This window comes from Nelumbo lutea, chromosome 4 (assembly GCF_056320005.1).
Source record: "Nelumbo lutea isolate HS-2025 chromosome 4, American lotus-T2T, whole genome shotgun sequence".
Classification (NCBI taxonomy): Eukaryota; Viridiplantae; Streptophyta; class Magnoliopsida; order Proteales; family Nelumbonaceae; genus Nelumbo; species Nelumbo lutea.
The window spans coordinates 9,879,023-10,000,000 of NC_142687.1; the positions used below are offsets into that span (position 1 = coordinate 9,879,023).

The 120,978-nt window shown below is 38.5% G+C and overlaps 6 protein-coding genes and 1 long non-coding RNA gene across 10 annotated transcripts in view; 6 read left to right on the plus strand and 1 right to left on the minus strand.

Annotated features, from left to right (window-relative positions):
- Window positions 1–9,157: 9,157 nt before the first annotated feature.
- Window positions 9,158–13,246, plus strand: LOC148853823 (uncharacterized). The gene is made up of 3 exons (XM_088985562.1): window positions 9,158–9,515; window positions 9,785–9,968; window positions 12,749–13,246. Exons 1-3 carry the CDS (start codon window positions 9,374–9,376, stop codon window positions 12,969–12,971), a joined length of 549 nt encoding a protein of 182 aa, XP_088841688.1. The 5' UTR covers window positions 9,158–9,373; the 3' UTR covers window positions 12,972–13,246.
- Window positions 13,247–14,594: 1,348 nt separating this feature from the next.
- LOC148853824 (uncharacterized) lies at window positions 14,595–19,764 on the plus strand. The gene is made up of 2 exons (XM_088985563.1): window positions 14,595–15,038; window positions 19,167–19,764. The coding sequence occupies exons 1-2, from the start codon at window positions 14,815–14,817 to the stop codon at window positions 19,618–19,620; spliced, it is 678 nt and encodes a 225-aa protein (XP_088841689.1). The 5' UTR covers window positions 14,595–14,814; the 3' UTR covers window positions 19,621–19,764.
- A 1,628-nt stretch (window positions 19,765–21,392) lies between these two features.
- On the plus strand, window positions 21,393–30,080 carry LOC148853825 (uncharacterized). Its single transcript, XM_088985567.1, has 7 exons — window positions 21,393–22,096; window positions 23,389–24,387; window positions 24,492–25,185; window positions 28,809–28,909; window positions 28,987–29,076; window positions 29,165–29,289; window positions 29,787–30,080. Exons 2-7 carry the CDS (start codon window positions 23,404–23,406, stop codon window positions 29,929–29,931), a joined length of 2,139 nt encoding a protein of 712 aa, XP_088841693.1. The 5' UTR covers window positions 21,393–22,096; window positions 23,389–23,403; the 3' UTR covers window positions 29,932–30,080.
- A 1,849-nt stretch (window positions 30,081–31,929) lies between these two features.
- Window positions 31,930–62,304, minus strand: SEX1 (Pyruvate phosphate dikinase, PEP/pyruvate binding domain-containing protein). 2 transcript variants are annotated; one of them, XM_088985564.1, is made up of 34 exons: window positions 62,123–62,304; window positions 61,462–61,754; window positions 59,130–59,174; window positions 58,932–59,041; window positions 58,755–58,833; window positions 58,303–58,394; window positions 58,061–58,214; window positions 46,099–46,320; window positions 45,603–45,938; window positions 45,399–45,506; window positions 45,153–45,255; window positions 44,882–45,015; window positions 44,682–44,770; window positions 43,781–43,915; window positions 43,448–43,610; window positions 43,245–43,334; window positions 42,980–43,165; window positions 42,490–42,552; window positions 42,330–42,392; window positions 42,168–42,227; window positions 41,924–42,076; window positions 41,652–41,735; window positions 40,662–40,838; window positions 40,461–40,567; window positions 40,017–40,230; window positions 39,791–39,894; window positions 39,471–39,606; window positions 37,631–37,756; window positions 36,851–36,958; window positions 36,012–36,110; window positions 34,878–35,051; window positions 34,678–34,770; window positions 34,462–34,577; window positions 31,930–32,401 (listed from the first exon to the last, which is right to left on the minus strand). In XM_088985564.1, exons 2-34 carry the CDS (start codon window positions 61,726–61,728, stop codon window positions 32,197–32,199), a joined length of 4,395 nt encoding a protein of 1,464 aa, XP_088841690.1. In that variant the 5' UTR covers window positions 61,729–61,754; window positions 62,123–62,304; the 3' UTR covers window positions 31,930–32,196. The 2 variants fall into 2 exon arrangements, with proteins under 2 accessions (XP_088841690.1, XP_088841691.1); XM_088985565.1 differs by having other exon boundaries at window positions 59,130–59,171; window positions 62,123–62,300.
- LOC148853827 (uncharacterized) lies at window positions 35,525–36,468 on the plus strand. Its single transcript, XR_016113141.1, has 2 exons — window positions 35,525–35,820; window positions 35,956–36,468. It is a non-coding gene; the product is annotated as an uncharacterized LOC148853827 (long non-coding RNA).
- Window positions 62,305–103,294: 40,990 nt separating the features above from the next.
- Window positions 103,295–107,111, plus strand: NRT2.5 (nitrate transporter2.5). Its single transcript, XM_088982752.1, has 2 exons — window positions 103,295–105,312; window positions 106,351–107,111. Exons 1-2 carry the CDS (start codon window positions 104,168–104,170, stop codon window positions 106,724–106,726), a joined length of 1,521 nt encoding a protein of 506 aa, XP_088838878.1. The 5' UTR covers window positions 103,295–104,167; the 3' UTR covers window positions 106,727–107,111.
- A 9,168-nt stretch (window positions 107,112–116,279) lies between these two features.
- LOC148853829 (G patch domain protein) overlaps window positions 116,280–120,978 on the plus strand; it is a 14,833-nt gene continuing 10,134 nt past the window's right edge. The window contains exons 1-2 of one of the 3 annotated variants that reach the window (XM_088984737.1): window positions 116,280–116,715; window positions 117,030–117,096. The gene's annotated coding sequence lies outside the window, so the exon portion shown is untranslated. The remainder of the gene's footprint in view (window positions 116,716–117,029; window positions 117,097–120,978) is intronic. The other 2 variants (XM_088984739.1, XM_088984738.1) reach the window with 2 other exon arrangements.

Consider the following 120,978-nt stretch of genomic DNA (forward strand, 5'->3'; position numbering starts at 1 on the left):
TAACATTCCGAAGTAATAATTATAATTGCTATAATTAAGGAATTAATTATCAGTAAGTAATTATAATCAGTAATTATTTTTTATCAGGAATCATTATTATTAGCAATAATTCATTATAATTATTGATGATAATAATAATATAATTATATTAATTAATTATAATTATTGATAATAATAATAATAATGTAATTAATTATTTCAAATAAATGTATGAATTATAATTGCTGATAATAATTTTAATATAGATAATTAACATTAAATTTTTATTTTCAAAATAATTAATATGAGTTAATATAATATAAAATAATTATTTCTGAATTATTAATTACCATTATGAAAATCATTATTAATTATCATTCCGAATTATTAATGAGAAAATTATCAGTAATTATGTATTAGCAGTAATTACTATAAGAAATTATTATTAGTGAGTTATTATTAGTAGTAATTAATAGCTGAAATTAATTAATTAGAAGTCATTAATTATTATTAGTAACCCTCTCTTTCAAAAAGTTGAATCACCATCATCGTCATCACTAATGACAACAACTTGATAAATACATAATTTGATAAAAATAGGTAAATATCATTAATTTATTTTTTTATCTTTTGGAAAACTGAATAAGAGAAAAATAAAATGGTTAGCATTGCAAATGAAAATTTATTTGGATTTTTGCAAAAAAAAATATTGAACATAAAAAACCAATTATTCAAAAATAAGGTTGTTATATCAAAGAGTAATTAAAATTATTCAATAAATAATAATTTTAAGAAATTAATAATTAATAATTAATTATCTATCTGAATTAAAATGGTCAATTTCAGAAAATAATTTTAAGTAATTAAATTTTGCTATTAACATTTTTAATAATAATCAGTATTATTAATAGATTAATAATAAGTATATTATTATTATTATTAACTAATAATATATTCTTATTATGTGTGTGTTGGTTTTGAAATTAATAATATTAAAGTTTTATTATTATTGTTACTACTACTATTATTATTTTATTTTATTTTTATTAAGTAATTAATTTGTTATAACTATGATTTTTAGATAATTCATAAAATAATATTTACTTTTATAATTCTTTAAGTTTAACAATATTGAATAATTGAAAGTTTTATAATTTAACTTTCACTAAATGAAGTATTTATTGGATAATCCCCTCTCATTAACTATTGTAGTTGAGGTATTAACTCCCACTCTCTCTTATTAAATCTCATATTTAAGTTAATTTTTTACTAACAAATGTTACTAATTAGATGTATGTCCAATACTTTTATAACCCATATATTTTAAAACTTAATCAAAACAAAATCATTCTTTATCCAAGTGATAATTAAGCAATTCAACTATCCAAATCAAATAGGCCAACCCATGAAGCCATAGCTAGATAATACAATTTTTTAATTAGAAATTAATATAGAAAATTATAAAAAATGTAGAAAAATAGACACACTTATGACTTTTTATTAATCAAATTAAAAAATTAAGTGTAAAAAACAATAATTCTTTTTATTGGTGATAACAATGAAATATATAATCTAAAACTAACAAAAAATAAAATTATTTTCCTATTTGGCAGAGATCAATAGTTCAACTTTTGGGTCAAATATGTCAACCTTGAATGTCATAATTAAATAATAAATATTAATAAAATATAAACATACATAAACTTTACAAAAAAACATTTGGGCACATGTATAATATCATATATTAAACATATTAAACAAAAAATAAGTGTAAATAATAGTATTATTTTTACACAAATAGAAATAAAAAAATAGAAAATTTTGAACACGTCTATAACTCCATATTTACACTATTATTAAAAATATTAATAAAACTATAGAACTTTCTTTTGACTAAAATACCCATTTTTTGGATTTAATCCCTATTTAACTGTTAGGTTTAAAATGTAGTTTGAACTATAATTTTCACCTCATTCAATTCTCCCTCTTTAAATCTTATGTTTTGTTTGATAAATAAACAAAAAGTATACACTAAGAAAATAAATGATTACAAAAAGAAGAGTCTTGCCAAACAAGTAGGCCTACCAATGATACCCAAAACTTTGTAGCCCAATATGAGGTGCTTATGTAATAAGATCCAAATTTTGCAGTATGCATCCGATTAATAGTAAAAAACAAAAAAAAATGAATTTTATAGACAATATTGGATGCATTATTTCTATCATTATCATTATATAGAATTGCCACATACAAAGCACGTGCATGCTTACTAGTTATATAAAATTATAAAGATATATAATTTTACATTTTATACTTTGTATACTTGTATGTATATGCATATAATAAATTCAAATTTCATCTTTATATTAATTTATTATATATAAGTTAACAAGCAATTTTTTTAATTTATTTCTTCATGTTAAAAACATGAATGAGAATTTAACATGAGATTCCTAAACTCGTTTGGATTTTTTGTTGAAATAAAGTCTAAGATTGACCAGTCAATTCAAATTTGAATGCAATTGGGTCCAATACCATCTACCCTCTAATTACAACCCTAATTAAAGGGTGGAGGTAGGATAGGAACTAGGCTTGTCAATGATACCTAAAATTCCATGGCAAGATTCAACACTTGATCCGATTATCCTATATTTGGATGATGTGTTTATGCAATTGAATCATATTCAAATTTGACTTAATTCGATCCAATTACAATACAAATCCAGTTATAATATTATTGGTTTTAATATATAAGTTTTATATAATTGTAGTTAAAATTATAAAAATATATTTTTGTACATTATATTATATATGAATAAATAATATCTATCTATCTCTCTCTATATATACGTAGTTTAGATTGCTTCAACAATAGATTTCATTTCATGTTATTAACTTTAAGAAATTTAATTTACCATATTCAGTTATTTGTTTATTTGATGCTTATGCAGGGATGGAGCCAAGGGGACCTAGGGGAGCCATGGCCCCCGGTCTAGAAATCCCCCATCTATCTATCTATCTATCTGTCTATCTATATAAATATATATATATATATATAGAGATATAGATATATATTAAAATTGGTGTGTCCATGTCAGCATGTCTCTCCTTTGAGAGGAGCTATTTATTTATTTTTCATTTTTTTTGAAATTTTCATTTTTTAAATCCATGTCATTATTGAAACAACCAATGAAATTCACTTTCCCAATAAGCTAAATAATCTCTTCTCCTACAATTTCTCATAAACTACTTTCCCCACTATCTCACTTTCTCCAAAACTATCTCTAATTCCTATTTATCTTCAAAATTATCTCTAATTCCTATTTATCTCCAAAATTATCTCTAATTTAGTAGGAAATTTATCTCATAAATTATCTCTAATTCCTATTTATCATCTCCCCTACTTTTTATCTATATCTATCTAAAGAAAGTTTGGATTAAGAAAATAATAATTATTTAAAAATATTTACTAAAAACACCAAAAATTTATATTTTTACAAAACATATCACGAAATTATGTACTAACAATTTAAATTATATTTTTTTACTGGTTATCAATTTAAATGTTTTTCAAATATTTAATAATATGTATTATCTTTAAATAAATAAAATTTAAATTATGTAAATATTTTATAGATTATTTAAATATTTAAATAACTAAATATTTATTATAATTATATTTTAAATTGTTAAAATAATGAAATTATGTAATAAATTTAAAAAAATTCAAAGTAGAAAAATAATTATAAAATAATATTTAAATTAATAATAATTTAATGTATTGCAAAATTAATAATGAAATTATGTAATAAAAGTATAAATTATGATTTTATGGATAATTAAATTCAATAAATAATTAATATTTTAAAATTAAATATTTTTAAGTATTTAATTAACTAAATGTTTTAAATAACAAAATATTTAACATAACTAGATTTTAAATAGTTAAAATAAATAAATTATGCAATAAATTTAAAAAAAATCTAAAATATAGAAAAATAATTATAACATAATATTGAAATTAATAATAATTTAATATTTTCACATAATATCATAAATAATTAAATTCACTTATATCAAGTAATAATTCGAGAAAATAACTTTCAAAAAATAATATTTATTAATAATAATTTTAAACTCTTAATTTGTATTTATTATATAATTATATATACTAAAATTAATATTTATTGTCTTTTGTGATAAATGTATTTTCAAAGATTATGTTTAAATTTATTTTGTTTTGTTATTTAATAGAAAACTTTCAGTAATTATTGGAGATTAAATTACTATTATTAAAATTTTTAAATTTAATTTATTGTACTTATTGTATTTTTGTTATAAGTTATTGATTAATATTAAATAGAGATTAAACTATTATTTGAGATTATACTATTTATTGACTAAGTTAATATATTTTTAGTACTTTGTACTTTGTAATTTCTATAATTATTGTATATTTCACTATCAATATATTTTCAATAATTGTGTTTTTTTGCTAGAAATTTTCAATAATTATTGGAGATTAAACTATTGCTATTTATCGGAGATAAGACTATTAATTTAGCTGAAATTATGAATGTTCATGAGTTGGTTCAGTTTGGTCGTTGGCTATTTGGCCAACCAAATTGACCTGGTTAGGTTAGGAGTTGGTCAACCGAAACCGACTAACTTTTTGTGAAAATCGACCCACTCAAGTTGTATCGATTTGGGTCGATTTTTTGGTTTGGTTAGTCTATTCAAAAGATTTAAACTTAAAAATTTAATTTAATTTTAAAAATTATAGTGAAATTATTAAATAATAAATTTAAAAATTAGATTTACGATATGAAACATTGTAGACTAAGAAATATGGGAAATTTTCCACTGTTCTATATTAAAAATTATATTTAAAATATAAAATATTAATATATATCCATGGTTAGGTTGTTCGATTTTGGTCAGTTTACAAATGGCCAAAGTGAAACTAATCCAACTTGGTCAAATTGGGAAATTTTTTAACCAAAGCCAACCTAAAATACTAGAAAACCAACCAACTCGGGTCGAATTGATCGGGTTGGTCGGTTTCATCAATTTGAAAAATAAACCTAATTAAAATTAATTATTGTTATTTTTGTGTTATAAAACTTTTATTAAAAGTAGTATATAAAATATGAATAATTATTAATTATTTAAAAAGTTGAAAATATAAAACAAATGATACTCTTATGTGTTTTTATTAGGGTCATTTATTAGAACAAACTTTTAGGGATGGAAATTTTCCCCATCCCCGACGGGGACACTACTTCCCCGTTAGCAGGGCAGAGGCAGGGATGGGGATTAATAGGAATCCCCTGTTAAGGTCAGGATCGGGGTCGGGGATGGGGATTGAGGTCCCCGCCCCACCCCGACCTTGACCCCGATCATATATATATTAAATGTTATTTTATATTAAATATACTATTATATTATTTATATTATATATATCAAAACATATTTAAAATAATATTTATAATTTAAAATTTTTATTTCTTTTAAAAAAATACTATTATCTAAAATTGATGAGGGTGGATTTTGCCCTCCAATGACATTATGACACATGGCACCACATAACAACTAGGTAACACCCAAAACCACTCAGGCAACAACTTGCCAAGTTGATGGTGTCCAACCTGGCGGCTTGGCCTAGGTGCGGCCTGGCCCAGGCACCGACCTAGCGACCTGTGAGACGTGCTCGTCGACAAATTCGGCATGCATACCCCACGATCCTAGGAGGTTGGCCCTCGTTCCGGAAGATGGTCAACGTGCATGGCAGTTACCTCCAAGGATCTCGGACCAGTTAGACACGACCTCCCGGAGATCTCGGGGGCAGTACGTGAGCAAGGCCTATATAAAGACACCAACCCCAAGCAAGCAAGTTCTAGCTCTTAGACTTTGTGATTTTTAGCTCATAATCTACTATGAGAGTACTGACTTAAGCATCAGAGCGACCTCACCGGGTTAGCCACCCCGGGTCCTCTGACATTTGGTTCCTTGTAGGTCTCTAAAGAGTAATGAAGCTCATCAATTTAGCTCAGCACCTGGTCAGCTCGGCACCTAGTCAGACCGGCACCACACAGGCAGCTCGGCACCTGGTCAACCCATCACCTCACAGGTAGCTCGACACATGGTCAACCCGTTACCTCATAGGCAGCTCGACACTATAGTCAGCTCGCCACCTAGCCTGCCTAGCTCAACTCAACTCGGCAGCCAAAGTTCACTTCGGCCTGAGTCATCGACCACTTGGAAGTAGACCAAATGATGAGGTACTTAGCCCAAAAAATTGGCCATCAACCAAAAATCAATTCATCAATTGGCACCGTTTGTGGGAAACACTACAAAAAGCTAAGTTCTCATCCTCCGAAAGGCTAAGTCCTCTTCTTCCAGAAAGCTAAATTCTACTAAAAGCTCTCACTTTCTAGTTTCCATTTTTTATGAACTCAGAGACTATGCAGGAAGTTGATGGCCAACAGACTAAGCAGCTCTACCAACTTTATTTCAACTCGGATAAAAGCCTCATCAGTTCTCTTCGCAAGGTACCCTCTACAAAGATGAGCTCTTCGTGGCTTCCGCGGGAGTAGACGGCCAATAAACTGCATGGACGCCCCTGCCGGTCGAACCTTCCAAGGCTCCCGTGCGAGCTAGTGACCTACAGTCAGTAGTGCTGCCCCCCATAGGTCGAGTTCCTAGTAGCTTCTTGTAGGAGTGGGTAACCGATGTCACTAACGAGGCTGATGCAGCGCAGCCGTGGCCCAGGCGTGACCTGGCGGCCTGGCCCTGACCCTGATGCGACTTGGCCCTTGGCACAGGCACGTCCTGGCGGCCTGGCACGGGCGTCGACCTGGCGGCCTGGCACGAGCGTCGACCTGGCGGCCTGGCACGAGCGTCGACCTGGCGGTCTGGCACGAGCGTCGACCTGGTGGCCTGGCCTAGGCGCAAACTGACGATTTAATAAAAGACCTTGGCACTATAATAAGTCCAGTCGCCTCCTCGGCATGGGCATACAAGTCTCAATCGCCTCCTCGGCATGGGCAAACAAGTCCCAGTCGCCTCTTCGTCATGGGCAAAATCAAAGATCAAAGAGAGTGGACTACGAGTCACTCCTAGAGCCTAAGGGCTAAAATACCACATAAGACCCGATCACCTCTTCGGCATTGGCAAAATCAAAGATCAAGGAGAGTGGACTACGAGTCGCTCCCAAAGCCTAAGGGCTAAAATACCACATAAGACCCAATCGCCTCTTTGGCATGGGCAAGATCAAGGAGAGTGGACTACGAGTCGCTCCTAGAGCCTAAGGGCCAAAATACCGAACTAGCGAAGACCTCCTCACCATATAATACCTAGTCGCCTCTTCAGCATGGGAAAAATCAAGGAGCGAACTGCGAGTCGCTCCCAAAGCCTAAGGAATTGAATCGACGCTTACGAGCTCATCGAATTATTCATTCTGGGCCAAAAGGAGAAATCTACTCACTTCACCGAATTACTTTCAGCTCGGGAGTGGGGGGCAAATGATGAGGGCGGATTTGGCCCTCCAATGACATTGTGACACATGGCACCACAGAACAACTAGGTGACACCCGGAACCACTCGGGCAACAACTTGCCAAGTTGATGGTGTCCAACCTGGCGGCCTGGCCTAGGCGCCGACTTGGCGACCTACGAGACGTGCTCGCCGATAAATTCGGCATGCATACTCCACGATCCTGGGAGGTTGGCCCTCGTTCCAGAAGACGGTCAACGTGCACGGCAGTTACCTCCGAGGATCTCAGACCAGTTAAACACGACCTCTCGGAGATCTTGGGGGCGGTACGTGAGCAAGGCCTATATAAAGGCACCAACCCCAAGCAAAAAAGTAAGCAAGTTCTAGCTCTCAGACTTTGTGATTTTTAGCTCGCAGTCTACTATGAGAATACTAACTTAAGCATCGGAGCAACCTCACCGGGTTAGCCACCCCGGGTCCTCTGACATTTGGTTCCTTGCAGGTCTCTAAAGAGAAATGAAGCTCATCAATTCAGCTTGGCACCTCACAGGCACCTCGACACCTGGTCAGCTTGGCACCTCACAGGCAACTCGACACCTGGTTAGCTTGGCACCTCACAAGCAGCTCGACACCTGGTCAACCTAGCACCTCACAGGCAGCTCGACACCTAGTCAGCCCAACACCTCATAGGCAGCTTGACACCTGGTCAGCCTAACACCTCACAGGCAGCTCGGCACCTCACAGGCAACTCAGCACCTCATAGGCAGTTCGACACTATAGTCAGCTCGCCACCTAGCCTGCCCAGTTCGACTCAGCTCGACAGCCAAAGTTCACTTCGTCCTGAGTAATCAACCACTTGGAAACAGACCAAATGACGAGTTACTTAGCCCAAAAAATTGGCCATCAACCAAAAATCTATTCATATTTAAAACATTATTTTATAATTTAAAATTTTTATTTCTTTTAAATAAATTTATTTTAAAAAATACTATTATCTAAAATCATTTTGAGGTTTTGGGTACCTATGGGGAACCCATCCCCGTTGGGGATCAGGGATGGGGGTTATTTCAAAATCGGGGTCGGAGACAAGGAATATGATCCCCGCCCTGTTGCCATTCCTGCACACCTTATAGTTTTACATATTTACTTAAACCTACCTTATAGTTTTCATTTTACTAAAGCATCCCATATATTTTACAACTTATTTACTTAATCAACATTTCATTAAGGAGTGTTTGTTTTGCCATTAGGCTCATATTTTTTATTCCGAAAATACCCCTAGCACTTTTTTTGTATAAAAAACAAATTTGACCAAATATAGCCAATAGAGTGGTTGCCCATGTCTTATTAAGGGAAAATGATATTTTTATTTTCTTTTGATTAAATTTATTAAAATGAACATTAGGATAAACACTCATTTTCCACTATCATTTAATGGAAGAATAATTAAATCCATTGTAAATTATAAATTAGCGTTTTAGTAAAATATTAATTATATGGTAGATTTTAGTAAATTCATAAAATTATAAGTTATATTATTTAACTTTCTTTTAATAAATCCTGGCACCCATCCCCCGCTAGTTAATAATATAAATTTTCATGTAAATTTCTCCCTCCCTACTTTCCAATCCAATGGTTGCATTCACGTGGGCCCATTTATATTTATTCCCCGCCCTCCCTAATCAGTTTTAATAAACGCTCCTGCAGTTACGCGGGCTTGATCCCGCGCCTGAATAGTAGGAGGAACGGCGACTCGGCGTGTTACTATCTCGAACCGCTCGTAAGTCGTATCGTGGCGCCGATACGTCTCCAAAGAAGAGGAACACTTGAGGATCGGAGAACATTTTCAGCCAGGACGACTGGACGAGACGACCGAGAAGCAAAGAACGAGAAGTAGAATATGCAATCCATTCGCAGATTTCACGCAGTGGGGCATCTAAGCCCTAACGTTTGGATTGGTATTAGAAACTTGTCAACTGCCAATTCTGCTTCTTTGAAGAAGACAGTCGATTCTCTCCTCGATTCGCTTTCCCTTACACCTGGTATTACCAATTCTCACCTTAGTTCAAATTGTTTTATATCTTTTGTTGATCTCCTTCCAAAATTCTGTAATCTTGCATCCAGTTCAGTGGCCCTTCTGTTCGACTTCATGAATGTCTACATTCCATAAGAATGTGAAGGCTCTCTCGATCTCTTCACATTGACTCCAAAGCAAATATATGCAGGTTTTGGAGTTATTGATCAACTTCAGGTTCATTCTAATGATTACTTGCTTATCTGAATTTGGATGGCGGAAATGTCAACTGTGTAGGCGGGACACTGATACAGAACTGTGGGGATAGTGAAGTTGGGAGAATCGTGATTCAACTGGCAAAGGAGCGTAAACTTCAGACTGTAAGCATAATAGAGGACAAGCCTGAAAATTCCCAAACCATTGGAGAGCTTAAGGCCCTTGGTGGGGATATAATTGTACCAGAAAGCTACACCAAGACCTGGTACTATTTTCACTCATATATCTCCTCCACCCAATGGAAATTTTCTGTTACTGTTTTAGGTATATTGTTTATTATTCTTATAAAAGAATATGCTATCTGGACCTTCGCATTGATGGGCCTACCTTGTATATACATAGATGAAATATTGACATGGTTAAATGATTTTAGGCATCTTATACGTGGATTTTTATTGCTTTCGAAACAAAACAGAAACTAGGAGTATTGAATTGGATTGGTTCTTTCGGACGGGAGTTAATTTTTTTTTTTTTTTAATTCTTGGCACATAGAGTTGTAGATTTGCTTAGAAAAATTGCATAGGTAGATATAGTCTCCTGATTAATAGTGGTGAGTTATAAAATTAGTATATTGTCATCCTCCTTAATTTGCATGTTCCTGTCACCTTTTTTTTTTTCCCGAGAAAAGGTAACGATTATATTCCAAAAAAAAGAGGAGAGAAATACAAGAAAAGAGGGCCTTGACACAAAAAAGGACAAAATCCCAGTCAAGATATATTTAAGCTATTTGCACCATGCAAAAAGTTTCTCTCCAGAAGGGCTCATACTTTAAAATGAAAGCAGTAGAGGGTCTTGGGTCTAAAGAGGAAGTGGGATGAAGAGCCAAAGGGGAGGAATTTAGGATTTCAGTAACATTTCTATCAAGATCACCGTAGCTGATTCCAGAGAAGCAAGCTCTTATCAGTCAGCATCCATGAATTCACCATAGTTCTTGAAGTTCTCCTTCATGTGTTTTGAAAAAAAAAGTTTAAATTAGACTTCGTAGTAGAACAGAGATTTTCTAACATACTGAGAAGGCAAAGACAACCAAAGTCCATCACTTATCTCATTACAATAGAAACCCATACTGGTCACCTATCTATTGCTCCCTAATAACTGAACTCATAGTCTACCACTTTAAAATGGGGAGAAGAAAAAGGACAAACAAGAAATGCGAAATGCTGCTAAGTTGCTTGTAGGAGGAAAAAAGAGTTGATAGCCTACTACTTTGCAGGTTGATCTTTTGAAAAATGAAGTATAAACATAAGGAGGAAAACATATATTAACAATTAACAATCATAATCAACACTGCCATGGCTGTTATCTTTCAGTTTGTAACCTAAAAGGTGATGGCCTATGCCATTGAGAAATAGCATTGTCAAACTCTAAGAACTCAACTATGTGTTGCAATAAGGGACTGTGAAAATATACTCTCATGAGTCATGTCAAGATAATTGACAATGGCAGTCAAGATGGATGGCAGGCGGGAATCGGGGTTTGCTCCTCACAGCACATCCCACTGAATAACAGCATACAAATACAGAAAATGTTCCTGATGTACGGCTGGAATGTGCTGTGAGGAGTGCTCTATGAGGAGCAGATCCGGACTCAACAGGTGCAGGATTGATGTCAGAAAGCAACCATTATATGATTGTTGGCATATTATACTTAAAACTAAAGTCCATAAAATCTTATTTTGCTTAACTAAAGACATGCATTTCAAAGGTGTTATGTCTGCTCAAAATTGGGGAATCTGCAGGTTATTTTTCTTTTTAAGATAATCCCCTTTTCCAAATTAGCCTTTCACACCAGTTAATTGATGTGGAAGCTAACCAACTACATAAGCTACTTCTTCATTATTGAATGGGAAGTGTATTGGCCTAGTTGCTGTTACTGTTCTTGCATTTGATGGAAAAGTTGCCATGAATTTCTAAACGATTGTGAGGTTGAGCCATGGCTCTTAAAGTTATTCCCGCATGATTTTGGGATTATGGTTGTTGATCTCTTAATCAGTTAATCTCATGCACTCCTGCATACTCCACATGCTCCTGAGCAATGCAATAATCTAACTAAATTTTCAACAGATGGTTTTATTTCCCCTAAAGTGTTAACACATTGAAGTCTTTTGGAATTTTCATAAAAGCTGAAGGTTTTTGTTTCTTTTTCATGTCTTTGCTAGTTGTGAGATACCCTTAATCACTGTATTTGGTTATGAAGGAGGGAAACCCACTTTCTAGTCTATTGTGTTGACCACACAGCTTTGCTAAATGAGTCTTCATTCTCATGCATTGACAACTTTTGGCTTTAGTATTATTGTTTCTCATACAGTTATGGATTTGGTCCTTGTTAATACATGTTAGGGCTACTATTGAAAAGTCCGTTATTGCTTCCATTCTCCATGAATTGTTTTCAAACTCAGACTCTTGGATACTTAATTGTTGCATGTGGAATCTTCCCATGCAATACGGCATCTTCTTGAATTTGTGATCCCAGACCTGGGTTCAAATTCCATCCTCAGGATTGCAAGTGGTGACTGTTGAGTGTTAAGTACTAATTCTTACCAGTCTAAGAGAGAGAAAAATCTTCTCAAGTTTGATCACAATGGGATTTTTAACTTCTAAGCAATTTTTAAGCTTTAGGTGGCTGTGGTCGATCAATCTTGGGTGTTGGGTTACAAATTTTCCAAGCTACATTGGCGACTTCACCGGGGCCATTGTTTAGTGAGATGGTAATTCTTAAGCTGACAAGCCTGAGAAGTAGGTTCCGAGCTTCTCGCATGAGGGTAGTCTACTTCTGAAAAAATGCCAGTTAGGATCTAATCCAGTCCACCCTCCCAAAACTGTGTGCAAAAGTCAATGAAAGAATTGCACAAGTTCTGTTCATTAGCCCCCTCCCCCCCCCCCAAAAAAAAAAAAAAAAAAAAAGAAAGTAAAATAAAATAAAATAAATAAAGAACCCAAAAAAGGACAAAGTGTTCTTTCTCAGACATTTTGGCTTCTGCTACAGGTACATGAAACGCTTGGCACATGAGCTAAGTCCAGCTGCAGGTTTAAATTTCAGTGACGGGCACCAAGCAACTGCAGTGTGTAAGGCAGTGACTAAGGGGGGGACATTTGTAACTTATGGGAAGAAGTTACCCAAGTACGTTCAATATGATGGAGCCGCTCGTAAACCAGTTGAGTGGAGTGCATTCCTCAAGGAAAAGAAGCTAAAGGTATTGAACCTGTAGGATATAGACAAGTTTGGATCTTTTGTAATTCCTAATTCATCATGGGTTTGCCCGCATGACAATTGTCCCTTTTCCCCCATTTTTAGTTTTTTTTTTTTTCTTTACTTTTATTCCTGTTGTTACTATTGCTCTTGTATGGAGTTCATAAAAGATGCGGGCACTTGCTAATTGTTGAATTCAGTTCAGTGCTTTCTACCTGAAAAAAAGTTCATTGCTTGTGTGCGTCACTTTGATTACCATGAGAAGCTATATCCTTACTGTCATCTAATTAAGTTATGTTTGGTTTGTTCTTTACCTTTTCCTTCAAACCAAACACAAGTGTTGCTATGACATCCTTTCTTATGCAACTACAGGTAAAAGAATCGTTCACGATAGGCTGGGTTCCGTTTGTAGGATTATTTTGTCAATCCGGCCCGATTCTTTTCCTCCCAAGCTCCTTTCCATCCGCTGCCCCCCCACTGAAACGTTCTTGTAACCATCATAATGTACAGAAAATACTACCCACCGAGTTACGTTCACGGTTTTATTCTTTTGGGCTGAACGAGTTATGGTTACTAGAGGGAAGGGAAGGGAAAGCCAGGGAAACCTTAACAAATCTTGTACATGTTTCCCTACTTTTTCCTTTAAACTAAACACAGGTGCAAATTATTAATGATCTATTGAATGGTTACAGCTCTGTTTCACATCGACACCCCACTGGCGTGCCCTGCAGCATATCCCAACTGTATTTTGTCAATATCTCACAATAACAAATATGGGAGATGTTCCCCATACACGCTAAGATGTGCACGTGAGACGCCTGTGGGGAGCTGATGTGATCTCTGATCTCGTAGTTCAATACCCACCTCTTGCATATCACAGTGGTCAGTGGGCTGTTTGTTCGACGTGTGAAAGCCCATTAGTCCATGCATATAGATGTGGACCATGTGGTGTAGCCCCTTAAGGGAAAGGGGATGGGCTACCCCTGTTGTGTAGCCCCATGACCATCCATCCATTTAATAAGACTGATGTTGGCGACAAATAAGCCTGACCGATTAGGTGCCGTAGGCTATTTTCGTACATCATTCATCCTCTTTGAATCACCAAAGCACCACACTAGTGCGGGAGGAAAGTGGGAATAAAATCTCGAGTGAAGTTTGTTCGGGAAGGAGTGATATGTGGACCTGGACTGATAGCCCAGGGTTAATATTACCAAGTTAAACCAATGGTTGCATCCAAGTATCCAACCCAAGCCAAAAAAAATCTCAGCTCAAGCCCAATACATTACGAGAATCACATTCACCACAGGTGTTTAATTGGAAGAAAGTTAGACACAACAATAGAAAAATCATAGAATTTATAAATTAATTTTCCAAATATATTTATCCCCACCCTCCTTATAAACAATATTTCCTCCGCGAATAAAGAATCTTTTTCCCTTACACTGACCTTAACCGTACGATCCCATTATGAATTCTGAGGTGGACTGGATTCAAATTACCCCTAAAACCATTTATCAGATTCAATGGGTGGAATCACAAATGAACCAAATTCTCTTTCAAATTCCCCCTTCCTACTTCATCCAACCGAAATGGTTTTGTATGGATCCCCTCCTTGCCCTTGGTTGTCGTTTGATGCATTATCAATGATGCAACAATAATTTCCAGGAAATTTCTCTCCAACCCTTAATGGGCTTTCATGGGCCCATTTGTTTTGGTCTTTAGATCGCCTAATCAATCATTAGCTTTGCAGCTGCACTGCTCCAGCAGCGTTATTATAACACCATTGTTGTAATAATAGCACATCAGGATGGAGAAAGCTGTAATTTGACTCACTCCGAAAAGTCTATTTAAACAAGACGACTATGGGGCCTTTCGTGGCATGGAAGATGGAGAAGATTTCCCTGACACTCTTCTTTGCTAGTTTCTTGCGTTTTCTCGTTTTCTGTAATGGAATTGAATCACCCCAATTTACAGCTGTTCATTCTGAATCCGATTTTGAGATAAGATTGTACAGGGAGTCTTCGTGGATTTCAGCTCCTGTTCGAGGAATTTCTTTCGAGAAGGCGACCAGAGAAGGCTTTCACAGGTTATTCTGAGTGCTATTTGAGTAATTTCGCTATTTTGTTTAGATAAAAGTCATTGTTGTTTCCTCAAATTGGTTTACTGTTATGTGATAATCGCAGCTGTGTCTATTCTGTTGGAAAATTCATGGTTATTATTCTTATTTTTAAATTTATTATGTCGTGTTCACTAAATTCAAGTTAAAATTGATCATTATTACTGGATTGAGTAGGTTATGTGGGGGCTCAGTTACTAATTTTATGCAATTTTCCTTACTGAGATAGTACGGGATCATTTCCACGTTCTTGAGGTGCTCCCTTGAAAAATATCTTTTCTTTTATTCAGTTTTGCACGATTAATCTCTTATCTGAAAATTGGTGGATAGGCTTTCTGGATCACTTTGTGCTCCAATATAGGCGCCTTTCCTTTTAGTTATGGCTTTCAAGTTTTTAATTCTTGCTTCTTTATTTTAATAAAAGGTTTCAACTGGTTAGCAATAAAAATGAGAAAGGTTTCTTCAAAACTTGAAATCAGATTGTGAAGGTGGATATTCTTGATGTGGATACAGAGGCACAAGAAGATTTAAAATTAGATTCTGTTACAATTAATTTTGGTTTTAGGAAGGCATGTAATGGGTTGAGTATAAGGGCCATTGCTTGGTGTAACAGTAAAATCTCAAGTTGGCAAGTGAGAGAACAGAGGTTCGACTCCGAGAGCAACCACTTTTTTGCATTAAAAGAAAGCCAATTGTTAGGTGCATATCCAGTCCACCCTCCCAAGACCTTAGATAGATGGAACCAACATTTAGTAATGTCTTTTTTTTTTTTTTTAAACAATGGGTTTGCCTTTTTGTTACTAATGCAATACCTTACTTTCTCTAAAAAAAAAAGAAAAAAGCTATTAGATGGAATTTTTTTTTTCCTTTAAAAACCAATCTGTTCAAGCAACTTTGGGAATTGTTCATTATCAATAAAATGTAGATAGTCATCCATCATCAACAAAAACAAAAAAAGAGAGAGTTGGGTTCAAGGATCTCTTTCTAGATTTCCAGTGATGATTTCTCTAAAGCTTATATGCTTCATATTTTAGGGGCCATATCATGATATAATGGTGATCTCTTGGTCTGGCAAGCATGAGAATGAGGTTTGAGTCTAAGAGTGGCCATTTTTTTTGTGGGAAAAATTCCAAATGTTAGTTCCTATCAAGTCCACCCTCCCAAGACCCTAGATAAATGGGACCAACATTAGGTAATGGCCCTTTTTCAATGCTTTATGTTTTAGGATTCATGCGCTGGAGATTAAGTTGTCTTTCTGCAATGCATGTGGAGGATTGAATTCTATCACTTGTCAAATGTTGAAAGAAATGGATTATCCAATGTTGTGGAGATGAATGGGACTCCCTCTGCCTTTTGGTTCACATTTTCGAAGGTGGCCGTTCAGTAGCCATGATTTTCTTACTTCAACTTTTGTTTATTCTAGTAAAGGTGATGTTTTATATGATTATAGATGAGTATCTTTTGTAGGGGAGCATTTGGGAATTATCTGGTCAAACAAGAGGTGTTCTTTGAACTTGGATAGACCAAACTTAAATTTCTAACAACTAATTTTCATGGGACGATGATGTAAGTTGAAAATAATATATTGAATTGAATCTGAATGCTGAGGCCAATATTGTGGTATGAGGAAAACATAATGGAGACGAAAAAATGTAAACTACAAACCGAAAGAGAATGGGTGCTGAATTTTGAACTGACAGTGTATGGCTTTTGTTGAGATCCTGTATGGTGTCTGCTGGTGAATATATTGCTGCATAGGCTTAAACATCAGATATGCTGTTGATGTGAAATAGGGTATCCATATAGTTTTGAGAGTTGAATTACTTATTTCTTGAGGGAGATTATCTTGGTACAATTAATTTTGGTTATGGATTTAGTGGTCATAGTGGCTCTTGCTCAATCTGGTCTTTTGTGGAGGGCCCTTGGTGATCATTAGAAAGATTATGAAATTGAGCATAGTTTAGTGGTTTTTTGAGCTGAGATCCCAAACCTCAATATGCTAGTATACATAGTTAGCCAATGTGCACAAGCTTGAGGAGTTTTTTGTACTACTATGTGTAAAGTACACCACCAAGTTTCATAATAATAATTACAGTTAGGTTGTATTTGTCATGCTTTTGGAGGGTTAATCTATGGTTTCCCTTTCCTTGCAACTCCATTTATAATATCATCTGTGCTGTGCATGTTTGGTAAATACTTTATTAAATTTGTTTGTTCTTTCTGATTTTCTTCTAAATTACTAGTTCTTGCAATTGTCATTATATTGTTATTCTCACCTCATCATTGGTTGTGCTCATGCATTGTTTTATTCAGGCCATGGTGCTAACTTTAATTCTTCTCAACTTATCTCAACAAGCATCAAACAAGAGCCAAATGGGTCTCAGTATTTTGTGAGGCTCTATGTGTCTGCGAGATATCAGGGGGTGCCTCCACTACCCCGCCCAGAGCTGAATTTACAGCTTGGAAAATGGGAATTTCATTGTGTAGCAGTTAGGTATTTTTCAAGGTTTGCTAGGGACAATTCTATTATTGCAGAAGTAGAAGCTCTTGCCACCAGCTTAGGTAGATCCCTCACAGGGAGAGTTTTAGGAGATAAGCATGCATTCACAATTGCCCAGTACAGTGCTTCCTTTCATGTTGCTGGGCGCTTAAATGAAGTATGGATGGACCTTTCACCATTTGCAACAAAGGGATGCCCCTCCCCTCAGGGAATGTATTGATATGGTTGTTGAGTAGTGCGAGTTGATTTCTAGCAACAAGTTGGACGTTCTGGGTGGGAATGAACCAGATAATATGCCTTCTATGTAGATATGTCCCTTGTAAATTTAAAACGTTCCAAATGATGGAGAACATCTTGGTGCTCTGATATCAACTATGGAATATTGTCATGCATCAATAAACAGTTGTCTTCTGGTTCTGTTTTACCGGTTTGGATCTCAACATGCAAAGTGAATACCAGGGAATAGATGAATGCTCTCTCATATAATGCCAGTCAATTCCCACTATAGAAATGCTTTTTTGAAGGTGAGTTAATTGTGTTGTGGAAGACTGGGAATGCTATGCATTGAACACTTGTATATTTGATGGTTACGATCAAGAAAGAGCTGCAGCCCTGGTTATTGTCCTTACTAGGAAGTGACAGATTAATTCTGGCTGAAAGACAAATTTTCCTCTCTACCCTGTCGCTTCTTAAGATATGAGTAATCTATCTGTGGGTGTTGAAACAAGGAATCAGCAATCTAAAATTTAGAAGTTGCATATAGGAAACATAATCATATAAAAACATTTGGGAGATCAGCTAATGCATTTTCTGATGTCTTGGCAAAACAAGGGGCAAACAGGGAAACATTGTTGTGGGCACAACTGTAATTTGTGTTTTTTAACAGTCATGCACTTTTTGATGTAGTTTTTGTGTTTTCTGTATGGAGCAGCAGCACCTTGCGCCTCTCTAAGGGGATTTTCATGTAATCAATCTTTGAAATTCTTTACTTATCAAAAAAAAGGAAAAAACATTTGTGTACTAGGCTATACAAGGTAGTTGACCATCCACTGTGGAATAGTAAGGGTATTTACATTGACAAAGGAGAATAACTAAAGATAAAATAGAATTGCTTTCTTTTTATAAGAAACAATAGAATATTAGGGTGATGTCATTGAAACTAGTGGCAATAGTTGATATAACTATACAATTTATTTAGATGCATGACTAGTTTACTTTGCAAACATAGATGTGCATTGTCATTTGGATATTGTGTTTAGATGCAGAATACATTTTTCCAATTCAATATTGAATTTCTCTAATCCTTCTTGAAGTCTAACTTTTAGACCTCTATCCAGTATAACTGAAGTTCCTATAATAAAAAAAATCTCCATAAACAACTTATGCGACTAACAATTTTGAATGCCATATCTTATGCACTTTGGTCTCTTTAATCTGTTTGAACTTTGAATAAATTTTAACATTTTAGTACTGGAACTGAAAACTGTTCTTCCATTAGGACCATTTATTTAGTTAGACATTTGTTGATGAAATGGCTTCATACACCCGAATGTTTATCTGGTTTAGTCTTCCTTGTTTTTTTTTTTCACATTGCACAGATTATTCCAGTACATCCAAGGTGCAAATTTGAACTCTTCTAGGATCAGAATGACAACTCCTGTTTTGACAAGCATTGTCCCAGAGGCTGGGCCCCTACATTCATCAGCTTACTTTGTGCGATTCTACTTGCCAGTGGAGTTCCAATCTACCCCACCTGCTCCCCTCCCTGAACTGAACCTGCAGTCTGATGCATGGGGAGACCACTGTATTGCAGCCAGAAAGTTCTCAGGGTTTGCTAGGGATAGTAACATCGTTGAAGAGGCAGAGAAACTTGCTGTCAGCTTGAGCAGATCTGCATGGGCAAATTCAACCAAGTCTGAAAGCAAGGAAGCTTACTCAGTTGCACAGTATAGTTCTCCTTTTCGGCTTATAGGGCGTGTAAACGAGGTTTGGGTGGATCTTGATGGATCTGAAATGGACAAATGTGGATTCAGTGGTGTATCTACATACTAAATGCTTGCTAGTTTCATGAGTCACATAATGCACTCCGGTTGTGCATGGACTAAATAGAACATGTATAATTCAGTCTGGCTGTATGTGCATAAAAGAATCCAAGGAGAAATTGTGGTTAGTAGAAAAATTAATTCCCTTCTTTCATTGTATTGCACTATCGTCAGTTCAGTTGTCAACTTGTCGTGGGCTGGGTCGATGTCATACTGTCAACTCCCCAGCAATTCATGGGTGAAGTTGTGGTTTAGTAGAAAAATTAATTCCCTTCATCCATCTAACAATTCATGGGTGAAGTTGCACCTCCTCTAATGGGTGGGTTCGAGTGCTGAAATGGGAAATTCTGTGATTTTCAGGAAGCACTTGTCATGGAAAAGGAGAGAGAATTCAAAAAGGCGGTGTGATTCGAGACTGCTTCATTATTATGTATCTCATGGGTAACCCCAAAAAATGGACTTTTAACATGGATCTCCAAGGGAAAGCAAGAAGTCTGTCTAAAAGACTAGGAGTTTAAAGTATGGGGGTGGAGAGGAGTTCGTAACTTCTATTTGGTCAAATAGGAATTCTCTCTCTCAGGCTCAGCAATGGCTGGCTCTCGGGATAAAACAAAGTTTGTAAAATTATGTGTTGGGATGTGCTACATGACATCCATATCCGCTAGAGGGCCTAAATTGGCTGTTAATCAATCATTTGAAGAGCTGCCTGCTTGCTTGCCAAGTCATTCAGCCCCTTGCTTGTCCATAGCACTTGAAAGGAGCTAGACGGCTAGACCAACTAAGGACGTCAATGGATTGGATCTGGTGATCCGCATGAACTGATTATGTTCATGCTAATTTTGTGGTTTTGTCTTAGTTAATAATTGAATTTGGGACTGGTTCTTACTGTCCCAAATCCATTATATTGTTAATAATATATAAATATTTTTTTTTATACTTTTTTGTTATATTTTATCTCTGAAAAGATAAATTTCTAAAAATTATGTTTGAAAACACGTCTTATAAATAAATAAATATATATATATATATATATATATATATAAATGCTTTTAATATTTTATTGTCAAATTTATTAATATTATAATATCAAAATGAAGTTTTAAGTTATTATTAGGGAAAATTTCCAATCAATATCTTATACTTTGGTTCGAATGACAATTTGGCCCCCGAACCTTAAAATGCGACAATCTAATGTCCGAACTTTTAAAATGTGAGAATCCAGTACCTTCCATTAATCAGTCCGTTAATTAGCCGTTAAGTACCATTTGAAAAGTCAAAAATTCCCTTTGAATGCCATCTAATACTCTTTATCAACCATCTAAATGTTGACAACAAATTGAACGTCTCAAATTCTAGCCTCTTCTATTCAAAAAAGTTGGTGACTGTTTAAAAGAATATAGATTTTAAGACTGTTCATTTTATTATCAATGTTTGGATGATTGATAAAGATAATTAGATAGCATTCTTAAGATATTTTTGACTTTTCAAATATCACTTAAACCTACTGGTTGTTAACATTGTCACATTTTAAAAATTTGGGAATTAGATTGTCATATTTTAAAAATTCAAATACTAGATTATCACATTTTAAAGTTTGGGCTTTGGAGACCAAATTATTACTCGAGCCAAAATACAGGATAGTGATAAAGAATTTCCCTTATTATTATCAATTATCATTAGTAGTATAATCGAAACTAACCACATCAGACCCTATTGTCCTGATTATTAATTGATTGATTCGGTTATGCGTATTTATTGTTGTCGTAATTACGAAACAGGACTGCTCCACCCTGTACCGAACCAGTCCCGACCCGTTTACAGCTCTAGCTAAATCGATTATAAGTTAATAGCAGTTGAATCTTCAGCTCAGTACACCCAAACAGGCCCTTAGCGAGATTATATCTAATTACAAGACGCTTACGGCGGGAGATTAGCATAATTGTGCCAAAAATGTCTTCACAAGCAGGAAACAGCCCATTGAAGTGAAGTGAGAATAATAGGGAAGCGGCAAGCGGGGAATTTGAAAAGAAAAAGGGGGTGGGTGAAAAATCGCAAGATACAACACAGAGAGAAAGATAATGGCGACCTTTTATCACCGTAACAATCTTCATTATCGTCATCATTATCATCATCATTATCATCATCATTATCATCAACCACCATTTCCATACGACCATCATCTAAAGGTACCAATCAGTAACAGTATCTGTATCTTCACCATCCATAACCTTAGTGATAAACCAGAGACCACATCACCACCATACATCGTCACCATCGTCATCACCTCATCGGGACATCGTGTGCCATTACTGTCGTCATCATCGCCATGGATTCTATCTTACCTGCATGGGGAAGAACCGAAACCCTAAAAGCTTGCTTTGTTTTGTTTTCATCTTCTCTCCTTCGTGTGGGAGCAAACGGAGCTGCACCGCCATGATTTCTTTCATTCTCCTACAGTGAGCACTGACTGATTCCACAGTCTCCAGGTCTATTTTTGTTCGAACTCTTTTTGTTAGCTTAGTTTTCCGTTTCTCAAGTGATCTTAAGTTGTTCTGTTTCGCTTTGTTTTCGCTCTTTGTTCCTGCATGGCTGCTTTTGTTAGCTTAGGGTTTGACATTAATTTTGAATGATCGGCTGAAAAGGGGGGGAAAAGATTATGTTTATTAGATTTTAGTATTTTATGCTTCTGATTTGATGCTCCCAAGCTTGGTTTGCTACGTTGACTTTGAATATTAGATGGATCTTGTCTTGAAAGTTGTAATGTGTTTCTACAAGAAATATGGTAATTGGTTTTGAGTGTACTGGAATTTTATAGTCTGAACTTTGAATCATATCTTCTAGGGTTATTCTTTTACTTTTAAAGAATCAGGTTAGCTATTCGCTTTGTTGTGTGTCCTATTTTGGACCTGGTTCATATGGGAAGATAATTCCGACCAAGTGTTTTCTTTAATTTCTTTAAATTGTCAAATTTCTTTTAGTTCTTCTATTTACGATTTCCGGATGGCTGTACATTCCTAGCGTACCTCTGTCAGACACAATACAGATCTGATAGGACAATGGATACTGCATGGACGCTTCTAGATTATTTCTTATATCATTAACACTTTTAAAATATGTAAAATAACATTCTTTAGTAGACGACATTATAAAAATTCAGATTGTATACATTAGAAGCTTAATTAATTCTGGCAAAATTAGCATTCAGAAATGACAGTTATCTTATGAAACTAGATATAAGCATATTAAATAAGATACATACATCCGTATCGGTGTTGTGGATCTTAGAAAATGGAGAGTCATATTTTCATTTTCCATATCCATGTTAGGATAAGGCTTGGATGATGGTGATGATACTTTGTACTATTTTTTGTTATAATTTAAAGCAGTTATTCTCTCCCTTTTTTTTCTTGCCCAACTTGAAAATCATATTCTTAACTTTTCCCTGTATTTTTTTTTCTTTTGTTTTTGTTTCTGTAAGCAGGTTTGCAAATAACATGTGATATAAAGAGTTTTCGTTGTTTTATGCTCATTATCTTTTTATTAGTTTCTAGGCATACCACTTCTTTTCCACACTTCTGGATCCATCTTTAATTGTGTCCTTCTATGGCCACTATTGCAGTTAATTTGTTTGTAGAACTGAAAATCTGAAATTGATTCAACCTCATTTTCCAATTTTCAGCTTGTTTTACATATTATGCTTCTGTTGTCATAAATGTTTTGTCTTGTCTTCCAGGAGGATACTGAAGTTTAATCTTTGTTATGCAATCTGTCATTTCAGGATCAACTTCCCTTCATGGAAAGGTTAGACGGTTTGGATTTTAACTCTGTAAAGGGCGCAAGGAAGCCCAGAACATTTGTGTCTAGAAAACCTCGAACTGCATCATCCCAGATGTTTCTTAATGATTGTGGTCGTGATCCATTATTATCTCCACTATCATCTTCTCCTTTTGACAATGGGCCTGCTACTCATAATGGAAGCAGCTCAGAGAATTTGAGCCTGTTCGCAAGTGATGATAATGGTTGTGATCAAGGTGCAGTGAAACAGAAGAATAGGAAGGAAGAGGGTTCTTTGTCAAACAATTTCCATCATGAGAGATCAGGAAATCTGGGGAATATCAAGCATGGAAAGTGCTGGGATGACAACTCAGTTCCTGATCTAGAGAATACAAGGAATGTGGATGACGCTGATGTAGCTGGGGAGTATGATAGGACTAAACTTGGCAGGAACCATAACAGAGATGGCAAAGGTTTGGGTGATCTGAAAGCAAGGAAAGAAAATGTAATCGTAGAGGATAAGAAATCAGGAAGGTTTAGTGCTTCATCAAAGGGGGATCCTGAAATGAATGTACTTGAGAATCCAAGGGTGCGAGTTTCAAAAGGGTTGTATGTTAAAGATCAAGTTAAACCTGGTTCTAATGCTAGGTGCAGTGAAGGGGTTCTTGCACCAGCTAGAAAAAGTGCCTCTGATTGGGGAAATCAATCAGACTCACATTCATTTAAGGGAAGCTTGGATAAGTCTGGTAAGAGAGCCAAAAGATCTAGTGGGGAATATGACCTTTCTGAAGGTGATTCAAAACTGGTAGATCGAGCAGGTGATCCTTCATCTCAGGAAAACAGACCAACAAAAGTAAAGCTTAAGGTAGGAGGTGTAACACACACTCTACATGCAAATCATAATGGAAATTCTGACACCAGAAAGCTTCATGTTACTGTAAAATCTTCTTCAAAGTCTCATCAATCTTTTGATATTAGACAGCTAGAGAAAGTAACTTCCAAGGTAAAAATACCCATTGCTGTTATTTAATTTTGTTCTGTTGCTCTTGAAGACATTTTATTTATGAAGTAGTAGTCACTGGTGAACTATTCTTTTTTCCCTCTCAGGAGAACAGTGATGATTGTCTTCAAAGAATGGAAAAGTATGGATCTATTGTATCCAATTCCAGAATGGATGGGAGTCATACCTCAGAGGGTTCAAGAAGGAGCTCAGAAGAAACTGCATTTACAAAGAAAACAGATAATGATATTGCCAATTCTTCTGCTTCTCAGGCAGTTCGAAAGAGTTCAAGAGTTCGAAAGAGGCGTGTGCTTGATGGGGAACATAGTGATGATGGTAATGAAGATAAGGCTTCATATCAGAGCAGTAAGGCTTCTAAAGGAAAGGTTTCTGATGGTCCATATGGTGAAGATTTTGAGGAAGAAGCTCCAAAACGCAGAAGCTCACGTGTTCCTAAAAGGAAAGTAGCAGAACCAGAATATCATGATGAAGATGAGAATTATTATACCAATCGATTTCGCAAGAATAGTAAAAAGAAAAGGGTGGTGGGCAGGGTACTCAATGACAGTGAAGAAAGTGCTGCATCAAGTAGTGAAGATATTAGTGATTCAGACCTTGAGTCAGATGTGAAAAAGAAAAAGAGCATAAAGCGAGAATTGGTTGGGTCTTTTGTTGATGAGAAGAAAGAAACTTCCCTCGCGGCAAGGCAACGGGCACTTCAATCCGTCAAAGAGGCTGAACCCAAAGCTTCTTCAAAGTTCATTGACTTTCCTGATGGATTGTTGGAAGCTGGGCAAAGAAGTAAGTTTTTACAGATTTTCCAATTACTTGTTGAATATTTTCTTTTCTTCTTTGATTGATATTGCCTTTCTTGTTTTACATTTTTGTTGATGGTAAGAGCAGCCGATTTATTAGAGCTGGAGATTATTATTAGAACAGATCCTGTGTATGTGTAATATTGTAATATTGTAATGTGTATTTGTGTGTATATAATTATGTTCTGCATGTAATATATATGATATATATGTTTTATTTTAGGTTCTTTATATTTTTTATTTTAGATTTGAGGCCAAAAAGGCTTTTTTTTTTTGGCAAAGTTATTGGGCCAAGGTGCCTTCAGCTCCTTGCATTGCATAGTTTGCAAAAAGTTATCCAGAATAAAAAAAGATCATTGCGATCTGACCATTGACCACCTGGGTCAAGCTGTGACCCACTGACTAGGTCAAGCTGGTCAGTGGTTCAATCGCCTGGGTCAGCGTCACTGACCAAGTCAATGCTTTTCAACTAAATTTTTGGTTTTAGGTTAACCTGGACTCGAATCATGACTGTGTTGCGGGCCGAACAGTCCAACTGGCCGGGTGTCAACAATGGGTTGAAAAACACTGTTTGAAACTACAGAAACAATTAAAATACTGTAATGTTAATACGGAGAAAACACTGTGTGCTGCATTGCAAGGGCTACAGATTGCAAATATATTGAATATGACAAATGTGGAGATTGAAGGGGAGTCAATCAGATAATTGTTCTTGCTTTCTCACATTTCTTTCCTGGGCAACCTGTGGGCTTTTGTTTCTGTGGAGTTCAAAGGTTCCTCTCTGAATAATTTGCAACAAAACTTGGGGGAAAATCGTTTTTCTTTATCTGGATCTTCTTGCAGACCTAACCTTCTTTCTGCAAGAGTGGAGTCAGAGCATAAACTAAACTTTGATGGTAGTGCTTTGCGCAACCCTGAGCTGCCGGGATAGGTGGAGTTTTCAGGGGAAAGGGTGAAGTCATTGAGTGGCCCAATCGGGGTTGCTGACTACAAAAGCAGAAATCTTGGCTGCACTCAAAGGTCTTCGAATTGCTAAAGATAAGGGCTGGTTTGCTCTAACTGTTGAAGGTGACTGCAAATACTGCAAAATGGTTAGGGGAGGAGGGAGGTCCCTGGAGGCTAGCACACTACCTGACTGAGGCCAGAGATATTTTGGATACCTTGTCTGTAAATCTAACCTGGATTCTCAGGGAGTTAAATTCTATAGTTGACAGTTAATCAGGCATCTTTAGGTAAAACCTGTATAGTGAAAGAATCCTGGCTTTGTAATTTCTATTGCTGGTTCTTTCCTGTAGGCTGTATATCCTCTCATGTACTTGAGGTTTTTCTTTAATACAATCAGTTATCTTTTCTCAGAAAAAGGGGACTCAAAATTGGTGGTAGGTTGGCTGAAGGAACCAGAGTCTATATTGTGGTGCTTTAGGTATTGAGATGAAAAAGTTTAAATGGCTTACTAGAAACATGAATTTCAGGATACAGTGGGTTAGGAGATTGACTAATAGGATGATGGATGTACTAGCAAAACAAGGGGTAGACAGGGGGTAAACATGAATCTGAGGGAGGGAGGCACCAAACAAACCACTGAGTGGTTTTTGCAGGGCTGTTCCATGCAAAAAGTATGACGAGGTTTATAAGAAATCGGGAATTAAGAACCACTTTTATAAAGCAGGACAGCTTTCTGATGGAAGATTGTTTTTGTTAATTATTTAGAATGAAAGAGCATCTCTGTGTCAAATAAGGAGGCAGCAGACAAACAAAGATGTTCAAGGGTATGATACAGATCAACCCCTTCTTGTGCCAAAGATCTTACCATTTCTGAAAGAACTAGTTACATCTCTTTTCCATTTCCATTCAAGAGTTCTTATGTGTTTCCACACCCCCTTGAGACCTTGAAAAAGGGACATTCCTTTTCTTAGGAACACATACAAGATTTGTCACTACACAAAGGAAGGATGGGATAATGGTGACCCCATCATTAACTACACCATTTGAGATTTGAATTTGCAAGTTGGTGAAGGGGGAGATAGAAACTGGATAAGTTTAGAGGTAATTGTTTGGTGCTGTTTTGGGAAGGGATGAGTTAATGTTGTGTTTTTTTATCTACTGTCCCTTATAAGTGGAGGTGCTTGTAACTTCTTAGTAGAGGTTGCAGTTTGTCATAATCGTGGTTTTAGGGGGTCATTGGTTGGTAGTGTTTGTTTGGTTGGTATAAAAGTGTGAGAGGAGTCTCATTGTAATGGTGAAGCATTTTCAGTTTGGGAGTCTGTAAGATTATATGTAGTGGGTTTAGTCTTTGAATGCCTCTTGGTGAGGTGTTTAATTTGTATTTTGAGATATTGGTGATTTTCTATCATGTTTTCCCATACCCCCTTTTCTCCATTTTTGTGCAAATTTTCTTTTACTATAATAAAGACAAGGGTTGTTCACCAAGACACCCCCTATAGTTTCACGTAATTACTAACCTACCTTATAGTTTGTGTATTACCAAGGTTTCCCATCTACTTTGCAATTGCTTTACTTATTGTTGGTTCTCTTAGGCAAACGTGTGAAATGACATTTTGACACTAACATCTGTTCAACCAAAATAGTTTAAAGAAAAGAAATAACCAAAATATCCATTTGAAATAAAAGAAAATAAAAATAAAATAGACAATAATGGGAAAAAACTTAAAATAATAAATTAAAATAGGAAATAAAGCAAGATGAGAGAAAATAAAGTAAAAATTAAACAGACAATAATAATGTTTTTTTATTACTGTCTATTCTACTTTTACTTTAATTACTGTCATCTTCCTTTGCTTTTGCTTTTTTTTTTGTTTTTCCTATTACATTTTGTTTTATTTTTGGAATAAGATAATGTGAGGGGAGTGTTTCATTTTGGTGATATGAGACTATTTACAGGTATTTTCAGTATAAAACCATTCCCAAGTGGATATGCAAACAATTCCTAACTGTAGGTGCATTAAGTAAAGCAGTTGCAAAGTAGAGGGGGTGTCTTAGTAATATGCAAATTATAGGGTAGGTCTTAGTATTTATGTGAAACTATAGGGAGTTTTTAGTAAATTATCCTAAAACAAAAGAATTCCAAGACAGGATTCATGTAGCCATCCCCATGTAGTTGGGATAAGGCTTTCTTGAAAGAGATGAGTTGAAATACATGTTATATTCTTCTTTTTCTGCTCTTCTTCCTGATCATCTTTCACCTTTTCTTCTCTTTGCAGTTGTTGCAATTTTTTATGACATGGATGAAATGAGATGGTAGATGGTCTTGAACATAAAAATTTGATGTTGGTCACTATTACATGCAAATGATAGCTTAGTTAAAAGCATCATTTTTAACATCTTTGGAATTTCAATAACCAAATAATCAAAATTCTCTCTTCAAAAATAAGGAATGGGGAAGTCATACTTGCTGTAATTTATTCAGATCATTTTGGATCTTGACAATATGTCCAGAGAAGAGGACATGGTTACTCTTACACATTGGCACCTATTTCCATCCTAATGAGATTTATATTTAAACCGTGTCTCTTCTGATTTCTCTTCCCTCTTTCCATAATGGAGCAGTAAAAAATTTTTATTCTTCTTTTGTTTTCTATTTTCATGTAGAGCAAAAAGAGAAAATTTCAGATTTGGATCAACAGCTGAAAAAAGCCGAGGCTGCTCAACGTCGTAGAATGCAAGTGGAGAAAGCTGCAAAGGAAATCCAGGTTTGATTTACAGCATCCTCTCAGAATTGTGGTTCTTTGTACAAAGTATTCATCCTTATGAGATATGTCTCCAACAGGCTGAAGCAATAAGAAAGATCTTGGGCCATAATTCAAATAGAGAATCACGAAGGGATAAATTACGTCAAAAGCAGACTGAAATAGCAAAGGTATGTTTTCTCGTGTGCCCTCTTCAGGTCTAAATACTGCTTCAGCTTTAGTCTTTTTTTATGCTGAAAATTTTCTTTCTACAATCAGGAGAAATCTTCTTCTGTGGGTCTTGGGTCCAATACCATCAGGTGGGTCATTGGACCAACTGGCACCACTGTCTCATTCTCTGAAGATGCAGGGCTTCCTAGCATATTCAGTTCAACTATTTCCAGGTTATGATTTATTTACTTCTCAAGTTTCTAATTGGATCTCTTGTAGCTCATTCAATGTGTGATCATGTATACAGTTAGGACAACAGAATACCTACATGACAAAAGGCGAATTTTCTTGAGGCTGAGTTAGAAGGAATACAAATACAAATATGTACTGTGCAAATATATACAAAATACAAGGTTTTGCACTGTACAGATTTGTATTTATACTCCTAAACTGTACAAATATATACAAAATACAAGGTTTTGCACTGTACGGATTTGTATTTATACTCCTAAACTGAGCCTAAAGGATTGCTGAGCATGCATGTTGAGTACCAGGTGACGGTTTGTGTGTGTATAGGGAGGTTCCCTACAGAGAAGAGCTTTCCAACATGACAAATCCTATTTAATCATCTAGATGAGTCCCTTGTTGCTTATGCCAAGTTCTTGAGTATTCTTGTTCAAGCTCTTTTGTCTTGGATTTCTGATCTAGGGTTCAACTGTTTCTGAATCAGGTATCCTCCACCTCGAGAAAGATGTGCAGGGCCTTCTTGCACTAATACGTACAAATACAGAGATTCCAAGTCTAACCTTCCTCTTTGCAGTCTTCAGTGCTACCGAGCAGTTAACGATAGAATTCAACCAGTCACAACCTGCTAGTGTGTTGAACCCCTATTGTTTTCGGTTTTTGTGAGCAACCAAACCAAACACATATTTGTGACTGCAGAAAGGGTGAACTCTTTCAACTCTTTCGTTATGTTTCCTGTGCTTTACTGCATCAAAACAAAAAAGCTGGATTTTGTTATCAACCGAGTTTCCTTGGTCCTTAATGTGTGATTTTCAATCATAAGACCAACTGCATATATACGCATTTTTTTCCTTTGTGTACTTGTTGAAAAAACAGTCGTGTGATTTATCTTACAACCCGGGTTCTTTAGGCTGTGTTTGGATTGTATGAAAAGGTAGGGAAACCTTTACAAATCTTATATAGGTTTCTGTCTTTACCTTCCTTTCCCTACATTTTCCTTCAAACCAAACCTAGCCTTAGTGATCACTTCTAAAAATTGTGATCTTGCCATGTGTAAATTAAAATTCCTCAACCATCAGTATATCATCCTGGTATCATCATCATCTAAGCCTTGTTGCTTCAATATCATCATCTTTTTATCTGAATCTTATAGAATACGATTTCTACTGCTATCATCATCTAAGCCTTGTTGCTTCAATATGAACCAAAATCTGTGGTGGGATAAATCAGTAGCGAATCCTGCTCAAAGCCTCAAACCATGAACGAGGCCTTGTAATTCATCCATTGAAATCGTGGAACCCATGATCAGTCTTGAACGCGGTGAGGCCATAAAGCATAGTGGGAACAACTGACCCAAGAATTTAGGTCTTTTTTTGATAATCAAACCCAAATGTGAAAGAACACAACGGAAGTCCATGATAAGGTGTCTTGAAATATTTTAAATTTCCTAGGCTTTTATTTCGGTTGCTCCTAACTTTTCGTTTTTAAAAGAATTATTTCAGATTAAAACTTGTTTTTATTCATTAGTCTCACATTGCCCAAGAAAACAAGTTTTTCAAATTGCTATGTAAATCCACCTGTATACATTTGCTCGTCTTGTGCATATAATTATGGTTAAGGATATCAGCGGGTCGAGTTAATCATACTTAATCCTACTTAATCCTACTTTGGGTCTGTGCATATAAATCATACTTAATCATACCTTGGGTTTGTGCATATAAATCATACTTAATCTTGTCTTGTGCATGTAAATGAAAAACCCATCTTGACCCGACCCAGCCTTAATAATACTTTGGGTCTGTCGGTTGTTGGCCTATGTCAAATCCAATCAGTTGTTGCGGTAACATTTGTGAATATAAGCTTCTTTGACTGAGCACGGGAATACTAATTATGGGGCAGACCAGGTCGAGTTTGGTAGCTCATGTCAATTAATCGGGTTGGTGCGACTTGAGGTTTTATTCTGCTTGAACCAAACCCATGCCAAGCCCGACCTGTTGACAGCTTGACATCTCTTATTGTGGTGCCTAGTGGCTAGTGCAAGCAATCAAGCACTGACCACACATTGATTGTGCTTGAGGATCACATGCTCTCTTTCTCATCTCTTCTACTTGAAAATTCCATGATTACATGCTGTTCTTGTTGTGCTCTTCATACTTCTCATCATGAGCGATATCCTCCAATTCTCTTTTGGGCTTCCACCTTGAGTGATGTCTGAGTTGGCTAGTTTAAGTGGTTATTCTGGCTTCACCGAATTGAAACTCCGGCAGTTTCAAATCTTGGGCATAATATATTTGAACAAGGCATTGTGCAATTTCTACACGGTTAAGGCAAAGACTAGTCCAGCTTAGTTGACCTAAAACCAAGGAGCAACTTAGCCAAATTCCTAGCACATTTATGATAGGCTTCGACTCTTTAAGAACCGCTTCCATAGCGGACTCAATACTTGGCATATAACTTATCTAAACCTAACAGTCTATAGATCATATTCCAGCTGCACAATAATATAAGAGGAATCCTAACAAAGGAACAGTCCATATTAATAAACTGCTGTATACTTGACCATAATGCAGCTGCAGTCAGAGAGATCATTCTACGAGAATTAATGAGGCCAGAGAAAACAAAGGAGCTCAGAATAGAAATGGCTAAATGTTTTTGCATTCTCAAATAATAATCATGCCATAAAAGCACTTCTGCATTTCTTGTTAGATTTTCAAGCACCGTTTGTAGTTACTTAAGTAACTCAAGCAATTGAGGAGATGCTCATTCATGAATCATGATAAAAATGTTCTGTTATAGTTACTTTCTAAGTTTGTTTTTTTTTTTTTTACATGTTTAATACTGACGTATGTAAACTTTTCTGGGAGAAAAGAACTAATTCCTGCAATGTGGATGCATAGTTACATCTGCGGTCTTGTCTGAACAACAAAAATCTTTCCATCCCGCACTACACCTTCAATGTCCTGTGGAGATCCATAAAGCTCTTCAATTGCACTTCCTGCACGGGCAATGCTTGATAGGATTGAATGGCGAAAACTTCCATCTGTTATTAATCGGTCAGATGAGTAATCAAGTACAACCTTCTCTTCATCATCCATTGGCACACTGTCATGAAAGAAAACCAAAGTCAGATTCTAACAACTTAACAGTCAAGATCAATGGAACGAGGAAGCACATGGCCCTCCAAAATTTAAGCAGTTTGATGTGATGGGGTCCCATCTTGCTAAGAAAAGGGGGAAAGTATTACGGTATGTGCTAGGGCTGCAACCCTCTGGTCCATATGGGAGAAGAGGAATGAAAGGATTTTGGACACCTTGTCTGTAAATTTAACCTGGATTCTCAGGGAGTTAAATTCTATAGTTGACAGTTTGACTAAATCAGGCATCTTTAGGTAAAACCTGTATAGTGAAAGAATCCTGGCTTTGTAATTTCTATTGCTGGTTCTTTCCTGTAGGCTGTATATCCTCTCATGTACTTAAGGATTTTCTTTAATACAATCAGTTATCTTTTCTCAGAAAAAGGGGACTCAAAATTGGTGGTAGGTTGGCTGAAGGAACCAGAGTCTATATTGTGGTGCTTTAGGGATTGAGATGAAAAAGTTTAAATGGCTTACTAGAAACATGAATTTCAGGATACAGTGGGTTAGGAGATTGACTAATAGGATGATTGATGTACTGGCAAAACAAGGGGTAGACAGGGAGTAAACATGAATCTGAGGGAGGGAGGCACCAAACAAACCACTGAGTGGTTTGCAGGGCTGTTCCATGCAAAAAGTATGACAAGGTTTATAAGAAATTGGGAATTAAGAACCACTTTTATAAAGCAGGACAGCTTTCTGATGGAAGATTGTTTTTGTTAATTATTTAGAACGAAAGAGCATCTCCGCATCAAATTAGGAGGCAGCAGACAAACAAAGATGTTCAAGGGTATGATACGGATCAACCCCGTCTCATTCTAAAGAAGCACTAATAAAAAGCATTATGATAAAACAGTTTATTGGGCTAAAACCATGCCCATCTTTAGGCACATTTTAGTGGACGATATGTTTAGAGGATGGTAGCATATCATAAATTATTTTTCCTCTTGATGCCCACACTCTGCAACCTCTTCTTTGGTCCCCCTCCACCAGAAAATTACATACAATTAAACTTTGATGGATGTAGTATGGATATTCCTGGGCCTTCTAGCATCGGAGGGGCTTCCCAGTACCATTATAGCACACTTGAAGCTATTTTCTCAGGCCCTTCAGGACAAGGAAACTCAATTAGGGCAGAACTACTGCATGTCTGGAAGGGCCAAAATTGGGAGGGACCTAAACTATACTGTTGGTAGAGGGTGATTCAAAGGTCATAGTGGGATTGCTTCATGGAAATAGCATGGTGCCATGGTAGTATAGACATATTATGAGAGAAATGTCAGATAGCAAGAGAAGTGGAGGACACCCTCACATGGGTTCAGCAAACTTGTAATGGTCTTGGCAGCTAGTCTGGCTAAACAAGAGGTCAAGAAAGCATAGATGTTTTGGGGAGTTGTCTCAAGTGATTTGAATGAAAATATAAACTGAAAAAGAAAGATCATGGGTTAGGTTGAAGGGCTTGTCTAATTTTGGGATACCTGGATTACCTCTTGTAAATAGCATTCTTTTCCAACAATTATTAAAAGGTTTGAGTAGCTTATCAAATAAATTAATAGAGTTCTTTAACCTTCAAGAAACCATGTATGAAAAATGGGGGGAAGGAGGGGGTATGGTTATAATAAGATAGACAACAAATATGGATGGAGGGGGGTGTAAACCAAATATTAATTTTATTAGTAAAAATTTTGAAAAATGTCAGAATAAAAAGTCATGGTTTTGCTACTGGAAACCACCATATATAGCATACATAACAATAAGTTTTGAAACGACCACTATTATAGGTTTGTAGTATGATGGTGATAACTAAATCATCAACATGAAACCAACCAACCTCACAGTTTGTTGTTTCCACATGTATGATGGATGCATCTAGTCAAGAATATCAAAGAAAAATAACATTTTATATAAAGAAAAGTCTGGGTCCAGGGTTTTCATGGTTGCTTCTAAGAAGAATTAATTTATAAAACATAAGAAAATTAATTATGAATTCTTTTTATGTGTCCTTTACTCAGAATTATTAACACCATACCTATCATAAAGTCCTGCACCTGCATAACCTTCTAGATCTTCGCCATTGGAATCAGAGCGGAAAATAATGGACTGTCTTATAAAGAGGCCAATGGGTTTGCTTGGGTAACCCAATACCTACAATTGAACAGAAAACAAGAGCAAAGGTGATGTGAAATCCGGTGCTTAAATATGCATTTCCTATGATATATTTTTCCAATCTCTAAGGTATACTCACCTTTGGAGAGTTAAGATCATTTTTCTTGCAGACAAAGCTCAAAGCACGGCCAGGATAAGCACCAACAAGAGTTTCTCCCAGTCCTTTCACCACCTATACAAGGAAGTGAGATATATATATATAATTGCCTTAAGAGCAGAATGACAATTAAAAGCAAGAGTTTCTCATCATGATTGTACAAATGGATCACATGATAATACCTCAGCATATATCTCTGATGAGTCTCCAGAAGACGGATTGGTGGTGTGGATTACAAATGCATAATCAGCATTTATTATTTCTTGAACAAGGACAGCCATACAGAGATAATCATGATCTAGTTTCACCTTTCTGGTGCTGAAGTAAGCTCTTTCATTCCATTTTGATGCCCAGACCTGGAAAAGAACAGATTGACAGTGTACCTAGATTAATAACTCTTTCATGTGGGTAAAGTGACACAGAGTACTTGTAAAAGTGCACATGCCATCTTATTATAATCTTGATTATTTTTCTGGTGGGGGTGGGGGATTACCAGCACCTCTTCTTGGAATTGCCATAACAAATTGACTTTTAATGGTGTTTGACAGAGTACTGCATCCATAAAAATGGAATCTTGCTTTCACAATATTAGGAATAACAGTCAATATCTTTTATTGGAAAGAAAATAGTTAAGTTTTTAAAAAATCAAAGTTTCTAGTATATTTAGATTAGATTCACATTAAAAATTGATCTCAATGTTTTTTTTTTTTTTTTTTGTTACTATTGCACACTTTGTTACCATGTAATGCTTTAATACTGAGATATTGTTTTTCAATTCCATTCTAAGAACAAATGAATGTAAATTGAGATGGTTTGTTCATGTGCATAGAAGACTGTCTACAACACCTGTTAGAAAAAAGTAATCTCTTACAAGTTAAGGGGCTAGAAGAGCTATGGGCAGACCGAAAAGGACTAAGGTGGAAGTAATAATAAGCGATTTAAGTGCCCATAATTTAATGGTGGATATGGCACAGAATAGAATGCAATGGCAAAACAGGATTCATCTAAACAACCACATATAGTTGTGACAAGACTTAGATGATGATGAAGATGATTCCAAGAACAGATGGAGAAAGTGTAGAGATAAAGCCTTCAATAGAAGCATCATAGACTTTGGACATTAAAGTTAGCATTTATTAATTTTGTACTTAATCAATATAAGTATGTTTAACATGTTATACCTATTAAAATTAACATTTTGCTTTTCAATATGACCACTAAAGTACTTTCTACAATATGGACTCTTTCCCAATGGATCAGGTAACTATGCTGATTCTCAATGAACACGATAAAGTGGAATCAGGAAAGATCAGTACCTTCTTTATTGCCACCCATGCTTGTTCCCATCGTTGCTCACCTTCATCACCAGGCCAAGGCATCCCTGAACTTTTCATCTTATTCTTTAGCTCTTGCACCTGAAAACATTTCTTTGTCATTAGGTTATTTTGAACTAAACCATCCTGTCAATAATGCTCCTTCTTCAGAGGCAGATTCCATGTTATATTTTTTATTTTTTCTTTGACAACTGACTAAATTCCCTGTATTCTCTGGTTCCTGTTTACCAGGATGAAGTTACAAACATTCAACAGAAACCATCCATTTTAAGTGTGACATAACAGCCTTCAAGTATCCAAGTATCCAAGAGGTTAAGGAAAAAATGAGTTTCCAAAATCAGATGTAAAGAAAATTCTCAAGAAAAACTGCTTGAATTCTATATTGCTTTATGGTCAAACAACATGAAGCAATAAATCAAACAGAAATTCTCAAGAAAGATTAATCCAATTCTATTGTGCTTTGTGTATGGTCAAATGACATCAAAGAGTAAATCAAATGAAATGAACATATATTTACTGTAATATTAAACATCTGAGTACACTTTGGAAAGAGGACAGTTGTCTGCATTTCTACACTAGCACTATATTTCTAATGACATTATTATAAAATAACAATTTGTTTCTTAGACTTTCAAAACCATACATCAGGACACAGAAAAAGACATACATTCCCTTGATAGCTATCAGATAGCTTGTTTTCACAGCATCTCAAGACATTTGTTTTTCATTCTAAGTGAGAAACAAGTGATCTTTGCCCCACAACGTCTTATGCTCATGTGGTTTATAAATAAATAATCAGTCCTATGGTAGAATGAACTTACCAACTGAGGGGGTGCTGAAAGCTGCAAAACTGTCTTACGGATTTCACCAAGAATGCTGAAATCTCCTCCTAACCTTTTCTTCAGGGTCTGCAATGTGTCAGCTACCACCTACAATTAAGAAGAATATATCACAAGATGTTCTATCAGATGAACTCTAAACTTAGAATGTAGCAGATGAATTTGAAACTCAGCACAAGCCTAAACCACTAAACATAGTAATATTATATCTCCACTTGCAAAAGCTATTTCTATACATAATATTGTGTATGTGATGCTTCTAGTCTCTGAGGTTTTGCCCAACCAAGACATAGATTTCCCTTTTCAAAATGTGAATTTCTCAGTAAGCAAATGAAGTCATCTTGAACCTTGACAATGACTTTCTACGTAACAGATCTAGGAGGAACATCTACTCTACAGGTTGTTTGCATCATCGCGATCTTATTTTTTTGGGAGGAATCGTAGAGATGATTTAACAAATTCAAAGTGGATCACATTTTATAGTATTAAACCAGTTCTACGGGGATTCAATTCCCTGCTCTAATCAGAAGCAATTGACTGCACTCGCAAAGTGCAGTCTCTTAATCAAGCTAAGCATCTCCAAGGGATTATTTTCTCACAAAATAATACTCATGCTCATTCTACAAGGCATTTCATTCCTCATAAAGATAGTTTCAGTATTTGGAAGCACAAGAAACTCCCAAGGAAAACATAAAAGAGATGGGCATTTTGCATGTTAACAAAGATTATTTGGAAGCATAAGATCCATGAGATGAGGCAAACCTTGTTCGAATCATCTGTGAGCACTTTCTCAAAAACACCAAATGGTAGGGCGATTGATGTTGGAATTCCTACCCATGGTGGTACTTTTCCTTTTAGATATGCAATATTACGTGATTTAGCTCCAACCTACAAGAATTAGGATCAACATTTGGTTACACAAACTTAAAATGCAATTTTGTAAATATTGTTAAAAAAGAGTAATAGTATCCAGCCACATATGTTCATTTTGCAATAATTCCTAAATTTTATCTAATGTATAAGAAAAATGCATGGTCTCCATAACTCCATTCATCTAGGGGTGCAAATGGATCAGGTCATTTTTTTGATCAATAACAACATTTCATTAATTAACCACAGAAATATTTACAAGGAGGAAGACAAACTTTCTTATCTTCTATCTGAAGCTTGAGCCCCCGAGAACAGAAAAAGAAAAAAGTTACACTTGTGCCCAAGACATTGACTCCCTCTCAACCCCTTGCTTAGCTAACCCATCAGAAAAAGAGTTAGCTGATCTTTTCACCCAGCTGATCTTGACTTTCACCTCTGGAACCAGACACCTAAATTTCCTCTTCTCATTACTGTACATCCATAACCAGCTGTTGTCTTTATTCAGCCACCCTACCACCACCTCCAAGTCGCCTTCAATTATGAGTTTTCTTACATTCATCTCATTTGCTCTTTGGACTCCTTCCATAACTGCATAGATCTCAACCTTGAGAGAGTCACCCACTCCAATTGGGCTTGAGAACAGGGCTGAAACAAACCCATTCTCATCCCTAAACACACCCCCAATCCCCAAGTGTCCAGGATTCCCTCTAAGTTTAGTTTTAAGAAACCAGCAGGTGGAGGGTCCAAGACACACTCATTACTGTTTTGGTCTGGGTACAGTTAGCAATCTCACCCCACTTCCTCAACATGTCATCCACTGTGTAATTTGTAAACAGCTCTGAGGATTTCAACCACTGTACAACCCTTATATGGATCAGTGAAAAAGGAGGCACAGGAGAATGAGCCAGTGGGGGTAGGGGTCCAGATTCTAGAATCCAACTTAGCAGGGTCTAAGAAAGCATTATCGAGGAGTCCAAGGAGACTCGAAATACTATCAAGGTCTGAATTTCTCACAGTCCTCAAGCCAAATTCCACCCAAACCCAGAAATGGAAGATGAGGGGATAATGAAAGAAGAAACTGACTCATTTTTCAAGTCAGATAGGGCATACAAAGAAGGAAACAAGTCTTTAAGAGGGACATTCCCCACCCATGTTTGTTCCCAGAATTTTATGGAGTTACCTGAATTCAAATTATACCTGATCCAATCCAAAGTCTGATCCTATTTGTCGGATTCAGATATCCCCATTTTGGATCTTAGGATCAGACTAGATCGGAAAAAAGGATCCTATCAGAAATCAGATTGAATTTGGATCACCCCTATCCGATATCGATATATATGTTATTTATTTATATAAATATATATAACACATTTATTTATATGATGAAAATAGTTGAAAATACTTGTATTATTATTTTTCTTTATTTAAATTGTTATATTTTATTTTTCTTTTAATAATTTATTAGTTCTTTTAAAAAATTAAATTGGATTGGATCATATCCGAATATCTGACTTCCTCATCGGATTCAAATTCAAATCAATGTTTGTTAGATCTGATCAGATTTGTTGTTCATAGTATCCGATAAGATTCGATTCGGATATACCCTGATTTGAATCTGATCCGATCCATTTGTATCCCTACAGTCATCCTAACAACTGAAAAGAATACATGGACAGAGAAAAAAAAGAAGAATAAGAAAGAGAGAGAAATCACTAGAAGATGCAAGCCTAACCATTTCACTGGAGAACTCCTCCGATGATATGGCATATCTACCACAAAACTTCTTCCTGACTAAAGATATAGATGGCAAAGATTCATCTTCCTTCAAATTTGAACTTGTCTTCAGTAGCTCATTGTCCTTGGCCTCACTGTGATTACCAAAGAAATTCTTGTCATAAAACATAGATGGAAAAAGATGTTTTACATAATAGAAATAAGAAACCATAAAATTGAACAAAATATGCATTTTATAGATAACAAAGGTAGTTTCATAAGTTAATAATGGTATATAGATTATATCCACAAAAGCTTAAAATTAATAAACTGGATTACCTATAAATTATATCTGTAGAAGTAGGCCTTAGGCGTAATAACTTCCCTGCTTTTGCTTGAAGGTCAGACAGAACATTGGTATCAAAACATGTAGCAAAGCAAACCTGCAAAGGGAAAACAATATTAAGCATTAAACTCATGGTCCCTCATTTTCAAAAAATACAATTTCCTATCCACAAGGGCAAAAGCCAAAGAAGCATTAAGCCAAATGTAATTAGACAATTACCTTGCTATTTCTTGCTCGCACAGAGACATGAGATAGGACATCTGGCATGTCAGGTGTAAGCACAGCAACTGTGCCATCTGGAATTTCTTCCTCTCCTTTTACCCTTTTTGCCACTAAAATCGTTGGTTGTCCATATGATTTGTTCTGGACAGCAAGTAGTTCATCTACAACTACAACACAGCCGACTGTTTCAACTGGACTGATTATCTGCCAACTGTTCCAAGCACCAAGTTCTATTAGAATTATGATGCATATGCTTGATCTGTAATGCTCTGTGTTGAATTTCAATGATTATAGTTAGAAAATAAATTTCTATTCTTTGAAGACCTAATGACTTCATCAATATCTATTTCATTCTTTATTTTATTAGATTAGCTTCTTTGACTTTAAGATTTCCAGTGGATCAATATTGCAATCTCTTAGATGATGATGCACTGGACCAACCTGCCCAGATGAGCTGTCTTCCTAAGAATAGGGTCAAGTCGATTAAGAAGTGATGACAAGGAAGCGGCTGACCCAGCACGAATGATTTCTTCAGTGAATATATTTATCTGCATTTAATGCTTGTAAGTAAAGCTCCAGGATAGTTATGAGCTACATAATACAAAAGAGTATCTTGACATTTTCAATACAATTAAAACATACCGCCCATTGGTCAACTCCAAGAAGTGATCCCAGGTACTCTGCAGAAGGTTGCAAAACTTGCTGGTAATGCTCTGCCTTGCTTGCAAGAGCAAGTCGGGTCCTATCAAGGACTGATTTTGCATATAAAGCCCAGTGATCATCTCTACTCTTGGACATGTCCAATGCATGACTCCATCCCTTCCACAAGAATAACAAAATTAGATCCAAATAAAGTGAAAAGAGGTACAGTGTCATTATAAATAAACAAATAATACATATAAATAATGAAGTATTTCACTAACCAATCTATTTTCTATTGGCCAGGGACACTACTGAATCTGACACATAATTCGAAACTCTCCATAAACACCTCATCCATGATACATAAAATTCCATTTGGATTTGTAATGTTTTGGTTGTCTAGTTGGACTAGGTTAGGGTTTGACCCGTCTGAATCAAAACCAATTTGAATGGGTTGGATGATCCAATAAGACATTGAATTGAACCAGTCCAGATTTAATGGTCTAAAGTACTTATTGTATTGGACCTGGTCTATCTTTAACGGATTTATATTGAACCGGGTCAGGCTGAACCAATATCCAAGGTTCAAAGTATCAATAGACCTTTGTGTACCGGTACCTTCAACCATGCTCCTTTTTAGTGTATCTATCTATCTCTCTCTATATATATTATTTCTAAAAAAAGGGTTCCCGGAAACACCTGTAAACGGGTGTACCTGGTCCATATGTAATGGACCAGATCGGGTTGGACCAATATCCAGTCCATTGACAGCCCAAAATGCAGATATATCTATTGTTTAAAACTTTGATTAAATCCTAGTTCAAAATGCCATATCTCAACTATTTTTTTCATACAATTTTAGAAGGTAAGATATTCCAGTCTTCATCGTTAAAAATAACATGGACATCTACTTCCACAACCACAAAGTCCTAAGCTTTATATTTAGAAAATAATCATGCAATTAGAGAAACTCCTTTGAACCACTATTACCTTTAAGCAGTAGATAAGATCCTCATTGTTATCAGAGGAAAGAGCTAAGTTCTCAAGAACCATGCTGATGAAGTACATAATTTTCTGCAAAGGAGAAAGTGGAATAATTTGGACCAAGTTTTATATGCTTTTCAGAGATATAAAACTTAAATAATGTGAAACCTAATATAGCTGAACATATGTCAGAGAGAAGCTAAAGCTGCAAAAAGAAATGAGCACATATTACTAATTACTAATGGAAAATACAAATGTGCACATGCCAATAACTGTACCTCAGGTCCAGCCTTATTTAGCTCTTCATATCCCCTCTCAATGGCCGTTCTTACCATAGAATCAAGAGCAATATCCAGAAATAGAAGATCCCTCAGACGTTCATAGGATTTAAGTAACAAAGGTTGAAGCTCCTGACGAGCCTCCAGCAAACCCTGTTATTAAGAATTATATACAAATAGATTTGTAAAATTAAATATAAACATAACAAGTAAAAGCAAATACCAATATTACTAGGCTACTAACCTCAAGAAGTGGTTCTACATTTGTATCTTCAACATGATCTAGAACAAATTCCAGAAGTTCCTATTCAAAGGATGTACAAAGCATTATATGTGGAACTGGTTTCCAAAGCTGGAGAAATGGGTACCATAACATGTTTCTACAAATAATAGGTCAAAACATTACCGGAAATCCAGATGGCAAGCCTGGAACAGGATTTATCTGCACTCCAACCATGAAACCTTGACCCTGAGAAAAATAGGAAGTTCCATCAAGTACCTAAAAGAAGGAAAAAAAAAACGAGGAAGTGTTGCTGGGGGCAAAGCAAATTATGAAAAACAGTTACCTCAGACCTGTATCCCATGCAATTTGCAATAGCAGACTCAAGATCTGCACCTGAATGAACTGCCTGCATAATATGACATGCACTATTAAGATATAAAATAGAGAAGCAGGTTGTGAAGTTTGACTTCTTTTTCATAGATTTGTCATTGTCATTTTTAACTAGATACATTGCATATTAGAGCCTAACAAATTTGTTAATCAATATGCACAATTTTTATGATTTTCCATTTCTATATATAATTGTTGAAGCTGATAACTAAACATAGCCTGAATGCTGATACTGTGACATGCATCCGATGAAGCACCTTTGTCCTCTCCGAGGAACAAATGCATAAATTTATCCATATTAAAAAAATAAAAAAAGCTGTACAATTCCTTTCAAGTCAACTTCCAGACTTTGACACTTGCCCAGTTGGGATCCTCATTTAACATAGGAATTTCTTCAATTGATCTACAGAATTAGGCTGCTATTTAGACTTTTTAAAACCAACCTTCAAAGTTCTCATGTAATTCCCAAGATCACGCAAAAGACCATCCTTCTGGTCTCTCCTCAAATTTGGTTCAGAATGTATAGCACGATCATAACTTAGAAGACGTTCTTTTGTAATTCCATTTGAATTCAGAGTCTTCCAATAAACACTGATATCAAAGTCACTTTTAATATAATCAATGAGTGCCTGCAACAAAATTCTTTTGTAAGAGAGATTGTATCTACTAAACCAACTAGAATTTTCTCAATATCTTCATACAGAATACCTGACAGATTATAACATCATCAGGACTAGTATTGTTATGTAGTTTCTGATGCCACTCCTCCATCATTCCACCCTTGCAATCATTATTTCTCTACAGAGCAGTAATAGAGTTCAATATTGAATTATTGAAAAAGAGTTTGAGAGAATATGGAACATACAAGAAGAAAAGAAATAATCAATGCCCAAGGAAAGTCTAATATCAACCTGAATAACCAATATTTCATCTCGAATTCGCTGCCCAACATCACCTTCACCTCCACGACCTACAGTGGACAAGATCATCCGCAAAATTTCCCGGTACTGAGGCTTATTTTTGTATATATTCTGGAGCAAGTCTGTAAGCCTATCCTGAGCTTTACTAATCTCACTGCAAAAATAGGAGGACATTAAGAGATATGTGCACAATCCAAGAATTATCTCAATTTGTGGTTGACAATTGATGCCTGCTTCATGGATAGAATGCTACACACTGTTAAAAAGTTCATTTTGAATTGATGTTTATTTGAGATATTTGTAAGTCTGTCCTAATATACATACCGTGGCTTTACATTATAGTTCTTATTCCATATGAGCTGCCTTGTAGCCATAAATCTCATCCACACAAGAATTCCTGCAAGACCCAGTTCCCCAGCATCTTTGGCCCACTCCATCAAATCTGATGCAATGTTGAATCTGTGAAAGAACACAATCTGTTAGAATTATAAGAAAAATCCCTCCTTCACAACTTGGATACAAATGGAAAAAATTTGATGAAATAAATGAAAGATCATTTTTAAAGAAAACTTTTTCATTGTATGAAAATGTTAGCTTCATACAGAAATCAAATTGGCAAGCCCTGCATGACAGCATTTCTATCATCTTGAGTGTGATAAGGTGGTCCTTATATGTGCTGTTACAATCTTGTGGTGGTTTAGTGGGTTGTTCAACCAGAGGGGTCCAAAATGAGGAAAATAAATGCTTTATGCAATTAGCTGGTGCCAATGTAGAAGCATTTTAAGACAAATACTCAAACTGTGGATTCACATCCATTTGTCACAAGTAGTTTAATGGTTGAATTCTTTTGGTAACAGCCATCCTGCTATAATTCATGACAACCCCATTTAGGATTTCAATGTATAGCTGTTGGGACTTTTCTTGATACTTTGGGGGCTTTTGATGTAAAGTCACATGGAGTTCATCCTTGTTGATTTGTAACAATCTGAATTTCATGAAGAAGGAAAAAGAAGGTATATTTAGATTCAACCAGTTGAATTAAAAACTTCGTCTAAGATCAATCCAAACAAAAACAATTCTGAAGTTAATAAACTTTAAATTTAAGTTTTTAAGGAAGAAAAAATCTATGATCGCTTATAGGTGACAGAAATTGCAGAAAGAATGTAAATAAGAAAGAAGCTCCTTGTGTGAGGCCAAAGTTATCATAAGAAACCAGATAACACACCTATGCATAAAGGACTTCTGGGCCTCACCCTCCATCTCTGCTATTTTGTCCAACAAAGCCTTTGCAGTACCTTTTCCATCACCAACATCCTTCCATGGAGATGTGTATGGTTCATAAATCAAGAAAGATCAAGTAATAAAAACAAAGAATAATGAGAGAGAAAAGAAAAGGTTTATTAGGAAGATGAAACAGAGACCAACCTTTTTTACTTTTTTAGACTCAGTGCTGAAATCAACATAAAAGTCAGATCCGTTATTCTTTATCCAGTTGCCATTAGATACAAGGACAAATGGCATGCCAACAAAATTGTCTTCGATCTCTATTTCTAAGGCTTGTACCTGAAACCAGACTGGTGATATGAAGACTCTTTCTCAAACAACTTATAATACACCATATATTAGTTGTTAGATAAACCTGACAGGTAAAATTCAGTATTAAAGGTATATGGAGACACAGAAAAATCCTTCACAGGTACCTGTTGAAGAGGATCTCCACAATAGGTCTCTGCAAATTGTGTTTCAACAGCATTTCCTAGTGGAACAGATCCCTGAGGCAATGCACTTTGAGGTGGTGTCTGCAGTAAGTCCATACTCCACAATATAAATTTATGCACATAAATTCAGCCATAATCAACATACAAGGCAGATAATAACCCTTAAAAATATAGCATCTGCCTAATACTCCAGTTGAAATGGTTGAAGAAATTCACCACCTTACCTCCCAGTCTCCTCCATGTCTTGATAGAGCCCAGTGAAGGGTTAGCGATTCTTTCAGATCTGTAGCCAGATAAACTTTTGTCTTATCAGAAGGTTTGGTTGCAAGTACCTTAAAAATGTGAAAGAAAGATAATAAATAGTCAGAAAAATACTCCAGAATGTACTCCTTGAAGAAAAAGGCATTATAAGCAAAATATTATCTCACCAAAAGTTCTTTGTCACCAAGCTTAAAAATTTTCTTATTCAGAATGACACCACCATCTTGCTCTTCCTTAGCCTTTGAAAAAATCTCAGCCGTTGTTAGAGCCCTTAGCTGAACAGGAAGGTCTTTCACAGATTCAGCAGCATGCTTATTGAGATATTGCATAAAATCCCTTTTCTTACGGTGAATCCTTTCAATAGTAAAATAATTTTTATTCTTCAGCTGCTTGGAAACCTTAGTTTGGATCTCTCCTTTTACTATCTTATTTCGTATTTCTTCAAGAGAGGTGCCCTTATCTAATTCCATCTGCAGCTCTTTTCTGGCTTCTTCAAGCTCTTTCTATTTACAAAAGGTTGCCAGAATCAAGATATAATGGGAAATAAGAGTAATGACTTGCTCAAAAATTATACTGGATAAATAACAAACTAATTCATACTTTCTAGAGTCACAAGATAAGTAGGAGGAAAAACATTAAGTTGAGAGAAGGCTTGAACTTTACAATTTGTTTGTCTGGGGGGTAGTTGGGCTTCCCTGCTTTCTCCCATCGTACGTAAGCCTGTATTTGTACAAGATCATCAGGTATCTTTCTCTTGCTTTCCAGAACAGTAGGCTCTTTTGCCTTAGACTCATCTTTTTTTGTTAGCTTTGCTCGAAGTTCCTCTACAGAGACCCCCTTGGCTATTTCTTCCATTAGTTCTATCCGAGCTGCTTCATACTCCTTCTGTAAAACACATGAAATTTTATCAAACATAGAAAAAAAAATTCTTCACAACTGTCAAAGAGCCATCTTACATGGTGGTTAACAAGAAATCCTATGATATACAAAGTTACAAACATGTGCATTTCCCATGTTTTTAACCAAGGGAATGATTTCCAATCATATGTTTCAGAAAGGTTCATCAAGCAATTCCCTTCTCTCAAAAAAAATGTGGCCTCAGTTAGCTAGTTGGTAATATCTGGGGAAATGTGAACCCATGTCCACAGATAGAAACCCATCATCAACATTCTAATGACAAACTACTGACATAATTCATATAAAGTGTTGAATGGGCCGATTTGTGTTTAGTTTATTTTCTTTTAAATTAAGAAGTTGTTGGGCCTTGGGCCCATTAGTTTTTATTTTTAAAAGAGTTGTAACTATTTAGTTTGAGTTGCCGCCCTACTAAGGGCATCTTTGTGATATCTCATATTTAAGTTAAATATAAATAGAATGAGGGGCTGGCGGCTAGGGTTATGATACACAATCCTACTTGACCTTCTTCTCCTTTCTTCCCTTTTCTCTTCCTATTGCTGAAATCTACAACTTTCTCCTCCTCCTTTCACAAGAAGCTTGACCGAATCAGCAGATAATGGTTCCTACTTGGTATCAGAGCAGGTTGAAGGTTCTGGAAGTGATTCTCTCATGCAGCCCTAGATCGGCCGACTGCATGGAGATTTAAGAGGCTGATCGAAGTTCTCAGGTAAGCCCAGTTTTTGGATTTTCTTGATGGATCTGTATGCCCTGTAGCAGGTCTAGGGTTTCTCATCAAAATCAGGAAAAACTGGAGAAAGGGGAAGAGTCTTGTTTTTGTTGGACTCTTCAATTTTGACCTAGGTAGTGGCGCCCTAATTTTTTAGGGTTCCTTGGAGTTTTTTATAAGGGGCGATTCAAGTCCCACGTGGTTTGGAGGCTCCTAGAGAGGGCAGTTGCTTTTTCCCCCTCTTCTCCCATCCCACAAAAAAGGAATCTTTCGTGGGAAGAAAGTCCAGGATACCAAAGGAGTGTCGTTGGTTCCAGAAGGTGTTTTGTTTGTTCTTGCTGCATTTGTTATTTGTTTCTATACCCTTTTGAGAAGCATGGAGGGACACAGAGTTGAATATAAGGCCGGGAATGAAATGAGACCTGTGGGAGGAGGTGCTGGAGACCCCTTCGGAGCTGGGACCATTACTACAGTTAGGTTGGATGGTACAAACTACTTGGAATGGTCCCAATCTGCAAATATGGCCATTGCAACTTGTGGAAAATTGGGGTATATTACTGGTGAAGAGGTGAAACCTGAAACTGGCAACTCCCGGCGGGTGCATGAAAACTATATGGTAATGACATGGTTGTGTAATTCTATGTTGCCACATAAGTAAAATTTTTTTATGGGCAAATACTGCTAAGGAGATATGGGATGGGGTTGCAAAAACCTATTCACAAAGGGAGAATATTGATAGGGCTTATCAACTGAGAAATCTGATTATTGCTACAAGGCAGGGAGATAGATTTGTTGTAGCCTATTTTTCAGTCCTTAAGACCCTGTGGCAGGAGATCGACCATCTAGAGACTTTTGCTTGGGAAACCACCAATGATGCAACTACCTATCAAAGACACTTAGAGAAGTATAGGGTGTTCGAATTCCTTGTTGGCCTTAACCCTGAGTATGACATTGCACGACAACATCTTCTTTCCAGGGACAGTGTCACTCTCTCCCAAGCATATGCCTTTGTGTTAGGAGAGGAGTGCAGGAGGGATGTAATGATGAAGAATCTCATTTCTGATCAGTCCGCTATGGTAAGTGTTGTGAAATCTAAACAGAATGGCAATGAAAACACTATTTGCTGATTCGGTCAAGCTTCTTGTGAAAGGAAGAGGAGAAAGTTGTAGATTTCAGCAATAGGAAGAGAAAAGGGAAGAAAGGAGAAGAAGGTCAAGTAGGATTGTGTATCATAACCCTAGCCGCCAGCCCCTCATTCTATTTATATTTAACTTAAATATGAGATATTACGAAGATGCCCTTAGTAGGGCGGCAACTCAAACTAAATAGTTATAACTCTTTTAAAAATAAAAACTAATGGGCCCAAGGCCCAACAACTTCTTGAGATAGTAAGAATCATTGTTAGCATACAAGAGACTTGGTCTGTGACTAATGTAAGAAGCCTAAGCATACAAGAGATACTTGTTGGAAGGTTCACCCACATCTTGTGCCGACCAGATTGAAGAATAAGAAAGGAAATGCGCACATGGCAATTACTGGTGACACTCCGGCCCCCCCTACTACAACTGCTTTGGAGTCCGTTGTAGTTGCTGCAGTAAGGGTCGAGCTTGAGAGGTTTGGGTTACTTCTGAATCAGAGGGATACAGCTAGTTCCAGTTCAGTCGCAAGCGGACAACAAGGTACAGGTAGCACAGGTGGAGCTCACTCTACCTCCTTTGCCCACACAGGTAGTTCACATGTCACTACAAACTATGTTTCTGCTTTAGGTAAGGATAGATCTCCCTGGATTATAGACTCTGGAGCCTCAGAGCATATGACCCATTGCTCCACTATTTTCTTCTCTTACTAGCTCTGTTCTGGAAGAGATAGGGTCTCCACAGCTGATGGATCCCATGTTCCTATTGCTGGGAAGGGATCTGTCAAGATTACTGATTCCATTTGTTTACCCTTTGTCCTCCATGTTCCTAGATTGGGCACCAATTTATTATCTGTTAGTAGTTTGACTAAGAATCTGAACTGTTCGGTAATTTTTTCTCTTGGATGTTGTATTTTGTAGGATCTGGATTCAAAGAGGATGATTGGGAGTGGTCATGAAGTGAATGGAATCTACCTCCTGGATGCTCTTCCTCTTCACCAAAGTAATCATGTTTGCAGGGACAATGAGTCAAAATCTGTGGATCAGATTATGCTTTGGCATAATCGTCTGGGTCATTTGTCTTTTTCTTCTTTGAGTTCTTTGTTTCCAAAACTGTTTGAGTTTGTGAGCCTGTCAAGTTTGAAGTGTGAAGGTTGTGAACTTGGAAAGCATTGCAGACACTCTTTTAAACCTAGTAATAAAAGATGTTCTTCTCCTTTTGATGTTATTCATCTGGATGCGTGGGGCCCTTATCATGTTCCCTCTATGGGCAGCTTTCGCTATTTTCTCCCGTCTGTGGATGATTTCTCTCGATATTCCTGGGTTTACCTGATGAAATCCCGCAATGAAGTACCATCCTTGGTGAGGCAATTCCACCAAATGATACTAACACAGTTTGGAATGAGAATAAAGATGTTCAGATCTGACAATGCTAGGGAATATTTTGAGAGACATCTTGCCTCATATCTGTTGGAGTATGGTGTTGTCCATCAGAGTAGTTTCTCCTACAGTCCACAGCAGAATGGTGTTGCAGAGAGGAAGAACAAACGCATTGTTGAGATAGCAAGAAGCATGATGATCATAGCTACAGTTCCGGTTCGTTTTTGGGGTGATGTAGTTCTCACGGCAGTATATCTGATTAACAGGGTGCCTTCTCATATACTTGGATTCAACACTCCATTCAGCCTTCTTTTTCCTCAGGGGGAGATGTTTCATATTCCTCTAAGGGTGTTTGGGTATGTCTGCTTTGCGCATATCCTTGGTCCTTACCGTTCAAAGCTTGATCCCAAGGCAAAGAAATGTATCTTTCTTGGATATGTAGAGAATCAGAAAGGGTACCGCTGCTATGATCCAGTCTCTGGGAACCGGTATGTTACTATGGACATTACCTTTTTTGAATCTACGTACTTCTTCTCAAGGAATCCTTCTCAGGGGGAGTGTTTTGGGGAAGTAAGTCAGCAGTCTATCCCTCTCCCAGTTCTAGTCCCTGTGTCTGCTCCTGTGCTTAACCACCACCCGATGCCACCTACCTTGCCACCTCTTTTGCGTTCCGTCTCACAACATTACTCATGGCAGAGACTTCATAAGGCGGTTGATTCCACTACAGTAAAACTCACACCACTTCCTGTCGATCCCTTGGAGACTCCAGATTCGGCTGATACGGATTCAGGTATTCCTCTTGATCCCACTACTATTTCAGTTCCCATTAGTCCTACTAACACTGTTACAGATAACCTTGATCTCCCTATTGCTCTTAGAAAAGGGAAGAGAAAGTGCACTGCTCATTGTATTTCACAGTACTTATCCTACAGTGGACTTTCTCCTTCCTACCGTGCTTTTCTCTCTTCTCTTGATTCAGTGTCTATACCCAAGGGTGTTAGTGAGGCTCTCTCCAAACCTGAGTGGAAGACAACTATGCAGGAAGAGATGGAGGCTTTGATTAAGAATCAGACATGGGAGATTGTGGACCTACCAGAAGGCAAGGAGACAGTTGGATGCAGATGGATTTACACAGTAAAGTATAAGGCAGATGGAAGTATAGAGAGGTACAAGGCAAGACTTGTTGCGAAAGGGTACACATAGACCTGTGGCATTGGTTATCTAGAGACATTTGCGCCAGTTGCAAAGATGACCTTTGTTCGGATACTCCTTTCTCTTGCTGCCTCATACTCTTGGCCCTTGTTTCAGCTAGATGTGAAGAATGTTTTCCTAAATGGGGATCTGCAAGAAGAGGTGTATATGGATCTTCCAGTTTTTATGATAATGCTGAAAAGGGAAAGGTATGCAAGCTGAAGAAATCACTATATGGCTTGAAACAATCTCCCAGAGCATGGTTTCACAGATTCAGAAAGGCCCTGATTGTTTTTGGCTACACTCAAACTCAATCTGATCACACCTTGTTTGTGAAGCGCAAGGGATCTTTGGTATCAATCCTAATTGTTTATGTGGACGATATTGTTGTCAGTAGGAATGATTTGAGTGAGATTGATAGTCTGAAGAGGAACCTGCATAAGGAATTTGAGATTAAGAATCTTGGAGAACTGAGATACTTCTTAGGCATCGAAGTTGCAAGATCGAAACATGGAATTTTTATCTCTCAAAGGAAGTATGTCTTGGACCTTCTCCAAGAGACAGGGAAGCTTGGAACAAAGGCAGCTAGCACCCCCATTGATCAGAACCATAGAATCAGTGCATCAGAAGGTGAACCAGTAAAGGACCTTGGGAGATACCAAAGACTTGTGGGTCGGCTACTATACTTGTGTATGACAAGACCGGACATCTCCTATGCAGTAAGTGTAGTGAGTCAATACATGCATGCTCCACGAGACCAGTACTGGAAGGCAATTGGCAGGATCCTTGCTTATTTGAAGGGACATCCAAGTAGAGGCATATTGTTTACTGATCATGGGCAGTTGAAGCTAGAGGCTTATACAGATGCGGATTGGGCAGGGTGCCTTGATGACAGAAGATCAACTTCAGGGGTGTGCACCCTAGTTGGGGGTAACCTAGTCTCATGGAAGAGTAAAAAACAAACAATTGTGGCAAGATCAAGTGCAGAAACTGAATATAGGGCCATGGCACATGGAGTTTCTGAACTTCTCTGGATCCGTTCTCTGTTAAAAGAAATCGGTGTACAGGCAGAAGAACCTATGATGCTATACTGCGATAACCAGGAAACAATTAATATTGCCCATAATCTAGTCCAACATGACCGAATTAAGCATATTGAAGTAGATAGACATTTTATTAGAGAAAGGGTAACTTTTGGAGAAGTTTGTCTTCCATACATTTTTTTTGATCTGCAGCTTGCTGATGTTCTCACAAAAGGCGTTGCAAAGAATAAGCTGGAGCATGATCTACGCAAGTTGGGAATGTGTGATATCTACTCCCAACTTTAGGGCGAGTGTTGAATGGGCTGATTTGTGCTTAGTTTATTTTCTTTTAAATTAAGAAGTTGTTGGGCCTTGGGCCCATTAGTTTTTATTTTTAAAAGAGTTGTAACTATTTAGTTTGAGTTGCCGCCCTACTAAGGGCATCTTTGTAATATCTCATATTTAAGTTAAATATAAATAGAATGAGGGACTGGCGGCTAGGGCTATGATACACAATCCTACTTGACCTTCTTCTCCTTTCTTCCCTTTTCTCTTCCTATTGCTGAAATCTACAACTTTCTCCTCTTCCTTTCACAAGAAGCTTGACCGAATCAGCAGATAGTGGTTCCTACTTAAAGGATTCTCTGTATCACAATGAATTTCAATATATCAGATCTAAAATTCATTACTGGGTAATTTGAATCTCAACAAAATATTGAACTTACTGGCCTCAAATCAATAGCTTCTTATTTTTCCTCAAAAAGATCTTTCAATTAGATCAAAATGTATTGTGTTTTAGTAGTGTTTCAACTATGAAAAGAAATATTGTAGGACTAATTTATTGATAACTCAAGCAAACAAGCATTTGCCCCACCACAATATGAAAAAATAAGTTTAATCCCAGCTGCAGCCCCTCCTACACACACTATGATTGCTTGTCCTCTTAAGGGTCAGTGTAGATCACAATAAGCTGAGTTAGCTGTTGATATAGGCCTTTCAAGTTACTATTATAGAGCACTTAGAGAGGTGAACATGGTAAAGTTGCCCTGCCAGAGGCCAATGGATGCTTGGTGCTGGGGAAGAAAAGGAGGGAAAAGATAGAGGCCTGACTCTATGCAGGAGGTAAATTGAGGAGTAACATGCAAAGAAAATAGGTTGTAAGCCTCTGAGAAATCATGTTGGAGACACAACAAGCCAGCTCATGTGGGGCATGAAACATGTATTGGATACTGTCAGATAAGCTGCAGATCTGATGGCTGGAATCACTCCCTCCCACCAACTCCTGATACATCCTTTGCTTTAGGATAGCACTCAAATAGACACAACAAGGCAACTTCAATGACCATTGTCCCAGAGCATCAAAGTGAAGATGAGACACTCCGATCCAAGGTGCAGTTCCAAAATGTCTGATGCAAGAATATAGCCTCACCAACCATCATATCGTCACTACCATTAAACTCCCACCTTCCCTGAAGTTAGAGAAAGCATTTAAGATTCACATGCTCAAGAAATTAAAGTGTCACCTAATTGAGGAGAGAATCCATACCAAAGATGCCAACTGAGCTCAAGGTATCTCTACTCAAATTCAGGTATGCCTTAGCTTGCACCAGGACCTGAATGTATAAATCGACTGGACCCACACTGCCAATTCTCAATATGGAGTGCACCTTGGTCCACACCACAAAGGTGCCACACAAAATGCAAGTGTTTCTGACATAGTTGCCAAAGTTATACACAAAGATGGAAGGAGACACTCAAGATAGGTATGCTAAAGAAATCAATAAGCTGCCCCGTTGAGGCACCAATCCCTCCCAGGGGACTACCTAAGCTCTAAGTGTCCCTTCTCAATCTGGGACTTATCCTGGTTGATGCCACAGAGATGTTTGATCTTACATGTTGTCCACCATTCAGGCATTTATCTTGTCCTTGTGTACAACCATCTCGGCTGAGGTGGTTCACCCTGGCACTCCACAATGGATTCCATGTCAAAACACACAGAGCAGAAAAAAAGATGTTGATAGAGCACTAGTTCTACCATGTTTTTCTTATTGAATCCAAGCAATTTAGGTGTCTTCTAGAATAACAAATGTTTAACAGTGTGTGATAATCTATTCATAAAACCACCAAAACTTTTCTTTCATTACAAGAGTAACCGGTGCAAATTTTCCCAAGATGTTGAGGAAGCTGATTAGAAACTGACAGAATTGTGGATTTCGGGCAGAAAAGATTGGTAGGCAAATAGGTTAGTGGTTAGACATGGGCATATAGGGGGTATGGTTCAGTTAAGGGTTTGAAATGGCATCATTTAGTTCATCACTAAGGAAGGGGCCATTAGTTGGTGTAATGCATAATCTACCCCTCCCAATACCCCAGATAGCTGGTAAGCATGAAAATGCAGGTTCAAGTCTGAGGGCAAAAATTCCAAAGGTTAGAACCATACCCAATCTACCCCTCCCAAGACCCCAGATAGCTGGGACCAACATTGGGTAATGGCCTCTAGTTCACATCACTAAGGTGTATTTTAGTTTAGGCCCATTGCAAATATATTTCGCTAAGATAGCTGGGACCAACATCAGAAGTTATGAAGTACTACCTTATCTCTGTTTGCTTCAAAGAATAGTTGTTAAAATGAAGTTAGTTAAGTGATAGATAAAAGCCTGTTGGAGCCAGTCAAGGTGATAACACTTCCAGCTAACCAAGGAACTTCTGGAGAGGGGTATGCTGATGTTAGTAAAGATATCAGACCTGGAAAGATTTTTAGTTCTAATTAAATTTAGAAGGTTGTTAGAGATGAGGGTGGTACTTAACCTAGATTATTGGAGATTGAAGGAAAGGTTGAGTCTTGTGATGAGGGACCAATCAGAACTCTTGTATAGTTTTATTGCCAAATTAAAAGATATCATACTAGACCCAATTAGTGAGAATGGTTGAAGAAGAGAAAGGAAGGCAAGGTGCCAACCAGCGGGTTGGTATGGTCTCCTGCTGGTCATAGCGGAGACTTGGGATCGAATCCCGCCTGCACCTGGGTTGAGGGATGGGCTACCCCCCATTGTGTAGCCCTTCAAAAGAAATAAAAATAAAAAAAAAATAAAAAAATTTGCAGTGGTGAGATTTTCAAAAAAAAAAAAGAGGAACAAGGAAGATGGAGATTACAGTATTGTTGAAATGGACAACTGACCAGTTGATAGGAATATTGATCCAAACAAGATGATTGATACAGCTATTCAAGTCACTAAAAGCTTGGATTTGTTTTTATGAGGTTGAGATGAATTTGCAAGAAAAGTATTATTGGAATTGGAAAGAGAGATAAGGAGAAAAAGAGAATTAATAGGGGCAGATGCAAAGGAAGTTAAGGGGCGTATTGGTTTTATGAGATCATGTTTGGAGTTTGAAGATGAAAATGGTGCTAGATATTCTTCTTTTTCTTTTTTTGATTGTCAAATTGAATGATGATGCACTTGGAAGGAACTTGGAGAAGTGGGAAGCTTTTATTTGTGTTTCTTGTGGTTCTTTTTTTCCTTGATCTGGTTTTTGGATTAGGACTTTTTTCCTTGTTTTGCTAAAGTATCAGCTACTGCATTGACTGATCTCCTAGTCCATTTAAACCGGACTTCAAGCTCTCTTGTTAGTTTCATAATCTCCCTTACAGGTTGTCTAAGGGATCAGGCACCTAAGCTGTTTGTTTGCATCCAACCTATTACCAGTTTGGAATCTCCCTCCACTTCCAACTGCTGAAAACCCATCTGTTTAGCCAGTTTGAGCCCCTATAGGAGTGCCAGAACTTCTGCTCTAAGAGAGCCCCCCAATCCTATCAGGCCAGAATAAAAGTCCAGGACTTTTCCTCCCCCATATCTAAAGACACCCCCAATTCCAAATGGGCCTGGATTACCTACAAAGCTGCCATCAAAGTTTAGCTAACAGCCACAACGGGGCCGGCCAGTCCTCTTGAATAGCTAGAGGGGCAGGAGGAAGCTGCTACTGTGCTCCACCCTCTAATTAAGTCATCTACAGAGAAGTCCTTGAACAGGTCCAGCAATTTCAGCAATGTATAACCTTGATGGTGATCCTTTCTATGACTTCATGTGCTGATTTTTCTTTCCCTTGAAAGATTCTGTTATTTCTATCTTCTCACAATACCCAAACAACTGCTGCCCTCGTTGCTCTCCATATTACCCTTCATCTTTTCTTTGGCTGACAGAAAAGGCTAGATTCAAAAAGATCCACCACGCTTGTAGGAAGAACCCACTTGCACCCAAAGAGAGAGGAAAACCAGTCCCAAATAAGAGTAACAAAAGGACAAGAGATTAGTAGATGATTTACCATCTCACCACTCTTCAAGCAAAGGCTACAAACATGAGGGGATAAGAACCAATTCGGTCTTTTTTTTTAAGCAAGTCCAAAGTATTGATTTTTTGGAGAACCAATTCCCAACAAAAAGCCCTCACCTTTGGAGGTACAGGAGAGGTACAGGAGAGGTACACACTTCTTTTACAGGAAAAAGAGTAAACTAAATTGGAAGAGTGCACTAAAGCATTGAAGAAAGAAGAGCAAGAAAACAACCGGAGGACTCTTTAGACCAAATTCTATTATTAGGACAAGATTGGTCCAAAAACACTAAGTTTAGAAGAGAGAAAAGATCATCTTCCAACCCTATTTCTAACTCCCTCAACCCTCTCTTGACCCCTAGATCCCGCGACTCTCCATAAACACAAAATGTAGATATGACTTTAAATTTGTTCAAGGACAGGGAGTAGAAGGCTAAGAACCTATCCTTAAGAGGTTGGACCCCAACCCAAACGTCCTCCCGAAAAAGGACCTTATTACCTAAACAAGTGTCATACTTGATGAAATGAGAAAGACAGTAGGATACCAACAATGTCTTTCCACGAATAGGAGCGAGAAACCCTTGGGTTGAGACAAGCATCCCATCCATTAGTTGCCAATCCATGTATGCTTTCTATCACTCTATGCCACAAACCTTCTTGCTTCTTGAGAAACCTCCACAACCACTTACCTAAGAGTGTTGTGTTTCTTAAATGGACATTTTCAATCCCTAAACCTCCTTTGTCTTTTGTCCTAGAGACCACATCCCACTTCACTAGGTAATCCTTTTTTGACTCCCCAAGTTCCCTGAGGAAATATCTCATTACTTTTTCCAACTGATTTGCCACCTTAGCAGGCACTTTGAAGGTAGACAGGAAGTACACTGGCAAATTTGCTAGTGTTGACTTAATTAAAGTGATTCTACCTCCTAAAGAGATGTAGATCCTCTTCCACCATGCTAGTCTCTTTGTGAATATTTCCAAAACTAGGTGCTAGAAACTTTCTAACTTTGGATTTCCTCCTAGAGGTAAACCCAAGTACTTTGCAGGCTAATCATTCCACTCACAACCTAACAACCTAACCAAGGAAGACACCTCCTCATCTGATCTATTAATTCCAGCCACAACTTTTATTCCAATTCACTCTCAAATTAGAGACCTTTTTGAGACCTTCTACCAAGCATTTCAAATTGACCATCTCCTCAAGCTCCCCCTTACAAAAGAGAATTATATCATCTGCAAATTGTAAATGAGTGACCATTACTTCTTGCCTCCCTACTCTCCACCCATTAAAAAGATTTCTAGAGTCAGCTTTGCAGATCATATCGCTCAAAACATCCACTATTAAGGTAAAAAGGGAGAGAGAGAGAGAGAGAGAGAGAGGGTCTCCTTGTCTCAGACCTCTCTTTGTAGGTGAAAAATCCCTGGCTCCCCCATTCACCAAAGTAGAGTAATGGCATGAAGCCACACAACCTTTTACACATCTACACCACCTTTCTCCAAAACCTCTATTTCTCAAAACCTCCAGTAAAAAGTCTCAATCTACCAAGTCAACACACTCATTGTCAACACACTCATTGGCAATAAGGATTTGGTCTGTGATTTGTCTCCCAGACACAAAGGCTCCCTGGTTTGGAGAGATCAGATAAGGAAGTACCTTTTTAATTCTTGATGCTAACACCTTAGAGATTTCCTGTAGTTTTTTATTACACTAAAGATCTGAAAGCCATACAAAATATGAAAAGAATAAAAGATAAAACTTGTAAAAACCATTTTTAATGGCTGAAGATTTCAGTGGTTAATGGAAAAGTGCCAACAGGTAAGTTTGTAAGGCAAACCTTAATTAAGAACTCTCAAACAAAGAAAAAATAGAATTTTACATAAGCTTTTCTTTTATTTCATTTTACCACAACTTAGTCAACGTATAGATCAGAGAGTATCAGTGACTTACCTTTTCTTGATCCGGTGTATACATCTGCCTACCCTTTCTTTCCCACCTCAAATATGCTTGAATCTGTACAAGATCTTCAGGAACTGAAACATGTGGACTCATGTTTTTCTTTCTTGACAAAAGAAGGCGGAAGTTCTCACCATTATCTTTAAACCTTGAAATATAACAATGAAAGTTATTATTTCAATAAGATATGTCATTGGAATACCAAACGAGGCCTGGGGAATTTGAAAACCACTTACCACTTATTCTGTGACTCGTCAAGTATTAGAAACTCTATGCCTTGTATTTTGGGATCATCAATTTCCATTTTCAGGAAGGAGTCAGGACCAGACTATACAGGGCAAATAAGAAAAATTTTATACAAGGATTTAATAATTCAAAGAGAAAGTGCTGATTAAATGAAACCAAGTGGAAGGAATTTCTACCGACTATTATTGTATACATTACATAAATCCACTCATACACACACACAAAAACACACATAGAAACATATATAAAAGATACCATGTGTTTAAATGTATGTGTGTATGCATGCTTGTATTTATGTAAATGGATACAAGCATATGGATATACATGTGTCCATGGCACGTCATTTGATCCCTCAAGTTATCCCAGGTGGATCAGTGACCACCTTAAGATATGCGTTCTGATACATTTCTAGAAATGATATTTTATTAACATACAAATTTACCTTAACAAATGGAGTTCTAAGAGCCTTGTTCTTATACATTTTTGTTCCATCAGGCCAACGAGAGGGAAGTACCCAGTTCCTTGGAAAAGGGAAAAAAGATATAGGACATGAAAAGGGGATCAAATATTGGCATTTATAAGAAAAAAAAAAAGGTTTGACAGACACTATTAAACTTACTTTTGTCCATCACTAATTCCACCCCAGTGAAGAATCAAAGAGTTACTGCTATTTGTAACTTGAAAATCTATTCGGAAACGAGACCCTTGAGTGGGAGAGCTGACGTCAATCTGGAAGGATTTAGGAATGAAGCTTTTATTACTAACATGGTCAGAATCGGTATGAGTCAAATTAATTATGCAATGAGACATAAAATACCTTTAATTCAGAACTTCCATCAAGATTGAATTTTCCCTTGATCTGCTGCAAGACCCAAAAAAAAACCATAAAAATACATATATTGCAAATCCTCCCAAGTTGCTCTCTCACATTTGTAGGATTTTTGCTTTTACCATTTATTTAGGACATTAGGCATGGACCAAGCTGCAAGTTATTTTCATAAGAAAGATATTCTCTATGTCATAGACTCAGGACCATATTTTAATTTTTAATTATTACAGCACCACATATGGTGCATCCTTGTCAGCCAAGAAGTGGTCCAAGCCTAAGATACTGTTAAGGCTGGGGATTGAGGACAAAAAAACCAACATAGAGATTGGTAATATATATATATATATATATATATATATATATATATATATATGTTTTACTACATATTTGAGACTAAAACCACTCTGTAAGCCTAAATTAAAAGACAGAGGCAAGTTGAAGAAGTAAAAGATTATGATTGTTGTAGTAAAGTGCTTTATGGCTGACCCCATATAGTTGGGAAAAAGACATGGATGATGGTGATGATAGTAAAGTGATTCATGTTCCTCTATGAAAGAACAAGCAAAAAGAGATTTCTTGATAGCCACTCCAAAATACTACAAATTTGAGATTAATATAGCTCTACATTTCTGAATTAAATGGCAAGGAAATGATAATTACTTTTAACCACACTGGAGATACTATACGTATTTGAGAATAATATCCACTTGGTTAAAGATAGAAAAAGAAAAAGATTGTGCCACAATAAAGTGCTCTATGTTCCTTATTTGAGAGCAAGCAAAACAAAAATCTTTGATAATCACACAAGAGATACTACACATTTGACATACCAAGTCCAATGCCACATGTTCCTTGGTTCCTATACCCATTTTCCAAGCCAAACTTCGATGTTAAACTCATTAATAGAGATCCCACCACCTGACTTACAAACTCTCTCAATTTATTATCATCTATCTAAATCAACTTGCCCAAATATTTCATCTAAAGATAAATAGACTAAATTCGGCCACTCTCTTTATTCAATGTATACCTATAAAGAATACAGCCATGGGAAAACTGAATTGGGTTGAAGCCATGGAGGTTCCTGGTGTACAGCTACAAACAGTGATACTTATACTATGCATTACAACTGGGAGCCAATAACAAGCATAGAAACTTAATGCAGCTGGTGGAAAAATGCACATATCAATTCATATGTTTAGAAAGCTTTTAAATCTTTGATATCTTAGTTTAAATGTTTCAGCATATCATATATTCAACTCTTTTAATGAAGTAAGGTAGACCATACATTCAAAATCTTGTCTGAATGATTTTATATAAATGTAATTAAACACGTCAGTTTTATCATAAACTATATACACTAATCATATCAATTGGTTTTACCTAGGAGTTGGCTTTTAAGGATTCCTTTTTGGCAAAGGCCTTGGCCTTGTCGAGGGATTTGTCTTTATCAAGCAAAAATCATGTGAACTAACATTTTCCAGAGGCATGCTTAAAGGAAAGCAACAACTGAATAAAATTCTAGCGATCCTTATTAAATCAACATGGAAGCAATAGAACACTCAATCTCAAAGAATCATCCCAACTCTTTGGACTCTGCTACATGAATCCTGTTTCATTATTCCAGTGTATAAAAGGTCATATCTTCAGTTAAATTTTGGGCCCTCAGATTTGTTTTCACCATAAAATGGCAGTAATAGATCACTGAATGAATTTATAATTATGTGGCATAACCAAAGATTTAAATTTTGTTAGAAGATTGAAAATACCTGGCTTTTTCTACCACTTGAGAGAAATCGAAACAATATATGTTTCACAAAATTAATTTTGAACTGGTTAACTCAATGTCTGGAACTGAATTTTAAATCCTTGGGCATGACAGAAGCACCTAAATACACAATCATAGGTAAGAAAGAATATTCAATCTATAACCTATAGCAGCTTTATAACTGGCATTTTACCTTTTCTCCAAGAAATCTATTTTTCTGTTGGCACGCAATTCTTAGGTAAACTATGATTCAATTTAATGAGCATAGAATGTCTCCGAATCTCCATATGAATTATGAAACACAGGTGTAGCCCGTAAACTAGTTTGTTTAGAAATTTCTAATCCATGAGGATTCTCGCCGAAGTTAGAAGAAACTAAATTCAGTCATTGTCACCTATGCATATAAGAGAACGATAGAACCACAGTAACAAGACAACCCAATAAAGGTCATGTTTCAAACAGCAATCAAGTCTGAATAACATATCAACATACTACTCCGTGTTACACATGAAAACAGTCATAAACATCTTGACAATATGAAAGGGAAGTTACCTCGGAAGCAGGATCTGTAGTTAATACCGCACGAGTAACCATGCTGCGCTTTTCTTTGATTACTATTGATTTTGTCCTGCTGAGACTATTCTCACGGAACTTAGTTGAAAGGCGTTTCCGTATTTGTAGTGCCTTTTGGCTCACAGACAAGGCTTGGAACAAAGAATTTGCAGAGATTCCATAACAAACAGATTTACTTTGATGTTCTAGTGTAATAGGATGGCAGAGATATTGGTTGAGTAAGCCTTGGCCTATTGTATTGCTCATCTTCCTTGATTAAATACTGCTAAATTCTGAATGAATTCAAGAATCAGAGTGCATTAAAAGAAACCAACTGTTATAAGTAGCAAAAAGATGTTGAAAGACTTGAAAGTTGAGAGAAGAACATCTTCAGATGAAAAATAGGTGCAAATCCTAGGCTGGAAAAGGCATTTAGAGAGTAAAAGCTCAGCAGTTCGAGTGAAATAAATAGTGTTGTTTGTAGTTCTCCATAAACTTCACGTTTAATTCAATATGACAAATTCAAGTTCTGTTTAAAAATTATAAGGTATCGTTTAAATTCCAGGCTCAAAGTTCAAAAGAATCTAAGGAGAGGAATCAGTCTAAGAACAGAACTGACTGAATTCTTCACAGGTGATTGAAATCAAATGAATGCAACTACCTCGATTCAAGCTTCTGAATTCGGACAATTTAACACTTGTCGACGCTTTTCAGATGTTCTGCCAAATCCAGCTTTCAGAAGCTGAGGATAAAAAAGATCTGAAGCTTGAAGAAGCTCGCGCTGCAGATCTGGCTATTGCTTCGATCTTCCTTACCTGATCAATCAATACACGAAAATCGGAAGCCGAGGACGAGATCATGGCGCTTTATATCCATTACCGCGACACGTGGCTCATTTTGATTCTCTTTAATGGATGTGGCTCATTTTTTATTTTGCAGCTATCGGCCTCGAGATTCGAGAAGCTGGTCACGGGAAATGAAAATGCAATGACACATCACACAGCTTTGTGTGAGTTCCCACCTCTATTGTCAGATTGGAATCTACATGACCATCCCATAAAGATCTGACGCTTAAAACTTAGTTCTAGTACAATAAGATTAATGAGGTAACAGGTTAACAAATCACATCTGAGTAAAGAAATCTTGGCACGGGGTCCATGAACATATCAGGAACAGGAATTAGGATATTTAAAACGTACTTACATAATTACCCCTATTTTACTAAGAATTATCATATCCAGTCCTTCATTGATATTTGCGAGATTTTTTATTAATTATTTGTACTGTTTGTCAGGGACTCAGGGTCGCAATCGAGAGTTGCCGAGTCGGCGGATCGAACCAAACATTCCAACGTGCCACATGTTGTGAACATCCTTCGCCAGCAAAATAGGAAGAGAATTTTGACCAGCGGGAGCTTCCTTAATTTTCTCACAAGCCACAAGCAATATTATGGTCTATATTTGGTTTATGAGAAAACTAATAAAAGGGAAAAGATGCTCACTTGTTCTATAAAATTGCTCAAGAATTTTCCTACGACTACAACTTATTTTCTAAACAAACAAACACATCTTATAGGGTTTTCCTATGTGCTAGCATTAGAACAATGTACCTTAAATCATGTTCGGTTTCATTGGATGATGGTTTAATCAACCCAACTTTAGGCTGCGTTATGTTTTACACTTAATCAGACAAATTGATAGTTGGTTTTTTGAAAATAGTTACAAGTGGAAGAATATAAAATTTTGCATTTAGTTTTTTCATCGATTATCAATATAAAATTTTAGAGTTGAACAAGGTTTAAAATATCGATAAATCCGATACATCACTATGGGCGTATTAGGCGAATCAATCTTTTTGGTGATTTTTTTTTTGCCAATTAGTTCAAGAGAGTCGATTTAGGTCTTCGCCACACACTAAATTGGCCAGACCACTGATACACTCACTGTAGGGGCGTACCGGTGGGGTGTCATAATGATACGCATCAGTTAATACTGGCTAATACGTGTCGATACTTTGAATCTTGAAGTTAATGAGGCTTTACATCGATTATTAACGTAAAAATACACTCCATCCAAACGCATGCAAAACTAAACCGGAGTATAATTTTACATTGATAATAATTATACCATTTCTAAATGCATATAAAATCAAACCGATGTATAATTTACATCGATTCTTAATTTATATCCCATCCAAATGCAACCTTAATTTCAGCCATTAAGGACCCTATAACCACTTAAAATAATTATTCATTAAAAAAATAGAATAAGTCAAATTCAGCTATTCCAGCTGTAATCAAATAACTCCTTAACAATAAATTCAATAAGAAGCTAATTAGTAGGAGAATGGAAATAGAAATTACAAAAAAAAACATGAAAAAAATCATTTCTATGCCCTTCTTATTATAGTATTTTATATTTTTATTATAGAAAAATTTAGTCCTGACTCGTACGATATACAAAAATCTTATTTCAACCCCAACTGATAATTTATAACCTTCACAAAAATTAAAAGTAATTAGAGGGGTTTAGGCCTTGCAATTGAGATATTTTAATACTATCATATCATACAGTGTTAATGCTTGATTACTCGAATATTTTAATCTTTTATCGAATCAATGAATTAAATCACTTAACGAAGTGATGTGCTGTTTTTGGAAATAACGTGGCTTTGAATTGGATGTATTACAATTATACAAGGCACAAGTGTAAGCACAGGGAAAGAGGAAAGGGATGTTTGAAAATGTTTAGAAAGGAGTCACGAGCTAAAATACAAAAAAAAAAAGCCGTGTTGGTTTGTTTGGCGGCGACTCAAAAGAGATAGCTACATGCAGATATCATTTAATTTTATTTATTAACCCACCGCTGAAGCGGTCCCTATTCAAACTTTAATGCAGAAGATTTTATGGAGGTTCTTTTTTCGGATTTTCAGAATTCTATTCAAAATTTAATGCAGAAGATTTTATGGAGTCTTCTTTTTTCGGATTTTGAGAATTGTGAAGTTGGTGAATGGGATTTTGATTTTCATTAATTATAAATTTTATATTTTTTTAAATTTATGTAGGGAATAGAGAAAGTTTATTTTTCTAAGTATTATTTACTTTGGTAAGTAGTATTTATCTTCTACATGGATAAATAACTTTCTTACATAAGGGGAAGGTTACCAATACTTGAACAAAACAAAAATACTTTTTTAATAATAAATTTTTATAATTAAAATGGTCATTACCTTACTCGGATAAATATTTTTTAGAAAAAAATTTACCTAAATAACTACATTTACTTGAATAAATAACTCATCAAAAAGCGAGGAAAACCAATAAATTCTAACTCTAACGCACTTGTTTGATTGAGTGCCAATTTGAGTCTGGATGGACTGAAATATCATTGACGTTTGTAGCTGACGGGATTGAAATTGAATCGGTCTGATGTGATGAGATGAGCCAACGGATAAAATATAGTGTTGTTCTGGGCCTTCTGTGTTGTTGCTGCATCGTTCCTGCCTTTTTCCTCCGGATAGCTTATGTCTGGAAGCCCAGCAAAAGACAGAGTTGTGGGCTGGGGTATGGCCCACCTAGACAATCCATGTGATGGGAGTGCTTCGACTGGGCCCATGTTTTTTTCAAGTATCACCTACTATGCCCACTTTGAAACCAACTTGTTTACTCAAAGAATATGATGAAACTAGAAGCTACGCCTTTGCCTATCGGCCGTGGAAAGGAACAATGTGATTACTCTCAGCCGCTCACGAGTCACGCTGCTGCTCTAGCGAAAAACGTTATAACTCGTAGAATAAGCTTGTCGGTTATGGAATGGCAATCGGAAAGCTTATCACCTTATAAGGTATTAAGGATGCTTGCTCTTTCAATGCAATCGCTGTTACGTGACTTACGTCAAGGATTATATTAACTCGTTCGAGACAACCTGGGAAATTAAAGAAGTTACTGAAGGTTCACCATTAAACATACCTGTGCACATACGGATGAATTGGGATTTGTCATCTCAAGATTTTCCCGTTAATCAAAGACGAAGCCCAAATAAAAGTAATATATTTAAAAAAATTTCAAAAATAGGTTAATCTTTTAAAAATAATATCAATAAAAGACAAAAAAACATTGTTCGTCTTCTTTTTCTTGTCATTTGTTCACCAGAGCTGCCATCCGTCGTCACCTCCGTCTCTAGCAACGTTGCCAGATGTGGTGGCGGCAGTGCTGATGGTTTCTCTGTCCAACGCTGCCACCTCCGCCTCCGCCTCCAACAATGTTGTCGGGGATGGGTGGAAACAAAGGTGGCGGCAGCGGCAGGCAGAGGAATGACCACCAGCGCTACCGTCGCCACCTCTGCCTTCGGCAATCCGGAGGCAGAGACAGAGGTGGGCGGCAGCGGCCGACGGTGGTGGGCAGCAGCAGATGGCGATTCTGGTGAACAAATGGTAAGAAGAAGATGATGAACAATATTTTCCCCTTTATTGATATTATTTTTAAAAAGTTAACTTATTTTTTATTTTTTTTAAATATATTACTTTTATGTTGCCCTTATATGCTAGAAACCATAAAAAGAACAACCCAAATATTGATTCGGCTTCATCTAGTTCATCATATCATCATTGTTATTTACGGGGCCGCAACGTACCGTGAAGTGGGTCTGATCGTCTGTCTGAGGATATTTTTTTTTTAGAGGAAAATCTTAAGGCTACGTTTAGAAATTATGCAAATAGAGTGTAAATCTCAGTTAAGGATAAATTTGTACTTTAGTTTATTTTTACCTATGTTTGGTAATATTACATTTTTGCAGTGATAAATGATAGAGTAATGCATATTTACATTGATAATAAGATGTAAAAGTACATCAATAAAAGAGAAGTAAATTTACATTCAAGTGGGCTTTTGATAAAAAAAAGAAGCATATGTATTATTAGATTTTGTATTTGCATCTATTACAGCTAAAAATTTGTTTGGTAAGAAGGTAAATTTGTCAATACAAAACTAACCCAACTTTGCAATTTTTATGAACCGCTTTACATTACACATTTGCATTGTTTCCAAACACAACCTAAATGAAATTGATTATCCAAATTGGTATTTGACATTCAATATAATTGAATCAAATTCGGATAATCTGGTCATTTCGAACCAAACCAATTTGATGTTTTTCTCGATAGCAAACATTGTAACTGGTAAGTAATCAGTCGAATTCCTCTCACCCTGTTTGATAGTGGGATTTGATCCCAAATCTCTCCTACAACCAGGGACCTAGGAATGGTAATGGAAGGGATTTGGTCAGGAATTATATTCCCCGTCTCCAATTCTGACTTTGAAATAAGTCCTCGCTTTTGATCCTAACCCTTTTTTTTTTGAAAAGGTAAAATAATATTTATTGAGAATGAAATACACATTGGAGGCTGAGATCTGTCCCAAAATAGGCTGACTGATCTAAACAACAGTTGCACAAGCCATCAAAACAAGGAAAAAAAATACATCTGATACATTACAGTTTCTAAAATATGTCGTCACACACAACCAATAAATCAATTTGCCCACTAACTTCTAAGTTAGGTCCTCCAGACTTAGAAACTAGTTGTTGAACACCCTTCTATTCCTCTCGGTCCAGATACACCACATTTACAACACTTGGAATAATTTTCCATAAAGTCTTCTTTTTCTTTCTCCAGCCCACAATATGCTAGTAGCATAACAGCTCTTTTATCGACCTCAGCATCACCCAACAAACCTTCAAGGACTTGAGGAGGTGGTTCCACAACTGAGCCGAGAACAAGTAGTGTAAACATAAAAGATCAGTAGATTCAGCACTGCACCCATATAAGCTGCAAGACTAGTCCAAAATCTGAATTCCCCTGCGTACAAGGTTCTCCTTGGAAAGGCATTTGTTAAGAGCCATAGTCCAAACAAGGAAACTGGATTTAGTTGGACTGATAGGATTCCAACTTGCTGAACTGGGAAATTAGGAACACTCCTCTTACCAATCCTAGCCACCAAAGATTTAACAGAGAATATCCCGTCAGGATTCCACATCCAATGCCATTTATCCTCCGTACTAAAGTCCATCTCTTGATGTTGTAGACAGGTCAAAAGATTCATTGCCTCAGCCACCTCCCAATCAAAGAGATTTCTACGGAAAGTGGGAGTCCAAAGAACAGAATCACCAGATATACTATACCACTCAGCAACCGAAGCCTCTTGATCTGAAGCATACTGGAAGATGAGGGGGAAGGATTCAACAAGAGGAACATCCGAGCACCAAGGGTCCTTCTAGAATTTGATCCTATTACCATTACCAGCCCTAACTGAGATCCCCCTAGACAACTCTAGAAAATGCTTCATTATCCCCTTCCACAAAGAGTTACCCCAGTTAGGAGGGGGTCCCCAGATCTCCCATTTCCCAGCTCACACCATATTTGCTAGCTATGAGAGATCTCCACCAAGCATCAGATTCTACAGCAAATCTCCAAATCCATTTACATAGGAGAGTAGAGTTAAAATGTTTCAGTTTCCTTATACCTAACCCCCCTTTCAGATTTGGGAAGACAGACTTGTTCTCAACTTAGTGCACTTTTTTCTCCTCCTCCCAGCCTCTCCCAAGGAAATTCCGTTGAAGCTTTTCAATCTGATTTGCCACCTTTAGGAATAGAGAAAAGAGATAGGAAGTAAGTAGGAAAATTGGAGAGAGTACTCAATTAGAGACACCCCCCCCAAAAAAAAAGAAAGGTATTTAGCCTTCCAAGAAGCCAACTTCCTTTCCAATCTCTCAATAACTGGGTCACAAATAGTTGAGGAACCACTATTCACCCCAAGCGGGAGTCCCAAATATTTGACCGGGAGAGTTTCAATTTGACAAGCCAGAATACCAGCACACTTAGCGAAATTGGAAACAAGTCCAACTAAGATAATTTGGCTCTTATTCCAGTTAACTTTCAAGCATATAATCACTTCAAACCAAGAGAGAATCCCAAGAATTAGCTCCACCTGAGAGGGGGAAGCATCCACAAAACATACTGTATCATCTGCAAATTGAAGAATGTTCACCTTCTCTCCCCCCGGCACCATTGAAAAACATTCCCAATCCCCTGACTCAGCAGCCTTCTTGCAAAAAAGAGTAAGGATCTCCATTACACATAGAAATAACAGAGGAGATAGAGGGTCTCCCTGCCTAAGACCCCTGGAACTATCAAAGAAACTTGCAGACTATCTGTTTACCAAGACTGAGAACTTTGGGGAAGTGATACATACTTTCATCCAACTCCTTCATTTCTATCCAAAATTCATCTGAAGAAGCACAAGGTCTACATATCTCCAATTAACATGATCGTATGCTTTTCAATATCCAGTTTATAAATCAAACCTAGAGAGTCTTCTTTTTTCCTAGAATGAATGAGCTCATCGGTAATAAGAACTGAATCTAGCATCTGTCTACCTGGAATAAAAGCACTTTGGTTATTTGAGATAACTCTACCAAGAACTGCTTTCAATCTTTTTGCAAGAACTTTAGATAGGATTTTGTAGAAGCTATGCAACAGACTAATTGGCCTAAAATCCTTAATATTCACAACATCTTCAATCTTTGGAATATGTGTTATAAAGGAAGTGTTCAGACTTCTCTGCAATGAACCCCTCTCAAAAAAGTCCTGGAAAACATTCAATATATCCTGTCTCACCACGTCCCAGCATTTAATGTAAAAGAGATTAGAGATTTGAAAGACCATCGGGCCCTGGAGACTTTTAATCAGCCAACAACTTGATAGCTTCTTTAATTTCCTCCTAAAAAAAAGGTTTCTCAATGAAAGAAGACTGCTCATCAGTCAGCTTGTTAAAAGAAAGAGATCTTGGAAAAGGTATGAATGCCCAAGATTCCTTATACAACTTCTTGTAAAAGCTAGTTGCCACTAGCTTCATATCAGACTCAATGAAAATAATGTTTATCCATATCCCCCTCTTTAAGCCACGCCACTTTGTATAAGGAATAAGACCTAATTTCTTCTGCCACTACCAATTTGTCAAACTTCAACTTAGCCTGAAATCTTTTTAATATGAGCTCCTCAGTAATAGGACCTAATTCTTTATCTGTGTCAAACTCCTTTATGGTACTCATTAGAGCCTTCTTCTCAGTATCTAGATTCAAACTTTTCTCCACTTTCCAAATCTTTAACTTTGCTTTAATGGCTCCCAATTTCTTTGCTAAAATGAATGAACTGGTACCTCCCACCTGCATATCCTCCCAAATGGACTTCAACAACGAAACTATAGAGTCATCCTCAAACCAAGCATTCTCTAATTTGAGCGGAACTTTTGTTCTCTCTCTAACACCACAAACCAGTTGAATGGGAATATGGTCTGACAATGGCCTTGGAAGGGCAATCTGCTTAAACTCGGGAAAAATATCCTCCTAGTTAGAACCAGAAACCTATCTAGCCTCACTAGGGTAGGAAGGTCTTGATTGTTGGTCCAAGTATACCTATTGCCATGAAGGGGAAAATCTTGAAGCTCAAATCTGTTGATAAAATCAGCAAATTGCTTCATTTCCCTTGATCTTCTTCCCCCCAAGCTTCTCTCCTCCCCAGAAAGAGTGACATTAAAGTCCCCATCAATAACCCACGGGCAATCCAGGCTTCCCCTAGCCACTGCCAGCTCCTCCCAAAACTCCTCCCTCCGACTTCAGTCATTAGGACCATACACATTAGTAATCTGACACACATTGCCATCTACAAGTTTCAAGACAAGAGAAATTGAAAAAAGTCCAATCTGATGAGAGATCAAGCTGCAAACAGTTGGGTCCCACATACTCAGTAACCCCCTGCACTACCAGCTGCCGACTTCGACCTCCACCTAACCTCCCCCTCCCCCCAGATACTCCTAACCGCTCCGACCTCCACAGATTCCAATTTAGTTTCTTGAATCAATACCACTTTTGAACCTGAACTTTTCAGAGAGTCACAAACTACCAGGCTCCTTCTCCCCAACCCCAGCCCCCTAACATTCCAAGATAATATCTTAAGCTCCATAACAAACTAGGAACAACATAACACTTGGCACTTAAGCCTTTCTCCCCCCGCCCTCACTCCTACCAACTTTATCATTAAGGTTCCAAGTCAAGCGTAACAATTCTTTACTTTTTTTAGATTTATTGCCCCCCTTCTTTACTACAGCTTTCCCCTAGCCATACTCATTCTTTTCTCTAACCCCTTCAAGTACTTAATTGTTTCCTCTTCCAAGCCTTCTAGCGAGATCCCTAGAAACCTTACCAATCCCATCAACTCAGAAGAAACCCATGACGAATCAGAAACAATTTCAAACTGCTCCTCTACCTGTTTCAACTGATCCACTAACAGATTGTTATTCTTCTGAGACTGCCCAACTGTGACAGCAAACCTATCCATAACACAGAGTTTGCTACCTCCCACCTATGGCCCAACACCCTCAAGAATACCTTCACCACCTGCAATTTGAGAATCTGCAGCCACCATCACTATCGGATCCACCTCCATCAACTCCTCTTCCTCTCTTAGCACTGCTAGTTGGTTGGACTTTAGTTGAGTCTCGCCTGCCAAAGCAGACGCTTGGGAAGGCCAAGATTTCACAACCCTAGCATTGGGATCTGAAACTCCCTCTCCTCCCATCTTCTCCCTACCAACAGTAGTCCCCTTTCATTCCTGAGAATCCTGAGCCTCCCCATAACCCACACCCTGAAGATCCTCTCCCTCACGGTCCTCTTTCATTCTTTCTCTCTCCCAACTCTCCGAAATGAAAGAACAGAGGAAACCCATTTCTCATCTTCGTTTTCTTCTCTTCTCCGTCTTCAATCTCGCCTCTATAGCTGTCGCTGACGATGCTGTGATCATGAGAAATTGCAATGCTTGATAGCCCAACAACAGATGTCTGCCCATATCACCGAGAAGATCACCCAACTTCAAGCTCTTAGAAAGCTTAGCCAGCATGACAACGTTATCACAGGGGTGAGAGGGGTTGTATCTAGAATATGCTCCATTGCCTAGCCTGGATTTCAGGGATCTTATCCTTGAGTCGAGTTTCAATTCCCATCCGTGCGCGCTTTCATCTAGAAATCAGTTGCAGCTTCTGTAAGTCCTAGCTTGAGAACGATTCCTCCACAAAACGATTCTACAAGTCCTCGTTTGACAACAAGTCATCATACTGTCAAAAACCCCATGTACATTGCGTTTACGGAACCTGATGTAATCGTTTCTGGTCACATACCAATTTTTTGTGTTGTATAAATTTTTTTGGCTAAGTACCTCGTTATTTGACCTGATGGTGACATGCCTTGGTGATCAGCTACTTGGTGGCGAATTCCCTAGTGGAAAACTACCTGGTGGAGAGCTACTTGGTGACGAACTGCTTGGTGGCAAACTCCCTGGTAGAGAACTACCTGGTGGCGAACTACTTGGGGGAGAACTGTCTGGTGGCGAACTGCCTGGTGGCAAACTGCCTGGGGGAGAACTACCTGGTGGACTCGTCATTTGACCTGCTCCTAGGCGGCTTGCAACTCAGATGATGGTGGAGCTCCTTGGTGCAGCGCAACCCGACTGCCCTCTGCATGCGGTGATTTCCTCTCCTTTGTAGGCGGCGGGAGCTGAGGGACCTGCGAGAACTGAATCAGAGGACCCAGAGGTATTTTCCCAATGGGGACTCTCCGACGCCTAAGTTAGCATTCTGATTACAGAGAGCTTAGAGAGAAATGAGAGAACTAGAGAGTCGGGGTTACCATCCTTTTTCCCTCCCTTTGGCTTTGGGGGTTGGAGTCCTTATATAGTGGTGTCCTCGCAGGTTAGGTGGGTGAAAAGCCTTCAAACAGTAAGACTCATCATATCCCGTCAGAACCGTGGTACAGTGGTGAACTCCTCGAGGTTGTCAGGCTGGCGTTTGTGTCAGGCGGCCAGGTCGGCGCCTGGGCCAGGTTGTCAGGTCGGCGGGTCGGTGTATGGGCCAGGTTGTCAGGCAGGAGATATTCCTGCACTACGCCAAACTACTCTTCGGTATTGAGCTACCCTACAAGTGGCGAGCTGCCCGGGGGAGCTATGTCGAGCCCCTTGGGCTATGCCGAGCTGCATGTGGCGAGCTTTGCCTGGCTCCTTAGTGGCGAGCTCCTTGGAGAGCTGCCTAGCTCCTTGGTGAGCTCTTTGGTGAGCTACCGAGCTCCTTGGCGAGCTCCTTGGTGAGCTACCAAGCTCGTGGGGTATGCCGTTATGGTTCATCGGTGGGCGTCTTATGGGTTGCCAGGTTGTCCAGGTTGGATCATGTGTCAGGCCGATCCGGCCAGGTCGCGCAAGCTGTGCCAGGTCACACGTAGGCCGCGCCAGGCAGCATGCAGGCCACCCGTAGGCAGCGTGCAAGTCACGCCAGGCTAGCCAGACCGGTGCCCAGGTGGGACACCAACTTGGTAAGTTGTTGCCTGGGTGTTTGCCTAGTTGTCACGAGGTGTCACGTATCGCAATTTCACTAGAGGGCCAAATCTACCCTCATCAATTGCCCCCCACTTCTGAGCTGAGAGTAACTCAGCGAAGGGAGTAGATTTCTTTTGGCCCGTAAGTCGATGAGCTAGTAAGTGCTGATCCAATTCCTTAGGCTTCGGGAGCTGCCTGTATGTGGCGAGCTGCCAGTAAGGCGAGGGGGTCTCCACCAGTTCAGTAGTGTAGCCCTTAAGCTCTGGGGCAACTTATAGTTCACTTTTGCTGATTTTGCTCCTGTTGAGGAAGCGACTGGATATTTAGAAATTTTGTGGCCCATAGGCTTTGGGAGTGACTCGTAGTCTACTCTTTTTTTACTTTTGCTCGTGCCAGAGAGGCGACCACTTTGCCTGTGCCAGAGAGGCGACCGGGTCTTAAGTAGTAATGTGGCCCATAGGCTTTGGAAGTGATTCGTAGTCTACTCTTTTTTGACTTTGCCCGTGCCGGAGAGGCAACAAGATCTTAAGCAGTAATGTGGCCCATAGGCTTTGGGAGTGACTCATAGTCTACTCTTTTTTGACTTTGCCCATGTTGGAGAGGCGACCGGGTCTTAAGTAGTAATGTGGCCCATAGGCTTTGCCTGTGAGGTGTCGAGCTATGATTGTGTTGCATCAGCTTCGTAATGCCGGTCACCCACTCCTACAAGAAGCTACTAGGAGCTCGACTTTCGGAGGCAGCACTACTAACTTTAGGTCGCCAACTCACACGGGAGCCTTGGAAGGCTCGACCGGTAAGGGCGTCTATGTAGTCTGTTGGCCGCCAACTCTCGCGAAAGCCACAAAGAACTCATCTTTGTAGGGGGACCTTGCGGAGAGGACTGATGAGGCATTATCTGAATTAAAACTAAGGTTGGTAGAGCTACTTAGTCTGTTAGCTCTCTGCATAGTCTTTGAGTTCATAAAAAATGTAAACTATAAAGCGATAGCTTCAATTTCTAAAAAGTGAGGACTTAGCTTTTGTAAGATGAGAACTTAGCTTTTGTAGGATGAGAACTTAGCTTTTTGTAGTGTGTTCCCACAAACGGCGCCAATTGATGTAATCGTTTCTGGTCATGTACCAATTTTTTGTGATGCATAAATTTTTTTGGCTAAGTACCTCGTTATTTGACCCGGTGGTGATGTGCCTTGGTGATGAGCTACTTGGTGGCGAACTCCCTGGTGGAGAACTACCTGGTGGCGAGCTCCCTGGTGGAGAGCTACTTGGTGGCGAACTCCCTGGTGGAGAACTGCCTGGTGGCACTCCCTGGTGGCGAACTGCCTGGGGGAGAACTACCTGGTGGCAAACTTCCTAGTGGCGAACTGCCCGGTGGTGAACTGCCTGGTGGCGAACTGCCTGGTGGACTCGTCATTTGACCTGCTCGTAGACGGCCTGCAACTCAGAGGATGGTGGAGCTCCCTGGTGTAGCGCAACCCGACTGCCCTCTGCATGAGGTGATTTCCTCTCCTTTGTAGGCGACGGGAGCTGAGGGACCTGTGAGAACTGAATCAGAGGACCTGGGGGTATTTTCCCGGTGGGGACTCTCCGAGCCTAAGTTAGCATTCTGATTACAGAGAGCTTGGAGAGAAATGAGAGAACTAGAGAGCAGGGGTTACCATCCTTTTTTCCCTCCCTTTGGCTTTGGGAGTCGGAGTCCTTATATAGTGGTGTCCTCGCGGGTTAGGTGGGTGAAAAGCCTTCAAACGGTAAGACTCATCATATCCCGTCAGAACTGGGGTACGGTGGTGAACTCCTCGAGGTTGTTAGGTTGGCGCTTGTGTCAGGCAGCCAGGTCGGCGCCTGGGCCAGGTTGTCAGGTCGGCGCCTGTGTTAGTCGGTGGGTCGGTGTCTGGGCCAGGTTGTCAGGTCGGCACCTGTGTCAGTCGGCGGGTTGGTGTCTGGGTCAGGTTGTCAGGTCGGTGCCTGTGTTAGTCGGCGGGTCAGTGTCTGGGCCAGGTTGTCAGGCAGGAGATCTTCCTGCGATACGCCAAACTACTCTTCTGTATCGAGCTACCCTACAAGTGGCGAGCTGCCCAAGGGAGCTATGCCGAGCTGCTTGTGGCGAGCTTTGCCAAGTTGCCTGGCTCCTTAGTGGCGAGCTCCTTGGAGAGCTGCCTAGCTCCTTGGCGAGTTCTTTGGTGAGCTACCGAGCTCGCGGGGTATGCCGTTATGGTTCATCAGTGGGCGTCTTATAGATTGCCAGGTCGGCCAGGTCACGCAGGCCGCGCCAGGCCAGCCAGACCGGTGCCCGAGTGGGACACCAACTTGATAAGTTGTTGCCTGAGTATTTGCCTAGTTGTCACGAGATACTACATGTCGCAATTTCACTGGAGGGCCAAATTTGCCCTCATCAGAACCCACTGCAGACCGGCAGCCAGAGAGCGAGCTTTCCTCTGAAGACCTGAGGCTCGTTGTAGCCTGTACCACCGAAACCGGGATTGGATAATTCTTCAATTTTACGTTCGGTTCTTTCAATCTATCTATTCCCTTTAACGCTTTCTCTTTTTCTTTTATTTTTTTTCCTTTTTTGCTTCTCTTTATTTTGTTTGTTGTAGGTTGAACTAAAGCCAATGGCTGCCTGTAATTCCTCCTCCAAAGGAAAATCTTTGTCATCTCAGAAGAAGAAGCACGTTAACCCTTCCTCCGAGGTCTTCTATTGCTCTCTTTCTCTTTCGTTACGTGTGTTGTCTACTTGTTAAAATATTTTTTCATTTGCCCGTATTTGGCTTCTGAAGTATGAACTGGGTCTGAGATTCCGATATAGGTTATTTGTTATTTTCAATATTTTCAAACATAACCCTAACCCAAATCTCAACCTGACCCAAACAACCCAACTTTTTAAATTGGATTCGGGCTAACCCAGCCTTAGTTGCACCCTGGTATAATACCGAAATTAAAAAACAACAAGGTGTGATTCACAGTCCTTTTATCATGGTTATCAAAAACGAACCAGACGGTCAAACTGAAAAAATTAGGAATCAGTCACCTGACCAGCTCCGTTTTACCCTGGAACCGTTTCTTAGCCAAAAACCATTGATTTAGTCAACAAGTCGCTGTCTCAGGAGGACAAACCATTCAAACCATTTGAACTGTAAAACAGTTTTTAACCGTTTTTTTATTATTTTTATCAGAATAAGCCATCCATTCAGTTCAAACACTCGGATCCTTTGACCCGAGAATCAGACCTCTGAACCGTTTGTTTTCCGGTTCAGTTTTAAAAACCTTACTTCTTTATTTTCATTCATATTAATATAACAATTGTGGACGGGTACTTTCTTTCAAAATCCACATGCAAATTACATATGTGGTGTTGCATATTTACAGAATAACAATTGCATATTACATTCAGGGTAACATTAAGAAAAACCTATTTACAGAATTTCAATAATTGTTGGCTTGCCTTAAAGGATGATCCTAAATAATAGGATACCAAAACAAACGCTATTCCAAATATGTAAAATGCGATATTTTGCTGGTTGCACCATTCACACAATTTCACGTGACAAAAGAATCTCCATGTGGTCCCCGGTTAGGATGAGGATCATTTGTAATAGAACTAAACCAGCTGAGAGCCTATAGCTAGCAATACCATTTAGGCAAATAGAGCACACGAACGAAGCTAAAATTAAAAAGTTTGGAATGCAACTTGTGCTACCTCACATCACTTCATGTGGAATCCACTTAGAGCAGTCCAGTGATCCCGTTCACCATATTAAATGAATTTGTAGAATTTGAGGGGAAGGAGAGAAAGAAATAGTGGTGCGATGTCTATAGGCTTCTGGCCTTCTGGGTGCAAACGGATGGGATGATGATTAGATTTGAATTTGAATCCTGTCTTTTTTTTTTTTTTTTGTTAGATTTGGATATTCTTTAATTGGATTTTTGGTTGTTTAATATTATATTTATGATATTTGATTTTTTATATTATTTTTGTTATTTTTGTAAAAGGACATGTATACAATCCATTTTATTTAAAATATATATGACTTGAAAAAATGCTTATGTTTTCTGCTTTTTATAGACCATTTTGTAATAATTAAATCAAATCAGACCAGATTTGATATTTGACGTCCTTAGTGAATTTGAATTCAAATTAATCTTTGTAAGATACAATCCATTTTATTTAAAATATATATGACTTGAAAAAAATGGTTATGTTTTCTGCTTTTTATAGACCATTTTGTTTTTTCTTCTCTTGTTAATAATTAAATCAAATCGGACCAGATTTGGATATTTGACGTCCTTAGTGAATTTGAATTCAAATTAATCTTTGTAAGATCCATTTGATCATCAGATCTGATCAGATATAAGATTTACATTCTCGAGTCATTTGGATATACCGTGGTTCAAATCCGATATGTTTGCTTTCCTATCTATAAATTGTGGATTCAGTGCTTACAAAATTGTGTTTACATCATTCTCAAGCCCTTTTTCACCATGCATTGAGAACATATTTCTATATTTATATCTTTTTATTTATGGGGAGATGTTCCCAAAAGAGCTGTAAGAATGATGTGAGCATAATTTTGTAAGAACCAAATCCATTTCCTATCTATAAAGTGTGGATTCAGTGCTTACAAAGTTGTGTTTACATCATTCTCAAGCCCTTTTTCACCATGCATTGAGAACATTTTTCTATATTTATATCTTTTTATTTATGGGGAGATGTTCCCAAAAGAGCTGTAAGAATGATGTGAGCATAATTTTGTAAGAACCAAATCCATTTCCTATCTATAAAGTGTGGATTCAGTGCTTACAAAATTGTGTTTACATCATTCTCAAGCCCTTTTTCACCATGCATTGAGAACATTTTTCTATACTTGTATCTTTTTATTTATGGAGAGATGCTCCCAAAAGAGCTGTAAGAATGAGGTGAGCATAATTTTGTAAGAACCAAATCCCATTTCCTATCTATAAAGTGTGGATTCAGTGCTTACAAAATTGTGTTTACATCATTCTCAAGCCCTTTTTCACCATGCATTGAGAACATATTTCTATACTTATATCTTTTTATTTATGGAGAGATGTTCCCAAAAGAGCTGTAAGAATGAGGTGAGCATAATTTTGTAAGAACCAAATCCCATTTCCTATCTATGGGATGAGTCAACAAGGAGTCCAGATCTCTTGCACTCAGAATAGTGTGTGCTGAGATGCACTTCCATTCATAAGCGAATGCATCACCCAATTCGCACGGGCACCTGATTTATATGTGCAGCAAAATTAAATGGCAAGTTTACCGTTATATTTACATACTGCAATTTTTAAAATAAAAAAGAAAAAGAAAAAGTGAAATAAGAAGGAAACCCAGATCAAGTCTTTTGAACTCAAAAGGAGAGAGAGAAATACAACCAAACCCTAGAATTCGATGGATGCCATTAGCGATCGTAGAGCTCTCTTTCTTCTTCAAGCTTCAGCCAAGGGCGGAAGCCATTAAAGATTGAAACTTCAGAGCAGAATTTTTACAAAGAAAATTGGTTTTTCTTCTCAAATATTCCATCAAAAGCGAGTAATCTACAAATAGACTTGTCTTTTTGTCCTTAACCTTTAGCTAAGGCTACAAAGTCCAACGTTATTTGGGGCTAATTTTTTAGCTTTAGTCAAGGACGAGTTAAAAGTATTCTTCATTTTTGGGGTCTGACCAAAGCCATCTAACTCATGCTGTTCAAAAACCACTTTCATTAATGAACGATTAAAAAACTCATTGTTAGGGCCAGAGGAGCCAATTATGTAGTGAAACTACTGAAATAGAGAGCTGTTGTTTCTCGGTTTTATTTTTTTAATAATAGTTTGAGATTTAACTTAAAGTTGAAATTGTTGAACAATGGTTTGAGATCTTGCTATGTTGTTGACAGCATTCAGTGTAGCTTTACCTTGATGAATGGTTTTTTCTTATGCAAATCATTCATCAATAGAACTCCCTATTTCAAAATATTTATAATCTTAAGTTACTCTGCTTATTTTTCACACAAATGGTTTCTTCTTATACAAATCGTTCATCAATTGAATTCCCTGTTTCAAAATACCTCCTGATCTTAAGATCTCTCTGCTTATTTTTCACACAGATGGTTTTTTTTCTCCATTGGGATAATCCAAACTATAATATTTATTTATTTTTAGGTTTTTAATTTTAAAATATAAAAAAATAAGACATTAATCGAGGGTGTTATCAGGACCTCATACGGCCATACCTAATTCACGTATTATCAAATGAATGGAAGTGCACCTCGGCACACACCGCTCCAAGTGCAGGAGATCCGAACTCAAAGAAAGAGAGAGAGAGAGAAAAAATGAAATCTCACATGCTGATTTAATGGACACCGGATCTCCTGCCCATAAGAACTCTGTCCATGTCTATTCATAATACACTACTCCCGCATCGGGAACATCTCCCCTATATAATACTATATAGAAAAATGAGATGTTCTTCATGTGTGACTGTGATGTTATGTGGGTAGAAGTGGGCAGAATTCTTGTGGGTAGGAGATCCGAGTTTGGTTTAATAGTCAAGAGCAAGAGGGAAACTTGGAACTATTACCCGCATCACTGCTACGTGATGCAATAGAATCTACTGCATCAATGGGAAGACGCCATGGTGTTGGGCATGTCTAAGTTGTAAGAACCGTTTTTCTTAGAAAACGATGGCAATAACGGGCTGTTTTCTGAGAAAACATTGAACTTGACATTTCTTTATACCGTACTTTCCTGATTCCCAAGGCATGGTCTAAAGCAACTTTTTTTTTCTTGGAAAAACAATACCAAATAAGAGACCATTTTCTAAAACACCGTTTTTTCTTATATGATGCCCAAGGTTCAAAATTTCGCAATGTATGGGCCAATACATATCATTCCGGTATAAGTCCGATACACGGAATGCATAGAAATTATCTGTAACGTTCCTTTTTGTATGTATCGGGTGATATGGTTCCGATTAATTAGTTAATTATTCCTGTAATTAATACATAATTTTAAGTTCGAATTTAAATTTTACCGCCTAATTGGAATTCTCTTCTCATTAACTTTGTTAATTAATGACCCTCTTTCTCATTAAATTCATTTTGTTAGTATAAAACTACAAACTTACTAATAGCAAAATTTGAACCTTAGACATTAGGCTTTAACAACTAGATGTTCACCACTAAGCCATGCCCATTTACTTGTTAAAGGTTTATGCATTTTTATTTTTAAATAATTTTTCTCTTTTTCTTAGTGTATGCTTATCAATAAATGTTAGAATTAATTATTAAAATTGATGTATTAATAAATATAAAGATAAATTATATTGATTGTTTTAAAACTAATATATATCAATATACATTTTAGTTTTTTTTTTTTTTTTTTTTTTCACGTTTTAGTTATTCCATCATTTGTCAATAGTTACTAAGTGTGTCCCAATATCTTGAATTTTACATAGACCATTAAATTACAATTTTTTTACTTTTAAATAACTTATTTACAATCATATAAAACTTGTAACTATCGTTATTAATATATTTTTAGGATTTATTTTAGTTTTTTAGCATATTTATATGTATCATGATTTTTTGTCCGTATCTATATGTATCCAAAGCGTATCCCGATATGTCTCCTAAAATTATCTTTTTGATACACCTTACGTTTCCGATACTTTAAACCTTGATGATGCCTATATGGCATTATTTTCTTAGAAAATGGCATCCATGCCAAACACCACCAAAATCTGCTGCACCTCATAGGGTATTCCTAACAATTCACAAGCCTCAATGGCACCTCAATAATTTTCCTTGGAGAACGAAACGGAGCATTACACATTTACACCCAACCATTACAAACACTCTAAACCATTTAACGGTCAAAGATTAGCTATTGTAATGCTCAATGTTTTTGAACAACTATTGATCTGGATGGTCGGACCATTCAGCCCGAGAATTGTTCAAGCAACCAATTCCATTTTACCTCAAGCCTAATCTCTGGCCAAATACTGTTGAATTGGCCAACGATCCACTCACCCGAGTGGTTGAAGTATCAACACGTTCGACCCATTTAATGGTTTTAACCATTCTTTTTTAATTTTTTATTTGAATAGGCCATCTGTTCAAACCGGATGGTTGAACTGTCAACCCAAAAACCAATAACTAGACGGTTCGGATTCCGGATTGATTTTAAAAACCTTAATAACGCTCAATTGCATGATGCCAATTAGGATAACGTAGGTTAAAGAGGCAGTCTGACATAGGAAGGCTTTATAGGACTCGTCATCCCTGCAAATAATCACTCACCTATAAAAAGGGTATTGGCATTCTTTATTTTAAGGACTTATCTTTTTTTACAATAAAAATTCACCATTAATAAGAGCATTTTAACTACAGAAAGGAGATATTCTTAAAATAAGAAATGCCAAATGCAGTCTAAGGAACGTAAAATATGATTCTCTCTACTCTCTTCAAAATTTCTACCCTCTTGCATACTTTTCCACATGGGCAGAGCTCCATGTGGCTTCTAGGACATCCAACACTGGGGCTTCTGACGACTTCTTCTCTTTCCAAGTAGGATATGAGGGTCCAACTCTGGAGATCGGATTCAGTGCTTAAAAATAACCACTTGCAACTGTGCACTAGGAATATCTCCCATGAATTGCAAGGAGTACAGATACAAATATGTAAATCTTGTATATTGTATTTTTTTTGTTTGCATTGATGTATTTATATTTGTACCCTTTCCAAACTGAGCTTAGAATTACTCTCAAAAACATCTATATGTAAAATAGATACTTCATTTGGGTATAAGCTATCAAAGTTAAATTTGATTTATAATACTAATTTACATCTTTACTTTTTACTTGCACACCTGCATAACACTTGCCTTGGTCTTTATATTAGACCTGTTCACGGGCGTTCTGTCAGGCCCAACTTTAATTGTTTTGGACTCATGCTTCGAACCGAGCCCATTCAAAGTTTGATAAAAACCAAGCCCGAGCCCAACTACAAACACGTCTACCTTAAAGCCAGTAAAAATCTAGAGCCAAAACACCTTTAAATCTCATATTCAAAGCACAAAGTTCAGAATTGGAGCATGTGCTTTTGGGCACAAATCTGAAGCTTTTCATATGCAATCTAGACAAATTATAACTAGATTTAAGTGGGGCTAATCTTGCGTTTTCCACAAATTACCCGTTTATTCGTTATTGCGTTGGGTTGCCAAGATTAACACTTCCATAAGCCCGCTCGTCCCCAGTCCCCACAACAATTTGTAGGAACAAACTCTTTAGCTGTGTAGGCAGTGTAGCCGCGTCTGATCAAAGACAGCCCATGAGAGTAATATTTGCGTGAATGGAATCAGCATAATAGGAATTTTGACCATTCAAAGAATGACCAGTTGAATGGATGTAGGATTTCAATATCTTTTTTTCAGTGACCGTTTGGAAGGGCTGTCGGGATGCAATGCGGTTTCCCACGTTTCGAATTGGGTTTTACACGGAAACCGCGCATTAGTTATGTTTGGTGAAAGTGAAACTATTCCAGGTAGCTTATTCAGAGCACACAGCACAGTTAATCAACGACCATTTGGCTCCAAACGAAGAAACTATCCCAAACGGCTCCTAAACGGGGTTTATGGTTTTGGTGATGTTACAAAGCAGTGACCCCGTACACTAATTAGATAAATCGTGAACCAAGGTTTAAAGTATTAATACATATCAGCCCATATCAATAGCTTTTCAATACATCCCTACAGGGGTTGTATCGGATCCGACTATGGTTTAGAGGATAGTCAGGATTTAAACTGATTCCTTTAAATTGATTTTAAAATAAATAAATAAATAAAACACTAAAAAAAACAATGACACAGAATTAATACTTAAAACCTTGTGTAAACGTTTGATAAGAGTTTGGCTTCAATCAGGACAAAACCCATTTGAATAACCTTTACAGCCTTTCATTAAGAATATCTTTTTGCTTATATACCTTATTTTTATGGGAAGATATTCTCAATGCAAAATTGTAAAAAATGGTTGGAACACTATGGGCACGGGCTTGCCCCGACAAAAGCCAACCTCGTTTGACAATTCATATAATCACATCGTTCCTTGTTTGTCGTTTCTCTGTGTTTATTTATTCAAGTTATGATGCTCCAGTATACTGAAACGTCGTATGTAAGGATTTAATTCTTTTTTTTTTTATGTTTCAAATGATAAAACCCTATCTATCATGTTAATTGTACAAAAAATGGGGCTGAAAATTTAAAAAGCATTGTAACTTTTAAACGCTTTATACTTAAAATTTCAGTATCGAGTGTATAAATATTTCAATACTTTAAACCACGATTAAGAGTTTAAAGTGTTATGAATTTTTTTTCTTTTTAATTTTTTTGTAGTTATAATATTAGAATTCAAAATAGTTTCACTCCAACTATTATGATACAGGAAAGGCACGATACCTAAAAAATTTTATAAACAATCAATCATAATATTTGAAGCGGTAACCGATAAGTTGATATTCAACAAAATTTAAGAGGGGAGGGGTTGATCGGTCAAAGCTCTTCCATATCATACATTTTCATCATCATAGATGTTTTTTTTTTTTTTTTTGTTTTGGTATTTACAGGATATTATGCTTATGCCTTGAACTCTTAACTAATACCTCCAAATTAAGTTAAGAAATCCAAATTAAGTTAAGAAAAACTTAAAGACAAAATTTTATAGTGATTTGTGATGGATGAATAGCGTTTAATAAATTCATATTGAGCTTATGGGTCCAATCTAAATATGAAGAGTTATGTAGTTTGGGATTTTCTCTATTATGTATCTTTTGGCTTGAGAGAGAAGTCAAGAGACTTGGGTTTATTTAGGGTTTTCTGTGAGAAAGATGGTGCACAACTCTATATTCTTCACCATTGGTGATTCTATGGTGGATTTCTGCTCTTCCTTGGCCCGTAGACATAGACTATAAGCGGAACATCATAAAGCTATGTGTTCTTTGATCTTTTACTTCTCTTTATCTCCATTTTTCATTCATTTTGTATGTTTTACAAATCTATAATTCCGGGTGGGATAGATCAGGGTGCACCAAGATTCAAAGGTCTGATCTCATGTTTCCTATTTAGAGGGGTGCCAACTGAACATCACAATAACTGGGCCATCAAATAGATTAGCTTCTTTTTAATGGATATTCTAAGGTTGGATTTCCAACACACAATATACTACAGCTGCACGTACCATCTCTTATACTTCATATTGTCATCCATTGGAAAGATGTAAATAATACATATATAATTAACAAAATAATATTAATTTTTAAATATTATCTCATTATTATTTTAATTATTGTTAATTAAATAAAACAATAATTTCTAAATATTACTTCATTTATAATATATAATTCAAATGAAGTAATTAGTTTTAACTATTTAATAGTTTTTAAAATGACTTTATTATTATTATTATTATTATTATTATTATTATTATTATTATTATTAATTGATAAATAGTTTGCTAAAAGTCAAACAAGTTTTCTCATATCTAGGGTTAAAATAGTTAATTGTCATTTTTCAAAATTTAATATTTAAATTTCAAAATAACATTCTCTGCATTCACATTTTAAAGTCAAAAAAAGTTTACGGACTTAGGCTTTCAATATTTTGGCATAGAAATCTAAGTCTCTGCAAGTTATTTGCTTCTCATTCATGTTCTGTATTTTGGTGTTGCATGTACATTGGTGATTGCCATCGTGGTTGTATTACTGCAACTGAACTGCAAAAAGTTCTGTTTGGTATCTTGATTAGACCACCCCAGCATAACTGATCCGCCCAAGAGAAGGCTGAGTACTGTAGTTCTATGCAGATCCTTGTTTGGACAGTAAGAGATGACAAAATATCTATAGTATTGTTAAGGTTTGTGTCTTTAAGCTTGCATCTCAGCATTTGATATTTTATTACTGTAAAACTGTTTATATAACCTATATATTCTTTTTTTCTCCTTTCTTTGCTTTTAAAAGAGTGTCTTCTATAAAATTCACCTTCGCAAAATTTATAGCAACTAATTTTCTTCTGTATCATTTCATATGGTTATCTACTTGAAATTTTTCCTAAACCAACTCTTGTTAGATGAACTAAAAACGTTAATAATTCGGTATGCTATTGCACTTGAATGATGGGCATAGAATTTTATGTGATGATTACCTTGTTCGTATATGCTGGATTTGTTTCTTCATAGAATCTTTCTTCTTTTGGTTTTAAAATTTGTTTTATTTCTCGTGAAGGTGTACTAGATTCAGAAGGAACCTAAACGATTGGAAAGTGGAACAGTCAAATCCTTCTCGCTGTGTTTGGAAACAATGCAAATGAAGTTTAAATCCTGGTTCAGGGTAAATTTGCACTCTGGTTCACTTTTGTCTGTGGCAATATCATATTTATACATTGACAAATGATAGGCCAATGCATATTTACATTGATAATAAGATGTAAAAGTACATCAATAAAAAAGAAGTAAATTTGCATTCCATTGGGCTTTTGATAAAAAAAAAACAAATACTTTATTGGAATTAATGTTTGCATCTGATGAAGGAAGATTTGGCCCGACCTCTTCATTATGTGACACATGGCAGAAACGACAGCTCGGCAAAAGGGGCTAAGCCTAGGCGGGAACAAGGGGACACACCGCCGAACTGACCCACCTTCTAACAACTCGGGATACACTTCGCCGAACTGACCCACCTTGCAACAGCTCGGGATACACTTCGCCGAACTGACCAACCTTGTAACAGCTTGGGATACACTTCGCTGAACTGACCCACTTTGTAACAGCTCGGGATACACTTCGCCGAACTGACCCACCTTGTAACAGCTCGGGATACACTTCGCCGAACTGACCCACCTTGTAACAGCTCGAGATACACTTCGCCGAACTGACCCACCTTGTAACAGTTCGGGATACCTCCGAGCTCAAGACCGCCTCGCTCAGCACTTCGCATCATCTTCTGGGCACCAAAGCCAAACAAGTCGTACCATGCCTGACACTAGGGAAGTCTGTGCCTGAGGGTGCCACGCCTAACTGACTTGGGATCTGACGTTTGGCAGCAGCACTCTAAACGGCCACCTGCCACCGCCACTGACGCCGCCATCTCCAGTTAGACGGTTAGGCATTGACGGTTCTGTCTCAGCAGAAAGGACGACGGCCGAGTTGACAAGTACAAGGGTAATCATACCCGATCTGACAAGGGCCTCGGGACGAGTACACGAAGTGACTATAAGAGCCCCATGCCCCCCGACAACGGAGGTAGGCAAACTTTGCGCTATCTGGTATTACCTTGCTTTTGAAGGATTCTAACTTGAGCTTCGGAGCCTCTACACCGGGTTCCCCCCAGAGCTTTTCCATCTCTTCCGTTTCAGGTTCCCTGCTACCCCGTTCAGAAGCAAGGCAGCAGACAGCTAAGACCAGCCGGATCACGCTCCATCAATTGGCGCCGTCTGTGGGAAAACGCTTCAAAAAGCCTCCCTCCAAACTTCGATACCCCCTTTTTTCTTCAAAAAACCCAACACTCATGGCCTCCTCCAGCAACACCGGACGTGGCACGGAGACAAACGCAACCGGGGAGCAACTTCAGGTCCCCGTAGTGTGCGTTGGACAGTTTACCATCCCCCTTTCGGCGGATGGGATCCCCATCATGAACACGCCACAAGCAGTGGCACCCGTAAACCCTCCTACCACAAATGTCCCCTTTCCTCTCCCCATTGAGAGAACCTTCACTGAACCAACTGTCGTCCCCCTGGCAGCTAGCCAAGACCGATTGGAGGACCTGATGCAGTGCATGCGGGCAATGCAAGCCCAAATGCAACAGTTCCAGCAACACCAACTTCACCAGCACCAAGTGCTGCACAACATCTCCCAGTATCACTATCAACAGCAGTTCCCCCAACTGCCACTGAACCAACCACTACTTCCACCTCGCCACCCCGCTCCGAGGCCGGTCAAGGCCTCCCCGTAGGATGGGCGCCCCCGCAAGGCGAAGGCCTCCCAGCCCCAGAACCACCCCAACAGCCAGGCCTCATCCCCAGGCCGAAGAGAGAAAAATGTCATCCCCGCCTCGCAACCCGCGGGTGGGTCGGGAACCTCGCCCGCGAGGTCGGCACCCCGGCGCTCCAAGCCCGAGCTCCCGCTCACCGAAAACCGATTCAGCGCTCTGGTGGCAGACTACCAGCACTCCGGGCCCATCGAGCTCAGTAACACGGAGGCCAGCAGCGCCAGCACAAGGCCCGCTCAACGGCGAAGGCGCCGGCGAAGTCTCCAAACCGCCACCCGCGCCTTGTCGGAATTCAGAGGCAAAGCCACGAGCTCGGACGAGGTAGGGGCTACCCCGGCTCTCTCTGTTCCTTCCCCCCTCGCATCGGAACTCCTGGCGGTCCCCTTACCCAGAGACTTCAAGCTCCCACCTCTGGACAAGTACGACGGGTCCTTCAACCCCAACGACCACGTTGACGACTTTCAGTCGCAAATGCACCTCGCCAGGGCTAGCGAATCGTGCATGTGCGTGGCCTTTACCACCACCCTCAGGGGGGTAGCCCGCACTTGGTACAGGAACCTGCCCCCCGAGTCGATAAAGTGCTAGGCCCAGTTCATGCAAGTCTTCACCACACACTTCGTCACCAGCCGACGGTGCCCCAGAACAGAGGAAAGCATCTTCGGAGTGGTCCAAAGAGAAGGAGAATCTATTCGGGGCTACATCAAGCGGTTCAACGAAACATGCTTGCAAATACCGCGGTTGGACCCCGTAGTGCAGCTCGCGGCGGCCAAAAGAGGGGTGACGCACAAAGAGTTCAAATGGCACATGGTGGCCAACCAGCCCGCGACCGTGGACGAATTCCTCAAACTCGCGGATAAGTTCATGAGGACAGAGGAAGAAATCAACCAACGAACCAAAGGCGTGAACGAGAAAAGAAAGAGAGAAGGCGAGCTCTCCAACCCGGTGAATAGAAAAAACCCGACCCGGGAGCCGAAGCTGAACCAGTCCTCCCGAGCCCCCCTAGCAGTTCGGACGGACTACACGCCGTTAAACACGAGGCGGACAGAGATCTTAATGACGATCAAAGACGCTCCGTACGTTAAGTGGCCACCTCGCCTGAAGGGAAATCCGAACGATAGAAACAAGAATTTGTATTGTAGTTTCCATAGAGACCATGGTCATAGCACCGAATAGTGTAATAACCTCCGGGACGAGATAGAGGGACTCATCCGTCGCGGATACTTGAGAAACTTTGTACAACACAACAATAACAATAAAGCGGGTCGGCAAGGGGAGCACGAAAAGGATGCACCCGAGTCTAGCAACAGACCTACCGAACCGTTGCAGAAGCAGCCTCCGGAAGAGAGGCCAGTTCGGGGAACCATCCATGTAATAGTGGGAGGATCGGTGGTAGCGGGGTGTACCTCGGCAGCAGCCCGGACTTCAGTTCGTGAAGCGGCCCTCGAAGAAAGGAACCCCCCAAAGAGACCAAAGACCGAAGAACCAATCTTTTTCACGGAGGACGACGCGCGAGGAGTCCACTACCCCCATGATGACGCGCTTGTCATTAAGCTAAGGATTAGCGATTTCGAGGTCAAGCGCGTACTCGTAGATTCGGGCAGCTCAGCGGACATCCTCTTCAAATCGGCATTTGACCAGCTGCAGTTAAAGAGGAGCGAGCTGAAGCCCGCGAACACTCCCCTGGTAGGTTTCAGCGGAGAGGAAGTTAGGCCCCTCGGAAAAGTAACTATCCCTGTGGAAGTTGGCACATGGCCTTGTGCGGTCAGACTCAACCATGATTTCCTGGTAGTCGCGACCCCCTCCCCATACAATGCCATAATAGGGCGGCCGATCACGCATGTCCTACGGGCGGCGGTCTCCACCAACTATTTGGCCATGAAGTTCCCTACGGACTTCGGTATAGGGGTAGCGCGGGGCAACCAGCTCGAGTCCCGCAAGTGCTACGTTGCCGCCCTAAAGGGAAAAACCAAGGCGGCCGACGACCTCGAGCTGGAGCGACTGGGAGAGCAAGGTGAGGAGCGAGCTTCGCCCATGGAGGAAACAGTCACAATCCCGACTTCAGCTACGGACCCAGCTCGCACACTAAGCATCGGAGCTTCCATCGAAGACCCCCTACGAGCCGAACTGGTGAGTTTTTTACTTCAAAATTTAGATATTTTTGCTTGGTCCGCGGCCGACATGCCCGGCATTAGCCCCGGACTGATAACTCACAAACTTAATAATGACCCTGTTGTCAGACCCGTTAGACAGAAGAAACGCAACATAGCCCCAGAACGCTGGAGAGCGGTCGACGAGGAGGTTGAGAAGCTACTCGCAGCAAACTTCATAAGGGTAGTCCACTACCCGAGCTGGGTGGCCAACCCGGTGTTGGTAAAAAAGGCAAGCGGCAAGTGGCGCATGTGCGTCGACTATACCGACCTGAACCGAGCTTGCCCGAAAGATTGCTTCCCCCTCCCCAGAATTGACCGCCTAGTGGACGCGACCTTGGGAAACGAGTTGCTAAGCTTCCTGGACGCCTACTCGGGCTACAACCAAGTTAGGATGGACCCATCCGATGAGGAAAAAACCAGCTTCATAACCGAGTTCGGCCTGTATTGCTACAAAGTCATGCTCTTCGGACTAAAAAACGTCGGGACAACTTTCCAAAGACTTGTAAATAAGCTATTTCGGTCCCTGATTGGTACAAAGATAGAGTGCTATGTAGACAACATGGTCGTCAAGACTCAGTTTTCACAAGAGTTAATACAAGACTTAGATTCTATTTTCCAAATCCTGCGTCACTTTAGCATGAAGTTGAATCCCAACAAGTGTGTCTTCGGCGTCACCTCGGGCAAGTTCCTAGGCTACATTGTCAATCGGCGCGGTATTGAGGCCAACCCGGACAAAAAAAAAGCCATTCTAGATATGAAACCACCTCGGAAAGTAAAAGAGGTTCAGAGGCTAAACGGCCGCATAGCCACTCTAAGCCGCTTCTTATCTAAGTCAGCAGACCGCTGCCTACCCTTCTTCAAGGCAGTCAAAGGCAAAGGGTTCGAATGGACCCAGGACTGCCAGTTCGCGTTCGACGAACTAAAAGGTTACCTCGCTAGTGTGCCAACCTTAGCCCGGCCCGAGGTGGGCGAGGTCTTACAACTGTACCTCTCGGCGAGCGACGAGGCGGTCAGTTCGGTACTAATAAAGGAAACAGACCAGGTCCAACGACCCATATATTATGTTAGTAAAATTTTGCAGGGAGTAGAGGCAAGGTACCCGGAGATAGAAAAACTAGCATACGCCCTAGTAATAGCAGCTCGGAAACTCCGCCCGTACTTCCAGGCTCACACCGTCATTGTCCTAACTGACAAACCTCTTAGACAAGTTTTACTCAAACCCGAAGTCTCTGGTCGACTGACGAAATGGGCCATCGAACTCAGTGAGTACGACCTCCAGTACAAACCGAGAACCGCTATCAAGGCCCAAGCTTTGGCAGATTTTATCGCCGAGTGCACTTTCAGCCACGAAGCCCCACGGGTCAAGCCCGAGGTCCCCATTTGCGGCGAACCCGGAGCTCTTGAGCCCATAGAGTTCGAACCCCGTGAAGTAGCACCCAGTGTGGCATCTCTCCTGATCAGGCGAAGAGCGAATTGGGATGAGGAGCCCTGGATCCTTCACGTGGATGGTTCCTCGAACCGGAAGGGCAGCGGAGCTGGAATAGTCTTGTGTGGCCCGGGCGGCACAAAAGTAGAGTACGCACTACGCTTTGAGTTCGCGGCATCCAACAACGAGGCAGAGTACGAAGCACTGATCGCCGGGCTGGACCTAGCGCGAAAGGTTAAGGCAAAACACTTGGTCATCTGCAGCGATTCTCAGCTCATGGTAAACCAAGTTACCAGCGAATACGAAGCACGTGATCTCTCCATGATCGCATATTTGGCCAAAGTAAAAGAAGCCCTGCTCAAATTTCGGTCACACATCATCAGGCAAATCCCGAGGTCCGAAAACACTGAGGCCGACGCTCTGTCCCGGTTAGCCAGCACGAGTCACAACAATATGAGAACTGTGTACATAAAGGACTTACCTCGCCCTAGTATTCTCGGGGGGACAGAGGAGGTCGCTCTCATCTTAGAAGCAGAGCCGAGCTGGATCGATCCACTCGCGAGCTTCCTGATAGACGGAACCCTCCCTGCATAACGCAATGCGGCCAAGAGGGTGTAGCACCAGGCGGCCAAATATATCATAATAGACGAACGGTTATACCGACGGTCGTACATGCTCCCCTATTTGCGGTGCCTACGACCTACCGAAGCCGAGTTTGTACTCCGCGACACTCATGAAGGCCTGTGCGGCGGACACTTGGGGGGCAGAGCACTCGCCCAAAAGGCACTTCAACAAGGGTACTACTGGCCAACGATGAAGGCAGAAGCTGTCGAGCTCGTCAGAAAATGCGACAAGTGTCAGAAGCACGCTAACATCCACCATCAACCTGCCTCCGACCTCAAATACCCCGCCGGCCCGTGGCCCTTTGCACAATGGGGCATTGACCTCCTAGGGCCATTCCCACCAGCAACAGGCGGAAGAAAATTCTTAGTTGTTGCAGTAGATTACTTTACGAAGTGGATAGAAGCCGAACCTCTGACAACTGTTACGGCCCAAAACATACAGAACTTCTTTTGGAAGAACATAGTATGTCGGTTCAGATTACCTCGGGTTCTAATCTCCGACAACGTCAAACAGTTCGAGGATATCAAGTTCCAAGAGTGGTGCCAGGACATGGGGATTCGGAAAAATTTCACGTCAGTCGCGCACACACAGGCAAACGGCCGGACGGAAGTGATGAACAGAGCCATCCTGCACGACTGAAAGCACGTCTGGATCGTGCTAAGGGATTGTGGGCCGAAGAGCTACCAAGTGTCTTATGGGCTCACCGAACGACCGAAAAAGCAGCCACGGGAGAAACCCCCTTCAACCTCACCTACGGCTCTGAAGCGGTGATCCCGGCGGAAATCGAAATACCAACGTTGCGATTAGAAACATACGACGATCGGACGAACGGAGACGAGTTACGCACCAACCTCGACCTACTGGACGAGGTAAGGGACCTCGCGCAAATCCGAACAGCGGCATACCAGCAGCAGGTAGCTCGCTACTACAATAGCAGAGTAAAGCAACGAAGCTTCCGAGTCGGCGACCTGGTCCTCCGTAAGATTATGGTGCCCGAACCCGGCGTCGGCAAACTTGGACCTAATTGGGAAGGGCCCTATAAAGTAAAAACAGCGCTCGGGGGCGCATACGAACTCGAAACCTTGGAAGGCAAACGAGTACCCCGAACGTGGAACATCGTGAACTTGAGGCGATACTACCTATAAACCACCTAGCGAAGTGGACGAAATCAGGCCGTGCCACAAGGCAAGCCGAGGAACTTCAGCACATTATCAGCTCGGCAAAAATCAGTTCACGGCATAAAAGGCCACAGAAATTTAAAAACCCGGCAAAGAAACAACTCGGGGAAGATGAGCAAGGGGAAAAAGTCGCTCCATTGCAAGAAACAGTACACTGGCAAAAAAAAAAATTTACATGCCCGGAGCCACTTCTTCGCCATCGGAAGGCACTTCAACAACATCCGAAGGTCCTGCCTCTCCTTCAGAGTCCGGCTCGCCATCGGTAGCATTGGCCATCTCCTGAGTTATACGCGAAGTGGTTATGGCACTTACATCGAGGTCGGGGTATGCATTCCGGATCATCCACCGACTCAACTTGAACCCCCTCCTGTAAGAGTCCACCATCAGATCGTCAAAATGCGGGGAGGCAATGTAGTATTCAATTGCCTTCTTCTTGGCGTCTTCAATGCCTTGGGAAAAAATATGTGTTCTCTCCCTAATGTCCTCCTAAAGATACTCGACTTGAAGCTGCAAATCCAACTTCAAGTCCGCCATATGCTTGACAACTACCCCCATGGCCTCGGCGTCACGCTGAGACCTCGCCTATCTGGCCACCGCGACGCGAGCAGCCTTTTCAGCAGCATAAGCAGCCGCCTCAGCAGCCCGGGTATTTGCCTCTGCAGCACGGAAGGCTTCTTCAGCAGCATGAGCGGCAGCCTTAGCAGCTCGCGCCTGTCGCGAGCTCCTCTCCACTTGGGCCGCCAAGGCATGAATCGAAGAATTCACCTACCAAAAGAAACAAGTGAGCAAAATGACAGCAGAAGCAACATAATAAAAAAGGAAGACATAATCTAACTTACCACCATGGCATGTGTTACGGCGCGGAAAGCGACCTGATTCAAGGGAAGATCGGTCCACGCCGCGACCTCCTCAGGGAAAGTAGTGTCCCTACTCTTCTGAAGAGCATAGTTCGGCGTCAACACGCTCCTAAACTCCCCTTGAGCTCCCGAGCCTGAGGGCCCAGCCCGCATATGAGCAGACCCAGAGTGAGCAGGAGCACTTGAGTACGCAGGAGCGCCCGTATGAGTGGTTTCAGCGTAAGGCGCCCCGGCAGTCTCGTGCACCGGTGGAGTCACTTCGGGCTCCCTGGGCAGATCCTTTGGCATATGGTCTGGAGCTTGGGGCTCCTCATCCAGGGGCAGCTCGTTACGAGTTCGCTTGGCGACCCGCTTCCTCCTCTTCATGCCTTGGAACAAACGCCCCCCATGAGTTCTCTTTGCATCCATCACACCTACAGAAACGAGTTCGACATCAAAAAAAAAAAAGCCGCATAGCCAGAAACCTACCCGAACTCAGGCCGGCTGCAAAAAGCTTAGCCTCCGTTAAGTAGTGGTGGCACTTTAAGCCTTGTCGTGCCCATTGCCGGAGACCCTTCACCGTCTCTTTATCAAGAGTTACGCCCAAATCGGGAGCGGCCTCACCCCACCCGGTCTGAAAGGGCCATCCTTGTGCACTTCGCACGCCGAAGTAGTCCCGCTTCCAAGCCGGGACCTTATTAGGAAGATCGTGCAGAAGCTTGAAACCCTGGCGAGGAGAAAGGTAATTCGCCCGTCTCCCCCCAGGAAGAGAACCCGCCTGTCTCTTGAGCATCAAGATAGAGGAGAATATCTCTAAGTCTAAGGGAAAGTTCTGCTCGCAAAAAAGGGAAATTGTCCCCACCAGGTTCCGAATAGAGTTCGGATGAAGCTGGCCAATGGTGACATCGAAGTGGTTTATGACTTCGACGAGAAGGGGATGGAAAGGAAGTCGCAACCCTGCAGCAAGCTGCTCTCGAAAAATCACGATCTCGTCGGGACTGTGTTCCCAAGGAAAGCTACCCGAAGGAATAAAATATGTGTACCCCCCAAGAAGATTATAAGACAGAAGTATGGATTGAAGCCCCTCAAGCGTCATGGTCGAAGGGCCAAACCGATCTAGCATCCGACCTCGGTGGGAGGTAGACGCCAAACTGCCCAAAGCGACTCGACCTACTGGTTCGTAGTCCTCAAACTCCACCTCAGGATCACTGAGGCAGTCTGGGGACACGGCTCGGTTGGTGGAACCTACATCGGCCCTACTCGAACAATCATCTGAGCTATCAAAGCTAGACATTGGGGAAAAGAATTCAAGAAAGTACTCACCGGAAGGTTTGAAGAAATACCAAAGAACCGTGAACTGTATAACTAGCCGTGACGCGAGCTGGAAAAGACTTGGACGCGAGCTGAAGGGTTGGACGCGAACTCAATAGACAAACCGCAGAAGTGACAACAACCAAGGTCCCCCACTATTTATATCTACAGTAACCAAGAATCGACCATGCAGACCGGAGACGATCCGACGGCCCACGTTCTTACCAACCACACAACCCTTAAGGTCGAGGCATGACGGGCGCACGTCTTTTCGAGAAAAGCGAAACGTCAGCATGTCTTTTGAAACCGACGTCGCTTCGACACGCGTCTTTTTGAAACTGACGCGCCGCACGTCTCCCTGACAGCCGACCGCGCACGTACAGCAGTGGCGTGCCTTTTTGAAATGACCCGCTGTCATGTCCCAGCGGCGCGAGTTGGTTTGAAATTTAAAACGCGCGGTCACAACCACCAGCGTTTTTGAGTAAGCACGTTCCTAGCCTCCTCGAAAACCGAAAGAACCCTAGCAAAGCGTCTCGTACAGTGAAGGTTTGAAGGACGGGACAAATCCACCAGCTACCTCGCGAAAACTCCCCGCACCATGGCAAGACCCTCGGCGCAAGGAGTGGGGGCAATTGATGAAGGAAGATTTGGCCCGACCTCTTCATTATGTGACACGTGGCAGAAACGACAGCTCGGCAAAAGGGGCCAAGCCTAGGCGGGAACAAGGGGACACACCGCCGAACTGACCCACCTTGTAACAGCTCGGGATACACTTCGCCGAACAGACCCACCTTGCAACAGCTCGGGATACACTTCGCCGAACTGACCCACCTTGTAACAGCTCGGGATACACTTCGCCGAACTGACCCACCTTGTAACAGCTCGGGATACACTTCGCCGAACTGACCCACCTTGTAACAGCTCAGGATACACTTCGCCGAACTGACCCACCTTGTAACAGTTCGGGATACCTCCGAGCTCAAGACCGCCTCGCTCAGCACTTCGCATCATCTTCTGGGCACCAAAGCCAAACAAGTCATACCATGCCTGACACTAGGGAAGTCCGTGCCCGAGGGCGCCACGCCTAACTGACTTGGGATCTGACATTTGGCAGCAGCACTCTAAACGGCCACCTGCCACCGCCACTGACGCCGCCATCTCTAGTTAGATGGTTAGGCAGTGACGGTTCTGTCTCAGCAGAAAGGACGACGGCCGAGTTGACAAGCACAAGGGTAATCATACCCGATCTGACAAGGGCCTCGGGACGAGTACACGAAGTGACTATAAGAGCCCCCTGCCCCCCGACAACGGAGGTAGGCAAACTTTGCACTATCTGGTATTACCTTGCTTTTGAAGGATTCTAACTTGAGCTTCGGAGCCTCTACACCGGGTTCCCCCCGGAGCTTTCCCATCTCTTCCGTTTCAGGTTCCCTGCTACCCCGTTCAGAAGCAAGGCAGCGGACAGCTAAGACCAGCCGGATCGCGCTCCATCAGCATCCATTACAGCTAAGAGTCTGTTTAGTAAAAAGGTAAAATTGTCGGTACAAAACTAACCTAATTTTATAATTTATATAAATCATTTTACACTCTACATATTTGCACTCACACTTATTTGCATTGTTTTCAAATGCAACCTCTACAAAAGTATATGTAAACTAGTTTTATCGAAGACTTGGTTTGAAAAACAGTGGCTCCTCTAAAAGTCTCTGCCTGTGAGTGATAGCTTTGTGGAGGTGTATAACGGCTGAGAAGTTGTCAAAGAAAGGAAGGGAGATAGAACCCAACAGACGTGTTCTGTGTAGCAACAATTTTGAAGAGCTGGAACATCTCTTTCTGCACTGTAGTTTCAGTTGGGAAATATGGATGAAAGCAATAAGGGTGCTTGGAGTCCAAATGTACTTCCTAAGGCTGTATTTGGTTGCAATGCAAATAAATTTGTACTGATGCAAAATCATGGCAGTATAAATACACTTTTCGTATGAGTTATCAATACTGGTTGTTGTTTTGTATAAAGTTTTTTTTTTTTTTTTTCTAATTTGACCTAGTAACTTAGTGGGCAAGTTTGTAATCTTTTTACAGTTTGTTTAATGAAAAACTTTACCTTTTTCTCCAAAAAAATAAGAAAAAAACAAGGATGTGGTTTTTATTGCTACCACTTGGATGTGACTATTTTTTAGGATTTCCTGAAATAATTGGTCATGTTTAAGAAAATTGAAAAATTCAATGATGATAATGGGAAAACAAAAGCAAAGTGTAAGTTTTGTGGAATGGCATATATTGTGGAATATAGTTTTAGTACTTTAAATTTAAGACGACACTTAAAAAACTTGTAAACAATTAATAGTTGATTATCATAATCCTTAAGTATGATTCATATATTTTTTACATTTTTTGCAAATTTTATATATTTTCATGCATTTTCTGCGAATTGTTATAATTTACTGCTGTTTTTATATTTTTGTAAAGTTTATGCATTCTTTTGGAATTTTCATGCACTTTTCTGCATTTCTGCAACTTTTCTACAAAATTTATGCAATTTTTCTGTATTTTCTATAATTTTCTGTAATTTTTCTACAAAATTTTCATATTTTTCACAATTCTCATGCATTTTTTCTATAGTTTTTGCAATTTTCTGTCTTTTTTTTGCAATTTTTATATAATTTTCTGCATTTACACAACTTTTTTACAAAAATTTTGCATTTTTTATATTCTTTTGCACTTTCTGCAACTTTTCAAGTATAATGGTTGATCTAACACATATCTACCATGTTATAAGCATGAAAAGGATGAATAATTCTTTTAGATTTGATTTTTTTGGGTATACGGGTTCTCTCGATTCGCTTGTGGCATTTTAGTAAGGAAATGTTAAAAACAAAAATTGAAAGAACTACATTTATACTTGTGAGAATCAATATGGGTGGATACGTGGGTCAATATGGTGGACGGATAAGCGTCAATATGGGTTGTGAGTTGTGATCGACTAACAAAGGTGGGTATTCAACATTCACCCAGTCCAACAACCTCTAGCACGCCCTCTTCACCGCTCTTTTACCGTTACACGGTTCATTAAGCAGCACTTTTTCAAAAGAAAAAGGTGGGCTCTCTAAATGCCATAATATTCTTCTAGGTTTGAGAAGTTCCTGTAGAAAATAATTTGTAAATATAAGATATTGCATGTATTTTGTTTTGCAGATTTTTCATAATGCCGTTATGTTATTGTTAAATCATTGCTGTTTTCATTATGGTCATTCGTACATATTGATATTTATAAAAATGGGTTTTAATTTATAAAGAAGCTTTATTTTAATGTCTTCATCAACGATTTAATATTTATTCACTATTCTGCTATTGTGATGCCTAATAGTCTCTAATAACACCTAATTGAGGTTTATCAAACACTTTTCTCCATTTTAAATTAAAACAAATTGAATACAAATGAAAGCTATGCCAAATTCATACAAAAATGTCCATGGACATATGACACTAAGCACTTTGGCGAGGTAGAGGTGTACGACCTAGCATGAGCAATCTCAAGCGGAAAAGGTATAAAATGTGCTCCCAGAATTCAGCAAAAACGAAATAAAAGAAAGAGAAAAGTGAAGGCAAAATAAACTGAAAAAAGGAAGACAGCAATGTTTTTAAAACCTTTTCAGACAATCCAGTTCCTAGGTCAAACGGTTTGACTGTTCGAACTAAATGGTTGGCCTGTTTTATATAAAAAAATAAAAATTAAAAAAAAAAAAAAAAGTGGTCAAAACCATTGAACGATTTGAATGCCCGGATCAGCAATTTGTTAACTAAACCAATATTTTTGGCAAAAATCTAATTTTGAGGAATTCTCAAATTTTCCAGTCTGATCGCCTGGTCCAATCCGATTTTGAAAATCATGGAAGACAAAACAAATGTACTCCCATCTCTGGTCCAATTCATGGTGATCCTCAAATCCGCCACTTTCCCTCTTTTTCAAAGAATTAGGACTCCAACCCTCGATCCAAAGGTCTTCCATAGAATCTTCCATTCTGTCTCCACCACCCATTGGATTCCCTTGTTGAACAAGATCTCTGCACTCCAACATAGAGACCCAAGTCTCGGAAATAGCCATTAGCTTCAAAACGAATGGCCATGTCCGATGTATTTTGCCACCAACAGTTGAGCCCAAAGTTGAGGAGAGGAAGTGTCATACTGGCTTTATAATCAGGCTGTATTAAGAGTTTTTATGTCCTCCCAGTGCCAGCTCTTTAAATGGATAATTTTTCCATTCTCATCACAACTCTCCTCTAGGCTGTCATTGGATCGGATGTTGGTTCAATCCAATTTAGTCCAATATGCATTCATTATATAGATGGACCAGGTCCGATCTAATTCATTGAATATTCTGACTAGTTCAATTCAAATTTTGGACCGAGCACCTCAGTCCCCACCTCTTCTGCAGAAACCAATGAACCCACAATTAAATCCACATCACGCCAAGAATTTGTATCTCCTGCAATTGAACCAACATCCACGTATTAACAGGTTCAATTCAATCTGGATATGGTCCAATATGCGTTCATTACAATTGGATCATGCCCAATCCAATCTACTGAATACTCTAGACTAATTCAATTCAAAGTTTGGAGTCTTTGGACCATCCAAATGGTTAAATTGGTTTTAATTTAGATTAGGTTCAACCCAAACTCAATCCATTATCAATAAACACGTGTTCAATCCAATTACTAATATATCTTATTGGTGCATTCAATCCATTTAATTCAGTATATCCTATTGGTGCATTCAATCCATTTAAATTGATTTTGATTCAAAGAGAGTCCAATCCAAACCTAGTCCATTAGTAGGGGTGGCAACGAGCCGATCTTTTCATGAGTTGCTCGACCTCACCTCGTGAAAAGTTTGACTCGACTTGGTTTTAGCCGAATTCGAGCTTGAACTTGAACCTAATTCAGCGGATCGATTATTAAATGAGCTGAGCTCAAGTCTACTAGAGCTTGGCTCATGAGTCTCGCAATCTAGCTCGAATATTATATATATATATATATATATATATATATATATATATATATATATATATATATATATATATATATAAAATAAAATTATAGAAAATAATATATAACAAAAATATAATAGTTGTTCATTATTATAATTCTTACTTTTTTAAATATAAAATAAAAAATTATATATAATTTTTATTTTTATAATAAAATATTTATAAAATATAAAACAAACTGAGTCGAGCCGAGCTCGAGTTATAAGCTTTTAACTCGAGCCGAGCTCAAGCTCAAGGTTCTAGCTCGAACCAAGCTTGAGCCTTGTAGAATTGTCTCGAGCCAAGCCTAAGACTGGTACTATTTGACTCGGCTTGAATCCACCCCTATCCATTAGCATGGATGCAATGCAAAACCCCCATGTGAAATCTATGAATCAAGGTTCAATATATCAATTCAGGCTAGGGCGATACACCAGTAGGGCATATCGGCATATATCGGTACTATTTTTTTTTTAACTAATTCAAAGGGGGCAATTTAAATCCGATTTATCCCCTGAATGATTCACCAACCCGAAACACCCCCTATAGGGATATATCAAAAAGACTTTAATATGATAAGTATCGATACGGGCCGATATGTGACAAAATTTTGATCGTTTGTTATAAAAAATTTTCAATTCCAGTAGCTCACATGATAATCCTTGTAAAAGTGGTTAAAAATTCAAATCAATGATTTTTTTTCAATTTTCGTTCTTGACCCGATTTTACAACCCTCTTGCCATTTTACCTACATTTTTGTTCGTAAAGTGTCATAAAGGCTTCATTTCGCAAGCATCAACAAACTTCTGTTGACTTTTGAAAAACTATGTTTTGTACACATTAAAATATCCTTAAATCAGGCTGCGTATACTTTAGCATATTTAGCCTGTAGAGGCAAAATATCCACTCGGGATGCAGTGCATTTGGACTCAAAGAAATTTTAATATTTTACACGTCAAGGGTTGCTGAGTTGTATGAAACCTGCAACCGACTAAAAGTATTTTTTTCTTTCAAATGAAAAAAATAAATAAATAAAAGTAGGTGAAAAAACAGATATACATTTGGCGAGTTTTCTTCTTTCTTTTCCCTCGTTTTTGAAAAACTCCCAACTTTATCTTTCACTATGCGGAGATCTCTTCGTTGCATTCAAGCCGCTGCCCAGGCTCCCATCTTTTATCTTTCACCATACAACCAAACCAAAACATAAAACTAGATATTTTGCATTATAATCATCCGACAACACTTTTTTCGTCATCGAATAAGTCGATTGTATGCAAATATCAGGTTCTTCACTTTTGCTCAGATCTGGATCTGGTGTACCATTAATTTCTTGTTCTTTCACTTAGGAATCGTCAATTTCCAGAGTAAGCCCATTTGTGGCTTGACCAAAAGAACAGGATCTCTGAGAAAGTAGTACTCGCCGGTCTTCATGGAGCCATTTCCGGTGGCGTAGATTGTGACTGGGGAGAAGTGCTTCCATTGCATGCCTGGAAGCTTCTATGGTTCATTTGCAAAACTTAAGAGCAAACTCTAGAAAATTATCTCTTCTTTATCTTATGTTTCAACAAATGAACCAGATGAACGTTTATAAGCCATAAACCATACGAATCATCATTTGTATTTCAGAAAATCTGCCGAAAATCATAGACTTAACAAATATAGTATCTCCCCCGCTAGAAACTATTTCTACACAGCTGGGGTTCTTCAGAATTCCTTGGTTGGCGGCAACTAGTTTCCTTGTTCAGCGCCTCAGCGGTGATCATAGATAGATAGAGAAGGGAAATTCTGAACACTTTTAACATTTTAAATCGGAATTTTGTATCCGTATTTTAACTCAGAATTGAAAAACTTACAATCCGTTAAAAAGGCGGAATTTAAAATCAATATCTCGAAACTTATCTATGTCTTTATGTTTTTTGATGGGTAACTGAGACTTGTGGTTGTGGAGTTAGCCTCCTCAATTCCTTTCTCAAGGAGAAGACAAAACTAAGCCAAACACCAAATTTAAGAAGCTTTTTATGTTGAATAAAAAACTCCAAAGCCCATAAATAATATAAATCATATCCATTAACGTTGTTCTAAAATCAAATGAAAATATATATGTATGGTTTCTATGCATCCTATATTTGGATTAATTGCAGGTAGGACAAGTTACAGGAAAAGGCACAACAGCATTGGACAAATCTGGCATGGTAAAAGATAAAAGCTCGGAGTTGGAAAGGTGAGAAGAAAACTCGCCAAATGTGTTTGTTTTTCATCTATTTTTATTTCTTTTTTCTTTTGAAAGAAAATAAAAATACTTTTATTTAATTGAAGATTTCACTGTTTTGGTCCATTGTGGGTTTAATACAACCTAGTAATCCTTAACGTGTCAAAATATTACTAAATTGGAAGAGAAAATCCTTTCCAGGCCAAACGCACTGATCTGGTCTGCAAAACATCCATGTACTATAACTTACTCCACCAAGCTCATGTACAGTTTTCTCTTTAACTAGTATTGAATAATGGAAGTTGCTTTTTTGCCCAAAAAAATAAAATTTTTCTAATCAGAACCCTGTATTTTGGCTTGAGTGATAGTTTGGTCCCCGAACATTAAAATGCAATAATTCAGTAATAAAACTTCCAAAACAATTCAGTTGTTAACTAATTTATTAATCAGCCATTAAATGATATTTAAAAGTTAAAAATGTTAAATAATTATATTTATCAACCATTCAAATATTGATAATAAAATGAATAGTCCTAAATTCTAGATTTTTTAAAACATCCATCAATTTTTTTGAATAGAAGATATTAAGATTTGAGACTGTTCATTTTTTTGTCAAATATTTAATGATTGATAAAAAGAATTAAATGATATTTAAAGGCATTTTTTACTTTTTCAAATGTCATTAACCAACCAATTAAAGACAGCTACTGGATTGTCGCATTCTGGACATTCAAATATTAGATTCTCACATTTTGAAAGTTCTAATATTAGATTATAAAGGAAAATTAAAGGAAAGCGTTCGTCAGGAAACCGGTTGCCAGAATATCCACTCCCTTGTCAAATCTCAACAAATTACCGGAAAGATTCCGAGTTGAGTATTCCTCAAGCCAAGCGGAGCAGGCTTATTCGTTATTACTGTTCCCGAGTTAAGTACGGAATCTTTTCGGGGCATCACATGGATGCCAAACTTGTGGGAGGTAACACGACGACAGCTCAAGAAATCTACAAAAGTTAAATATAAGATCGATTGCTCGATTGAGGTTGGGTATTCTTTCTGTCCTTTTCTATCATATCTTATGAATGTCCTCATTCGCTTTACCAAAAATAAAATAAAATAAATGTCCATTTTTACAAAATGACGAAAACATTCTTATGTCGTACCAACTCTACTGTTGTGCTGCCTTAATGTGCCCCAGTCGAACCCATATTTACAATACAGTGGGAGCCACCATAGCATCTAAATCATGCCCAAATGCAAAAGATCCGACGATTCAAATAACCCAATTCAGGAGATGGATGGAAATGAGTGGTCAGTTTGGTCACTAGTCAGGAGAAAAAGAGTGAGGGGCGTTTTAGTCAAATGAAAAAGGAGAAGGGAAGTCACAATCGCATCCCAAAGTAAAGGTTCAAAAAACAAAAATTCACGACGCCTCCGCAGTCTGTGGGCGAGACAGAGTAAACTTCACAACTAACTTGTTACGCCTTGGGGTCCCCTTATCTCCAACATTTATTACTATTAAATTAAGGAAGGTGTGTGGTGGAATCGAAGAGCTGTTGGGTGTTGACCTTCTTCAGAAATCTTTAGATTAGAATCTTTAATCCTTGGGATTTCTACAGTAGGCCTACGCTCTATCGTAGGCAATGTAGTGGACTCTGTGTACCTGCCAAGATTCGATCTCTGAAACCCAAGGGTTCTTGAATGCAGATTCTGTAGAACGCTACACAGAGTCATTGTCTACAGTACTGTACCATTAATTCCCATAAAAAGATTCAAATCCAATGGTCTTACTAGAGAATCTATACCTCTGGTTGTAGATAGATTCTAGGACTACTGAATAACCACCCCAGTCCCTCCCATGCCCCATCTTTTCGTACTGAATTAGAGAATTGACGCAAACATTTGTGGTTTATGGCTGTATGCAATTAAACTGACATTAGACTCCGAAGTCCGAACCAAACCAACCCCCCACCCTGAATTTCAACTTCTTCTTCTTCCCCTTCCGAAGCCAAAAGGATCATTGAGACTCGGCAGCGGCTTGGTTTCAACTCTCCACAGCTCTCTTCTCACCCTCAAAAGGCCACAAGTTCAGACAAAGAATTCAAATCTCGGACGCAGAAAAGAAAACGTCGACGGAATCTTAATCTTTCCAACCATCAAAAGGCAGAGAATATTTGTAAATATTCAGTAAGCTCCTAAATAATGGTTGCTTCGTCTTCTGTCATTAAAAGTGATATAGAAATTAGAATCAGCGGGGACTTTTCATGAAGAATTTGTGCTGTATATATTGAATGACTGAGAGCTGTTGATTCCATCTCCTCTTCTGCACAAGGAGGAAGAAACCGTACATTCATTGCTAGAGTAGAAGTAGAGAGAGAAAGAGAGAGAGGAGATAGCTTAAACACAAATTCAAGAGCTTACTATCTTTTGTTCGTCTCCCAATAACTCAATTCTTATATTATATTTCTCTTTGTAAGCCAATTCCATTCATTCGATCCGTCCAAACATGGGCGAATCGAGTCTGCAAATGGACTCTGAGCGTCTGAAATTTGCTCTTCCAGTCGATTCCGAGCTCAAGGCAACTGAATTGAGAATATTCTCTGTGGCGAAACCCCACATGCGAACCTTCCATCTCTCTTGGATAGGTTTCTTTGCTTGCTTTGTGTCCACTTTCGCGGCCCCTCCGCTCCTCCCCGTCATACGAGACAACCTCAACCTCACCGCAACTGACATTGGCAATGCAGGGATTGCATCGGTCTCTGGTGCGGTCTTTGCCCGACTGGCCATGGGGACTGCATGTGATCTCTTTGGTCCACGTCTGGCCTCTGCTTCACTCATCTTCCTTACTGCCCCTGCGGTTTACTTAAGTTCCATTGCTTCCTCTGCGGCCTCATTCCTTCTGGTTCGTTTCTTCACAGGCTTCTCCCTCGCCACTTTTGTCTCAACCCAGTTTTGGATGAGTTCCATGTTCTCCGCTCGGGTTGTTGGTTCCGCCAACGGTGTTGCCGCCGGCTGGGGAAACCTTGGTGGTGGGGCCACCCAGCTGATTATGCCCCTTGTATACGACCTCATCCGAGATATCGGTGCCACCCAGTTCACCGCCTGGCGCATTGCATTCTTCATTCCTGCCCTGTTTCAAACTTTATCAGCTTTCGCCATTTTGATATTTGGCCAAGATCTGCCGGCTGGAAACTTCAGGCGGCTACAGAAATCCGGGGAGAAGCCAAAAGATAAGCTCTCAAAGGTTTTCTATCATGGTCTCACTAATTACAGAGGTTGGATCCTGGCCTTGACTTATGGCTATTGTTTTGGGGTGGAGCTGACAGTGGACAACATAATTGCGGAATACTTCTACGACAGGTTCAATCTGAAACTGCATACTGCCGGAATTATTGCAGCAACCTTTGGGTTAGCAAATCTGGTCTCTCGACCGGCAGGAGGAGTTCTCTCCGACATACTGGCAAGGAGATTTGGGATGAGGGGAAGGCTTTGGGGCTTGTGGGTGGTGCAGACATTGGGCGGAGTATTATGTGTCATATTGGGGCGAGTGCGGTCTCTGGGTGCATCCATCACTGTGATGATTGCGTTCTCATTTTTCGTTCAAGCCGCGTGTGGACTGACATTTGGAATAGTTCCATTCGTCTCCAGAAGGTAAGTGATCTGATGCTGCTTATATTCCTATTTCTGGTTCTTCATGTTACAGAAACTTCAGAACCTGGTTTTGGTAAATATATAGATATTCAGAACACCCATCTCTTCTGGTCCAGAAAATACCTTACTAAGTTATAGTGCTTGGATTAGCCTCTCTACACAAACAAGTACTGACAAGGAATTGTCATATCTAACACAAAGATTCCTCGAGTTCATCAAGAGATTATATGGTAAAACACATGCTGATAAATCATATCTAAGATATCAAAGAACAATGTCAACTGAATGAATAATAGAAATTGTTATTAGATACCAATAGATCATCATCAATAAAAGGAGGTAGTAAGAAGAAATTATAAGAATAGATTTGATACTAGTAGAGGAAGTATATACTGTAGTAAGAGACTCCAACATGCCACCATACTTCCTCTAATCAGATATATCCATTCAATTCTGTGAGTCATCAGTTTGATCCAGTTGATGGGCACTTCATGGCCTCGTGAAATTGTCCAGTGGCGGGGTAACCCCAAGCATCTGATAGCCAGAAGGTGAGAAAAACTCACTAGAATCATCACACTGGTGTCACATGGGGCTAGAGCAAGTTCAAATTTAGCCTCTGAACTACTGAAATGCCCAAGAAGGTGGAAAAACCTTTCCCTGTACCCCTGGCTCTTTGAAAAATCTCAAAAGGTAGAAACATCCATGCAACTTATTTCTTGTGTTCTGACATGTTTCTAGCACCCCCCCCCCCCCCCCCCGAGTTGTGAAATGCGTTTTTTTCTCTTTTTGGTTGGGGGAAGGGAGATGCTACTTAAGGGCTTTCCCTCTCTCTCTCTCTCCATTTAATTACACCACTTTTCTTTTGAAGCTGTATCCCTTTATCCCTATTTAAAGTCCATAGGGAGTTCTTTTTTTCCCCCTCCCATTTAAGTTTTCCTCTTTCATCTGGAATAGTAGAATTGTTTCATCTTCCTCTATTATTTCTCTATGTCTAAATTATAGTTCTTTCTTCCTTGGTGTTTTACTTTCACCTTCCAGGTCATTGGGATTAATATCAGGAATGACAGGAGGTGGTGGAAATGTTGGTGCAGTTTTGACCCAATTAATTTTCTTCAGAGGATCCAGATATTCAAAGGAAACAGGATTATTTCTCATGGGTATTATGATTATATGCTGCACTATCCCTATATGTTTGATCTACTTCCCACAGTGGGGAGGGATGTTTTTTGGTCCAACAACCAAAGAGAAGATCACAGAAGAAGATTATTACTTATCTGAATGGAGTTCCACAGAGAAAGAACAGGGTTACCATTTAGCAAGCTTGAAATTTGCAGATAACAGTAGAAATGAAAGAGGTGGAAAAGTAGACTCCGCACCCACACCCTCTGATGGAACTCCACCAATACATGTTTGAATATACCAGAGTATGTGAAGCCATGCCAAAATCCTCCATAAGGCTTTGCAAGGAAATTGTTTCCAGAAGGTGTATGCAAGTCAAATTTTCACTGTTTGCACTTTAGATTTCAGAATAGGACATAGATTGCAAGTATTGTAAGTCGTGCAGAAATCTCGTTGTGGTGTGTAAGTTGCAACTAGTATTATGAAAATGTAGCTCAGTCTATTGTTTATATGAGCTTTTGTTAGTTTTTTATTTTGCAATCCTCATTGTTGTTTGAGTTTCTCAGTTTGTAAAATGAAAATACAATTATATGGCTTTCCAGAAGAATGCCAAAAGTAGCAAGAGTTATAGCAAATTGATGAAGAAAGCAAGTAAATGCAAAGGGGTTGGGCTTTTTTTTTTCTTGTTGTTGTTGTAGTTTTCTATGTACTTGTCTTTATTTTCTACATCTATCCATTTATTTATTTATTTTATTCTTCTCTCACCACACATTTGGTATCACAACAAGCGACATTTTGATCTTTGATTCGAAGAAAAAAAAAAGAGATTTGTGGGTATTTCATAGGAAACTTCAGAAATTGCATTTTTTTTAATATGAAAAACACTACAGATGACGAAATCTTGCAATTTTTCTGGTCAGTATTATATTCTATTTTGTTTTGCAATTAAGCATGGATGGATACCAACTAAACAACTTTGACTTCATTAACCACCACTTATCTAATGATTTTTCAGATTACACCCCTTATCACATGTCTTGGATCAACCTAATCCATAAATACAATTAGTTCATGCTGAAAATTCAGTTATTTGTGTCTTGGTCTCTTGGAGGATTGGCAGTACAAACTGTTAGATTTTACCCATCAGTGTCATCATGGGGGTCTCTAAACCCATTATATGAAATATCAGAGAGATCCAAAGAAGTAAATTAGGACATGTTTGTTTTCTCTTAATTCTTATCTCTTAAGAGGAATCTTACAGCTTTAAGAGGAAATTGGGTTTTCGTTTCCTCTTATCTCTTATCTCTTAAAGAAGAATCTTACAACTTTTTGTTTTCCAATGACACCCCCAAAACACAAACAAAAAATCTCATATATGGGGTTAAAATAGATATATGACAATTTTCAGAATTTAGAATTCAAAATAACATTCTCTGCATTCAGAGTTCAGAAGAAAGAAAAGTTCACCAATACCAATATACCTCTTATTGTAATTGTTGCACTTTTAGACATCAGATGTTAGAGCAAACTAACAGGCCCTTAGTGTTAAAGAATCCATGGGTTGGCATCTCCTCTCTGATCCAAACAATAACCTTTTGAGAATCTCCCTTCACCTCAACTTATGAAAACTTATCAAGTATATCACCTTGAACCTTAATAATTGAGCCAATCTCCACACTGATAAAGACACTATAGCCAGTATAATCACAGAACTTCAGATCTTATTTGCTAGAGTTAGTTTTACTGTTTTAATTTATCTAGTTTAGTTACTGTAATTCCTTTGATAAGTATCTTCTCTAAGTACTGTATAGAGATAGTACATTTATTTGCTTTGATATGCAAAGGCTGTGTTTAGGGAACCCCATCAACATTAGTTAATTACGATAGCTGAAAACCTATGAGTTATACAAGTTAGAAGGTGCCGATATTGCCTGTACACTGTGATATTATGATCTGGTTATAAGCCTCATTAGATATTTTAAAGAGTGAATGCTTCCTGCTTTAACGTGATTCCTAATTTTGGTCCCTAAGGTCTGTTCATTTGATCCAAAGGACTTGCACACTTAACCACTACTAGGTTTCCTCAGTTTTCATCTCCTCAAAATAGACACTGTTCGGGAGTGCCAGGTAAATTCAAAAGGTTGCAGACGACTACATAGGCTTGTATATAATAGCACAGACACTAAAAGCAATCAAGAGCTCTTTTATATGGGGAGCATCAAATTTTGTTTATGAGCATCTTAATAGAAACATTGAAATTGTAATCCTTGGATTCCTTGTGAAATGCATTAAGTTCTTGTCACAGAAAATGATGAGAGGCATTCGTGTATCATGTTATTATACATCTGTACCATAATTCGTTCTTTCATATTCTTTTATTTGTATATTTTGCTTATGCCTGAAAAGAGTATTCATATAGTTATACATATTTTTTGCCCATAAAATAAAGAGATGGTTTGGTTGTCAATACTTCTGAGTTCTGACACTATCTATGCATCAAATTGACAAAGTGTACTCATTGGAACCAGGTATACCGTTTTGCCTTCATTGTCAATGGTTTCAAACTTCCTAAGTATACCGTTTTGCCTTCATTGTTAATGGTTTCAAACCATTTTCAATGGTTTCAATACTTCTGAGTTCTGATGAGGGCAGATTTGGCCCTCCAGTGAAATTGTGACATGTGGCACCTCGTGACAACTAGGCAAACACCCATGCAACAACTTACAAAGTTGGTGTCCCACCTGGGCACCGGTCTAGCTGGCCTGGCGCAGCCTGGCGTGACCTGTACGCGGCTTATGAGCGGCCTGGCGCGGCCTGCACGTGACCTGGCGCGGCCTACGCGCGACCTGGCATGGCCTGTGCGACCTGGTCGGATCAGCCTAGCACATGATCCGACCTGGGAACCCATAAGACGCCCACCGATAAACTCAGCATGCATACCCCATGAGCTCGGTAGCTCACCAAGGAGTTATCCAAGGAGCTCGGTAGCTCACCAAAGAGCTCGCCAAAGAGACAGGCTGCTCGGCATAGCTCCCCCGGGCAGCTCGCCACTTGTAGGGTAGCTCAGTACAGGAGTAGTTTGGCATATCGCAGGAAGATCTCCTGCCTGACAACCTGGTCTAGACACCAACCCGGCGATTGAAATAGGCGCCAACCTGACAACCTGGCCCAGACACCGACCCGCCGGCTGACACAGGCGCCAACCTGACAACCTGGCCCAGACACCGACCCGCCGACTGACATAGGCGTCAACCTGACAACCTGGCCCAGACCCCGACCCGCCAACTGACACAGGCGCCAACCTGACAACCTGGCCCAGACATTGACCCGCCGACTGACGCAGGCGCCGCCCTAACAACCTGGCCCAGGCGCCAACCTGGCCGCCTAACACAAACGCTAGCCTGACGACCTCAAGGAGTTCACCACCGTACCCCGGTTTTGACAGGATGTGACAAGTCTTACCGTTTGGAGGCTTTTCACCCACCTAACCCGCGAGGACTCCAGTATATAAAGACCTCACCCCCCAAAGGGGAAGAGGATGGAAAAAATGGAGGTAATCCCTGCTCTCTAGCTCTCTTGTTTCTCCAATATCATCTTCAAAGCTCTCTACAATCAAAGTGCTAACTTAAGCGTCGGAGAGCCCCCGCCGGGAAAATACCCCCGGGTCCTCTGATTCAGTTCTTGCAGGTCCCTCAGCTCCCACTGCCTATAAAGGAAATAAGATCACCTCATGTAGAGGGCAATCGGGTTGCGTTGCACCAGGGAGCTCCACCATTCTCTAAGTCACAGGCCGCCTAGTAGGGAGTTCGCCACCAGGGAGCTCACCAATAGACAATTTGCCACCAGGCAGTTCACCACCAGGCAGTTCGCCACCAGGGAGCTCGCCACCAGAGAGCTCGCCCCCAAGCAGTTCGCCACCAGGTAGTTCACCACCAAGTAGTTCATCACCAAGGCATGTCACCACCGGGTCAAATAACAAGGTACTTAGCCAAAAAAAATTTACATCACAAAACATTGGTACGTGGCCAAAAACGGTTAAATCAGTTTCAAACTTCCTAAGTATACTAATTGAAACCCAGGTCTACCGTTTTGCCTACGTTGCCAATGGTTTGCAAACTTCAAAAAGTCCATATATATCTTAAAAAAGCTTCAAAGGCGTGGTTGGAAACATTTCAATTGAAAGCCATTACTGGTGCTGGACATGTTCAGAACTTTTCTATTTGTAGTTTAATACATCACCACAAACATTTGGAAATTATCCTTTCCCTGTCCTCCCAAAGACCCCATTGTAACGGCATAACTTAGCCCTTTACATAGCTAAGACTTCTAAGTTGGATATATTTGCAGAAGAATTAACTCACACTTGATAATTCCCTAGTTGACACATTGATGTTATCACCTCATCAGTTTTAACATAAAGTATAAAACAATAAATAACTGGTATATATTAATTTATCACCTATTATGTACTATATCTATCTATCCATCTATCTATGAAAGTACAAACATATGTGGTTGGGTTCTGGAATTTTCACTAGACTAAAATACCCCATCTCTAAGGTTTGAATCAGTGAAGAGCAATTGTAAATATGTAATTTTGTTTTCTCGTTTAGTGCTTAACAGGAAATGACTCATCTTTCTCATTTAGTGCTTATTATAAAAAAGACACGAAACTCCATTCCTTTTGTTCATGATTGTAAAACAAGTCAATGGAAAAAATGTTATTTAACAAATCCTTCTTTTTGTTCAATAATTGGAAAACAAATCATGGTAATTGCTGAAATCTCCCTTGAAGTTTTTGACCATTGCCCAAACATCCCCTAAAGTTTGGTAATTATAATCACATCCCCTAAACTTCTTATCACATTTTCAAGTAGACACCCTTTATAAAGTCCTCTAACAAGAGGCATGAAAAAGTCCAAAATACCCATGTAATTATTATTGAGGTTGGTTTATACATAAAAAACAATATAAACGTTATTAATAACAAAAAAAGAGAGTTTAAAATTGCAATTTTACCTTTAAGCAATTGATATGGAGGGCGAATTTGAAAAATACATCAATCCCGAAAAAAGAGATTATAAGGGATTGGGTAGTGACTGATATGAAGAAAAAATTTGGAAAATAAACATTTTGGTCAAAAATAACTATATGAGTATTTTGGACATTTTTATGCTTTTTGTTATAATATTCTAACTGAGGGTCTACTTGTAATTGTGTCAAAAAGTTCATGGGAGGTGATTGCATTTACCAAATTTTAGGGGGGCTCAGCAATGATCACAAATTTTACAGGAGGTTTTAGTAATTTACCCTTTCATTTATTTAAATTAAAAAAAAACGAAAGTGCAACATATGTTCTCAATAGCCAATGTTGGGCCACATTAACCACCATTAAAAGATTTCCAACTTGCAAATGGATGATCGATTTATTCATTAAACTATTTTCTTGTTTTTTTTTTTATATTTTTAACCTATTTTCATTAGTTAAGTTCTTGACAATTGAGGTATCAAATGGTTTTCTCTTCTTTATTCCCACCATATAGTGGGTTGATTTTTCACTTCCTTTACCTTAAAGTCCACATCATTAGATGGCAAGATATCTGTAAGAATAGGTGATATTTTTTATAGCAGATCATTGTAAGGTTTTCAGCGGTTGAAGGAGTTGAAATTGGATTTATCATATAGAAGTTAATTCTTGCAAAGCTAACAAGAATTCAAATAAAATCCTGACGAAGGTAAACCATAGAAACTATTAATTTTATTAATGAACCTTAATAAACAAGAATAATAAGAATTTTATTAATGATAAATAAGAATAATAAGAATTTTATTTGGATATATCTTTAAATTAATGAACCATAATAAATGTGATAAATAAGAATAATTTTTATAGATGTAAAAATATAAAAAATTGCAAAAAAATTAAAAATATATTATATACTATCATCATCACAGTATTTGTCACATGCAAAATACGTACATAAAAACTAGTATATATATATATATATAACAGAAACCTAGGTCTACTTTTCTGCTAAGATTGTCCATGAAGCAGTGATATTCCAAAAGTCCAAGAAGCCTACTAGAATAGTAAACATGCTTACTTAAGTTTGAAAAGTTCAAAATTTTGATATGAGTCTTGTGCTTTCTGCAACCCAATCTCCACTTCAAAGACCAAGACTATTACAAGGGAACATTGATTTGGTGGTTCAACTATGAATTTATAATGGTCCATTTGGTTTGCAGTCGGAATTGGATTCGAAATCCTTTGGAATCGGAATGGCCTATTCCCATAGTCTGTTTGGTTCAAATAGGAATGGGAGTGAGAATTGGAATCAGTATGAATGAAATTTCATTCCCAATGGAGGGGTAGGGAATGACCATTCTCTCAAATAGGGGAATGCCATTCCAGCAAGAATGAGAATGGAATTCCAATTCTGCCCAACCAAACAGATAGAATTGGAATAGCCCATTCCAATTCTAGACCCCTATTCCTGCAAACCAAACAGGGCCTAAGTCCTCCAAAGACATGTATTAGTGAGCTTATTAACGTTATCAAGTGCATCATCCTACAACTATAAGTAGGGCTGCAAGTCGGGCCAGGTTAAGTCGGGTTGAGGCCAACCCTATGTTCTAAACCCCCAACCCTAACCCTAACCCAACCCAACCTTCAACCCGACCTACTCAACCCTAACTAATTTCTTCAACCCTAACCCAACCTGACCCAACCCGATGTCAACTTTGGGTTAGGTTGGGCTCAGGTTGGGTCCAACCCAACCTTCCCATCCCTTAAAATATAGTAGAAAAATAAATATTTATTTATCATGAGTTATGACCTATGATAGAATTTTTCTCAAAAATATAAATTAATGAAATTAACAATAATGAAACATAAAATTATGGAAATAAAATCACTAATAACAATTCATAGGATGAAGCAAATAGTTTGAATCTATTTGATAAGTCACACATCAAAATTACAAGACAAAAGAAAAAGACAAGTAGTCAAGTACATGTGAATCACTTAAATAAAGAAAGGCATGATAGTATGTAGGGGGGGGGGGCTAACTATCATGCATCTAAACAAATTAGTGTATATTATATATATGACATGTAGTAGAGTTGTCGACTAGTAGTCTAGTACTATAGGGGGTCGGGTTCAAGAATTTCAACCCTAACCCTAACCTGATCATCAACCCGGCTCAATCCCAACCCAGTCCAAGTTGCAACCCTAACTATAAGTGAAGCCGTTTGTTAATAATAGACAATAGTAGCTTGCTGATGTAAGAGTATAATGCTTTTTTCTATCTCATACATACTTGAGACAACATGTGTTTAACATCACCCATTATGAATTCAACTTGCTCGAAAATGATGAATGACCTTCCACCACTGTAATTTTGCAATTGCATACAAACCTTATGCCTAATACATGGTCAAAGTTGGGAAAGATTGTAGATAGTCAAGTAGGCTGATATATGTTGTAGGAAATGCAGGAGAGTAATAATAATAATGGACAGGATTTTTCAATTTGTAGTTTTGACATGTTAATATGTTGTTATGGGCAACGACTTTCTTCAATATTCATTCATACCAAAATCCTTGGTGGTGTTTGTTTATTGTTAGGAGGCTTTTTAGCAAATAGACATCCAAAATAGAAACAATTGGATTATTAATAGAGATCGTCTGCATTCATAGTATCTGGGCCACTGTTTTTAAAATCAGACCGGATCGGATGATCGGACTAGAAAAACCGGGAATTGGTCACTTGATCGGTTCTGTTTTCCTTTAAAATCGTTTTTTCTCCCAAAACCGTTGATTTTGGTCAGCAAACTGCTGAACTGACCTGTTAACTGTTTGAATGGTTTTGACCATTTTTTACTTTCTTTTTATTTTTGTCAGAATGGACCGACCATTCAGATCAAATGGTTGGACCGTTTGAACCAGTAACCAGACCCCTGACTGGTTCGGTCACCGATTCGTTTTTAAAAATCATGATCTGGGCTACATATGCAAAGAATGATAGAATTAAACTAAGCAAGATTTATTTAGTGCTATCATTATACTGGCACATACATTGGACAAAACTTAAAAATCATACAAATTTCGGTACGTAAAAAATTAAAGCAAAGTGATAGAAATCTATTAGTAAGGATAAACGACTTAAACATAACCTGGATTTTCATAAATTAACTTAAACATATCTTGAGTTTTTATTATGGACTTCACATATGACTCTTTTACCTTTCATTTACTTTCAAATTTTCAAAAAGAAATAACACCTCCACTCTTTATCAATTCCATGCTAACCTTAGGGTAATCTTGCAAAACTTCCCCAAGCTCTTCAAATTTAAATTCCTCCCACATGGTATTTATTCCATATTCTCTTCTCCAACAAACTTCCCCATTTATATTATTTTCTCGGTGTCAAACATGCCTGTCAATATTTTAGCCTCAGCTAGGCTGAAAAGTCAAAAAGCTTTGTTCTGGTCTCTATTGGATTGTATTCAAAATGCTTTAAAAAGTGATCTTATTAAGGCTATTAGTCATTATAATCTTCAGTAAGGTAAGGGGGTGTTATTTTTTATTTTTTGGATTTTGAGGGGGGGAAAGTTGGTCAATGGGATTTTGATTCCCATTGACCAATAAACCCATATTCTTTTTTCATATTTATGTGGGGATCAAGGAAGGTTTATTTTCCTTGGTATCACTTGCCTGAGTGGATAAATAACTTTCTCACCTGGGAAGAAAGTTGACAACACTTGAATGGGACAAAAATGCCCCTTTTAATAATGGAATTTTATGGTTAAAATGGTTATTGCCTTATTTACATGGGAAATAAGAGAACATGGGTAAATGCACTTACCCAAGTAAATATTTCCTATAAAGGGAAAAAGGATGAAGAAGGGTGAGGAAGGAAATACAAAGAGCATGCAAGATATGAGCATTGGGATGTGGGGATTTTAGGATGTGATTCGGTAATTGGGAAGTGGGTGAGAATTTTAGGAAATTGGGGATTGAGAGATTGAGAGATTTTAGGTAATTGGAAAATGGGTGGGAATTTTAAGAAAGTTAAGATTTAGAGATTTAAAGAGATGTTAGGAATAATTTTAACCTTGTTGATGTGGCAACTTGAGAGAATTGGCAACAATGTAAGGCATAGAGGCTAGAAACTAAGGAACAAAGGAGAAAAAGGAGTTGCCATGTAATGTGGTCATATTTATTTTAATATATAGGTAGGGGTGCAAAGATCTGATCTGAGATCCGATAATATTTGGATCGAATACGGATAACCCCTTATATGATATGAGAAGATCCATTCCTATTTATATATTTATAAATATAAATGTATATAATACATATATATATATATGTTATTTATTTATTTATAAATATATTATTTATATTGTATTTTTATAAAATTGTTATATTATTTATTTTTTATAAAAAAGCATGTATATATATGAAGAAAATAATTAAAAAATAATTGCATTTTATGTTTTTATTTATTTAATTTGATATATTTTAAATTTTTAACAATTTATTAATTTTTAAAGAAAATAAGTCGGATTAGATCAGATCCGATCAGATCTAACATAAATAGTGTTGGGTCAGATTCAAAAATACCTTGATTCGAATCTAATTCGATCCGTTTGCATATCTAACATTTGATGTAAATTTACTATAATGATTATAGTAATTACAAAACCAATTTAAATAGCTTATCGTTATAGTGCCCTTATTAAGGTTTAAATTGGACTAATATATACTTCACCTGGTGTAAATGTCCAGTAACTCTTGCTTGAAATTTGCTAAATAAATAACATGCATCACATGTGAGTCCGGATCTGCTCTCACAAAATGCACCTTATACCGACCTCATAGCATGTACTGGCCATACATCGAAAGCATCTCCCTCCCTTCTATTGATTATTTAAGGGTGATGTACTCAATACAGGGTGTGACGTGACTTTGAAATCGGTGTGAGGCATATTCTGTGAGGAACAGATCTGACTCCATCGCATGGACACCGATTAGTATAATCATGATTTTAGAAGGCGTCTGAGGCGAGGCGGCCAAAAAACGCCTGGCCTCTTAGCCTCAAAAAAACCTGTGGTGTTCTAATGGGGTAAACATGTAAAAAGATGAAAAGCATCAGGTAACAGGACTTAGGGTGGGAGTCGAACATATTGGGATTTGGGGTTTCCCCCCTTTTCTTCTTCCTGGTTCGAACTGAATCGTGCTCTCCTCAGCGGCTCAACCTTCATTGAAACGAGGATCAAGGTGAGTTTTTCCTTTTTCTTTCTTTCTTTCTTTCTTTCTCTTCTTCTTCTTCTTCTTCTTCCGTTCTGGCGCAACTGCGCAAGGGTTTCTCCCTTATTCCATTCGTCTCCTTCTTCTTCTTCTAATTTTTTATCTTTGTAATTTTCCTGCGATTATTTCTTGTCTACAGCATAGGTAACTTCAAGGTTTGAGATTTTATTTGAAATAGAAACTGAAAACAGAGTTTTGCTTCGAGTTTCCCATCGTTCCATCTTCAATATTCAATGTAACTTTTTGTTTTTCTAATTTTTTAATTTTCTTATAACACAAAACAGAGTTTGGTTTGAACTTTGAAGTCTGTAACTGACTAACAATCGACCAACCAAGTGATCAACGGCCAAGGTAAGTTCTTATTCTTCTTTCTTAATTCATAACTTTCTATCGTTAATCTGTTGCGGTTAATTGGTTAGTGTTACATAACTATAGTTTTTTTTTTTATTGATAATTGTTATTAAAAGTTTAAAAATTAAAACTGTTGTTATGGTTATTCTGAATGCCTTTTTTATTGCCACATGAGGAAGAAAATGAATGGAGTCCGAAACTATGGTTTTAGTGATAAGGGACTTGCTCCAAAAGAAATGGATGTAATTTGAATGATCATTGGAAGTTTAGAATTTAGAAAACAGGATTTTAAATTTTGATTTCAAAGTTCAAACCAGGTTTTGATCTTTAATTAGGCTTGAAGCCTTGAAACTAGAATTTTAATTGAAACATTGGTAATTTTTTTATTCACTTGGGAATTAGAGAACTTGCTTATGCTACTAGGAACAAGTTCTGGTTAAATTTTCATAACTGGATGAACATGTTTGTTATACCTTGCTTGCTAGTTGGTACTTTTAATGAGCTTACCTACTAATTTAAAAATTTAAATGTTTTGCCTAGTTTTATTGGTAGGAAGTCTATTTATTACAAGAAATACATTTCAAAAAAAAAAAAACAAATTATTGTAAATTTTTATAGTAATTTGCAATTTTGAACTTCACGGATTCATGTTTTGTAAATCGGCTATTGGATTGCATCAGGTGTGTTCTTCATCCCGTCTTCTTTTTTTTTTTTTCACCTTTTTCTTGTATATTTTAGAATTTGTATTGTGGTATCAAATTCTATATGGTAATTGGTAGTTACTAGTTATTTTGATTATAGTATTGATTTTTTAGTGCTTAGATTTCATAAGAGTAATCTTGAAAAATGTAAACACACATTTAATAGTTATTGGACCATTATACATTAAATAAGTCACACATAATTACATAAAATTTCAATTATTTATTTATTTGTATTCTTTTTATTAATTATGAACTATGCCCATAATTTTTAATTTTTCAGTTTGAGGCTTATGCCTTGCCTCTTTGGCACCCAACCGCCCCGCCTCCGCCTTTAGCCTTTTAAAACCTTGAGTGCAATGTATAAAAAATAGAAAATAGAAAAAGAATTAAAACTTGAAAGCAACAAAAAATTATGGTCCCGCTTGGCTAGTAGATCTTTTAAGTTTTTTAAAGATAGAAAGACGAAAAATCGGTCTTTTCTGTTTGATTGCTACTAGCCCGGTAGCCTAGAAGACAGATTCGCACCCTACAAAGGGTGCCCCATGGAACCTCCAACCCGTGTATTATGAATCTCCCCATGTATGGGAGGTGTTCCCAATGCACTCTGAGATGTGAATGTGGGGCGCCAATGATCTCAATTTCTGCAGCTTCCAAGCTTTTTGACTGCTGTGGACTTTTAAAAATAACCCATCCACTACCCCATGTTTGAAACCATTGCAAAAAAACCCTTTCCATTCCTTCATCGCAGAGAACTGGAGAGAGTTCCCATCCTCTAATATACTCCCCTCTTCTTCTACTCTCAAATGCTGGATAACAGTACTTCTCTACGCAGGTCACTAAAGAGAGCAATAGCAAGCACCAAGAAATTTACTTGAGATTTTCTAGCAGAGAGAGAGGGTGGGAGTTTTTTTTTTTTTTATTTAGTTTCAGATTGCAGTTGTATGGTTAATTGTCTGGAAATTGGGGTTTTTCTTTAATTTTCCTCTAACTAGGAAATTGTTCCACGTTGCTACATGGGCTCTTGGGTGCTCTGTGGGGTTGCATTGGCAAAACAACAGATAGATAGGAGAGGAGAGAATATTGTTTTACTTTCAAAGATGCTGAGGATGAATCATGTATGTCAAACTGATGGACATTATGGGGTTTGTTACATGCTGTTTCTGCAGGTAGTCATGCCTCTAGTCCTTACAAAAGTTCTTTGAATACGGGAACTTCCATTTTGTTGTTGAAAATGCATCTCAAAATGTACCTATGAGCTCCTCACTGGCCATAGATTACATTAGTGATTCTTTTTCCCATTTCAGACTGGCCATATAATTCTTATGTTTTAGAACTCTATCTTAAGTGCATAACAGAAGACAACTGTTACGAAATACCCCGCCTTCAGGAGGCGTCCATGATTCATAATCTGGGCTACTGTTAAGAGAGGTAGGTCTCTCAGGACCTAGCACTCTTCTAGGTCCTGCATTATCCTTTCTAGTCCACCTCTTCACCTTAGCGACAGATTACAGCTTGGATGAATGCCACCGAAATAGCTCCTAAATAGCACTCTTCTAGCATACCAATTGTAGTGGCTGATTGACATGTTTAAAGAACACTACAATTGTGTTTGTAATACAAAGAAACAAACCTGAAATGTTGCTGCATATCATCTGATTATGAGGTCAAGGAATAAGCTCAAAAACATTAAGATTCAGTGCCTGCATATCATCTGAAGCATGACATAAGATTGTCAACTTAGATGATAGTTTTAAGTTAATAAATCAATTGATTAACTTACTGAATTTGTATTTGTATCAATTAGTACTATAAGATGAAGTGAACTAGTATCAAAACCTTGTATATGGTGTCTGAGAGCATAAAAATTGCTGGTTGCCTTCGTCACATCATGTGCAGAACTGTATCCTGATCATATTTGTATTTATCATTTCTGTTAAGAGCAAAATGCTAAAAACTACTGATAACAGTCTTGCTTACATTTGAATTTCTTTGTAAATTCCTCAAGTCTTGCTTACATCACCCAGTTAACTATAAAATTACTGATAACAGTCTTCATGTATTTTTGAAGCCAAACACTTGATTACGTCTTTCCTTTACTATAGCAATCTCAGGACAGGACATACCCAAGTCAGAAACACTTCGATTTACAGCCAGTGTCAAGTAAATAAAGCAGTCATTTGGTTCAGTCCTAAAATCCCATAGACCCAAAAAGAGAAACAAAAGGTTTATTGATACTATTAGTTTCAAACCATATGAAACTGTACATTTGTCAATGCCCACAGTGTTAAATGCATTTATTTTTTGAGAAAGCAAATCTGGTGGCTGCATCTTTCGATACACTCAAGTTCTTCTCCAACACTTACTTTCCTAGAGTAACAAAGCATCAACATCCAGTGGCTGCACTCTTGAATCTTGACTGCATATATCTTGTTAAGATCAACCCTATTTGGAACCTTTTCCAAGGCGAAGAAGGGAAAATAAATCATGCAACATAATTCAAGAAAAAACCAATCATCATAGGATTTGATCCATGAAAACCTCTACATAGCCCCAACCATCTTCAACATCAGGTCCCTCCTGGAGTCCTAGTACCCGTATATGACTGTGTAGATACTATAGTCAACATTTGAATGACTAGAAATAGATCTAAGAATATGTCTACTGGATGCCACCAAAGGGCCATAATGATCATAATCCAAGTGATGCTGCTTATTCTGAAGCAGCCAGGTACAAGAAACTTGGTTCCTACAAGTGTACAGTGAATTTGTTAATGTATCTGCACATGGAAGAACCTAGAGGGAAGTGACCATGAATATATGCATTATGTTAGTAATGAACTTTGAGAAGACAATACATTAGCACAAGATTGAAGGCAAGACTAGATGACCGATGACACTGCAAAGCTGCTTCTTGAGGACAGTTGCAATTTCCCACATGCAAGGACAAACCAACAAATCTGTTCTAAAGGAATCAAATATGTTCTGGCCAGATTGACCTCTAGCTGGGTTGGTTTAGAGCTGTCAAGCAGTCAGGTGTGTCCAGATCAGCTTAGACTAATCTTGAACTGAGAAGAGCCGCCTGAGGTCTAATATATTCCTCTAAGATGTTCGAGTCAAGTGACTTCACTTATCCTGTTTGGTTTTGTGACCATGTTTTTTAAATATTTTAGCTAATTAGG

Bases quoted from the DNA above. Each gene is read 5' to 3' on its own strand.
- SEX1 (XM_088985564.1), bottom strand. From the start codon at position 61,728: ATGAGCAATACAATAGGCCAAGGCTTACTCAACCAATATCTCTGCCAT. The intron at 43,166-43,244 runs GTATTCTGTATG...ATTTTGTTGCAG, and splicing joins ATGATGTTATAATCTGTCAG to GCACTCATTGATTATATTAA. The intron at 36,959-37,630 runs GTTTGCCTCATC...TCTTAATTGTAG, and splicing joins TCACAGATGATTCGAACAAG to GTGGTAGCTGACACATTGCA.
- NRT2.5 (XM_088982752.1), top strand. From the start codon at position 104,168: ATGGGCGAATCGAGTCTGCAAATGGACTCTGAGCGTCTGAAATTTGCT. The intron at 105,313-106,350 runs GTAAGTGATCTG...TTCACCTTCCAG, and splicing joins GTTCCATTCGTCTCCAGAAG to GTCATTGGGATTAATATCAG.
- LOC148853825 (XM_088985567.1), top strand. From the start codon at position 23,404: ATGGAAAGGTTAGACGGTTTGGATTTTAACTCTGTAAAGGGCGCAAGG. The intron at 25,186-28,808 runs GTAAGTTTTTAC...ATTTTCATGTAG, and splicing joins GTTGGAAGCTGGGCAAAGAA to AGCAAAAAGAGAAAATTTCA. The intron at 29,290-29,786 runs GTTATGATTTAT...TTTCTGAATCAG, and splicing joins TTCAGTTCAACTATTTCCAG to GTATCCTCCACCTCGAGAAA.
- LOC148853823 (XM_088985562.1), top strand. From the start codon at position 9,374: ATGCAATCCATTCGCAGATTTCACGCAGTGGGGCATCTAAGCCCTAAC. The intron at 9,516-9,784 runs GTATTACCAATT...TCAACTGTGTAG, and splicing joins TTCGCTTTCCCTTACACCTG to GCGGGACACTGATACAGAAC. The intron at 9,969-12,748 runs GTACTATTTTCA...CTTCTGCTACAG, and splicing joins GAAAGCTACACCAAGACCTG to GTACATGAAACGCTTGGCAC.
- LOC148853824 (XM_088985563.1), top strand. From the start codon at position 14,815: ATGGGGCCTTTCGTGGCATGGAAGATGGAGAAGATTTCCCTGACACTC. The intron at 15,039-19,166 runs GTTATTCTGAGT...CACATTGCACAG, and splicing joins ACCAGAGAAGGCTTTCACAG to ATTATTCCAGTACATCCAAG.